This window comes from Carcharodon carcharias, chromosome 6, assembly GCF_017639515.1.
Source record: "Carcharodon carcharias isolate sCarCar2 chromosome 6, sCarCar2.pri, whole genome shotgun sequence".
Taxonomy (NCBI): Eukaryota; Metazoa; Chordata; class Chondrichthyes; order Lamniformes; family Lamnidae; genus Carcharodon; species Carcharodon carcharias.
Window position 1 is genome coordinate 174610352 of NC_054472.1, and position 144179 is coordinate 174754530.

The 144179-nt window shown below is 44.1% G+C and overlaps 1 long non-coding RNA gene across 1 annotated transcript; it reads left to right on the forward strand.

The window, feature by feature from the left end:
* The first annotated feature begins 39052 nt into the window (after window positions 1–39052).
* Window positions 39053–118272, forward strand: LOC121279226. Its single transcript, XR_005943342.1, has 5 exons — window positions 39053–39119; window positions 86920–87111; window positions 90407–90484; window positions 114589–114854; window positions 116938–118272. It is a non-coding gene; the product is annotated as an uncharacterized LOC121279226 (long non-coding RNA).
* The last annotated feature ends 25907 nt before the right edge of the window (window positions 118273–144179 follow it).

Sequence of the window (144179 nt, forward strand, 5' to 3'; positions counted from 1 at the left end):
AGACTTGCAGAGACTTTAAAAAATTAAATTAAAATATTTATTAATAAAATAAAAGCTTTCAAGCACATACATAAGACTACAATTACTACTATAATAATTCCTAAAATTCCTAATTAACCTGACTCCCAGTTATGCCCCCTTTAAGGCAACAGTCTAAAAATAGATTTTAGATTTTAAACAGATCCAGCAAATGAACACAATACTCTGGACAGTGAAATTCCAAATGGCTTTACACCAGCTTTAGTTTCGGTAGATGTACGCACAAATGAGAGAGGCTTCATTAAAGCTATCTCACACACTCTGTTAGATCTTACATGGCCTTCCCCAACACATAGCCTCATTCTCCTTTATATGTGTTTCTCTTTTTTAAAATGTAAATCCTATTTTTCATACGTCTTTGTAACTGTATCTCCCTCATAACATAAAATCTTTCATATTGTCACTGTATATTGTCAGTAACCTTTGGGAAAAATAAACACATTCCTTAGCCTTGCTTATCTGGCTAGTTGTAAACAGACTGAGATCCCTTTGAAATCCAAATCTCCCTTCAATTTATCTAAAAATTCAACTTTCCCTCATACTTTACATGCTAAGCCAACATCCATGTTTACTCATTAGCCTGTCAAGCACTAGCTTATTTTGATGAGCAAAAGCTTACAGTCTACTTGACTCCAAATGTAATTAAATCACACACAGACAGACCCAACTATACTTACCCCCATAAACCATTTTTCTTATTCATCTATGGGATGTGGGCTTTGCTGGCTTTATTGCCCATCCATAATTGCCCTTGAGAAGGCAGTGGTGAGCTGCCTCCTACTTTCATGACAGGGCCAACAGGGCTGAGTTTGCCATTGTTGTTTCCAGTGCCTAGATCAAGACTGGCTGGTCCGTCTGGTTTTATTCCTTATCCAATTTTCTGTAGTGACTTTGTACAACTGAGTGGCTTGCTAAGTCTTTTCAGAGTCAACCACATTGCTGTGCGTCTGGAGTCACATGTATGCCAGAGCAGGTAAGGATGGCAGATTCCCTTCCTAAAGGACATGAGTGAACCAGACAGTCAACAATGGTTTCATGGTTATCATTAGACTTTTAATTCCAAATATTTATTGAATTCAAATTTCATCATCTGCTGTGGTGGAATTCAAACCCTGATTTCCAGAGCATTACCCTGGGTCTCTGGATTACTAGTCTAATGACAATCCCACTGCGCCACCGTCTCCCTCATCTGATGGATAAAGGGTCATTAGCTGAAGCCAGTCTAGGTCATCTGCTAATATGTTAACAGTCACTCCAATATCAATTTTGAAGTTGGTATCGAAGCCTTGTACTTGGACTGTAACTGACCAATCGTCCGGATTAAGGCTATCTACTTCCCCTAGGAATTCTGTGGAGTTGACTTTTTCTAAACTTCCATTTCTAGGGAGGCATGTATTTCATCAACAGTTGCTCGTCTGCGACTTTGATTCAAATTGCTGGATTTGCAGAAATGCTTGAAATGTCCAGTTTTGCCACACTGGAAGCATTTCACACCCCCTGCTGGGCAGTCTTTGTACCTATGCTGAGTTTTCATGCCACAATGCAAGCATCTCAAAATGGCTGCCAGCGTGGAGTTTGCCGCCCTTTCTGCTTGTTTGGCAGGTTTTCGTATGGGAAGGGCCATTGCCTGTGGGCCTACCCAATCTACAGAGTCATGTGAAGCCTTGGAGTTGCCACGAATTATAGCCCAATTAAATGCTCGAAGCTAAGCCTGCAGCACACACTGGACCACTGGATCCAAGGTAAAATCATCTTTGGTCTGCAGAAAGTCGGAGAGCTTTTCATCCTGGACACCCACAACTATGTGATCATGGATTAGCTCATCCTCCTGCCCCTTATATCCACAATAACTAGCTAGGTAACATAAGTTGGTTAGGGAAAATTCAGTTGATTGCCCAGGTCGTTGCGAACGCTGGTTAAAACATGCTTATTCAATTATTAAGTCTTGCTTCGGGCTAAACTAAGTGTCAAAGGCTTTAATAATAGAATAAAAGTCTGTGGTGGACTCCTGTGCACCCTGCCTCAGGAGAATGTTGTCTGCTACAGGAACTACTGCATAAAGAAAGGGACTAACTTGAAGTTTTCACTCTTTTTCGTGAAGACCTGGCACTCCTTGGTATGGGAAAAAATGGTGTTTCCATAACTCCCACTGCTGACCTCTCTATGAGCCCTTGAGGCAGTCAAATGGGTGGGGCATGGGCAGTGACTGCTTTCTAGGTATGGTGATCATTCCCTCCCTCCAGTAAGCCTCATCTTCAGCAAAAATTTCTTCAAGCTGCTTTCAAAGGTTTCTTCACTCTATGGTTCCTTTAACAACACTAATGTGTTTTCTGCATCAATGTGTCCATCGCTGCCATCATGTTCTGAGATTGGTCCTTCTATATTGGACTTTAGGCATAGAACTTGGTTCTTAGGCAGACTGCAGACATACTCTTGTATCTGCTTAACACTTGTTGATTCAAACTACATCTAAACAGGTTATAGAGTGGATATGTAGCTCCTAGAGTCTAACACATGACTGACTAGTGTCAGTGGTACATTATCATCTACATTATACATTAGCATAGCCTATTTGTTTACCCTTTATACTACAGATGGCAACAGGGCAAGTTGATAAGGTAGTTAAGAAAGTGTATAGGATACTTGGTTTAGTAAATAGGGACATTGAATACAAAAACAAGGGAGTCATATGCTGATCCTTTACAAATCACTCATTAGGCCTCAGCTAAAATAAATAATTCTGGATACCACACTTTAGGAAGGACAGCGAGGCCCTGGAGAGGGTGCAGATGAGGTTTATTAGGATGATAGTAAGGATCGGGAAGCTCATCCCTCATGTGAAGAGGTTGGAGAAGCTGAGATTGTTCTCCTTAGCACAGATTAGATTAAGGGGAGACCTAGTACAGATATTCAAAATTATGAGGGGTTCTGTTCGAGCAACCAGGAAAAAACTATTTACTCTGGCAAATGAATTTGTAACAGGTCTTCTTGTGAGGAAAGGTTGTACAGACTAGGTCTGTATCTGTCGTATCTGCTGGAGATTAGAAGAGTAAGAGGTGATTTGATTGAAACATATAGGCCTGAATCTTCGGGTCCGCAAGCAGGGGCAGGCCCTGCTTGCTGACACGTAAAATGACGCACGGTGATGTTGGACATGCGTCCCTACATCACCACACGTCATTCCAATCATCAGTTCAGCAGGTGCGCAGCAGAGTCCGCTGAACTGTCAAAAGCCTATTAAGGCCATTAATTAACTAATCAAACTGCTTCTCAGTGTTGCCTGTCCAACCTGAAGGTTGGTGGGCAGGCAAAGAGCCCAGGCGGCCTTTGCGTTTTTCATGGAACCTCATCCACGGGCGGGATGAGGTTTCATGAAGGTTTTATGATTTTAATAAAAAATGTTAATAAAATTCATAGACATGTCCCAGCTCATGTGACACTTTCACAAGAGGGGACATTTCCGATTAATTTTTTCAAATTTTTTTTCAGGTTTTCACAATGAAATAAATCTCCCTGAGGCAGCTCCAGCACAGGAAGCGCTCAGGAGAGCTGAATGCTAAGGGAGTAAACCCTGACAAAAAAAATAATCTGGAGTGGAGCCCAAGGGCAGACTGATGTCTAAATATGTCATCTTTCCGGCAGCCAACCCAGTGCCAAACTTAGTGCTTTGCATTCCTTTGAGCTCAACTGGGGAGTTCAAGGGGGGGACCTGATATTTGGGCAGCTCAGGATCTCTGTAAATATTCCTTCCGAAGAAAAGTCATATTTGACTTAAAATGTTAACTTTGTTTCTTTCTCCCCTGATGCTGTCAGGCCTGCTGAGTATTTCCAGCATTTTCTGTTTTTATTTCAGTTTTCCAGCGTCCACAGTGTTTTACTTTTATGTCCATAAATTTTGCCCAGGCTTTACACTGCAGAGTGTTAACACAACACGGGAGACAGCAGTTACAAGTGATAAACCCAACCCAATTGGTAAAGAGAATGGGCGCTACAGGCTGATTCTGATGCTGGGAGGGACCATCATGTCCCACTGGTCAGCCACCGCCCACCTCAAATTCGGCAGCCCCCGACTAGTGAGGTTCTGACCCACCACGGTCCAGTTGCTTCAGTGAGTGCTTGGAACTTAGAGTCTCTGCCCAACAATTGGATGAAATCCATCGCACCAGGCAGACAAACAGAACAAACAAGAATAAAGATGCCAACTCTTCAAATGACAAGCTGGAACATCAGGACCATGTGCATGAGATTGACAGATGATTTGCAGCTGGTCAATAAAGCATGCAAGATAGTCGCGATCGACATAGGACTTGATAGGCAGAACATTGACACAGCTTTCCTACAATAGACCAGGCTTATTGCGAGTGAATCACAAAGAAAAATATTAAACATTCATCTAGCAGGGGAAGAGTTCAGGGGAAATGTGTGATCAAGGAGTATGCTTTGCTGTAAGAAACTCGCCACTCGCCATAGCAGAACACCCCCAACAACCCACAAATGGTTTCTTCCCATTGTGTTCCTTCCATCCACCTCTCAACTCAAACAGGACCAAGTAACCTCATGAGCATTGATGCTCCAATTCTGTGCTCCATGGCAGAGTTGACAGACTAGTTCCACAAGGAGCTTGACACTGCTATTAGCACACACCCTAAGTCAGAATATCCTTACCCACTGGGAGGGTTTCAAGGTAAGAATGGGCACAGACAATGAGGCGTGGCCCTCCTGTCTCGGATGTCATGGCTAGGAGAGATAAATAAGATTGGACAGACAATGAGCTTTGCTGCTACCATGAGCTTTGTGTAACTAACACCTTCTTTCAGAACAAACCATGTCACAAGGCGTCCTGGAGACATCCAAGATCAGGGCATTAGCACCAGCTGGATCTGATCATCACCAGGTGTGATACCTGAACTGCATTCTCAACACACACAGCTCCCACAGTGCTAATTGCCATCCTTGTATCAAATCAGCCATACTGCCTGCCAGATAAAAACCAATAGTTTTCCTCAACTCGGCAGGCGCTACTTGGCATTCCCATACAGAGTGCAGACGCAATATGAAACATGCTTTGAGGCACCATCAACGATACAGAACTCTCAATAGAAGCAAGAGCAGACAAATGCTGACTGGTTCGAGGCATGTATGAAGGGTTCAAAAAGGCAACATGTCCATCAGCAAAGAAAATGACTCCATTGAAAACAAATGCAGAGGAGGTGAAATCACCAGCTGCAATAAACAGTTGGCCCGGAGAAACACAAAGGCTAGCGAATCCTGCACCTTCTTAGCTCACTGTCTTCCTCTGCAGCAGATGCGACAGAGCCTGCCATGCCAGAGTGGAGCTGCTGAGAGAGCAGAAAACTGACATTATTACTGGATTCCTCCAGAAAAGAGTTATACACAGGCACTGAAAATCTCTACCTTGTATAATTCTATGTTGGCAGAAGGCTCTGCCACTGGGAGAAGATGTGGAGGTGACTGCGGGGAGTGGGTACAAATGCACAGTAAGCTAAAGTCAACAAATCAGAATTTGTGAGCTGGAATTACAGTTGGAAGAAGTCGCAGAGGTGGGATAGGGAGAAGCCTTGAGGGATTGGAAAATGAAGGTGAAACATTTTCAATCAATATATAAGATGGGGAGGTGGGAAGGGAAAACAATGGAAGGAATGATATGTGAGTTGGATTTAGTGTGGGATAGGACAAAGTTAGAAGAGTTTTAGAAGAATTTCAGTAAATGTAGAGTCTTTGGAAGACTGGTGGGAAGTACTGGAGATGTTGAACCTGAATTTGATGTACGCACTGATGACAATGGATGTTATATATATGTATTGATGCAGGGCACAAGATCCAAATCTCTCTCTCATTTTTATATGTATATATGATAGATACATTTTGCTCTCTATAAAATCAATCAGGTCTTCAAATAACTTATTATATTTGTCAAACAAACTTGACATTAACAAATCCATGCTGGCTGGTCTTAATGACCCCATGCATTTCTAAGCACTCATTAATTTGATCTCAAATTATGGATTTTAAGAATTTGTCCACATACAAAAATAAAATAGGAGCATGACGAGGACATACAACCCCTCAAACCTACACCGCCATTCAATAAGATTGAGTTTGAGTAGGTTTGAGGGGTGGTATGGACTACTCCCACTCCCATTTCCTATGTTCTAACATGGGCGAATACTTAAATCTATAATTTGAGATCCAGTTCATCTACAACTGGTGAGTATAATGATCCAGCTTATTGTTCTCTCCCATCTTCACAAAATTGATCTCTGCACCATGGAATTCTCTGCCTTACAACAATTCCCTACATCTTTAACTGCCTTCTCAAAACCCGATTCTAGCACATCTCCTAACTCTGGTTTAGTGTACACTGCTCTCACCCCCTTTCTTTAGTCAAATGACTTGGACATTTCCTTAATTTATCAGAGGAACCCTTATGCTGTTTTTATCTTTAAAAACTTCAACTTTGAAAACAGAACTGGTACACATTCAACAGTGTTGATGGTGGTATGAATTTTAATTCAGCTATCGTATTCTGTCCAATTTCAAAAATTCATAATGTGTTCCATTTATATCAGATTCAGTTCAAAGAGCCATTGGAGCAGAAATTTGTATTGGCCCAAAGCTCTAAATGGAGAACAGTGAATGGGCATCCAGGTCTACACTCTGTCCAACTGGGAAAGAAAATCGGGTGGCCGATGAAACAAGGCTGCTGATTCGTTATCACCGGTTCTACACTACCGCCCTGGATGAATATCATTGTAACCACTCAAACTTTGTACTGTTATTAGCTGCAGATCCTTTTATATACTTACAAAATCGAGTAAGTACAGTGTTTCCTCACTGGGCAGGGATAACAGTAGCTGCAGGCTCTAAAGGATATGCAGAAAGGAAGTCTCTCATTACTTCTGCCAAAGCTTATATTAAATAAAGAAATAGAGGAATTGGTTACTGTTGCACCAATGGATCTGAACATTTGAACCTGAAGCAAAATAGATATAGATAAATGCCAATTTAAAACTCCAAAAGGGAGCAGGATATTGCAGAGAATATACTGATTGAGCATATAACAAAGTACATCGTGAATTTGTAAAGGAAAAATCAATCACATTTGTGATATATTCTGAATTATTCATAATAAGTACACAAATTTCTGAAACAGAGCACAAAAGTCCAAATTTATCTTCAAATAATTGGTTCTCCTGGTTGTAAGTAGAGCGTCATTTCTGGCTTTATTGCGCTAGTTTAGAAATTCCTGATGGAAAAACCCTTTTGTTGCCTGGAACTAGACAAACAGGTGCCAAAAAACTATAAATTCCGAAACTATCTGGCTTCCTGCTTACTCTATACACTATTATTTCCTTAACCTTCTGGCACCGTGTGAAAAAGCCTCATTATAATCATAGTTTCCATTTGGATAAGAAGATAATGAATCTGTTTGTGAATTTCCTATTTTCTCACACTGCCACAAAGAACTAAGATTGCTTATGTGAAATGACTGTCAAGGTTAGAACCTATGGGGAAGAGAGTCCTCAAATGTAATTATGGGATTGTCTCAGTCTTTCACTGAATTCCATGCAAGAGGATAAAAATCAGAGCTATTATACCAGGCAGGTTCGGAAAATCCGACAGCACTCGAGGTGGATTGCCAGAATCATGTCACCAACATACAACAGATGGCAGTGAGATGGGTCCATGATCTCAAGCTGAGACCTGACAGCAGTGCCGCCTGCTTCAACCTGCGACAGTTAAATTGACAATGGCATTTCACTTTTATGTCAGCTGTGGCCCAGCTGTAGCACCAACTCTCTGATTGGGAAAATTACGGGTTCAAGTCCCACCTGAGCACAAGATGTTCCGGTGCAGAACTGAGGGAGTACTGTAGTGTTGGAGGTAACCTATTTTAAGCAAGATGTTAAACCGAGGTCTCTCTGCCCTGTTAGGTGGGAGTGAAAGATTTTAAAGAAGAGCAAAAGTCTTTTCCCATGAATCAACATTCAAAAATAGGATAAACTGACATTATGACATTGCTGTTGTGTGACCTTGCTGTGCACAAATTGACTGCAGTTTTTTTGTGAATAACAATGTCTATACTGCCAAAGTATTTCATGGGCTATGAAGCACTTTGGGACATCCTGAGGGCATAAAAGGTGCTATATAAATGTGAGTCTTCTTTCTCTACCTTTGCCGCTTTCAGGCTACCACAGGAGATATGAACAGTGTTAGCAATATCCACAGGTGATTGATGCATTGTTCAGAAGGAAAGAGCATTCATCTCTTCTCCACTTGGTGTTAAAAAATAGTATGACAAGGCCATTCTCACTGTAATGAAGGATTTTTCCAAAGTCCAGGGAATCATAAAGGCATTCAGCGTAATGTCACAACCTACAGGAACTGAAAGGGTTCTTACTCTATCAGATGATATGATAGTGTGGTGGTTATATTACTGGAGCAGCAATTCTGAGGCTGCAACAGTGGGACCATTGGTGAGTCAGGAACATGGCAAAATACCCATTGAGTTTCTCCATGACTCTTTAACTGAGCCAGGGTATTTGCATCCCCCTTCGGAGTTCCCTGCAGGCAGGACCATGTGCTGGATCTGTCAATGGAGGGGTTTCTGATTAAAGGCACCCGAGAATGTTACAAGGACTCATCAGCACTTGGATTTTAGAGGCTGCAGCAATCAAAGGAATGGAGATGAGACATGGGAATGCTTCCCTGGAGGTCTGCTGTGGGATCTGACGGGCTGCAGTGAGGTGAGCTGCCCCAAGGATGGGAGGAAGAGGATAGCCTCTCCAACCAGGCAGGCTCAGATGGAGGTAACTGAGGAAGACAGCAACAGAAATGTGTTCTGTCCAACCTGGTGAACCAAAAGAATCCAGGACCTAGGGAGGGTTTGAGAGGTGAGCGGTGTAACACTTTTAGGTGCCAAGCCCCACACTCTGAATTGCCCAGCATTCTTTGTAATTGCCCAGCATTCTCTGTAAAGATAAGCCCAACAATTACAGACCAGTCAGTTTAAATTCAGTGGTGGGGAAGCTTCTAGAAACAATTATTTGGGATAGAATTAGTAGTCACATGGAAAAATATGGGTTGATATGGAAGAGCCAACATGGATTTCTAAAGGGGAAATCATGTTTAACTAACTTGCTTGAGCTTTTTGAAGAGGTAACAGAGAGGGTTGATGAGGGTAATGCTGTTGATGTGGTGTACATGGACTTTCAAAAGGCATTCAATACAGTGCCACAAAACAGACTTGTGAGAAAAGCTATAGTTCATGGAATAAAAGGGACAGCAGCAATGTGGATACAAAATTGACTGAATAATAGGAAGCAGAGAGTAATGATCAATGGATATTTTTCAGGCTGGAGGATGGTTTGTAGTGGAGTTCGCCAAGAGTCAGTATTGGGGCCTTTGCTTTCCCTGATATATATTAATGATCTAGATCTTGGTTGGCAGGGGATAATTTCAAAGCTTGCAGAACTTGGAAGCACAGTAAACTGCGAGGAGGACAGTATTGAACTTCAAAAGGACATAGACAGTTGGTGGAGTGGGCAAATAGGTGGCAGATGAAGTCAATGCGGAAAGTGTGTGGTGATTCATTTTGGTAGGAAGAACATGGAGAAACAATATAAAATAAGGGCTACAATTCTTAATGGGGTGCATGAGCAGAGGGACCTAGGTGTATATGTACATAGATCATTGAAGGTGGCAGACAGGAGCATAGAGTACAAGAGCAAGAAAGTTATGCTGAGCTTGTATAAGACACTAGTTAGACCTCAGCTGGAATATTGTGTACAGTTCTGGGTGTTTTCAAATGGTGAGAGCAGCCACAGACTCAGCCTGACTTGCTGATTCTTGGCAGCATTTTCTGTTTGGGAATTAGAGCTAGAGATGGTGAGTTCCCCTCTGTCCGGGGAGGATTCACACTCATTTCCCTAGTGTACTCGGGGAGTCACGGCCTTGTCTCCAGGGAGCAGACTCAGAGGGAGGAGCACCAGAGCGGTGAGTATAAATCTAGCTTACCTCGGGTATTCACGGCCTTGTCTCTAGGGAGCAGACTAGGAGGGAGGAGCACCGGAGCGGTGAGTATAAATCTAGCTTACCTCAGGTATTCACGGCCTTGACTCTAGGGAGCAAACTAGGAGGGAGCAGCACCAGAGCAGTGACCTTGGGGCACAGAGTAACTGAAGCCAAAACTGAAAAAGTGACATCACAGGAAAGCTGTGACCTGATTGATTGGTTAGTAGGAAATCTGCACCAAATTTGAAAAAAAAAATTGCAAAGCTAATTAATAAATTAATTATCTAAGTAGAGATGGCTGGGCAGTTGATGTGCTGTAGCTGTATGATGTGGGAGCTGGCAGATCCCATTGTGAAACGCAGTGACCACATCTGCAGCAAGTGTTGGTTGCTGGAGGAACTCCGGTACAGAATTGATGAGCTGGAGTCCGAGCTCCAGATGCTGCAGCACATCCGGGAGAGGGAGAGTTACCTGGACACTTTGTATCAGGAGGCGGTCACACCCGGTAGATGAAGTACCTCAACTCCGGTTAGTGGTCAGGGTCAGCAGGGTGTGACTGCAAGTGAGGCAGGTAGAGGGATCCTGTGTTCAGGAACAGAGGAGCCTCAGATCTTGACCTTGTCCAACAGCTACGAGATACTTGCTCCCTGTGTGGATGAGGAACAGGGCTGTAGGGAGGATGAGCCAGCTGACCACGGCACCGTGGCACAGGAGACCATTTAAGAGGGGGGGGGCAAAAGACAAGTGGTAGTTGTAGGGGATTCTATAATTAGGGGGATTCTATAATTAGGGGAATTGATAGCTTCCTTTGTAAGCAGGATCGAGAGTCCCGCATGGTATGTTGCCTGCCCGGTGCCAGGGTGAATGACATCTCTGACCGGCTTGAAAGGATATTGGACAGGGAATGGGAGGATCCAGTTGTTGTGGTCCATGTCGGGACAAATAACATAGGTAAGAGTAGGAAAGAGGACCTGTTTGAGGATTATCAGAACTAGGAACTAAATTAAAGAACAGGTCCTCAAGGGTTATAATCTCCGGATTACTACCCGAACCGCATGCAAATTGGCATAGGGACGCGAGAATAAGGGAAGTAAACACGTGGCTAAAAGAGTGGTGCGTGAAAAAGGGGTTCCATTTTGTGGGGCACTGGTATCAGTATTGGAACAGGAGGGATCTGTACCGTTGGGACGGTCTCCACCTGAACTGATCTGGGACCAATGTTCTAGCGAAAAGGGTAAATAAGGTGGTCAACAGGACTTTAAACTAGAAAGTGGGGAGGGAGGGAAGGGTATAACTCCAAGAAGTATGACTATTGGGAAACAAAGCAGCAGGTTAGCGTGTGGGGGGGTGGATTCAACTTCATGGAAAATTATGAAAAACTGAAAAGAAAGGAGATCCCAGGAGAGACTATTAAAGTCTCCAGAATACAAAATAGGACAGAGTGTTTGGAAAGGGCTAGGAATCTAACTTAAAGCACATCAGATAAAGGGACGACAATGAGAAAGGGGACAGGAAATAAAGGACTGAAGGTATTGTATCTGAATGCACGCAATATACAAAATAAGGTAAATGAGCTTGTGGCACAGATTGGAATTGGCAGGTATGATGTGGTGGGCATTACGGAGACATGGCTGCAAGGAGATCAGAACTGGGAGCTAAATATCCAAGGATATACATCCTATCGAAAAGATGGGCAGGTTGGCAGAGGAGGTGGGGTTAGTAAGAAATGAAATTAAATCGATAGGAAGAAATGATGTAAGGTCAACTGATGTAGAATCTGTGTGGGTAGAGTTGAGGAACCGCAAAGGTAAAAAAACCATAATGGGAGTTATGTACAGGCCTCCGAACAGTAGTCAGGATGTGGGGCACAAGATACACCAGGAGATAGAAAAGGTGAGTAAGAAAGGCAAGGTTACAGTGATCAAGGGGGATTCAATATGCAGGTAGACTGGGAAAATCAGGTTGGTAGTGGATCCTAAGAAAAGGAATTTGTGGAATGTCTACGAGATGGCTTTTTGGAGCAGCTTGTGGTGGAGCCCACTAGGGAACAGGCAATTCTAGATTTAGTGATGTGTAATGAGGCAGATTTGATAAGGGAGCTTAAGGTGAAGGAACCCTTAGGAGGAAGTGACCATAATATGATAGAATTCACACTACAATTTGAGAGGAAAAAGCTGGAATCAGATGTAACAGTATTACAGTTGAATAAAGACAACTACAGAGGCATGAGGGAGGAGCTGGCCAGAATTGACTAGGAGATGAGCCTAGCAGGAAAGACAGTGGAACAGCAATGGCAGGAGTTTCTGGGAGTAATTTGGGAGACACAGCCAAAATTCATCCCTAGGAAGAAGAAGCATACTAAAGGGAGGATGAGGCAACCATGGCTGACAAGGGAAGTCAGGGACAGCATAAAAGCTAAAGAGAAAGCATACAATGCGGCGAAGAGCAGTGGGAAACCAGGGGATTGGGAAGCCTACAAAGACCAACAGAGGACAACTAAAAAAGAAATAAGGAGGGAGAAGATTAAATATGAGGGTAAACTAGCCAGTAATATAAAAGAAGATTGCAAGAGATCTTTTTTAGATATATAAAGGGTAAGAGAGAGGCAAAAGTGGACATTGGGCTGCTGGAAAATGACGCTGGAGAAGTAGTAGTGGGGAACAAAGAAATGGCGGAGGAACTGAATAGGTACTTTGCGTCAGTCTTCACAGTGGAAGACACGAGTGCCATCCCCAAAGTTCAAGAGAGTCGGGGGGCAGAGGTGAGTATGGTGGCCATTACATGGAGAAGGTGCTAGGAAAACTAAAAGGTCTGAAGGTGGATAAATCACCTGGACCAAATGGATTTCACCCCAGAGTTCTGAAGGAGATAGCTGAAGAGATAGTGGAGGCGTTAGTGGTGATCTTTCAGGAATCACTGGAGTCAGAGAGGGTCCCAGAGGACTGGAAAATCGCTAATGTAACCCCCCTGTTTAAGAAGGGAGTGAGGCAAAAGATGGGAAATTACAGGCTGATTAGCCTGACCTCAGTCATTGGTAAAATTTTAGAGTCCATTATTAAGGATGAAATTTCAGAATACTTGGAAGTGCATGGTAAAATCGGGCAAAGTCAGCATGGTTTCATCAAGGGGAGGTCATGCCTGACAAATCTGTTAGAATTCTTTGAGGAGGTAACGAGTAGGTTAGACAAAGGAGAGCCAATGGATGTTATCTACTTGGACTTCCAGAAGGCCTTTGACAAGGTGCCGCACAGCAGGCTGCTCAGTAAGATAAGAGCCCATGGTGTTAGAGGCAAGATACTAGCATGGATAGAAGATTGGCTGTCTTGCAGGAGGCAGAGAGTGGGGATAAGGGGTTCCTTCTCAGGATGGCGGCCGATGACTAGTGGAGTTCTGCAGGGATCAGTGTTGGGACCACAACTTTTCACTTTATACATTAATAATCTAGAAGAATGAACTGAGGGCATTCTGGCTAAGTTTGCAGATGATACAAAGATAGGTGGAGGGACAGGTAGTATTGAGGAGGCGGGGAGGCTACAGAAGGATTTGGACAGGTTAGGAGAATGGGCAAAGAAGTGGCAGATGGAATACAATGTGGGCAAGTGGTCATGCATTTTGGTAGGAAGTTGCAATTAGTAGGAGAATTAGTAGGAGAATCCATTAGTAGGAGAATATTTTCTAAATGGGGAGAGAATTCAGAAATCTGGAGTGCAAAGGGACTTGGGAGTCCAAGTCCAGGATTCTCTTAAGGTTAACTTGCAGGTTGAATCTGTAGTTAGGAAGGCAAATGCAATGTTGGCATTTATTTCGAGAGGACTAGAATATAAAAGCAGGGATGTGCTGCTGAGGCTTTATAAGGCTCCGGTCAGACCACATTTAGGCTATTGTGAGCAATTTTGGGCCCCGTATCTCGGGAAGGTTGTGCTGGCCCTGGAGAGGGTCCAGAGGAGGTTCACAAGAATGACCCCAGGAATGAAAGGCTTAACATATGAGGAACGTTTGAGGACTCTGTGTCTATACTCAATGGAGTTTAGAAGGATGAGGGGGGATCTGATTGAACCTTACAGAATACTGAAAGGCCTAGATAGAGTGGATGTGGGGAAGATGTTTCCATTAGTAGGAGAGAGTAGGACCCGAGGGCACAACCTTTTAGAACAGAGATGAGGAAAATCTTCTTTAGCCAGAGAGTGGTGATTCTATGGAATTCCTTGTCACAGAAGGCTGTGGAGGCCAGGTCATTTGAGTGTATTTAAGACCGAGATAGATAGGTTCTTGATTGGTAAGGGGATCAAAGGTTACGGGGAGAAGGTGGGAGAATGGGATTGAGAAACTTATCAGCCATGATTAAATGGTGGGGCAGACTCGATGGGCCGAATGGCCTAATTTCTGCTCCTATGTCTTATGGTCTTATGGGTGCCACACTATAAGAAAGGATGTGAATGCCTTGGAGAGAGTTCAGAAAAGGTTACAAGAATGGTTGCAGAAATGAGAAACTTCAATTATGAAGATGGATTGGAGAGATTGGTACTGTTCTCCTTGGAGAGGAGAAGGCTAAAAGGGGATTTGATAGAGGTGTACAAAATCACCTGGATAGAGTAGATAGTGATATGACATGTCAGATGCTGTGTTCCAGGCAGATCAAATCAACAAGGGAAACTTGGTCACGCTATCACAATGGTTTTGCAACTTGTATTTATTATGAGGTGTGTGCACTGAATTTTCAAGTAATAAGTGCACCTTGGCCTTTTAGAGATTTTTTAAAAATTAAATTAAAATATTTATTAACAAAAGAAAAGATTTCAAACATATACATAAGATCACAAATTACTTAATAGTATAATAACTCCTAAAATTCCTAATTAACCTGACTTCCACTTACACCCCTTTAAGGCAACGGTCCAAAAATAGATTTTAGATTTTAAACAGATCCAGAAAATTAACACAATACCTTGGACAGTGGAATTCGAAATGGCTTTTCTCCAGCTCCAGCTTCAGTAGACGGCAGACTTATGCACAAATACTGGAGGCTTCATTAAGGCTATTTCACACACTTCTGTTAAATCTTACATCGCCTTCTCCTCCTACATAGCCCATCATTTTCCTTTATATATAAGTTTCTCTCTTTTTAATATGTAAATTCTATTGTTTCATATGTCTTTGAAATTGTATCTTCCTCACAATGTAAAAACTTTCATGGTGCCAATATTGCCAGTAACTTTGATAAAAATAAACACATTCCTTAGCTTGCTTATCTGACTAGTTGTAAACAGACTGGGATCTCTTTGAAATCCAAATATCTCTTCGTTTATTTAAAAATGCAAATTCCCTTCACACCTTAGATGCTAAGCCAACATCCATGTTTACTCATTAGCATGTCAAGCACTTAGATTCTTTGATGAATAAAGGTTTGCAGTCTACTTGACTCCAAATGTAATTAAATCACACACAGACAGACCCAACTACACTTACCCTCCATGAACCTACTTTATAATAAACCAGAAAAATATTATTATTATTATTATACTTTCATGACAATAGGGGGAAACTGTTCACACTCATAAAAGAATCGAGTACAAGAGGACACAGATTTAAAGTGATTTGCAAAAGAAGCAAATGTGATGTGAGAAAAAGCTTTTTCACATAGTAATTGATTCGAGTCTGGAATGCACTGCCTGGAAGTGGGGTGGAGGCAAGTTCAACCGAGGCATTCAAGAGGGAATAGGATGATGATTTGAATAGAAACAATGTGCACGGATATGGGGAAAAGGCAGGAGAATGACACTATCATTTGGAGAGCCGTTGCAGATGTGATGGGCTGAATGGCCTCTGTGCCTTAACAATTCTGTGATTCTGTGGGCAGAATTTTGACCTTGATGGGAGGACTCGTCGGAGGCAGGCGGTAGCAGTCGTGGAGCAGGCTGCCGGCCACAATCGACGCCAGAAGGCGATTTCACACTGGTGGGCCAATTAAGGCCCACCCAGCATGAAACGGAAGCAGTAGCGCTCAGCGCCGTCTGGGGGTGGGTGGGAGGGGGGGGTGGGGGTGGCTGGAGAGGAGGGCGAGCAGGGCAAGTGCGAATTTCGCACATGTGCTTGAGAATCTCCCTGAGGCACAGAGCTGCCTCAGGGGGCTGAAGAGTTTTCAAAAAAAAATTAAAGATCTGAAAAATGGTATAAAACATGTCCCCTCATGTGACTTGTAGGGACATGTTATAAGTGAAATTTAAAAAATGTCGTTTTAATTTTAATTGATGTTGGAAACCTCATCCTGCCCATGGATCAGGTTTCCAAAAAAATGCAAAGGCCGCTTGGCCTTTTGCCTGCCCGGCAACCGTAAGGTTGGATGGGCAGTGAAAAATTTAAGCTAATTGATACTTTAATGGCCTTAATAGGCCTTTTAATTGTCGGCGGGCACGCTGCCGATTCCTGTGTGCACCTGCCGACTGAACTATCGCGCGACTGCACATTGATGTGGAAATGCTCGCCCGACGTCAACGCATGTCATTTCACACTCGAGTGGGACCAGCGTGCTCCCACCCACCAAGGTAAAAATCCTGCCCTGTGATTCTCTGATATGTGAATGGTGGATTTTCTTACCTGATTGGTGAATGGAACTAGTTCTCATTGCGTCAATGAGAAATTTTGAAAAGTGTGGCTAACTCAATAACAAGTGGTTATTTTGAACAATCACAATATTTTACCCCTTTAAAGATCAATGCTGTGGATGTGCACTAGACACAGAACATTTAGTTTTACAATAGATGCTGGCTGCTGATAAATGTTCATCCAGCTTGCAATAATTACTTTACAGTCACTAAGCTCTTCAGTGAGGACCTGTGAGTATTGTATCAAATAATATATTGTGTCAACAATATGAAATTATGATGCCCACCATGAACTAAAGTCAAAGAATTGTAAATGCAATAAAACTGCTCCACTAACCCCGCAGTACAATACCAACAACAACTTATTTGGATATAGTGCCTTTATTATAATGAAACAGCCCAGGAACATTGTAAAAAAATAATGAAATAGAGCCACATAAGAAGATATCAGGCCAGACGACCAAAAGTTTGGTCAAAGAGGACGTTTTAAGAAGTGTCTGAAAGGAGAGAAGTGAGGTATGGAGGCAGTGGGGTGGAGGGAGTGAATCCTAGAGATTGGGGGTTAAGGAACTGAAGTCACTGCCACCAATGGTGGAGCAATTAAAATTGTGGGTGCACAAGAGGCCAGAATTAGAAGAGTACAGGTTGAGGGCTGGAGGTGTTGGTAGATTTAGGCAAGGGTGAGGCTATGGAGGGATTTGAAGACAAGGACAAGAATTTTAAAATCAAGATTGAGGCTACAAAAGGGTATAGGTGGGTTAGGTGAGTGGGTAAAGATCTGGCAAATAGCGTATAATGTGGGAAAATGTGAGGTGATTTCGGCAGGACAAATAAAAAAGAAGCATTTAATCTAAATGATGAGAGATTGCAGAGCTCTGAGATGCAGAGGGATCTGGGTGTCCCAGTGCATGAGTCGCAAAAGGTTGGTATGCAGGTACAGCAATTAATTAGCAAAGCTAATAGAATGTTATCGTTTATTGCGAGGGGAATTGAATACAAGAGTAGGGAGGTTATGCTTCAGTTATACAGGGCATTGGTGAGACCACATCTGGAGTACTGTGTACAGTATAGGTCTCCTTATTATGGGAAAGACTTAAATACATTAGAGGCAGTTGAGAGAAGGTTTACTAGATTAATACCTGAAATGGGCAGGTTGTCTTATGAGGAAAGGCTGGACAAGCTAGGCTTGTATCCACTGGAGTTTAGAAGTACAAGAGGCGACTTGACTGAAACATAAAGGGCAAACTTTTTAGCTCGGTGGGCAGGTGCGCACCCGACCTATTTGAGCGTGAAATGACGCACGATAGTTCGGTCTGTGGGCGCGCGCTGGGGTCGGCAACGTACCCGCTGACAATTAAAAGGCCTGTTAAGGCCATTAAAGGATCAATTAACTTAAGTTTTTCGCTGCCTGTCCAACCTCATGGCTGACGGGAAGGCAAAAAGGCCAAGCGGCCTTTGCATTTTGTTGGAAACCTCATCCACGGGCGGGATGAGATTTCCAAAAACAAATAAAAATAAAATAAAAGTTTTAAAATTTAATTAATAACATGACCCTGCTCATGTGACAGAGTCATGTTTGTTACATTTTTCAAATCTTTACTTTTTTTTTAAAAAATGCTTCATCTCCCTGAGGCAGCTCTGTGCCTCGGTGAGATTATGAAGCGTGTACTCACACGCAAGCACAAAGTTCACGCTCACCCCGCTCACCCTCCTTCCCCTCACACAGGCAGCGCCGAGCACTGTCTCTCGCGTTTCACGCTGGGCAGGCCTTAATTGGCCGGCCAGCGTGAAATCGTGGTCCGGCCCCAATCGTGGGCGGCAGTCGGCTTCCTGACCGCTCCTGCCCACCCCTGCCAAGCCCACTCGATATGGGCTAAATTCTGCCCATAAGATCCTGCAGGGACTTGACAGAGTGGATGTGGAAAGGATGGTTCCTCTTGTAGGAGAACCTAGAGCTAGGAGCCACTGTTTAAAAATAAGGAGTTGCACATTTGAGAAAGAGATGAGGAAAAAAGTCTTCTCTCAGAGAGTTGTAAGTCTCTGCCTCAACCACGTTTTGAGGACGAGAATTCCAGAATCCTTGAATATCTTTAAGACAGCAATAGATAGATTCTTGATAACCAAAGGTGTGAACGGAATATGAAGTTGGTAGGCAGAAATGTGAGGCTGAGGTTAAAATTGGATCAGTCATGATCTTATTCAATGGAGCCGGCTTGAGGGGCTGAGTGGCCTACTCTTGCTCCAAATTTGTATGTTCATATGTTGCTTGACTGAGAGCCAACATTGGTCAATGAGGACAGGGGTGATAGGGAAACAGAACTTGCTGCGGGTTAGGACATGGGCAGCAGCAGAGATTTGGACGGCCTCAAGTTTAAGGAGAGTAGAATCTGGGAGACCAGCCAGCAGTGCATTGGAATAGTTGAGTCTAGAGGTATTGAAGGCATGGATGAGGGTTTTAGTAGCAGGTGAGCTGAGGCATGGTTGAAGTCTCACAATATTACAGAGGTGGAACTAGAAAGTTGTAGTGAGAGCATGAATGAGAGGTCGGAAGCTCAGCTCAGGACTAATTTGACACCAAGGTTCCAAAACGGTTGGCTTAATCACAGCCAAGGCGAGGGAGGGAGTTGGTTGCTCAAGAATGGAGTTTGGAGCAGGGACCGAAAACAATGGTTTCAGTCATCCCATTATTTAGTTGGAGGAAATGTTTTGTTCATTCAGTACTGCATGTCGGATAAGCGATCTGATAATTTAGGAACAGTAGAGGAGTCGAGAGAGGAGGTGGTGAGGTGTCGTCAGCATAGATGTTGTTACAATCCTGTAAAGATCGTTAACGATTAAGGACTAATTTACTGAAAAAAATGAAGCCACAAGATTTCATTGTTTTAAACCAAATTAATTTTGCTATATTCATCTTCTGACTAGGCACTTTATAGCCTGCCAGCCTGTTCCTGCCCCACGGAACTTATTTTTCATTATCTTGACTCCCTTCTCTCTCCCCTTGTCTAGTCCCTTCCCACCTACATCCATGATTCCTCTGACACCTTACGTCACATCAACAATTTCCAGTTCTCTGGCCCCAACCGTCTCCTCTTCACCATGGACGTCCAATCCCTCTACACCTCCATCCCCCACCAGGATGGTCTGAGGACCCTTCCTTCTTCCTCGAACAGACGCCCGAACAATCCCCATCCACCACTACTCTCCTCCGTCTAGCTGAACATTCTCACACTGAACAATTTCTCCTTTAACTCCTCTCACTTCATCCAAAAAAGAGGTGTGGCTATGAGTACCCGCATGGGCCCCAGCTATGCCTGTCTCTCTATGGGGTATGTGGAACATTCCTTGTTCCAGTCCTACTCCGGCCCCCTCCCACAACTCTTTCTCTGGTACATCGATGATTACTTTGGTGCTGCTTCATGCTCTCGTTGGGACCTGGAAAAATTTATTAATTTTGCTTCCAATCTCCATCCCTCCATCATTTTCAAATGGTCCATCTCTGACACTTCCCTTCCTTTCCTAGACCTCTCTGTCTCAATTTCTGGTGATAGACTGTCCACCAATATTCATTACAAGCCTACTGACTCCACAGCTACCTCGACTACAGCTCCTCACACCCTGCTTCCTATAAGGACTCCATCCCATTCTCTCAGTTCCTTCGCCTCCGTCGCATCTGTTCCGATGATGCTACCTTCAAAAACAGTTCCTCTGACATGTCCTCCTTCTTCCTTAACCGAAGTTTTACACCCACGGTCGTTGACAGGGCCCTCAACTGTGTCCGGCCCATCTCCCGTGCATCCGCCCTCACGCCTTCTCCTCCCTCCCACAAACATGATAGGGTCCCCCTTGTCCTCACTTATCACCCCACCAGCCTCCGCATTCAAAGGATCATCCTCTGTCATTTCCGCCAACTCTAGCATGATGCCATCATGAAACACATCTTCCCTGCACCCCCCCCGGCGGCATTCCGTAGGGATCATTCCCTCCAGGACACCCTGGTCCACTCCTCAATCACTCCCTACTCCTCAACCCCTACCTATGGCACCTCCCCATGCCCACGCAAAAGATGCAACACCTGCCCCTTCACTTCCTCTCTCCTCACCTTCCAAGGGCCCAAATACTCCTTTCAAGTGAAACTGGGCGACCACTTTGCAAAACACCTGCGGTCTGTCCACAAGAAAGACCCAAACCTCCCTGTCGCTTGCCATTTTAACACTCCACCCTGCTCTCTTGCCCACATGTCTGTCCTTGGCTTGCTGCATTGTTCCAGTGAAGCCCAATGCAAACTGGAGGAACAGCACCTCATCTTCCGACTAGGCACTTTACAGCCTTCCGGACTGAATATTGAATTCAACAACTTTAGGTCTTGAACTCCCTCCTCCATCCCCACCCCCTTCCTTTTCTTTTTTCCAATAATTTATATAGATTTTTCTTTTCCCACCGATTCCATTATTTTTAAATCTTGTATGCCCTGCTAGTCTTTCCACCCCACCCCCACCAGAGCTGTAACTCTTTTGAGTACAAACATGTTTCCATCTGTTTCAGATGAAGTTACATTGTTTCATAGTTTGCCATTGTGAGATTTGAACTCTTGATCGTGGGGTTACAAACCCAGTACCATAACCACTTAGCTAGTTAGGCCAAGCCCACTAGAGCTGTACCTTGAGTGCCCTGCCATCCATTCTTAATTAGCACATTCGTTTAGATAATATCCACCACCTTTAAGACTTCTTTGTTCCTTTGTCTGTGACATCTTTTGATTATCTGCTCCTATCTCTGCTTGCTTGTCCCTACAACCACACCACCACCCCCACTTCTCTCCCCCCACCGCCTACTTCCCCCCACCCCACCTTAAACCAGCTTATATTTCACCCCTCTTCTAACATTCAATCAGTTCTGTTGAAGGGTCATGAGGACTCGAAACGTCAACTCTTTTCTTCTCCGCCGATGCTGCCAGACCTGCTGAGTTTTTCCAGGTAATTCCGTTTTTGTTTTGTGATTTTTTTTCTCTCTGTTAGAAAGTGAGTCTGTTTTTGAATACACAAGACAGGTGATCTGACCTTTGGTGGCCACCTTTGCAGCAGCATATGATTAATTTTAAAAAGCAAAAGTTAATTTCAAAGACTTCACATTGAAACAGTTTGTATCTTAAAAGTAAGGAATGTGGTATATCTTTACTAGGCACAACACAACCACTTTTAGACTGAAATCCCCAACTCAACTTTCCTTTTCCACTATGACTTCCCCCACCCCAGAAGTCTATGGTTACTTAACATATTTTAGAAGGTTATTCACTTCCTTGGAGGTAACTCCAAACTTTTCCACAGTTGCCTTGTGAGGTCTGGGACTTTTAAGCTCAAGCCTGAACTCCACTCACAATTTTTGCACAGTGACTTTGATAGAAAATTAGTTACATCCCTGGGGCAGAATTTTACCATCAGCGAGCGGGGAGGAGGGACCTGCATAAAATGGCACGGGGTGATGTTGGGTGGAACTCCCGATGTCACCCCACGTCATTTACGTTTTCAGGTCAGCAGGCGCGCAGCCGAGTTGGCTGTGTACCTGCCGACCTGTCAACGTCCTATTAAGGCCATTAAGAAACCAATTCAGCTCATTAATGGACCTGCCCATCCAACCTTAATGTTGGCGGGCAGGCCGGGAGACAAGCCAGGCCTGTGAGAAATCATGAAACCTCATCCACTGGTGGGATGAGGCTTCATGAGAGTTTTTAAATTTTAATGAAATGTTGCCATAAAAGTTATGGACATGTCCCAACTTATATGACAGTGTCACATAAGGGGACACGGCAAGGAAAATTTTTAAACTCGTACATTATAAGTTTCAAAACGGAGCCGATCTCCCAGAGGCAGCATTTACACTCAGGGAGGTCTGTGTGCTCTTTCGTGCACATGCATAAAAGAGCCCACTCCCGGCTGAGAGAATTCCCACCCCCCCACCCTAGCCACACAGGGAACACATAGCGCTTCCTGGCGGACGTCACGCTGGGCAGGCCTTAATTGGCCCACCCATTTAAAATGGTGGCACGCTCCCAACCGGGGCCGCCGATCAGTAGACCGCCCATTCGCGCCCGCTCCCACTCTTCCACTGCAATGAGGGGAAAATTTTTCCCCTGGTTTCTAATAGCAATTTTCAATGATTGAGGAATAAGTATTGGCCAGGACACAGGGCTAACTCTTCTAATCTTTTTTGAAATAATGCCGTAGAATCTCTTACTTCCACCTGAAAGGGCAGGCTGGGCCTTGGTTTAATGTCTCATCTCAAATACGGCACCTCCAACAGTGCAGCACTCATTCAGTACTGCACTGGAGTGGCAGCCTAGATTTTTGCACTCAAGCCTCTGGAGTGGGACTATAAACCCACAACTTTCTGAGTCAGAGATGAAAGTACTAACAACAGAGCCCCAGCTGGCATTATAGGCTCTATACGCAGTGTCTCAACAGGCAAAACGTGTCCATATTTTAGATTTACGTCATTTAAGTGCCCTAGATCTGCCCCAAGTGCAGATATGCCCCCTGCTACGGATGGGCTTAGTACCTGGATTTGGGGCGGAGGGATGTCAGCTGCTGCTCTAGGTCCTTTGGCTTCAGCCCAAAAAACAGTACCCAGAAGATCTCCAGCCAATCCTTAGTCTGCTATCTCTACAGACACCAGACCATGCCTGAGTGAGACATACATTGAGTGAGGCGTTAGGAATTTGGTTTAGGTGGGAATTTCTGGCAAACTTTTCTTAACTTTAAATTTAGATTAAGAGTTAGGCTCTTACTTTCAAACATTGTTTGTTGAATAGCCCAGTTAAACAGGGAGCTGTCTGAAGTGGCAGGTATCTGTCAAGCAGCTAAAAGTAGCTGCCCTTAATAAGTGTTAATTACTGTAGCAGAAAGCTGAGCTAGCTAGTGAGCCATCAGAGGTTTTATAAAAGCAGGGAGATTTTAAATCCACATGCTGAAAGAGGTGTGTGGACACCAGGCTATACTTGAGTGAGACGTGGATTGAGTGAGGAGTTGGGAATTTCGTTCAGATGGGAATTAAGGGCAGAGGGGAAAAGAGGTGTTCCTTTTTTCAGCCTCCAGTGGTTGATAAGTTTCCTTTCTTGTCTCCAATCTAGGTGAGTGCAACTTTCAATTATGTTATCTGTCTAAATTATTAACTAATTTACTAATTACATTCATAAGGTTGGACAGAAATGGCAGGGTTGATGGTATGCTGTGACTGCAGCATGTGGGAATCTTTGGAATGCACTGCAATCCCAGACAACCATATCTGCAGGAAGTGTATTAGGAAACTCCGGCTCTGAGTTGCTGAGCTGGAGTCTGAGTTGTGGACATTGAGGGGCATCAGGAGGGGGAGATTTGCCTGGATGCTTTGTTCCAGGAGGCAGTTACTCTCCTTAGGTTAGGTAGAACCTTAGAGTTGGTCAGTGGCCAGGGACAGGGGGATGTGACTGCGAGTCAGGCAGGTAGGGGTAGCCAGTTGTGATGGAGGAGCCTCAACCTGCGGCATTGTGCAACAGGTACAAGGTGCTTGCTACCCGTGTCGATGAGGAGAAGGACTGTAATGTGGGCTGACCATGGAACCATGGTGAAGGATACCATTTAAGTGGGGGGAGCAAAGAGGAATGTGGTAGTGATAGGAGACAGTACACTCATCCGGATAGATACTGTTCCCTGCAGTCAAAAACATGAGTCCATAAAGCTGTGTTGCCTGCCCACTGTCAGGGTTCAGGATATCTGCTCAGAGCTGGAAAGGAACTTGCAGTGGAAGGAGCAGGATCCAGTGGTCGTGGTCCATGTAGGTACTAATGACTTAGGTAAGGCTAGGAAAGAAGTTCTGCATAGAGAGTATAAGGAGCAAGGCAATAAATTAAAAAGCAGATCCTCAAAGCTAATATTCTCTGGATTATTACCTGAGCCATGTGCAAATTGGCATAGGGTAAATAAGATCAGAGAGATAAATGCATGGCTCAAAGACTGGTTTGGGAGAAATGGGTTTCGATTCACGGGACACTGGCACCAGCACAGGGGAAAGTGGGAGCTGTACCGTTAGGACGGTCTACACTTGAACCGTTCTGGGGTCAATGTTCCAGTGAGTTATATAACCAGGGAAGTAGAGAGGGCTTTCAACTAACTAGAGGGGAAAGGGTTCATATAGGGGAAGATTGAGTAAATGAAAGGGAAATGAGGAAGCAATAGATCAAGGCAGCAATAAAGGTAACGATAATCAGATAATATGGCAGAAAGGAACAGTGATTGCAAACTTAAGAGTGTGCCAGCAGATAGGACCAGAGTTTCTAAAAACAGTAAAAAAAAACTGAATTAAATCTCTGTACCTGAGTGCCCGCAGCATTCGCAATAAAACAGATGAATTGTCATCTCAAATAGAAGTTCATGTGTATGATCTGATAGCCATTACAGAAACATGGCTACAAGGAAACCAAAGCTGGGACCTGAATATCCGAGTAAGGGCAAGAAAGATATACAGGAAGGACAGGAAGCTGAGTAAAGGTGGCGGGGTAGTTCTGTTGATTAAAGAGGGCATCAGTACTGTCGTGAGAGATGACCTTCATTCTAAATATCAAGACATTGGGCAGAATTTTTAGGTCGGCGCACGGGCGGACGCCTGACCCGCTCGAGCATAAAATAATGTGTGATGATGTTGGGCGAGTATCCCAATGTCATCCCACGCTCGCGCAACATTTTGGTCGGTGGGCACACACAAAAGTCGGAAATGCGCCTGCCAACAATGAAGAGGGCAATTAAGCCCATTAAAGTTGTAATTGTCCCCGATTTTTTGTGGTCCATCCAGCCTCACGGTTGGTGGATGGGCGAATCAGCCAGGCGACCTTTGCGTTTTTCATGAAAACGCATGAGGTTTCCATTATTAAATAAAAATTAAATAAAAAGATAAAAGTCTACGGACCGTATTTTTATAATGTATATGTTCAGGTGACTGTTTGTGAAGCTTGGACATTTTTGTTCTGATTTTAAAATCTTTATTTAATATTTTTGAAGTCTTCAGCACCCTGAGGCAGCCTTCTGCCTTCAGGGAACTTTCATTCCGCACTCGCCTGTGCCTGCCCTTACGTCAGCACCCGCCATACTCCCGCCCCCACCCCTGAGCATTTCAGCGCGCGCTCCATGCTGGCTGGCCGTTAATTGGCCAGCCCCTGTGAAACCGTGGTTGGGGGCTGATTGCGGTCGGCAGTCTGTTCCCTGGCTGCTCCCAAGCCCGCCGATCTCGCCCACCTGCCGATCTGAAAATTCTGCCCATAGAGTAATCAGTCTGGGTGAAACTAAGAAATAGCAAGGGGCAGAAAACATTGCTGGGAGTTGTTTATAAGCCACCAAACAGTGTAGTGGTAGTGGTAATGTAATTGGCAGTATGAATCAAGAAATTAAAGGAGCAAGTAACAAGGGTAATACACTAGACATGGGGGATTTCAATCTACAAATGGACTGGGTAAGCCTAATTAGTACAAATGTGGTGGAGGACAAATTCTTGGAATGTGTGCAGGATGGTTTTCTAGAGCAGAACATTGTGGAATCAATGAGGTAATGGGCTATTTTGGATCTAGTATCATGCAATGAAAAAGGTCTAATTAATAATCTGGTTGTAAAGGAGTCTTTAGGAAAGGGTGAACATAATATGTTAGAATTTCACATTAAGTTTGAAAGTGATGAAGTTCAATGAGAGACAAGGGTCAAATATAAACAAAAGAAACTATGAGGGTATGAGGGGAAAATTGGCTGCTATCATAGATTGGGAAACTTTGTTTAAAGGTATGATGGCAGACAGGCAATAGTTAATATTTAAAGAACCAATACATAGTTTACAACAAAAATACATTCCTTCAATGCTCAAAAACCCAGCAAGGAACGCATTCCCATCCTGGCTAACAAAATAAATCAAGGATTGCATTAGATCAAAAGAAGAGGCGTGTAAAGTTGCCAAAAAAAATGGTAAACCTGAGAATTGGGAGCATTTTTAGAATTCTGCAAAGGAGGACCAAGAAAAAGATTAAGAAAGGGAAAATAAAATAAGAGAGTAAACTAGTGAGAAACATAAAACGGATTATAAAAGCTTCTATGAGTATGCAAAAAGGAAAAGACTGGGCAAAAACAAATGTGAATCCATTACAAGTGGAGTCAGGAGAATTTATAATGGGGAATAAGGAAATGGCAGAGAAACTAGACATATACTTTGTATCTGTCTTCAAGGAGGAAAATACTGAAAACCTCCTGGAAATAATGGAGAATCAAGGGACTAGTGTAAATGAGGAACTGCAAGATATTAATATTTGTATTAAAAAGGTACTAGAGCAATTAATGGGAGTTAATGTAGTTGAAAGAGGTGGCTGCAGAGATAGTGGATGCATTGGTGGGTCATCTTTCAAAATTCTATAGACTCTGGAATGGTTTCTGCAGATTGGGAAGTGGCAAATGTAATCCCACTATTTAAGAAAGGAGGGAGAGAGAAAATGTGGAACTACAAACTGTTAGCCTGACATCAGTAGTAGGGAAAATGCTAGAGTCTGTTATAAAGGTTGTGATAACAGGACACTTAGAAAATAATGGTAGGATTGGGCAGAATCATGATAAATATATGAAAGGGAATCATGTTTAACAAACCTGTTGGAGCTTTTTGAGGATGTAAGTAGCAGAACAGATAAGGGGGAACTGGTGGATATAGTATATTTAGATTTTCAGAAAGTCGTTTAGGTAGTACAGAAGTTGAGTATTGCTGAAAAAAGATGTATGTTGTCGAAGCTTTTCGTCTTGCACTCATCAGGGCAATTCACAAGAATACCAAACTTAACAGGAACTATATATACCTCTTGAGAAGAGTGCTGATTGGTTGGCACGTGGACTGTGATTGGTAGAAGCATTGCCATGTAGAATGCACCAGTGAACTGATAACTGTCAAGGTTTGGTTAAATTCAAACCAGGCAGATTCTGATTAGTGAAAGCATTTTCCTGGGGAATGAACAAGAGAACAGCTTTGGTTTATTTGAAAGAGGTGCAATGTGTGTATATGTTTTTTCTGCCTGCAAAGAACATAGCCCTGTATATTAATATATGTAGTTTCTAGCATGAGTAAGTGCACCACACTGCAAGCCTTGCTGATAATCTTCAAATTGGTTGGCAGTGTAATTCTTAACACATTCTCAGTCCACATGCCAACCAATCAACACTCTCTGCTCATGAAGTATAAATTGTTGTTCCCTTTACATTTGGTAACCTTGTGAATTGTCCCGATGAGTGCAAGGTGAAAAGGAAATTTCAACAACGTGTATTTTTCAGCAATTTCCAGAATGCTTTTGATAAGGTCCCACACAGGAGGTTAGTAGACAAAATTAGAGCACATGGGATTGGGGGTAATATACTGCCATGGATTGAGAACTGGTTAACAGAAGAAAACAGAGTAGGAATAAATGGGTCATTTGGCAGGCTGTGACTTGGGCCCCAGGTATTCACAATTTCTATCAATGATTTGGATGTGGAGATTAAATGTAATATTTACAAGTTTTCAGATGACACAAAACCAGGTGGAAATGTGAGTGTGAGGAGGATGTAAAGATGCTTCAAGGGAGTTTGAAGAGGCTAAGTCAGTGGGCAAAAATTTTGCAGATGGAATACAATGTGGAGAAATGTGAGGTTGTCGACTTTGATAGGAAAAACAGAAATACAGAGATTTCTTAAATGGTGAGAAGCTGGGAAATGTTGAACTTCAAAGGAACCTAGGTGTCCTTGTTCATAAGCCATTGAAAGCTAACACGCAGGTACAGCAAGCAATTAAGAAGACAAATGGTATGTTGGCCTTTATTACAAAAGGATTTGAGTATTGGAGTAAAAATGTCTTGCAGCAATTACGTAGAGCCTTGTTGAAATCGCACTGGGGAGTATTGTGTGCAGTTTTGGTCTTCTTACTTAAGGAAAGATATACTTTTCATAGAGGGAGCGCAACAAAAGTACATTAAATTAATTTTTTTACTTAGTTCTGTTGAAGAGTCATATGAACTCGAAACTTTAACTGTGTTCCTCTCCGCAGATGCTGCCAGACCTGCTGAGTTTTTCCAAGTATTTTTATTTTTGTTTTACATTAAATTAATACCTGGGATGGAGGGCTTGTCCTGTGAGAAAAGGTTAAATAGATTGGGACATGATTCTCTGGAGTTTAGGAGAATGAGAGGTTATCTCATTCAAACTTACAAAATTCTCACAGGGCTCATCAGGGTAGATGAAGGAAGGACGTTTCACTTGGCTGTGGGATCTAGAACCAGGGAACACAGTCTCATAATAAGGTGCAGGCCATTTAGGACTGAGATAAAGAGGAATTTCTTCACCCAGAGGGTGGTGAACCTTTGGCATTCACTGCCCCAGAGGGCTGTGGAGGCTCAGTTGTTAAGTGTGTTCAAGAATGAGATTGATAGATTTCTACATATTAAAAACACCAAGGAATACAGGGATTGTTCAGGAAAATAGTGTTAAGTAGAAGATCAGCCAGGAACTCATTGAATGGCAAGTGGGTTCGAAGGGCTTAGTGGCCTACTCCTACTCCTTTTCTTATGTTCTTATGTTCTACTGAGGAAAAAAAGTGTTAACATCTCAACTGTTACCTTACCCTTTCAATCTTCTCAACCCTTCAATCTCACTAAATGATTGCCCATGGCCTGCACTTAGCGCAGTGAATGGATTCTATGCCGGGCTATTGCATTCAAAGCTTGGGAAGTGTTTCGAGGTGTTATTCTTTTGAGAGATGCAAATAGGGGTCAGTGGAGCCTGGAAATAAGTGCAGTGGGCAACAGAGGTTAAAACATTGACTTTGCTCACATCAGGTTCCTTTTGTTAGACGTACAGCATTCAATGCATTTCCTTTGATATTGCAAATCAGCAAATGAGCAAGAATGACAAAACATTCTACAGCAACTGTATTGACTAAAATATCAATAAAAAAGAGGTAAAGTCATTGATTGGTAGGAAAAAGGAAAACAGAAATTACAACTATTGATGGGGTAATGGGCTATCGGAAGAATCTATGTCTGTAGAATAAGATTATCTCCAAAATGTTGGCAATCAAAAGCATGTTCAAATAACACAGCAAACTGTTGACATCAATAAAAATGCAGTAAGTACTTTGGGCCTTGGTTCCCTAACAAAAGTTTTCACCATGTTGCAGAAATGTTGTGGTGTTTCTTGAAACGTCAACCAAAGGTCAATCTTGCCAAGGGCCGCACAACTGGATTTTCAAGTCAAGTCTTTGATGCAGTTTCTTATCATGCTGGGACAGAAACGTGAATGCCAACTTTACAAAGCAGCAATATATTTTTGCACTGATTTCAACAACAGGAGACGATTTACCATGTAACAATCATTTTGTAATTGCCTTATGAATATATGAGTTAGAAGCAAGAGTAGGTCACTCAGCCCTTAGAGCCTGCTCCGCCATTCAATAAGATCATAACTGATCTGACTGTCACTTCCCACCTACCTCCGATAACCCTTCACTCCTTTGTTTATCAAGAATCTATCTACCTTTGCTCTGAAAACATTCAAAGATTCTGCTTCCACTGCCTTTTGAGGAAGTGAGTTCCAAAGACTCACTACTCTCTGAGAGAAAAACATTCTTCTCATCTCTGTCTTAAATGGGTGACCTCTATTTTTAAACAGTGATCCCTAGTTCTAGAATCCCCCACATGAAGAAACACCCTCTCCACATCCACCCTATCAAGGCACCTCAGGATCTGATATGTTTCAATCAAGTTGCCTCTATTTCTTCTAAACTATAGCGGATTCAAGCAGAGCCTGTCCATTCTTTGCTCAAGAAACCCACCCTTTCCTGGTATTAGTCTAGTAAACCTTCTCTGAACTGTTTTTTCATTCGTCCATGCTATCCCTTATATTCTGTCCAACCTTCTGACCTGCCACCCATCTTTGCGCAATGATACGATTTTTCTTTAAGTTTCATACTGCCGTTAACTTTTTTAGTTAAACACCGATAGTGGATCCTCCCCTTGGAATTTTTCTTTCTTGTTGGAATGTATCTTTTCTGTGTATTCTGAAATATCCATTTAAATGTCAGCCACTGCAAGTTCTGCAAGCAGTTTTTAAACATTCATTTCATGTGGGCGTCGCTGCCTGGACAGCATTTATTACCCATCCCTAGTTGCCCTTGAGAAGGCGATGATGAGCTGCCTTCTTGGACAGCTGCAGTCCATGTGGTGTAGGTGCACCCACAGTGCTCTTAGGGAGTTCCAGGATTTTGACCCAGCGACAGCAAAGGAACAGCAATATATTTCAAACAGGATGGTGAGTGACTTGGAGGGGAATTTTCAGGTGGTGGTGTTCCCAACTATCTGCTGCCCTTGTCCTTCTAGATGGTAGTGGTTGGAAGATGCTGTCTAAGAAGGCTTGGTGAGTACCTGCAGCGCACCTTGTAGGTGGTACACACTGCTGCCACTGTGCTTCGGTAGTGGAGGTGGTGAATGTTTGTGGATGTGGTGCCAATCAAGTGGACTACTTTGTCCGGGATGGTGTCAAGCTTCCTGAGTGTCATTGGAGCTGCATTCATCCAGACAAGTGGGGAGTATTCCATTGCAATCCTGATTTATGCCTTGTAGATGGTGGACAGGCTTTGGGGGGTCAGGAGGTGAGTTATTCACTGCAGGATTCCTAGCCTCTAACCTGCCTTTGTAGCCACAATATTTATATGGCTTGTCCAGTTCAGTTTCTGGTCAATGCAAACCCCAAGGATGTTGATACTGGGGATTCAGTAATGGTAATGCCATTGAATGTCAAGGGGCGATGGTTAGATTCTCTCTTTTTGGAGATGGTCATTGCTTGTACTTGTGTGGTGCAATATTACTTGCCACTTGAGTTGAGCTCTTTTGTCCACGTTTGAACCAAGGCTTAATTTTCACCATCCACCATCCCCAACCCCAACCCCTGCCCAGCAGGAGGTGAAATTGTACACATTACATAATAAAAAGAGCAGGCACTAGGGAACACAGGCAATAAAAAGAAAATGATGGAAATAAACTCTTTGTACATCATTTGGAATGTAGTATGGAGATTTCTGTTCAGAAGGGATATTTAATCTTGCTGGAGGATAAGAGTGTTGTGTTGAGTTTTCCAATATATTTTGTTAATGGGAACGAAATAATATGATTTGAGTTCCTCAGAATGTTTCAAACCTTCACAACTAGTGAATTCCTTTTGAAATGCAGTCACTGTTGTAATGTAGGTAATGGCAGCAACTAACTTCCCACAACAAAATCCAATAGATAGTGAATCTGAATTGTCTTTTTCTGCTGTTAGTTGAAGGGAGAACATTGAGAGGAGGTGGTGACGTCAATAGGCTGATAATCCAGAGACCCAAGGTAATTCTCTGGGGACTGGGGTTTGAATCCCACCATGGCAGATGGTGACATTTGAATCCAATAAAAATCTGGAATTAAACATCTAATGATGACCATAAAGCCATCGCCGATTTTGGTAAAAAAAAACCATCTGGTTCACTAATCCCTTTTAGGGAAGGAAATCTGCAGGTCTGGCCTACATGTGACTCCAGATCCACAGCAATGTGTTAACTCTTAAAATGCCCCCTGAAACAGGGCAGGGCGATTAGGGATAGGCAATAAATGCTGGCCATCAGTGACACCCACATCCAATGAATAAAAAAAATTGGGCGGAGCAGCAGAAGACTTCCCCATTCTTTTACAAACAGTTTTATGAGATCACTTACATCTATCTGTAAAGATAGAGGGGATTCAAAGTCAAAGCAAAAATGATATCAACTCCATCAATAAGTTACAACCTCAGTACTGCACTGACACATCAAACGTGCTCATGTACCAAATCCTACAATAGGGCCCAAAGCCATAAGATTCTGAGTGTTACTGTCAGACCATTAACATTTAAAAAAGTAAGCTGAATACCTCATTTTAACCAACAGAACGATGCCATAAGATTTCACTTTTTTTTAACAAAACAAGCTTTATTTTATCTCAAAAACTTAAACAAAACAACCACTTTTAGCTTAATAATATAGTCTATAACTACATATGTTATGAATTCTTACTTCCCCAAGAAGACACTTCAATCTTAAAATTATTTACTTTTGTAGGGACCACCCACAGGTATGCTACTACCTTCTAGAGAAATTTCCTCAACTCCAGCTGGTATAATTTCCAATTACCCTCTCAATTGTGGAGCCTCAGTTCCTTGTTCTGGTTAATTTTCCAATGCTTTCAAGCTAATTGCTGGTTACTTTCTTTTGAAATAAGAAACCATGAGGCCTACTTTAGATTCTCCCACTAGCTTCAAACTAGGTTTCTCTTCCTCACAAGATTCAAACTGAGATTAACCCATCTTCCATACAGTCAATGACAAAGCTAGTGTTTACTCTGCTTACAGTGCAGGTCTGTCAAACTTTCATTTATTCTGGCTAACTTCTCTCAGGGAGCTGCAAGCCACACAATGTCCAAACCAAAATTAAAAACCTCTCCCAGACAACACCCAGATAAATTGAAACCAGAGACACTTCTTAAGCTCCACCCATCTCCATGACATTGTCACCTGCTCTGAGATGTCCCCAAACTGACCTTTAGGTCAATTATCTTTCACTTACAATTTTACAGGTTGGCTTAATCTCAGCCAGGAAGAGGGAGGGAGTTGGTTGCTCGAGAATGGAGTTTGGAGCAGGACTGAAAACAATGGTTTAAGTCTTCTCATTATTTAATTGGAGGAAATTTTTTGCTCATCCAGTACTGGAGGTGGAGGGTTAGAGCAGGGTGTTATCAGCATTGATGTTATTGTGATCCCATAGAGACCATAATATTTAACAAGTGATTTACTGAAAGAATGAAGCCACAAGATTCCAGAGTTTTAAAACAAATGAATTTTACTATACAAGATTAAAGCAAAGCAATTACTACACAATGAACACTGTCTTAGGTAATTATTTATGCTTTAAATCATGTTATGGGCAAGCTGAGAGAGAACGGCTGAAATCCCTGTTCCCTTCCCAAGTGTCCGTAATCAGCAAGATTTTGAGAGGAAGACGTGTGTGTTTTTTAACCCCTGAGTTTGTCAACAATTTGAATTACCAGCAGCAAATCTTTCATGAGTTCAAATAAAGAAATAGGAGTTTTTATTTTCATGCTCACCCCAAAATCTAATGCTACAGCACTCACTCACACAGTCACATATACAAACACACTCATCGAAAGTATAGTTGAAGAGAATAGTGCTCTTTTACAGGTCATAAACAAACGAATAGTCCATATTTCATGTTCTGGAAAGCACACGTTGCAGGCCTGATGAAAAAGACGTCTTCACTCTTGAAGGGGGTTTGGGTGAATTCAATAGCCAAAGTGTTGTCCTGGTGTCGTTTTCAGGACTCTCTCAAAGAGCTGGACATTCAGCAGGTCACAAAGTTAGTTACTTGTAGTCTCAGCACCAGGAGGTCAGTTTGCTACATTGGTGGGCTCTATTGGAACAGGATTATAGATTTTGCCATGTTACAGCCTCTGCTTCTTTAAGGCAGATGGTGCTGCCTTGTCTGCTGCTGTGTCTTTCTGCAGTCAGCTTTTAAAGATTACAAACCAAGCATGGCTACCTTACCATGTGACCCCTCACAATTTCAGTTCTTTATCCAAATATGGTGATGGTCTTAGGTTGATTAGCCATATCCTGATTTATTATTTGAAGGCAGTCACCCTGAGGGGGTTAAGACAATAACCTCCTTTGTTTCAAGTGCAATAGCAGGTGGGTAAAACAAAGTTTCACCCACTGGCTGCAATGGCAGGTTTTCATGCTGTATCTTCCCAAACCCACCATCCTGACACCTTCATTCCACCCCTCCCAACCTCACCCCAAAACACCTCTTCCACTCCCAGACAATCCTGGCCCTTCCTCTCCCACCCCCTTGACCATCAACTGTTGTGAGCATCAACGCTGACTATCCAAATTCAGTGCACTACTTTGCAGCAGAGCCATGTACATGAGAATCCACCCAGTATGCCATGGACTCTCCTCCAGTGTGCCATTAGTGTTGGGCTCCAGCATCTTCTGCTCCTCGGATGTTTGAGATGTGAGCAAAGCCCAGGCAGGTAAGTGACGACTTCTACAGATCAAGATATGTTCTGCACCGGCGTGCTTTCCCGCCAATGTGGACAGATGATCCTGCAGGGGGTGGGGGTACCATTCTGTGGGCAATCCTATAATTAATATGCTGATGTATTACAATAAGGTTCCTGACGTCTGAAGGCGGGAAACATGGCCTGCCATCAGCAGACTGAGCAGACGATCGCGAGCTGGTTTCATGCCATCATGAAACTGATCGCACCATATTGTCCACTCATGCCACCGATCACATCCGATGTCGATGAGCACAGAAAATCTGGCTTCATTCAATTTGGGAATGTTTTTCAATGGTATCAGCATATGTGTCATTAACACTTTTTGTCTGGGGTGTGATTTTTTTTCTCTCTGTTAGACAGTGAGTCTGTTTTTGAATCCACAAGGCAGGTGATCTGACCTTTGGTGGCCACCTTTGCAGCAGCATATGATGAATCTTAAAAAGCAAAAGTTAATTTCAAAGACTTCACATTGAAACAGTTTGTATCTTAAAAGTAAGGAATGTGGTATATCTTTACTAGGCACAACACAACCACTTTTAGACTGAAATCCCCAACTCAACTTTCCTTTTCCACTATGACTTCCCCCACCGCAGGACTCTCTGCCTACTTATTAGATTTTAGAAGGTTATTCAATTCCTTGGGACTAACTCCAAACTTTTCCACAGTTACCTTGTAAGGTCTGGAATTTTTCGGTTCAAGCCTGAACTCCACTCACAATTCTTGCGCAGTGACTTCGATTGAAAATTAGATACGCTCCTGGCTTGTAATAGTAATTTTCTCCTCGTCCACAGCTATTCCAGAACTCTTGGTAAATTCTTTTCCTCTGCCTTCTCTGAGCTGTTTGTTCCATGAGGGTTACTGTAGATTTCTCCCCCTAGCTCCAAGCTAGGCAAATCTTCCAGCTTCTTCTTTCTCACAAACTTCTTCTCCAAATTGAGCTTGAGCTTCTACCCACATTCCGAAAAGTGAACAACAAAGTTAGTATGTTCTCTGCTTAGAGTTTCCCTTATCAACCTGCTCTGTTACCTCCTCAAAAATTCCAGCAAGTTAGTTAAACATGATTTTCCCTTAATGAATCCATACTGGCTTTCCGGCACTCATCTAAACGACTATTGATTTTATCCCGTACTATAGTTTCCAGAAGTTTCCCTATCACTGAGGTCAAACTGACTGGTCTTTGGTGGCCAGCATTACCATTGCACCGCTTTTTGAACAAGGGTGTAACATTCGCAATTCTCCAGTCCTCTTGCACCTCCCCTGTGTCTAAGGAAGACTGAAAGATTACCATTAGTGCCTTTGCAATTTCCTCTCTCAGTACCCTTGGATGCATCTCACCCGGTCCTGGTACCTTATCTATTTTTAAGGTAAACCTTTCTAACCTTTAAGTAAGCCTTTCTAACACCTCCTTCCCCTCAATTATAAGTTCTTCTAGTATACCAGATATCTCCTCTCTCACCTTGGCCTGGATAGGATCCTCTTCCTTTGCAAGACAGATGCAAAGTATTCATTCAATGCCTGCGCTATCTCTCCAGCCTCCACATGCAAGTGCCCTTTTCTGTCTCTAATTGGCCTTATTCTTTCTTTTACCACCGTTTTATTACTTACATGCTATAAAAGACCTTGGTATTCCCTTTTATGTTTGCTGTCAGCCTCTTTTCATTCTCCTTCCTTGCTTTTCTTATTAGTTTCTTCACTTCTCCTCTGGTCCTTCTATTTTCAGCCTGATTCTTCATTGTATTTTCTACCTGACATCTGTTGTATGCACACATTTCCTTTTCACCTTTACCTCTATCTCTCTCGTTATCCAAGGTGCTCTGAATTTATTTGTCCTACCTTTTCCCTTCAAGTGAATATACCTTGACATTGCCTGCAATACTATCTCTTTGGATGTGGCCCATTGTTCAGCCACTGTCTCTTCTGCCAGCATTTGATTCCAACTCACTCAACTCAGATGCATTCTCATCCCATCGAAGTTGGCTTTTCCCCAAATGAATTATCCCTGCTCTGGATTGTTCCCTGTCCTTTACCATAATTGACCTAAATCTTCTGATACAATGGTCACTGTCTCCTAGAAGCTCTTCCATTGATATTTGATCCACTTGGGCCAACTCATTCTCCAGAGCCATGTCCAAAAGTGCATGATCTCTCACTGGACTGGAAACATACTGCTGCAGAAAATGATCTTGAACGCATTCTAGGAACTCTCATCCTGCCTGTCCTTTTGTGCTATTCCTAACCCAGTCTATATTTGGATAATTGAAGTCCCCCATTATGAGTACTCTATAATTCTTGCACCTCTGCATAATTTCTTTGCAAAATTCTTTCTCCACATGTCTTCCATTAGTAGGATATGCTATGTCAATCAATGTTATTGCACCTTTTTCCTTATCTCCAGCCAGAGAGATTGTGCCCTTGGCCCCTATGAAACATCCTCTCGCTACAGTACTGTAATGCCATCTTTAACCAATGGCATAAGATAGATAAGGTAGCCCCACCCCCCACTTTTTTCCTTTCCTGTCTCTCCTAAACACCTTGTATTCAGGAATATTTAATGCCCAGTCCTGCCCTTATTTAAGGCAGGCCTCTGTTATAGCAATAATATCATAATTCCATTTGTCAATCTGTGCCTGCAGTTCATCAATCTTATTAACCGCACTCCGTGCATTCACATACATGCACATTATCCCTGATTTTGGCATTTTTACTTTCCCCCTTATTCTGGTCCATCTAATTACTTACTACTGCCTACTCTAATTCTATCAAACTCTCCAAATATTCCGTCTACATTGATGCTACTCTCTGATATATCCTCATTATCAGTTGATATTTCACTGCCTCCCACTGCCAGTTTTTTTCATCTGCATTCTGAATTTCCCCTCAGGTTCCCATACCTCTGCCAATCTAGTTTAAACCCTCCCCAACAGCACTAGCAAACCTCCCCGCAATGATATCAGTCCCAGTCCTGTTAAGGTCTAACCCATCCTCCTTGTACAGGAGTACAACCTGCTCCAGAACTGATCCCAATGCCTCAGAAATCTAAAGCCCTCCCTTCTATTCCATTTCTCCAGCCACATGTTGAGCTGCTCAATCATTCTATTCTTATGCTCACTACCACATGGCACTGGGAATAATCCTGAGATTACTGCTCTTGAGGTCCTGCTTTTTAATTCCCTTCCTAACTCCCCAAAATCTGCTTTCAGGACCTCATCCCTTTTCCTACTTATTCATTGGTCTCAATGTGGACCACAACCTCTGGCTGTTCACCCTTCCCCAGAAGAATGTCCTGCAGCTGCCCTGTGACATCCTTGACCCTGGCACCAGGGAGGCAACACACTATCCTGGAGTCAAATCTACGGCTGCAGAAACACCTGCTCCCCTAACTATGGAATCCCCTCCCACTATAGCACTTCCACTCTTCCTCCTCCCTTCCTGTGCAGCTGAGCCACCCATGGTGCCATGAACTTGGCTTTTGCTACAGTCCTCTGAGGAATCATCTCATTCACCAGTATCCAAAATGGAAAAGCAACTAGAGAACGAGATAGTCTCAGGGAATTCCTGCACTACCTGTCTTTTCTCTTAGATACTCTGGCAATCACCCATTCCCTCTCTGCCTGTGTACTTCCTGGCTGTGGCATGACAACCTCTCTAAACTTGCTATCCACATAATCCTCAGCCTTGTGACTCTGGCTGCCGCTCAAGCTCCGCAACTCAGAGCTCAAGTTTCTGCAGCTGGCAACACTTCCTGCAGTAGTTATCAAGGGCGCTTTGTGCCTGCACGGCTTCCCAAGCCCCATCAGACATACATTCCACATGGCCGGGCTGCATTGACATACCTTAAACTTTATATAAAGCGTTTACTAGGGTATTTATTTACTAATTTATTCTAATTTATTCATTTATTTAAATTATTTTCTTAACTAATTTGGAATAATTCCTATGTATACTACAATTTACTGTTTTTATTAAATGTTAGTACCACCCACAATTACGACTAAAAGTTATACATTTCTTAATCGCATGGGTATGTGCTTTAGGTATTTATTTCAATTATTTTACTTTAACTATTTTAATTATTTTTTTTATTTTAAAGTTTTACTTCTTGTTATTTATAGATCTACCTTAACTCCTGCATCCTAAGCTGGCTTTTAACACACCGTCCCTTGCATCAAGCACTTACCAGCCAATCAACTTGCTAGTTTCCTGTGATGTCACAGTTGTTTTTCTTCTACTCAGTCTCTTCAGAAGCTGAAATGCTCCCGGTTCCCTACCTGTCTCTGCTCAGGCCCCAGGTAGGAAAGGCTGCACTCCAATCCCTGGGCTCTGTTTATGCTGTGCCCAGTTCCAAACCTGTCTCTGTTCAGGTCCCAGGAAGGAAAGGCTGCGCTCCGATCCCCAGGCTCTAGTTATGCTGCTCCCAGTTCCCGATGAAATGAAATAAGATCAGGAGAATTTTTCTCTCTCCGAGGACTGTGAGTCTTTGGAACTCTCTCCTCAAAAGGCAGTGGAAGCTGAGTCTTTGAATATTTTCAAGGCAGAGATATATAGATTCTTGATTAACAAGGGGGTGAAAGGTTATTGGGGATAAGCAGGAAAGTGGGGTTGAGTTTGCATTCAGATCAGCTTTGATCTTCTTGAATGGCAGAGCAGGCTTGAGGGGCCAAGTGGCCTACTCCTATTCCTAATTCATACGCTCGTGTGTATGTTTGTATATGACCTGCCTCGGCTCCGCTCCCTGGTAAGAAAGCTGATCTGATGTTGTAAATGGGTTTTATAACCTTTCAGGGTTCATTGATTTTTAAAAAAAAACTAATTTAGCTCTAACTCCCAAAACAAAAACATCTCTCTGGATTGTATTTCTTTAGAAGCAATGTAAACGTTACATCTCCAGTTCTCCAGCTAAGTAAGCTTACCTGAGGTTTTATAATCTTACCTTTATAGCTGTTAACCTCTGAAAGCAACATGGCCCCAACCTTTTAGGTGTAATAGACTCCAGGCTGCTTTAATTGCATTTATCCCATTTTCTACAGTTAAATTTTAATTCCTAAAACTAAAAGTTATATCATAAAAAACACTAACCATGGACTAGATATTCGCTACAAGAGGTAAGAGTGGTACTGACTGAGCCAAGCTGACATCATGACAGATCATGTAGGGACCCATGCAGAGAGCTAAGTAACTGATGTATCCATCATAGGTAAACAGACCAGTCTTTCTTGCTGTGCATTGTGCTCAATCATTGCTTCTTTATCTCCCTTCTCTATCAGGCATTTGGGCAGCTCTTCTTTGTCTTCTTATGTATTTTTTTTTTATTCATCCACGGGATGTGGGTGTCGCTGGCTGGGCCAGCATTTATTGCCTATCCCTAGTTGCCCTTGAGAAGGTGGTGGTGAGCTGCCTTCTTGAACCGCTGCAGTCCATGTGGCTTAGGTACACCCACAGTGCTGTTAGGAAGGGAGTTCCAGGACTTTGACCCAGCGGCAGTGAAGGGACTGCAATTTATTTCCAAGTCAGGATGGTGGACTTGGAGCTGAACTTCCAGGTGGTGGTATTCCCATTTATCCGCTGCCCTTGTCCTTCTAGGGGGTAGTGGTCATGGTTTTGGAATATGCTGTCTACGAAGCCTTGGTGAATTCCTGCAGTGCATCTTATAGATGGTACACATTGCCGCTACTGTGCATCAGTGGTGGAAGCAGTGAATGTTTGTGGATGTGGTGCCAATAAGCGGACTGCTTTGTCCTGGACGGTGTCCAGATTCTTCAGTGTTGTAGGAGCTGCACTCACCCAGGCAATATTCCATCACATCTCTGACCTGTGCCTTGTAAATAGTGGACAGGCTTTGGGGAGTCAGGAGGTGAGATACTCGTCGCACGATTCCTAGCCTCTGACCTGCTCTTGTAGCTACAGTACTTATTCACAGAATGGCTTCCCTTTACAGCCAAAATTCTGCAAGATACAGGCTTATATCAATTTTGAATGTTTTCTAACGGTACATGCAATTGATATGCTCAAACAACCTCAATCTCTGGGCATGTGAACTGTATGTTCCACCAGGAGTTTGTTGGAGGCAGGAGCTTCATTCCAAATCTAGACTACCTCTCAGTGAAGTCATAACTGTAATGGGCATCCTTGGTCCACAATGAGCCAGCAGTGAATTCTGCTTGCCCCTCAAGTAATAGCAGGAGGTAAATGTCTACAAAATGAAGGCATCATGGCCATTGCCAAGGTATCACATAATAATTTGCATTATTCTGCTCTTTTGATTGGATGCTTTTAGCTATTTACGTTCCCTGGTGCTCACCCTAGTTACATCCCCATGATACAATATGAATCAGAAGCCAGATGAAAAGATGACCCACTAACTTCAGACAATGGGGGCTCATTAAAATACATTCGAGAAAATACTCATACTTAAGAATTCAAATGCCTGGTCCTTTTTGAGTTTTGCATGGGACCAATTTCAAGTCTGGTCCAGACTGGTTGGATTGGCAACAATACTGACCAGCCTTCAGTCCTGAAAGTAGTTAGGAATATAAAGCTCTTTCCTGCCTAGGGAAATATTTGAATGAGCTAGGTATCAAGGGCAGTGAGTCTTCTAAGTGAGAAGTTACAAAGGCCTTCACTGAGGCAAACATGTCATAAATATTGGACCAGAGTTTGGAGGCCTCCTGTTTAAGTTAAGGCGAAATGGGTAATGGTGAGTGCATAATTTTCATATCACCTGCAGATAAGTTGCATCAATTGAACCAGGTAAATCTGTGCTTAACTATTGGTCTGTACATTCACCTTACTGTGGGATAAGGCAGCTTAAAAATGTGAAGTATAGAATCAATCCCTACCTCACCTAGTGTTAACTCCATCCACCTTTGTCCTTGGAGCTTGTGTAGCGCAGATTCACAAGAATAATTTTCACCTAAAGTGTTAAATTACATGGTCAGGTTTCATAAAGTTGCCTTGTATATCTTGAGTATAAGAGATCAAAGTGTGATGTGATCAAGGTGTTTAAAATGTTCAACAAATTTGATAGGCTAGATAAGGAGAAACTATTTCCTTTGGTGGGTGAATCAAGAATAAGGGGGGCCTAATCTAAAAAATTAAGGTTGGGCCATTTAGGATGAAATCAGGAAGCACTTCTACATATAAAAGATGGTAGAATCTTGGAACTCCCTCTTAACCCCTCTCCCTAATGCCTAAGAAGCTGTGGATGCTGGGACATATGGAGCTTTCAAGACTTCAGTCGAAAGATGTTTGTTAGGTTAGGGTATCAAGGGACGTGGAGTAATAGAAAGCAGATCAACCACGCTCAATTGAATAGCGGAACCAGCTCAGGGGCTGTATAGCCTCCTCCTGTTCCTAATTGTTGAAGAAGTACACATGTGAAAGACACAAAGATTCCATCCAAGTTGTAAAAAGGTTTCACTGTCCATCCCCTCCAGGCCCTGCTATCGTAGAAGTAGGTTATTGGGCGGTGTGGGTGAGACTCCATAACAAAATAGGGCACTGCAGTTGCTTATAGGGGCAATGAGTGCCACTGAACAGAGAAAACATAGCAGAGCCAAATACATAACATTTATGTATGAGACATACCCACCAATTTGGTAAACCTGCCAGCTGCTAAAGATTCTTCACTCTTTTGAGTTGTTGCCTCCTTTCATGGGGAAAAGCCTCTATGACTTATTTTATTTATTGATGGAGTGAAGACTGTGTAACAAATGTCAGCAGTGGTGCTTTAGGAGGACACTGTTGCTTAAGATATGTATGTTGTGATAACATTCACAGCAAGTCTACCTCTGTAGTATGTCTTTTCTGGAGGTCATTCTTGAAGACACAGCAGAATTCCTTCATGACTGTTTCCCTCATAAAACACCAGATGGTGACAACATTCTCAAGTGAGTGTGGCTAGGCCTGTGGAGTAGGCTCCTGGAACGAGGGCAAGTGTGATCCAGAAGCAGCCTTTGTTCCCTCTGCCGGAAATTCCTTTTCCAAATCTGTCACTCCCATCGGAAACCCCCTGCTAATCTTTGTAGTTGCTGCTAAGGAAACAGCTGGGTGAGAAGACATGTGCCAATGGAGCTTTGCCATGCAAAAATGCAGAAGTTAGTACCCCAACAATTTATGCACTAAAGATTATGCAGCTACTGCAAAGCTAAAAAAAAACATAAAGGAGGGTGTTGCTTAATGAAATAGTAAACTGTCAATTGCACCTTCCAAAAGTCAGAGCAGCATTTGTGTTAAACAGCTGAAAGGCATCAGCACAGTGATCTGATCATTGAATTTGGCAGGGACCAATTTAATTGATTAGGTTAATTATGAATAGGGACACTCTGCACAAGGACTCACATTTTCAACAATTGAGTTTGATAACTTGCAAATTGAGTGCTCTGTCTGCCGAACCTAATTCGGTGAGGTACATTCTGAGATTGTGGCAGCGCAGTGTTATTGAATCAGCCCTGCTACCTCTGAAGGGAGGAGGTATGGATAATTTCTATTGTGTGGTCAGAAGAAAGAAGAACTAGATTATACAAAACCCTGTCACTTGGGAATTTTAGTACTTATAACAACTAGACCATTTTCAAAATTATACTATTTGTGGTAACTATATAACTTGTTTACCTGCTATGAATGTTTCAACTGAAAAGATGTTGCAGATCTGAAGATTTTAGTTAATAGCACTCTTTGTTTCTCAGTAACAATTAGTATTTATTTGGTGCTTTTAATATATAAAATATCCCAAAGCAATTTTTGGAGTAATAGTGAAAAGATGCCAAGCCAAGGGAGAGAGGTCAGAGGTGGCGACCAAAAGCTTGAGTCAGGGCTTCCCAAATCTATTGCTGTTGCATGGTCACGAATTCTGAAGAGCAATGGCTAGAGTTTAGACTGACTGCTAATAGCTGCAAGGTCCCTTTATATCGTAATGATTTTTTTCCTAACAGCCTAACAGACTGATCTTTGAAGTCTGCTGCAAAAAAAACACTGAAAAAAATGCTGCAGTTTAAACACTTCCCACCACACTCAACTTCACTCCCCTTTCTTGCTCACAAAAATCTCCCCAACAATCTCATCGCCCCTCCCACACTCTCACACAGCTCTACCCCACCGGCCAACCGACTCTGGGGTCACAGCAATTTTCAACCTTCAAAATGGGGTCACAGTGGGGAAAATGTTTGGGAAGCACTGGCTGAAGTGAAAGGAAGATTTTTGAAAAGATTGATGTAGGAGGAGCTACAGACTTTACCAGTCTGTGCAGCTGAAAGCTTTTCCACTAATGGTGGGGTGAAGGATGAGGGGTTACAGAGAACTAACGTAAATTGATGTGTGAGTTTGGGTTAGTACAGTACATGATACAGATGGCTTGGCCTAAATAGCCAAGTGGTTATGGTACTGGGCTTCTAACCCCAAGATCAAGAGTTCAAATCTCACCATGGCAAACTATGAAACAATGTAACTTCATCTGAATAGGAACAGATGGAAACGTGTTTGAACCCCAAGATCAAGAGTTCAAATCTCACCATGGCAAACTATGAAACAATGTAACTTCATCTGAATAGGAACAGATGGAAACATGTTTGTACTCGAAAGAGTTACATGATACAGACAGCTATATTTTGGAAAAGTTGACATTTATGGATCATGGAGAGGGAAAGGCCACCAGAAGGTTTGTTGTAATAATTGAGACATGAGGTGACCGATAGGTGTGGCCTCAGAGTGACAAATCTCAGTGTTGGAGAGAATTTGTATTTTACACTGAGCTCTCATTGAAATGAACAATGAGCTTACCTGTCTGGCTCAACCTTAATAAACAACCAAGGCGTTGGACAGAGCTGAGACCAAGGGCAGTGTGTTTTTGCCAGACAGTAAGAGATTGCTTAGAACAAAAACAAAAATACCTGGAAAAACCCAGCAGGTCTGACAGCATCTGTGGAGAGGGATACAGTTGATGTTTTGAGTCCGTATGCCCCTTCTTAATGTTCAACCATAAAAGGTTCTGGATCGTCCATGATTTGATCAAACAGTTGAAAAGCACAGAACTGGAGGGATCAAGAATAGGACTGGAGCTGTGCCACCCTGCACCAGAACAAGTAGACCTGAGGCCCAATCAAAATGGGGATCTTGAGTTAGAGCAGTGAGCTGCAGGCACCCACTGCCCATCCCCAGGTGTTTCACCATCCATCAGTGCACCTCATTCATTCATAAACCCTCTTGTGTTTGAGTCCCAGGAAAGAAAGACAGTAATTAATTAATTGCATTTATATAGCATCTTTTATGACCTCCGGACAGCCTGCAGCACTTTGTAGCCAATCTATGTTTCAGTGAAGCCCAACGCAAACTGGAGGAACAGCACCTCATCTTCCGACTATGCACTTTACAGCCTTCTGGACTTAACATTGAGTTCAACAACTTCAGACCATGAACTCTCTCCTCTGTCCCCACCCCCCTTTTTAAATCCCCTTTTTTCTACATTCATTTGTACTTTTTATCCGCTTTTATTTTAATTTTTATTTGTATTCATTCATCCATGGTTGTATCCCCTTTTTTATTCCACCCTTGTATCCCATTTTTATCCTTTTTTCCCTAACACTGCCCCTCCCCCCACCCCATCCCCTACTTTTTCCATGTTGTTCTTTCACACAATGCTACCCTTGTCCTGCTATTATCACATTCTGCTTTCTTATCTTTATGCCACTATCAGCCACTATTTTAGCCCATACCACTTCCATTAACATTCCCTTTATCCTTTAGTTCATGACATCTTTATCAATCCCTCCTTTGTCCCCACCTATCGCTGGCCTTCTATCCAGCTTCACCTGCTCCACCTCCCTTAAACAATATAAATTTCCACTGCTCATCAGCTCTGAAGAAGGATCATACAGACTCAAAACGTTAACTCTGTTTCTCTCCTCACAGATGCTGTCAGACCTGCTAAGTTTTTCCAGCATTTTCTGTTTTTGTTTCAGATTTCCAGCATCCATAGTATTTTGCTTTTAACTACTTTTTGGGGCATAGTTACTGTTGTACTGGAAGTAACACGGTAGCCAAAATTACACACAGCAAACTCCCACAAACAGCAATGCGATCATGACCCGATGATCTGTTTTAGTGGTGCTGACTAGGGGATAAATAAGTGATCAAAAATGTGGATGCTAGCCTTCAACAGAAGATAGTTTGCAAGTGATACTTCTGTTTCCTTTCTTTAAAAAAAAAATCTGACCTTTTACTGGAGTTGCAAAAAACAGTGATCAAACTTGAATGAATTATGTCCGTTAGTTCACTGTGTGTGTGATGAGGGATGAAAAAGTGGTCGCAATAGTAATGTTCATTAAATGATAACTGAAGTGTTTCTCACCGTGTTTCACTTCCGTCGTGGTCAAATGAATGCATTTAAAATTTATGCCCGTTGATTTACCTCTGGAAATGTTCTATTTATGGGTGCTTGGTACATGAAGCTTTTAAACATTAAATTAGTTTTGAGTAATCAATACAATATGGAAACTTATTTGACACAAATTAATTTTCAATGGTTGAACAGTATTTTATGTGTGTGCACATATAGTATATAAATGTATATGTGTTTGTATATGTATATAATGGTGCTGGTTATGTCTCAGTCAGGCTTAGATTCGTATAAATGAGAGGCTATTGTGCCATATCCATTAGCAGATAAACCATTAACCAAATTTTCAGAAAGCAGTTATCAGAACTTTGTCCACTCCGAATTGAAATACTGGGAAGGAATATATGGCTTTTAGCATACTAATTAAGATGTAGCAATTATAGTTTCTAAAATATGTCAGTGGTATCCTTGAAAGTGGTCCATGTGGTTAAATAGTTCACGTTGATTGGTCATTTGACTTTCTTTCTGATATTTTACGTTATATAAGATATAGCATTTCACCTAAATCAGAAAATTTTTGAAAGGTTCAGAGGGTCTAGGTTTTTGAAATAAATTAGTAAATTAGGCCAGCAAGTGCATTTAGCACTCACTCTCCCCGTCCCTCGTGACCTGCAGTGCCCAACCACCAGCCACCACCCCTGCCCACACTGAGCCAGCTAAAATCCACACAATGGAAATGGATTATCTGATTACAGTTTGTGGACCTTGCTGGGCACAAAGTGACCACCACATTTTACTAAACCACAACAAGTTTTACACTTCAAAAGTAATAAATTCACTGTAAAGTGGTTCAGGACATCCAGAGGTGCTGAAAGAAGCTATAGAAATGCAAGTTTCTTCTTTCTTAATCTAGATTGTTATTTTCCCCCTAATTTCATAGCCTTCAAACTTCTCTAATCATATCTTATGATAACTTGTCAAAGGTTTTCTGAAAGTCCACGTCTGCCACACCCTCCCCACATTTGATTATCCCAACCTCAGACTGAACCTGCCCCTCTATAGAATCATACGCATCAGCTGATGAGCTTTTAACGTTTAGTAAACAAGAAAAAATGAACTATAATACAGTACTCCTTCACCCACTACTACACCTTTACAGATAGATACAGATTTGTAAGGATAACACAAGTTTTATAAAGCTATCTTATACTCTAATGTTCACAGAAAGGACACAGTCCATGTAAACCAATAGGCGACCTGTGGTCAGACACACCACACTCTGAAACCAAGTGACAGATGCCACCCCAAACAGATGCTATGGATCTTTCATCAACTCCCCCCGTGAGCCAACTCCATCTTTCACACAAGGATTTCCAATCTCCACTATTAATGAACTTGCTTTGGAATCTTCTTCCAAATTGACGGTTTCTCTCAAATGCCTTCTACAAGGGTTTCGAACTCTCCTTCCGATGTTCTTCTCCCCTGAATCGCCACATGTATTCAAATTTTCTTCCACGCACTCTTTTTCACTGACTCAGCCGCCAACAGTACACCACTACTTCATACGCCCACAGTAAAGGGTTACAGACCTTTAGCTGTCTTCTTAGACCTCCTGGCTTTTCACAAGTCATTTTTGCATTAAGTCTGCTTCCTGCAGCTTTCTTCTCTTTAATCTTGGAGCCTTCCTCCTTACTTTCACTTCCCCAGAACAGGACCTTTTCCAGACTCCTGTTTTTCCTTTCACTAGAAGGTCTTCTTGGGACCCCTCCTTTCTGTCTCATTCCTTGGCTTTGGGACCTATCGGTTCTTTTGGGAAATCTGCTCTCTCCTGGTATCCAGCCTCTATGGAATCCTGGCATCAACAGAAGTGAAACTACTTTTCAGTCTCTGTGGGGCCTCCCATTGCTAGGCAACAGCACAGTTTTTCCGTGCCTTGTTTGTCTTACCTTCCCTTCAAGGGCCGTAAAACCTTCATTAAGATGCAGGCATCTTTTAAAAGTGAAACTAAAACTCAACTCCCTTCTCTTAACACACAAATACAGAAATATAAATTACACTTAACTTAAAGCTTAAACTTAAGCTTAAAGATATACCTTATTCCTAACACACGCAAATACAAATATAACTTTGACAGGAGGATCCCCATGAAGTTGGTGGTGAGCTTGAGATAGGAACTCCCTTAGATTGGAAGGTCTGACAGTACATCTGTTCGAGAAGGTAATTGCTTATACAAAGTAACAAGGAACTAAATACAAATGATGAATATTACCCCACTCTTTTGTCAAACAGGTAATCAGGTCCTAACTGTTTTTCCTTTGCTCCTGTTCTGACTTTTATCCTTAAGGCAGTTCTTCACATACATCCAACTCCATGTGGCATCCATGTGACTGTGACATCAGTGGCTTTCCTGTCACTTTGACCATGTGACCCTCCAGGTGTACTGACGTATGCCTGTTATGTGTCTAATGAAGCAGCACACACATTCCACAAAACTAGGCTTTTGCATCAGTGTTGATAATTAACTGAAATAAAAACTGAAAGTGCTGGAAATATTCAGCAGGTTTGGCAACACCTGTGGAGAGAGAAACAGAGTTAACTGAAGAAAAGTCATATTTGACTCGAAACGTTAACTCTGTTTCTCTCTCCATAGATGCTGCCAGACCTGTTTTTATTTTGGATTTCCAGCATCCGCCTCATTTTGCTTTTTGCTGATTGACCGACAGATTGTGCTCCATGATACTATAAATAAGTGTAGGAACTAATATTACTGACAATAACATTAATAAGGCATTCTTAAAGCCACTCTTTGCTATTTTAGTGAATGTGTTAACCCATTTAAAATAAACCTTTTCATGCATATAATAAGATAGCAAATAAAGGAACATCTTACAGTATGTTAAATATTCATCATGCACTGACACTCCAGGGCGTTACTGAAGGTGCTGCCCTGCCAAATGACTTTAAGGGACACCAGCATGACAGCACCAGAGCGAAATGTGTCATGTAACCCATCTTAGTTTCACATTTGCTTTGAGCAGAGCGCACACACACAGCTCTGATGTCTTCAAGCTTTATACCTTTGGATAACTATTCTCACGTGCCTAGTCTAAATAAATGAACCCTCAAAATGTTTACGCAATCCCTTATGAGCGATTGGTGCTTATATCAGTATAATAACACGACATGGTGCCCAGCGGTGGTCAAACAGCCTGGCAGCAAGATTAAGTACAGGTGTGACATGATGAATGGCCTAGATCGTGCGACATGGCATGAGAAGACCCTTGACGTTTTGGTCAGACCGCAATGAAGTCACAGCATCAGAGAGTGTTGAAAATGCAGCAGGTGACTGCAAAGGATATAGTTGAAGGCACAGCGCTGAGCTAGTGCTCAAATAGAGAGCTGGTAAACGGATGGAACCCTCATGATCAGCCTGTCAGATCAGTGAGTGGACAGCGCGTTAAGAGGAACAGCACTGGGTTAGTTCAATCAGGAAAGGAGACTGACATTCGGGAAAGGAGATTGGCCAGGTTGATAGCAAGCAAGGCAGAGTCAAACAAAAAAAAATGTCTTAAAAATTGGCCAGAGAAGGCAGCCTTTGGAGTTGCCGGAAAACAAATTGACCTAAAAGCAAAAGGCCATTGCTGTGGTACGTTCCTGCCACAACTCATCTTCATAGGCGGAGTTTCAGAAAAGCACACAAAAGCAGCCGGAGAGACACTCATCCCAGTTACTACAGAAGAAGGATGGTCAAAGGGATATTGTCAGAATGTCCACAAAATTCCCCAGTTTGAATTGGGATGCAGCTGGCCTACAATCTGAATTCAAAATGTTTAAATAGCATACAGGGCTATGTTTTTTTTGATTCAGGTGTATCTGAACCAGACAGACAAACCATAAAAATTCACCTAGTAATTGGGAATGAAGGTCTACACAGCCTAAATGTGTCAGGATCAACAGAAGAAAAGCTAAAGGATGCCCAAAAGATATGGACTATATTGGGAGATCAGTTCAGAATCAGGTTAAACTTCTGCATTCCATCATCTAGAGTTCATGTCATTTCAACAACAACCTACAGAATCCAGACCACTTTGTCAGCAGTTGCAGAGAAAAGAATACATACTAAGATTTTTCAAATGCAGAACTAGCAGACAGAATTGTTGAGTTGGTGATCATATCCACTCCCATGGAAGCATTCCAGGAATACCTGCTAGACAAGCCCAAAACATATAGCATCAAAGATCTACTCAAGGATGGACATAAATACAAAGTGATTCTTGCAGGCTGACAAAGCTTACAGGTCCTAAGTACCACCCCAATTGTTGATGCACTCACTAGAACACCCAAACCTAACAAGACATGTGGAAGGTGCGGACCTCTACATGCACCAAGGAAATGCCCACCTTTCCAGCAATTCTGCAAGGCATGTGGCAGAAAGGGCCATTGGCAGTGACAGTGCACTAGAGCAAAGGCTGATGCAGCTACAAAGAGCCGTGTACTGATTCAAACAGACCGTACCACAATGGCTACCTTTGAACAATAAGAATGACCAGCCAGTATCATGTCATAAACATATACTTGAGCTGATGGCCAAACCAGAAAATTACGATGATTGTACGATGAGACGAAGAGCGGTGAATACATTTCACGCCATCAATCTCGTGGAAAACATAAACGGCATCACACTGTCCAAAATGTTTGCCAAGATTCAAATTATCTGCCCTAAGAAAGTTGGTAATTATTCATTATTGGCCAAGAATTGACACAGGGGAAAGTGCAAACATACTACTTCTATAAATTCTAAAAGACGTGGAAGGCCATGACGAAACCTATTTCTGTAAAACTTCCAGCATACAGCGGTTCGCTATTTCCATGTGCAGAGTCCATAGTCCTGGAGTGTAAGTACAATCAACCCTCCTGGGTGTCATAAAGGTTCTATACATTGGAAACTAGAGACCCATTGATTGTAGATTCACTGACATGCCCTGACCTCACAGTAGCGACAATCCATGGAAACAGTCTCACATCACAAGGCAGATGAACCTCAAAAGCTACTCCTACCACCTCAGTTCACGACCTAACATTGACATATCCAGAATGTTTCAACAAAATTGGCAGTTTCAAGGGAGCTGCAACATTACACTTGCAGGGCAATATACCACAAGCCCACATACAAGACAAATTGAAAGTCGGAGTACACAAAATGGAGAAAGCTGGAATCATTGTAAGAGTACAAGAGCACACAGATTGGTGCAGCTCAATCACATGTCATAAAGAAAGATGGATCATTGAGAGTATGCCTCATTCCACAGTGTTTAAATACAGCTTTGAAATGTCGCCCTTGCAAAACACCCACATTAAAAAAGTTAAATCTGAGATTGCAGGTGCAAAATTTTTTTCAAAGCTTGTTGCCAACCATGGTTACTGGTCAGTACATCTCGTGAGAAGCCGCAAGAACTTACTACATTTCGTACCCCATGCATACAATTTTGTTTTCAACCACTTCCTGTCTGCTAGCCAGGATTTCTTTCAACCTCACATGGACTGCATTACATTCACTGCTCCAGGGTGCATCTGTATCGATGATGATATTGTTGATGTGGGAGAGTTAAAGCAAGAACACGATCATGATCCACACTTATTGATGCAAATGATACAAAATGAAGAATTGGTTTTCAACAGTCTGAATTGTGGCATCCACCTACAGCAAATCAATTTCTTAGATTCTATTTATTCCAGTGTTGGCATATTTCCCAATCCAAAAAAATAAAAGATATTAAAGCCATGCCAACTTGTCAAGATAATGACGATCTTCGAAGATGTCAAATTTGATTTCTTGTCGCTGCACATTCCCAATTTCACTTAAAAATCATCCAAGCTAAGGGAATTGTTGAGAAAGGATGTGCCTTTCCTACGGCACAAAGACCACCGATACATCTACAAAGCACTGAAACAGTCATTATCGGAAGCATTAACATTGAAATTTTACAATCCTATGAAGACAACTACCCTGGAGATAGATGCCTCACAGGAAGGCCTGGGAGCATACATACTACAAATAGGCAAACCAATTACATTTGTTTCAAAATCTCTGTCTATAACGCAATCTGACTACTCCAACATCGAGCAGGAAGCATTAACTTTAGTGTTTGGAATCATGCATTTTCATATCCATCTCTTTGGCAAAAGATTTGTGGTAGAGATCGACCACAAGCCACTGGAGATGATTTGGTGAAAACCGTTGACCAGTGCACGGCCAAGTTTGCAATGTCTGTTGATAAAGATTCAAAGTTATGACTGTGAGATTAAATACGAGCCACGTAACTTGATGGTCACGTTGGGTGCACTTAGCAGATTGCTCAACCCAGTGAAAACAGAAGATATATCCTTACATCCATAAGTTGACTTCATTGACATCGACTCGAAAATGTTCTCCAAATTGATCTGGTATATTTTGCACAATGAAAATTCCAGCAGCTACAAGAAGAAACAGCAAAAGATTCTACACTATGGAAACAGTGGAAAACCATCATTGAAGGATGGTCTGATTCAATTCAGCACATCCACAAACACATGAGACCATTTTGGCCTTATCGGGATGAGCTAGGCATCTCCCGGGGAGTCATTTCTTCTTTGCGACCTGATATTCTTCAACAACTTCATCACTTGCACATGGGCATAGATTGGATGAGAAGAGAGCTATCCATTGGCAGGGTAGGAACAATGACATTGAAATCGTCGTCAAGAAGTGCAAGGCATGTCAAGAGCGTATGCCAAGTCAGCACAAAGCACCGTTGATTTCATATGAAGTTCCTACCCGCCTCTTTCATGTCCATTGCACTCTCTGCATTGTCATCGTCAACTACTTCACCAAGTACTCCATTATTCAACAATTGCACAATACATCAAGCACGACTGCCACACACACTCTAAGTGTCATTTTCAGTTTATTCAGTGTGCCTAGAGAGATAATTACGGATAACAGTCTGCAATTTATTGGTAAGCCATTTCAGGATATGTGTGAAAAGTGGAATATCGATCGCATTACTTCTTCTCCTCATTACCCTAGATCTAATGGCCTAGCTGAACGAATGGTTCGCATGGTGAAATCTATAATTCTCAAATGTAAACAGACTAAGCAAGATCTGCACATTGTAGTGTTATATCTAAGAGTGAGATCTTTTAAGTGCAACTATTCTATCACCGGCTAAGCTCATGTTTGGCAGACCAGTGCGTACCAATTTACCTACTCTTACTCATTCTACTCCCTCAGAAACTAGAGAGCAACTTTTAAAACTGCAAGATAAGATGACAAACATTTACAATAAAAATACAGGTTAAGAATTGCCAAGTTTACACTTGGGACAACAAGTTCACACCCAGGATCCCACAGAAGGTACCTGGCAACCAGCCGAGGTGAGAAGGATTTGTTCAGAACCAAGGTGCTATGAAGCCATCACACACAAAGGCGCACGATGAGGCATAGCCAAGGACAGATCAGATCCGTTCCAGCTCCTCAACCACCATATGGTCCTATTGTATCTAGCACAAGATCCCAAAATGCAACCAAAAACAACATCCAAGAATGACGATCCCACAGATCACTGTGAGCAATTGAAGAAACCTCCAGACAAGGTTACCATTACAAGATTAGGGTGTACCAGCAGATTATCTCCATGCTTTAGAGACTTATAGATTCATTAGTTCTATACAATTATGTAATGGTAAATAAACATGAACATGTAAAGATTTATGCTTATTTGGAAGTGGGAAAATTATCTTTGAAAAGAAAGGAAGATGTTGTAATATGCCTTTAAGGAATATCAGCATTACAGCACTAGGAGGAAAGTGTGTCATGTGATCCAGTCTTAGGCTGGGATTTTCCGGTCCCGCCAATAGCGGGCATTGTCGCAGGTGGGACGGGAAGATTTGGAGGGCGGCCAAAAGTCAATTGACTTTTTTTGGCTTTATTTTTTGAGTTATATTGGATATTCAAAGCTGATGACTTCAATTACATGTACATTTCCATGCGAACCATGAATGTATAATATATTAAAATACCATTACATTGGTTTGCTGGGCAGAAAGTTGCATTTTTTTTATTTAGTAGCAAAGCATGACTATTCCACTTGTTAGAACTATTTTGCCAATACCAATGCTGGATTGGGTAAGAACAGTCTTTTTTCAATAGTGCTACTATTCTTATAATTTTAATTTTGTGAAATGCGTGTAGTGCAACATTTTGGCAACACATTATATCAAAGATATAACATTTTATTGGATTTGTTCCCTGAACATTTGCTTTCCTGGGAAAAGTTATTAAGTGACTCATTAACGTGAAGCTGCCATTGTCAGCATTTGTTGAGTGGTGTTAATGCACAGAGTGCTGCTCTGATTAATATTTGAGCAGCTATCATTCTCAAGGTCTCAAAAACCTGATGGGGCACATAGCAGCTGAGTTAGTGGAAGTTAGCCGCTATCTCTCAATATCATCGCTACCTGGGGGTGTGTTGCCAAAACGTAAAGCACATTACCTTACAGCGAGAACATTAATGCATTGAGTCACTTCTTTGGATGAATCAAATACATATAAAACATGTGAAGGATTCCGGGAACCTGAGTCCATTAAGGACAGCAAATAAAAAAAGACGAGCTCACTCTGCCAAAGTCCTTGATAGCATCTACAGAGAGCAGCAAAGTATTGAGATGGTTAGTAACATGAATAATGTTGAATAGTGGTTTTAAGTTATTCCATCTACACCTGTCTGTGATAAAACCCATCAGGTTCTCACTGCTGAAAGTTTTATCTCGAGGTTATGTAAAATCTGACCTTCACTTTTAGTGAGGCTGAATTCTGTCCCTTCCCAGCAGCACCCATGGCAAGCAGGGATAGGGTGGTACCATGTCAAAGGCATTGGCACAGAATTTGTCATTCTATTCTCTCTGATGTGTGGACATCACCACATTACTGAGGCATTGAAAGAAGCAGCTCACGAAGTAGGCAGGAGCCTCTTTATTGAATTAAACAGAAATTACATCACAGAAACAGGTCATTCGACTTCAACACCTATTGCAGTGGTTCACAAAATCCCCAAATTAAAAATAAGATCCTGCAGAGAGCATGTATATAGGATAAGTGAGTGGGCAAAGACCTGGCAAATGGAGTGTGGGAAAATGTGAACTTGTTCATCTTGGCAGGAAGAATGCAAAAGAAGCATATTATCTAAATGGTGAGAGATTGCAGAGCTCTGAGATTCAGAGAGATGTGGGTGTCTTATTGCATGAATCACAAAAGGCTAGTTTGCAGGGACAGCAAGTAATTAGAAAGTTAATAGAATCAGTTATCATTTATTGCGAGGGGAATTGAATACAAAAGTAGGGAGGTTATGCTTCAATTATACAGAGCACTAGTGAGACCACATCTGGAGTACTGTGAACAGTATTGGTCACCTTATTTAAGGAAGATGGAAATTCACTGAAAGTAGTTCAGAGAAGGTTTACTAGACTAACACCTGGAATAGGCGGGTTGTCTTATGAGGAAAGGTTGGACAGACTAGACTTCTATCTGCTGGAGTTTAGAAGAGTAAGAGGTGACTTGATTGAAACATATAAAATCCTGAAAGGTCTTGACAGAGTGGATGTGGAAAGGATGTTTCCTCTTGTCAAAGAATCTCAAACTCGGGGCTCCTGTTTAAGAATAAGGGGTCGCCCATTTAAAACTGAGAAGAGGTGAAATTTTTTCTCTGAGGGCTGTGAGTCTTTGGAACTCTCTTCTTGAAAAGCTGGTGGAAGCAGAGTCTTTGAATATTTTTAAGGCAGGGGCGGATAAATTCTTGGTAAGCAAAGGGGGGTTAGGTTATCGGGGGTAGGTGGGTTGCAGATTTGAGATTACTATCAGATCAGCCATGATCTTATTAAATGGCAGAGCAGGCTTGAGGGGCTGAATGGCCTACTCCTACTCCTTGTAACTATGTTCACATAATGTAAAGACATATGATTGGTATTGATTGGTTAACCAAAACTATTCAAAATCCTTTTGTTGTTAAAATTAAACCAATTACTTCTAAGATGAAAGGAGCACTGTTTGCACTCCAATAACTCAGTGAGTTTATTCAGTGGTTAGCTGAGCATTGCAGACTTTGTTCAGTCCCAGTTCTGTAATGAGTTGGTGGTGATGGTTGAGGCACTCCAATTGACCTCAGCACTCTTAGATTAGGGGAGTAAGAACTGAACAGATTCCTGCTCCAGCATGTCCTGCTACCCAACAGTTCTGCAGAAAATGGTATGTGTGTGAAGTTTGTGTCTGGACTTGCCTACAATGCCCTCTCCCACAGTCAAACAAATCACCAAAACTCACATGTAGAAACTTGGCCAGTTGTCGGGTAAGGGACCAAGCGCCTGTGAAACTGCTTCTCACAAGGAATCATCAGGCCTTCAGGAGAATGGAGAAAATTAGGGTGAAATGAAAGACATGCTTTTGGCCTGACAGAACTCCCACATGTAATGTTCATTCTGAAGACATTTGTAGAATATGACTGCATGTGATGTGATATCCATTATCACATTACAGTGCCTGACAAACACACAAAATATCCTGCTCAAGATAATGTCCTTTAATTTAGATACTAAAAGCTGCAGACAAAGGGTGGAATTTCATGGACCCATCGCTGCAGGGGCGGGGCTGTAAAATGCAGCAAGCTGGTCAAAAGTCCACTGACCTCAGCAGGACCGGAAAATCCCGCCGGTGGGAGGGGCCGTAAAATTCCACTCCTACAAATGATGTGGAAACTAGATAACAGCATTCCAGATCAACTAAGTTTGTGTTTTCATGTAGAACGCTGGATAAACCATCGCAACATTACATTTCAGCTCTAAGATTGGACTCTTCCCCGCCCCCTCACCCTATCCAAATGAAAACAATTAGCTGAGTGAGATTATTACAACCTGAATTGTATTCAAAGACTCAAACACAAAAGCCCGTTCAGTCCATTGACCCTAATCTCCCAGAACAGCAATCTTCCTACTGCAGCATCTCACTTTTCCTTAAAGGCAAATTCTGACCTAATATGAACCATGCCTCTTAGCAGTTCATTTAAGCTGTTAATCAAATTCGGTAAATACATCATTCCTTTGCTTCACATAGGAAGTAGGATGCCGAAAAATCTGAAGTAAAAGCAGAAAATGCTAGAAATAATCAGCAGGTCTGACAAAATGTGTGGAGAGAAAATCAGTGATCTCTCTCAGAACTGATTCCAGATGTCTGTGCTAGAACTAACCTTCATAACTTACTTTCTTTATCCTATTCATTATCTTATATATCTTTATAAGAACCCCTCTGAGTCTTCTCTTTTCATGATAGTTTTTTTTTCAGTTCTTTCCTCTCAGCTCTTCCTTCCAACACCACTATCCAACTCAAAAACAGAATTACCTGGAAAAACTCAGCAGGTCTGGAGAGTTGGAGAGGTCTGAAGAAAAGAGTTGACGTTTCGAGTCCTCATGACCCTTCAACAGAACTTTCTGTTGAAGGGTCATGAGGACTCGAAACGTCAACTCTTTTCTTCTCCGCCGATGCTGCCAGACCTGCTGAGTTTTTCCAGGTAATTCTGTTTTTGTTTTGGATTTCCAGCATCTGCAGTTTTTTTGTTTTTACCACTATCCAACTCCTTGTTCTCACCATTGCTGCCTCTGCGGGCAGTAGAGTCTCCTATGTAACATTGTCCCAGGCTGTACACACAACTCGAGCTTTGGCCAATCTTAGCTAGCTTTAGCAGGATCTCTGAAAATTTGAACTTAACTTGTAAACTACATATCAATTGTGTTTAATTATAATCAAGTGGAGGACATTAATTGAGGTTTCACTTGAGCAGATGAGACGCTCACGGACACTGGGGTGGTTGTTGAGGTAGGAGGTGTATGCTTGTAATGATTCACTCTTGTAAATAAATGTTAGACTGAGTAAAGATCAGCTCCAGTGCCTTCCTTTATCAACTGGCTTTCTGCAATATTACATAATTAATTGGGCAAAATGAGCAATGAGTAAACCAGCATATCCAGGTCTCCTTAAAATTTCCACTTAACAAATTCAACTCTATCCATTGGCCTGAATTTTTTGGTCATCGGGCGCATGATCAACAGGCCCAGGAGCACCCGAGAAACGGACCCCCGACTGCAATCGGCCCCCGACCACAATTTCACACTAGCTGGCCAATTAACGGCCAACCAGCGTGAACCGTGCACTGAGAAGCTCAGCACTGCCGGGCGGGGGTAGGAAGAGGCCAGGCAACGACGTCACCACAGGCACGGGTGAGCACTTCAGGAGAGCACCCTGAACACAGGCAGCTGCCTCAGGGAGCTGCAGACCTTCAAATGATTAAATAAAGCAGTAAAAACTTGCAACAAAAAAAAATGGCCATGCAGCATAATCAAGCACCTGAAAGCGTACCTCATAAAAATCCTGTCCCTGGATATTTATTTTTATTTTATTCCCCAACAGAAATTTCATCATGCCCTTGGATGAGGTTTGATGAAAAGTGTAAAGGCCGCCTGATCGATTCACCCGCCAGCCCCCCACCACCACCACCCCAACCCCACCCCCCACCCCGACAACCTTGAGGTTGGACGGGCCACAAAAGATTGGAGACAATTGCACCATTAATGGGCTTAATTGCCAGCAAAAGTCGAAAGCGTACCCGCTGAGTGAAATATCGCGCGAGTGTGCGATGACGTTGGGATGCTTGCCCGATGTCACCTCACGCCATTTTACGCCTGATCAGGTCAGGCACATGTCCACCCATGAGACGTAAAATTGTGCCCAAACAGTATATGTTCATTCTTCCAATGTGCAGCACTTTGTGTCTATGCGGCCTGAATGTCACAGTCGACGTGTGGATCAGATGAGTGGGAGTGGAAGCAGCTGTAATGTCTGCTCGCACCCAACAGTGGCTGCCGACAGCGATTACATGCTGGCTGGCCAATGTATGTCTAGCCAGCAGGACAGGCATTCGCTGAAGGCCCAGAGCTCTGACAGGGACAGAAGCAGAGTGGGCTCAATAGGTTGCTGCCAGCGGAGTTGAGGACCGGGGTGTGGGAGGGCAATGGTTAAAAGGTCCACGGTAGTGTACAATGGGGAAGCAATGATTCTGTAATTGCAGGGTCCTCTTCAATGACAGCCATTCACTGCTGTCTAGCAGCACAGACAGGATCCTGTTCAGTGGAGCAAGATGTAACTGTAGCTTTTTTATGACATTGTAGGGTTTTGGCAACCTAATGGAAGGACACCTGAATGAGTACTTCACTGGTCTCCCTGGCTCCCAAAAGTTGCTGCCCTGCTGGTCCTGACCTTGGCCCTGTGGCTGTTCAGGTTCATTCTCGGAGTCTGTGTTTGAATCATGATCACACGTCTGTGGCTGTAGGTCCCAGTCTGCCTCCTCCATCTGATCTCCCGAGAAAAAGCTAGCTTGTGCAGGGCACAGCATGTAATCTGGTGCCTATTGAAGCGAGCACCCAGACCTGTCCAGGCAACGGAGCCTCATCTTGAGCAGCCTGATCGTCCTCTCAATTATGACCCTTGTGGATGCATGGCTTGTGGTGTACCTCTTTGTTCAAGGATGTCTGAGCAGTGGCATTAACCATCTTTTCAGAGGGTATCCTTTATCCCCCACCAGCCAGTCATCCAATCATGCAGGGGGGCTGAAAAGCCTTGGAGCCTGAGAATGCCAGAGAATATACTCCCAGGATACATTGTACAAACCTGGAGGATCAGCTACTGGTGATCGTCATCTAGCTGGACCTGGAGCAAATGAAACCCTTTACGATTCATAAAGGCCCCTGGCTCTCCTGCAGGCACTATGCTTGGTACTTTTTATTCATTCATTGGATGTGGGCATTGAAGGCTGGGTCAGCATTTATTGCCCATCCCTAATTGCCCTTGAGAAGATGGTGGTGAGCTGCCTTCTTGAACTGCTGCTGTGCATAGAATCATAGAAAATTTACAGCACAGGAGGAGGCCATTTGGCCCATCATGTCTGCACTAGCCAAAAAATGAGCTACTCAGCCTAACCCCACTTTCCAGCATTTGGTCTGTAGCACTTGAGGTGCATATCCAAACACTTTTTAAATGAGTTGAGGGTTTCTGTCTCTACTACTCTTTCAGGCAGTGAGTTACAGACCCCTACCACCCTCTGGGTGAAAATGTTTTTCTTAATCTCCCCTCTAATCCTTCTACCAATCAGTTTAATTCTGTGCCCCCTAGTCACTGACCTCTCTGCTAAAGTAAATAGGTCCTTCCCATTCATTCTATCTAGGCCTCCTCACAATTTTGTACATCTCAATCAAATCTCCCCTCAGCCTCCTCTGTTCCAAGGAAAACAACCCCAGCCTATCCAATCTTTCCTCATACCTGCAATTTTCTAGTCCTGGCAACATCCTTGTGGATCTCCTCTGTAGCCTCTCTAGTGCAATTACATCCTTTCTGTAATGAGGTGACCAGAACCACATACAGTACTCAAGTTGTGGCCTAACTAATGATTTATGTAGTTCCAACATAACCTAAATTAAAAGCAAAAAACTGCAGATGCTGGAAATCCAAAACAAAACAAAAATACCTGGAAAAACTCAGCAGGTCTGACAGCATCTGCGGAGAGGAGCACAGTTAATGTTTCGAGTCCGAATGACCCTTCAACAGAACTAAGTAAAATCCATCTGGTTTAAATAATACAATGAAGTAAATAGTTTTTACTTAGTTCTGTTGAAGGGTCATTCGGACTCGAAACGTTAACTGTGTTCCTCTCCGCAGATGCTACCAGATCTGCTGAGTTTTTCCAGGTATTTTTGTTTTTGTCCAACATAACCTACCTGCTCTTGTATTCTATAGCTCGGCTAATAGAGGAAAGGATTCTATATGACTTCCTAACCAACTTATCGACTGGTCCTGCTATCTCCAGGGATCTAGGAACATTAGCTCCAAGGTCTCTATCTCTCTCTAAACCTCTCAGTATTCTCACGTTAATTGTCTTGTGTGCCCTCCCCAAATGCATCACCTCACGCTTCTCTAGGTTGAATTCCATTTGCCACTTTTCTGCCCACCTGACCAGTTCATTGATATCTTCATGTGGTGTAGGAGCCACTCCATGTGGTATAGGTAAACCTACGCCGCTATTAGGAAGGGAGTTCCAGGATGTTGACCCAGCGACAGTGAAGGAACAGCGATATTGTTCCAAGTCCAGATTGTTTTTGGCTTGGAGGAGAACTTGTAGGGGATGTTCCCATGCATTTGCTGTCCCTGTCCTTCTACATAGTAGAGTTTGTGGGTTTGGAAAGTGCAACCTTGGTGAGTTGCTGCTTTGCATCTTGTAGATGGTACACACTGCTGCCACTGTGCATTGGTAGTGGAGGGAGTGAATGTTTAAGGTAGGTGCAATCAATGACACCCTGAATCTTTAGGAAACCAGCAATTGCTCCAAATCCTCTTGCATGCCTGGCTCTCCTCAACTGTTTTGAAATTTATAAAGGTATTCACCTTCTGAAAGGTGCCTGTCTGACAAGCTTTATTCAGTGGCATGCAGTGGACTGTGACACACTGCAGAGATTCCCTATGAGACCCTGGAATGACCCTGATGCATAAATATTTAGGGCCGCAGTCACTTCTAGTGCAATAGGCATAGAGTGTTCCCCCAACATGGTTAGATGCTATTTCAGGGCCTTTCATTTTGCAAATGAAAGCTACTGTCGTCCTTGAGAGGCAGACCCTTCCTCTGCACTGCCCCTCTCTCATGTCCAAGTAGTTGAATCTTACTTGGTATACTCTGCCAGCGGGGTAGTAGTGCCTCCGCTGGCCCCTTCTCCTTCTCAAGCCTCGCTGGCCTTCAACCCCTCCAGGGTGTGCTGCTTGATCTCGAGGGCAGATGCATTGATGCTGTCTCCATCCAGTTGGTCTCTCCCTTCCTCTCCTCTTCATCTGAGCAAGAGCTTACACCTTGCAGAACAATCCCACTATTTAAGCAATTGGATTACTAAGGTGCAGACTGACTGATGTTATGGCCAGTCTGTTAGTGGCTCTTTAAAGACAGAAGCCTCTTACCCCAAATCTGTTTTTTAAATAGGCCTGAAACAATCAGACAAAACTCCATAAAGACAAAACTTAAGCAATGAATATGAACTCCTATCTCCACACTGTTCCTGCTGCAGACTTATATCCTGGATTGAGAAAGTGCTCATTCTAAGTTCCCTGCCTGCTCGACTATAAAGCCACACGGTCTGCCTAAAGTTGAAGTGCTTCTTTAATTATTTGAGTTGTACCTTTAATTGAAGTCGGGTGGGCAGCTATCAGAAACCTACCTTCCTGTCCACCTACTGAACTATCACAATGCAGCGTGATGATGTCGGGACCCCCTTTTCACATTGCTGCAATCTATTTTGTGGCATGTCGGGGATGTTATGCATCTGCCTCCATGTTGTAAGGTTCAGTTCTATGAATCTAGGAAGCATGCACTGAGGTCAGAAAAGTTCCCAGCAAAAACTTTTGTGATACTTCACTTAGCACCTCCCATCCCACCGTAACCAGTTCGCTTAGAACTAACCCTTGTTTTCTTCCCTATAGCCAATTATTCAAATCTATGACTCACTCTTAAAACCTACTTTGTTGATAAAGGGGTTTTTCACGCATTGCTTTATCAAGGACCTGCCCCCATCAATCCAAGGTATCAGAACTTCAAAAAAGCTATGTAGCCAGGCAAGATCTATCATAATTTATGTCGCTATTTGTGTCTGATTTCTTTAGGCCTCTAATTAGAGTTTAGCCTAATGGACCCATATTTACTCACTATCTCTGTATTGTTCTTCTTGAATAAGAGGACCTGAGAACTATATTCCCCATTAAACTCTAATCTTCATTGCCTCCCTTAAAATGTTGGACAAATTTCCTCCCTTATTTCTTTAAATATCCTGGATGTAATTCATACATCCCAGAGGATTTACTGTTTAAAACCCCTGCAGCAAATTGAAAACCTCTGTTCCACAAATGTCAAAGTCCCAAGTATGTGCCTGATTTTGGATGGTATATTTATAATATGTTGTAGAGTCAAAGTTTCCAGAAGCAGTCATTTGAAATGTTAACTCTCTCCTGTTTACCTCCATATTGTTCACTTAGGGTATTCACTTATTCTCTGCCTATCCTCTACTGCCACAATAATTGGATGGATTTTTTGGTGTTTATGAGGGGTCAAAGGGGTTCTCCTAATCATCCACCATAGCTTCAGCAAAAAAAATCCGTGGAAATTCTAAGTGGCATCAACACTACTTGTGTCCCTTTCCAGCCTCATTGCCTGCATTATAACAGTGACTGCATTTAAAAGTAGTACTTACTTGGTTGTAAAATGCTTTGGGACATGATGCAATTATGAAAGGTGCTACATAAATATACCTTTCTTCCTTCATGAGCCATTTGAGAAGGCAATCAGGATGCAACAGGCTTTCAGTCTCTGCTAAGAAGTGATGGCTGCCAGCAATTGTCTCGACTAACCAATTGCAATCAGCAGTTTATATTTTGACATCAATACAAATGGTGCATAAATTATGGAAGTTGTTGCAAAGATAATGAGCATTATAGAACGTAAATCTATACAGCTTGTGTATTTCTAATTTCCCTCAACAATAACTAACATTTATATGGCACCTTTAATGTGTTGAATTGTTCCGGTGTGATTCACAGAAGCGTTAGCAAACAAAATTTGAAACTGGGGCACGTAGGAAAATATTAAGACACGCAGTGAAGAATTTGGTCAAAGAGAAAGCTTCTAAGGAGTGTCTCAAAGAAGGAGAGAGAGAGAGAGTTGGGGAGCTAGAGAGGCTTAGGAAGGGAATTTCAGAGCTTAGGGCAGGGGCAGGTGTAGGCACAGTCTCCAATGGTGGAGCGATTCAAATCTGGGATGCTCAAGGAGCCAGAATTAGAAGAACACTGAGATCTCAGAAGGCTTTAGGGATGGAGAAGGTTATAGAGAAAGGGAGAGCAAGGCCGTGGAGTGATTTGAAAATAGAATTAAGAAATTTAAATTGTGGAATTGCTTGACAGGGAGCCAATGTACAGCAGTGAGCACATGGGGTGATAGTGAATGAGACTGAGTGCAAATTAGGATACGGGCCACAGAATTTTGGATGAGTTCAAGTTTATGGAAGATGAGAGGCCAGCCAGGAGTGCATTGTAATAGTCAGGTCTGAGGGTATCAAAGGCATGGATGAAGATTCAGCAACAGGTGAACTAAGGCAGAGTCAGAGGTGGGTGATGTTATGGGAATAGAAATAAGTGTTCTTGGTGATGGAGAGGATATGTGGTCAGAAGCTCATTGCAAAGTCAAATAGATGCCATGGTAGTGAACAGTTTGGTTCAGCCTGTCATGAACTATGCCCCTCTAATTTTGAAAAATTTGCTTTTTCAACTCTCAACTGACTGGATATTTTGCAATTTGAAATGAGGCAGAAAAAACTACTTAACAATGCAAGGTCACTTTCAAAGGTGAAGGTGAAAAAGCAAATAGGACACCCTCAGGCAAGTGTGAAGACAGAGACGTTTCTTATAATTCAAAGACCTATTGAAACTTGTCACTGCCTAAGGAAGAGACATTAAATTTATGGTGCTGGATATTGAAACAATGGCTGCCACGTTCAGACCCACCCAAAACCCCATGGAAACACACAATGGGTGAAGTATAACAGATCAGGCTACAGCCACTGGAGAGAGATTACAAGAAAGACTTCAGCAGAAGAGACAGGCTGAAAGTCTCTTCCTCTCTCTCCCTCTCTTTCTTTTGGAAAAGTGTGTCACCCAGTTCGAGAAGTCAACTATCAGAAACCTACCAGCAAATCAAGATCTTGTAATAATTGTAACATCTTCTGCATCTGATCCCATCCAAGAAACCAACTAATCCAAATCGGCTGTAGTTTAAAAATCTACGCCTCAAGGAAAATCAAAGGACATTAATTGTATACTCTTCTAACTTTTTTTATTGGGCTCTAACTTCCCTTATTTCTGATATCAGTTTGTGTGACATCATGTTTTTATTATTTTTTCTCTCAGGTTTACTGTTAAGAGATTTGCTCTTTCTTTAACTCAAGAAAAAACCTTGTTTGATTGGCTCCTTATTGCTCAGAGCTTAAATAGTTAAGTGCATTCTGATTTGGAAAAGGCCTCTCCTCGTGAAAAACATTTGTTGTGATCAACTGAGGAGGTTGAATAGAGGGGAGCCAGTTCATTCCATCTCACCTGGTCATAACCAGCCTCAGAAAGTGACCTGGGAAGGGGATGGAGACTGTGGCCAAGGAATGGAGACAATGAAGATGATGGTTCCTGTCTTCCCAATGTTTATTTGTGAGGAAATTTCTAGTCATCTAGGACTGAATATCAGACAAGCAGTCTGGTGGTGGTGTTGAGATAGAGGTGAGTTTACCTATGTACATGTGGAACCTGACATCTTTTCACATTCCTTGATATGTGCTTAAAAAGTGAAATTATTCTAACCATTTCCTGAGTAAGATAATACAATATTAATTTATTCCAATCAAGACACATTACATCATCCCATACTGTAGTTTATTCTTTGCCTGCTCTCAAAATAGTGATACTTTTTACCTCATACAATCCCATCACTTACAACAATCTCTTCCTGCAACAATCTACAGGGTTCTAAAACATAAACTGGTGTCACTTGATGACTTATCTTCTGATCTTTTTAATCTTGGTGTCGCATTGTCATTCATTGACCTTCAGCCACATTGCTCACTTTTACAAAAGTAAGATTTATGAAAGAAGATGTCAACTATACATCTTCTTTAGCACCCTTTGGCCCAATAGTGCAGTTATATGCCTGCTTTTTAAATTCCAGTGTGTTTTACCATTTATTCTAGAAGAACTGCATTTAACAATAGAAGTCAAGAATGACCCCAAAGTGTCCAATTGATTGTGGATTGTAATAGAAATTCTCAGTGTTATAGCCATATAAAGATGAAGTTATCAGAAATGTTTTATCTATAGGAATATATCTATGTATCTCAGGCCATCTATCCTTCCTCCCTGTGGAGGTGGGCTGCCCATCAACCCTCTGCTATTACTTACCAGGTGACCTGAAGTTGTATGGTTGATTCTTTGAGGAAGACTTTCCCTCCAAATCTTATGAATATACAGAAGTAAAGGCAAGAAATACACATTGATGTTCACCCTAAGCACCAGCTGGTCCAACCACATTAACTTTAACCCCCAAACTCTATTATCACTAAGTACCGAGAAAAGTAAAGAATCAGGGAAATGTCCCTCCAATTGTGTACCCTAGTCAAAGAAGCTGCAGCAGTTCTGAGTTAGCTATAGCATTGCCAACTCTGGTTGGACATATTCCTAGAGATTTTATCATATGACATCCTATCTCCAAGCTCTCCACCCAGTTACATAGTTTATTTCCTCCAACTTCAATATTTGTTATAACAATAAATATGGTTGATTGTTGCTCTAGCTGTGGCCTGGAGATTCATCTTTAATTTATGGAGGCTCCAGTATAGTCCTTTATTAGAAATGACTAATATATTACAATGTCCTTTGCATGTGGAAATGATCAATTTTGTACTTCTGGAGCCATAACTTACCTATACCTATGTTACGGATAGGAGGGAGTTTAATTTAAAACAGTCCTGAATTCTCCTCTCACCATCCATCCGTAAACAGAAAGATATTTTAATTTTGATTTCCCCCTCCATAAGTGGTGATGTATTTTCCCAACCCTTCAGTTTTTGACCCCACAGCAAACTCAAGATAAGGTAAAATCAGAGGGTTAGTTTATTTTACACACACTCAAAATGCTGGAAGGGGGTTTGCAAAGTAGCCCACCACTGCCCCCCTCCCCCCATGCCCTGGTACATTCACACAATAAAAGAGGGATAAGGGAAAGAAAGAGGCAAAGGGCAAAGACCATAGACAAAATAAGAATTATTGTTTCACATGAGTCCAGATTTCAGAATCAAAAGTCCAATGGTGTATTCTTTCAGAGCGGTGTCGGTGTGTGAGGTTGGGAGGGGGGAACGAAGGTGTGTATGGGTGAGGCTGGGAGGTGGGGATGAAGGGGTCAGGAGGGTGAGATTGGGAGGGGGAATGAAGGTGTCGGTGGGTGAGGCTGGGAGGGGGAATGAAGGTGTCAGAGGGTGAGGTTGGGAGGGGGAATGAAGGTGTCGGGGGGTGAGGTTGGGAGGTGGGGACGAAGGGGTCGGGGGGGTGAGGTTGGGAGGGGGAATGAAGGTGTCGAGGGGTGAGGTTGGGAGGAGGGAATGAAGGTGTCAGGTGGGGATTGGGAGGGGGGTGGTCGGAAGCAGTGGGAGGACTCACGAGGCCTGTCAATGAAGCTTAAAGACACCATTACACATTATTCAGTGAAAGTGAATATATTTTCAGATTGTAAAGTGACAAAATGTGTTCACCCATGCAACCAATTGTGATGAGAATTTCTTAACTTTTGAATGCCTCAGACTTTCAGGTGCTGCCCTGACATCCGCAGCCAGGGTGGAGACAGCCTGTGCAACCATTGGCCCTGTTGCCTCTGATAACTTCAGCATCGGTTCTCTGGAAAGCCAAACCCTTGAGGGCCTCTGCTTGCTTTGGCTGTCCTCCTGTGGGTGAGCTGCTCCCTTGAGGTTGAGGGGAGAGAGGACAGCCTCTGAGATTCCCGAGTAGATGAACTAGGGGGTTCCAGCTGCCTCCCCCCTTCCCTTCAGGTGCCCGAAGGCCCCGGTCTGACTCCTTGACGCAGAGGAGCCCCGAGGTGCCTCATGTGCCACTGCAGGAGATTACCCATGGCTACTACAATGGAGTGCAAGCCTGCACACGTCTCCATGTTCTGCTGGGCCAGGGTCTCCATGGCATCTGCCATTCTCCCCATGGAGACCTCGCTATGCACACATGTGGGCACCACTTCATCAGAGAGAAGGTGACGCTCTCCTCAGACTCACGTGCCACTCTGTTGAGGGCTTCCAACAGCTCTGCATGATGTTCACAGAATCACACAGTGCAGAAGAGGCCCTTCAGCCCATCGAGTCTGCACCGACACGAGAAACACCTCACTGCTCCCCCACCTTCTGCTGACTCTACACGATGAGTTGAAAGGCCAGATCCAGAGGCTCGTCATCTGACTCGGACCTCATAGATGCTTCTTCCCTTGCAGTCCTCCGAGTGCCGGGGAACTCAGCTGAACCTGCCTCCTCCTGCTGCAGACACACGTCCGTGCGATGACTACGAAATTGTGAACCTGTATATGCTTTAGCTCTAGGTCCCACTGAGGTGTGTGTTTTTCTGCTGGGGCAGGGTGTGGGTAAACGCTATGACAGGGCTTCCCAGCTGCTTATTTCCAGCTCTTCAATGGAGGAGGTGTCCTCTAGTCTGGAGGTGAGGACCTGGATGGAGTTGAGGGACTGGCTGGCTGAGGGTGTCAGTCGCCTGGCAGAGCTCCCTGTGACTAAAGTAGAGGTAATTAGTGCATGGCAGCAGAGTCAAAAGCAGGAGAGAAAGCACCCGCAGTTACAGTGAGGGAGGGATGATGTGGTGCGGGATCCTCACAAGGGTGTTTGCCACCAACCACCTTTACCGCAGGTCCACGTCATCGCCAGTCAGCATGATGGCACGCTACTCAAAGTGAGTGAGGGGCCTAACGTGAGCCCCGGTCTGGGACCTCTCCCTGCTGATGTGAGCCAGCTTCTCCTGCATGAAAACAGACGGAGAGAGTGTGAGCAGGACACATGGCACTGCCTGGAATGTTTGTCTAGTGAGCGGAGACATGGACAAGAGGATTTAGCCTGATGGAGATGTGAGGGTGTGTGTGAGAGTTAGTGGTGTTGTCCCTTGAGGTGTGAGATTCCTGTGGATACGTAACAGGTTTGTGAGTGTGTGAGTTGAGAATGATGAGGTGGTTGACTTACTCTGGCGTAATGGATGAGACCAATCATCCTTTTTTTATAGGGCACTGGCACTAACCACTGCTGCCACCATCTCCCATGCTGGATTAGTGTTAGTGATGTTGCTGCCCCTCCTGCGGCCAGGGTGGGGATAGAGGAAGTCACGGCGGGTCTCCACTGCATCCAAAAGGTGCTCGAGAGACACGTCATTAAACCAGGGTGTGCAGTCTTCTTGCCTTTCGGAGCCATGCCTTCTTTGCAGCAGCCCTGGGCTGGAAGCATTGAGAGGCGTGATGAAGCGGCGAGGTTTTGGCACGGCAGGCGATTAAGAGCCCGCCCGCCATCGAAACAGTGTGTCTCCCGGGAATGCATGATTAATGAGGCAGGATTGAGATGATACAGTGCAAAAACCTGCCATTGCGGCCAGTGGGTAAAACGTTCTTTTTCCCGCCCGCTACCACCCTTAGTGCAAATCTGGGATGATTCCGCCTAAGGATCCAAATATGCCAAGTCCTGGTCCTCACTTAAAAGTCCCATTCAACTACGTAAGGCCTAAGCACATTTATCACCCCTTAAAAGGCCAGCAATATCAGCAGTGGTCAGTGCCAGTGCCCTGTAAAAGAGGACAGCCACCCGGTGCTGCAACAGGATGAATGGTCTCATCCATTACACCAAGGTAAGCCAACCACCTCATCACTCTCAGCTCACACATAGCCAGCAAGGAGAACGGGGACTCCCAGTTCTCTGATCTGTAACGAATCTAACACAGTTTCTAGGCTGGCACGTCGAGACAGATAAAGTTTACCAGTCTTTGTAAGGATAAAGTGGGCTCCATGGATGGGAGGAGGAAGCCTAGTTATTGAAGCGGATCCCAGAAGATGGGTAAATTTTAAATAAAAATCATTATTGACACAGGGAGAACAGGGGAGTATCAGGGTCTCTGGGATAGTCGATGGAGGAGTGGTGGTAAGGAAAGAGACTTGGTCCTTTTTCCAATGATGATCAAGAAAGGTACCGGTAGATGCAAATCCAACATAAATCTGGCAGGGCAATAGAAATCACAGCTACCAGGAGGACAGGAACAGCAATCAGGTTTACCATTTTCATCACCAGAATGGAGATGGAACCGTCACATGTCATCTTCATCATGATATGATATGACTAAGTGACAATATAACATTTTCAAACACCATTTCAATATAACTTGTGTCATTACACTGTGCTTGGAAAAAAAGGTTTGGCTGAACTCTTTTAGTTGAGTTCTGTGCTTCGTTATTTATTTCTTTCAGTATTTTCTAGCAATACATCAACCTTGAATGAACATTAGGGATTATATCGTATGGAATTATTCTTTACTTTCCAAGTTTGTTTTAGTTAACTGGAAACACTGTCCCTACAAATGAAATAATAATTTCACTTCAACTTAGCAATAGTGTATGGTCGAAGTGAAATTATTGGTTCTGTTTCCCAGACGTGGTTTTCTTTATGAGCCTGGCTTTAATAGTTTAAACCTTGAAATTGATTTTTTTTTATTGAACAATTTCATGGGCAAGTTCTCCTTCCTGCACAACAAAAAAGAGCTTACAAAGCAAATTTTCATGAAGACTTTGCTTCTTTGAGATTGTTTTTTACTCTTTCATGGGATGGGATGTGGATGTCACTGACAAGGCCAGCATTTGCTACCCACCCTGAACTGCCCTTGGACTGAATGGCTTGCCACACCATTTCAAAGGGAAGTTAAGGGTCATCCACATTGCTATGTGTCTGGAGTCACATGTAGGCCAGACCAGATAAGGGCCGTAGATTTCCTTACCTAGTGAACCAGACAGGTGTTTACACCAATCAACAATGGTTTCATGGTCATCATGACTGAGACTAGCTTTTCAATTCCAGATTATTACTTAAGCAAAGTCCGCCAGCTCCCATGGTGAGATTTAAACCCTTGTTCCCAGGACATTAGCCTGGGCCTCTGAAGTCCAGGGACATTACCATTATGCCACTATCTCCCCAATGCACAGCAGTCATACAAACCGACATTCAAAGTCTCTGTTCCAGCGTAACTATGTTGAGTTTTTGTAATGATTCATTATCTTTCATCCATCATAACTGAATGACGATGGTGTTCTGATCAGATAAGGAGGAGCCAAACGGCTTCCCTCCTTACTCCTCCTCGTTTGACTGTAACAGGCATTTTGTGAAAAGAATATACTTGCCAATTCAGTGAGTGTTTAACTGTTTATGCGCTTTGATCATAAAATACACAGCCTATCTCCAGTCACTTGTAACTTATCACTGAAATAAACACTGCATCCCCCATACGCCTAACTCCAGAAGGCTGCTGGCAAACCCAATTGGTTTGCAGTGGGCTTAGGAGTAATGGTATCGATTGACTTATCAGTGAGCCTAATTGACATGCCACTTCCAATGGCTGGGAATCCCATGTTAGCCATTTCTGCTCCACGGCTTAATCGGAAGATGTTTTGCCCTCACCTGGAGACTGATGCGCATCCTCTCCCAAGATAAAGTAGGCCTAGCCGCCATATTTTCCACCACAGCAGGCTGCATTAAATACAGCATTTTGTATCTGTCTTCATGATAGAAGACATAAAAAAACTTTCTGGAAATAGGAACCAAAGATCTCGTGAAAATGAGTAACTTAGGGATATTTTTATTAGTAAGGAGAACTACTGGAGAAATTAATGGAACTTAAAGTCAACAAATCCCCTAGACCTGCATCCTAGGGTTTTTAAAAATGGTAGCTACAGAGATAGTGGATGCGTTGGTTTTGATCTTCCAGAATACCCTAGATTCTAGAATAATCCTCATGGATTAGAAGGTAGCAAACATAAGCCCACTATTCAAACAAAAGGGAAAGGAAAAAAAGGCACTATAGATGCGGGTAGCCTGACATCAGTAGGAAAGAGTGGTAGAATCTCTAATTAGGGATGTGGCTGTAGAGCAATTGGAGAACCATAATATAGGCAGAATCAATGCAGATTTATGAAAAGGAAATCATGTTTCACAAATTTTTAGGCAAGTTTTCTTGAGTTTTATTACACAACGCAGTATAAGTGAAATAAAAAGGGTATACAGCCTGTGATGGATGGTCACTTGGCTGGCTTCAGGCTGAATTCAGTGATCCTGCATCTTTCCCTCACTGGTCTCGGTGTTTCCGGTGTTGTGGTGATTTAAAGTTGAAGACAGCTGGTTTGGCTGTTCCCCTGGAGACAGCCATGTGGGGTCTGCAGCAGGGGAGGACCTAGGGGTGGAGTCACCCCAGATTTGGATTAAGTGAGGTAGCAGGCAGGTAAAATAACCACCGGCCGCAATGGCGGCTTTTCACATCATATCATCCCAAATCCGCCATATTAATTATGCAGTCCCGGGAAACATGCCATTTCCACGGCAGGCGGGCTCTCATTGCTCGCCACGGCATCACCTCATCGCTTCAACACACCGGGCACCATATTTAAAGTGCAGCCACGCGCACACCTCTCAGTGCTTCCAGTCCACGGCTGCTACAGAGAAGACATGGCCCCGAAAGGCAAAAAGACTGCAGCCCCCCGTTTCAATGACACATCCCTCGAGCACCTTTCGGACGCAGTGGATGTCCTCGCCCTGATGTCCTCTACCCTCGTTCTGGCTGCAGGATGGCAGCAACCTCATGAATCTGGCTTGGGAGAAGGTGGCAGCGACGGTCAGTGCCAATGACCTGCAAAAGAGGACAGCCACCCAGTGCAGGATGAATGGCCTCATCTGTTCCACCAGGGTAATTCACTCTTCTCATCACTCTCAACTCACACACTCACAAGCCCGTCACACATCCAAAGGGATCTCACACCTCAAGGGACAACAGAACTAACTCTCACACACACACACTCATATTTCCATCAGGCTCATACCCTCCTGAGCTCACATCCTCATCCTGTCCCTGACTCTGCTCACCATGCAAACATTCCACGCAGTGCCATGCATCCTGCTCACACTCTCTTCATCTGTTTCCATGCAGGAGAAGCTGGCTCACATCAGCAGGAAGAGGTCCCAGACAGGGGGTGAAGTTGCCCACTTAAGGCCTCTCACTCACTTTGAGGAGTATGCCATCGTGGTGACTCATGAGGGCTTGGACCATGCCTGCGACAACAGTGGAGTCAGCGGCAAAGGCCCTCATAAGGATACTGTACAACATCATTCTTCTCTCAATGCAACTGCGAGTGCTCTATCTCCTGCTATTGACTCTGCTGCCATGCACTAATTATCCCTACTTTGGTTCACAGGGAGCTCTGCCAAGGGACTGACACTCTCTGCCAGCCAGTCCCTCAGCTCCATCCATGACCTCACCTCCAGCCAAGAGGACACACCCTCCATTGAAGAGCTGGAAATAAGCAGCCTGGAAGGCCCTTACCCATACCCTTCACCAATGCAGAGACATACACCTCGGTGGGACCTAGATCTAGAGCAGGCTCACGTTCACAATGTGATGGTCACCGCACAGACACATGTCCGCAGCAGCAGGAGGCAGGTTCAGCCGAGCTCCCTGGAGGACTGCTGGGGAAGAGGCATCTGGGAGGTCCGAGTCAGATGATGAGCCTCTGGATTTGGCCATCCAACTCATCATGGAGAATCAGTTGAAGGCAGGGAAACATCACACAGAGCTGTTGGAAGTCCTCAAAAGAGTGGCATGCTAGTTGGAGGAGTGCATCCGTCTGCTCTCTGATGAAGTGATAGCATGATTGGAGGTCTCCATGGGGAGGATGGCAGATGCCATGGAGACCCTGGTCCAGCAGAACGTGGAGATGTGTGCAGACCTGCACTCCATCGCGGAAGCCATGGCTGAGTTCCTGCAGTGACATCCCTCCAGGTGCTCTTTCCCCTCAAGGAGTCAGGCCGGGGCCCTCGGGCACCCAAATGGAGGAGGAGCGGCTGCTGGACACCCCTGGGTCATTCATTCAGGAATCCTTGGGGCTGTCCACTCCCTCTGAATCCCCTTTGCCTGTGACTCCCTCAACCTCATCCTCTTTTACTGCAGAGACAGCAGCTGGCCCACAGGAGGACAGCCTAAGCAAGATGGAACCCTCAAGGCCTCAGCTTTCCAGGGGATACACGCCAAACTCATCAGAGGTAACAGGGCTAATTATTCCACAGTCTGTCTCCACCCCTGCTGTCGATGTCAGTGAAGATCCTAGAAGAGGTAGTAGGCCTGGAGAAGTTAAATTCTGATCACAAGTGGTTGAACAGGTGAACACATTTTGTCACTTTATAATCTGAAAATATATTCACTTTGACTGAATAATAAGTAATGGTGTCTTTCAGCTTCATTGACAGGCTTCGCGAGTCCTCACATTGCAACCCGTCCACTAGCAGTTTAGCTGCATGCAGCAGGACCACGAGTGATTCAGGAGGGAGAAGTGTGTGTGGGGCAGGGCCTTTTGGAGCCTTGTGCGAACTCTCTCCCACACACACGGAGAACTTCGTCCATCACACTCATCTCACTGTCCCAAGCATTTTCAATGCTGCCTGCTGGGTTCCCTTTCAGTTGTCCATCTGAGCTGATCTGCATCTCCACCCACCCACTGACTGCGCTCCCATGCAGCACCTGCGCCCATCCAACAAGAGGCTCTGCTCACTTTTAATTTTGACAACGATGGTTGTCATCAAGTTTTTGATCAGCTCCCCTGTCCATTCCCCTCCCCCATGTCCTTCCCCCATTGCCTTCCCCCTGGCATCACTTTCCACTCCCCACTGTCACCTACCAACCTGAGCCCTTGTCTTCCCAGGATGTCCAGATAAACTGCGCATTCCCTACCTTCCCGAGAATCCCACCACATTCACATTGACATCCCTGACCTCCTCCTTCCCACCCCAGGGTCTGTGTTTGCCTCCAGGTCCGCACCAACCACCCTCACCATCCTTGCTACCACTACCGTTACACCCCCACCCGCCCACTCCATTGGCTTACTCTGCCCCCCTCATACTCACCGTTCCTTTCTACCACGTCCACGCTCAATTCACTCCCCAGGTGACAGTCATTCACTCCACAGTCCCTTCCCTTGCATGTTCACCTGGACATTTCCCCCTCCATCTCCCTTCTCCAGCCTTACTCCCTCCTCCCTCCCCCCTCCTAACTCCTTCCTGCCCCACCACACTCCCCACCCCCCCCGCCCCACCAGACACCATCCCTCCTCTGAACTCCCTCCTCCCCCCCCAAATTCCTTCCTTCCTTTCTCCCCCTAGACACCTTCCCCCGTCCGAACTCCTTGCTCTCTCCAACCCCTTCCACTCTCCAAACTCCTGTCCCCTCCAAACTCCCTCCCTTACACCTTTCTTCCCCTACCTCCCCATTGTCACATTCTCTCCTGTTACACCCCTCTCTAACATACTCCCTCCTCCTCCTCCCAACCTCACCCCCCCGGCACCTTTGTTCCCCACCCCAGCCCCAACCCGCCCCCCCCCCCAGTACACCTTCCTCTCCCAGTCACACCTAGACCTTCCTCTTCCAACCACACCCCCCCCCACCAATCACTGACCCCCCCCGACCCATATATCTTGCTCTTCCACTCACAGCTGGACCTTCCACCCCCCCCCCCAAACAAACCCCGACAATCATCTGTAGCAACCCATGGCTAAGACCGTGATGAACCGAAGCACACCTGAGACATCAAAGTGACCTCCCACCTTCCGTGAGCTGCTTCATGGCAGAGCCACATCCATGGGAATCCACCCAAGATACGATGCATGTGTCCCTCCAGGGTCCGGTGGCTGTAGGGCTCCAGCATCTTCTCCAGATGTCTGTGATCTGAGCAAGGCCCCAGTGATAAATCCCGGCTTCTTCACATCACACTTGTCCGGTTGTGTTCTGGCCTGGCGTGTTTTCCCAACAGTATAATGGTAAATCTGGTGTGGCGGGGGTGGGGGGGGTACAGTCAGTCAGGCCTTACTTTGCATCCAATTACCGGGAGGCAAAGTGGGTTCACATCGGCCTCTGGCAGGATTGGCGTTCTGCCAAGGCAGACCCCATCAAACAATCCCACTGGGCTTTCATGCTGGTGTGAAACTGATTTTTGGCTTACTCGCCATATTGTCCCCGCCCCCCCACCCGCCATGACACCCAACACCAACGGGGTGGGAAAATTCCGGCTTTAGTCTCTGTTTTACGAAGGCTCTGTTTTTAAAAGTTAAGCTCAGGCTTCCAGTCGGTGGATTAAAAATCTTCTTTTTCTTCATTCTTTCATGGGATGTGGGTGTCGCTGGTGAGATCAGCATTTGTTGCCCATCCCTAATCGCCCTTGAACTGAATGGCTCTCTAGGCCTTTGCAGAGGGCAGTTAAGAGTCAATAACATTGCTGTGGGTCTGGAGTCACATGTAGGCCAGACTGGGTAAGGATGGCGGATATCCTTCCCTAAAGGGCATTCGTGAACCGGATAGATTTTTACAGCAATCAATGATAGTTTTATGGTCACCGTCACTGAGACTAACTTTATAATCCAGATTTATTTATTGAATTCAAGTTTCACCAGCTGCTGTGGTGGGATTCAAATTCTGTCCCCAGCATATTAGCCTAGGCCTCTAGATTATGAGTCCAGCGACCTACCAAGATATCATCGTATCCCCCAAATAAAGCATGTTGACATAAAGGATGTTTTTGTGCCAATTGGTTTTATTATTTCAATAGGAACCACTGAACTGACCTTTCATTAGGCCAATAAAAGTTGACCTTTAGGGCCCCTTAAGTAGGGTTAAAGGGGTTATACCAACTACTCACACTACTAACTGGCAAAATAAAATCTCAGTGGTGTTTTAACATTTTTTTTAAAAAGCAGTAAAACTTAATACTCCATTCATTATTTTGAAAAATTCACACTGCATTAACATAACAAACAACAGCATTGTTAGAAACCAATAGCCGATTTGCTCTGAGCATTGTGCCTGCTGTTCAGTAGATTTGAATTTGCCCATAGACATTCTAGAAACATAGAAACATGGAAGCTAGGAGCAGGAGAAGGCCATTTGGCCCTTTGAGCCTGCTCTGCCATTCAATATGATCATGGCTGATCCTCTATCTCAATGCCATATTCCCGCTCTCTCCATACCCCTTGATGTCCCTAATATACAAAAAATTATCAATTTTTTTCTTGAATATACTCAGTGACCCGGCCTCCACAGCCTTCTGTGATAGAGGGTTCCACAGGCTGACCACCCTCGGAGTGAAGAAATTTTTCCTCATCTCAGTCCTAAATGGCCTGCCCGGAATCCTGAGACTGTGGCCCCTGGTTCTAGACTCCCCAACCAGGGGAAACATCCTCCCTGCATCCAGACTGTCTAGCCTGTTAGAATTTTATTCATGTCAATCAGATCCCCTCTCATTCTTGTAAACTCTAGCGAATATAGGCCCAGTCAAACCAATCTCTCCTCATACGACAGTCCTGCCATCCCTGGTATCAGCCTAGTGAACCTTTGCTGCACTCCCTCTATGGCAAGTATATCCTTTCGTAGGTAGAGAGACCAAAACTGCACATAATACTCCAGGTGTGGTCTCACCAAGGCCTTATATAACTGCAGTAAGACGATCCTATTTCTGAACTCAAATCCTCTTGCAATGAAGGCCAACATACCATTTGCCTTCCTAAGTGCTTACTGCACCTGCCTGTTTACTTCCGTTGACTGGTGTACAAGGACACCCAGATCCCTTTGTACATCCACATTTCCCTAATATATCACCATTTAAATAATACGCTGCCTTTCCATTTTTCACACCAAAGTATATAACTTCAGATTTCTCCATATTATACTGCATCTGCCATGTATTTGCCCATACACACAACTTGTCTAATTCACCCTGAAGCCTCCTTGCATCCTCTTTACAACTGACAACCCCACCCAGTTTTGTGTCATCAGCAAACTTGGAAATATTGCATTTGGTTTCCTCATCCAAGTCATTTATAGATATCATGAATAGCTGGGGCCCAGGCACTGATCCCTGTGGTACACCACTAGTCACCACTGCCACCTGTAAAAAGACCCATTTATTCCCACTTTCTTGTTTCCGGTCAACCAATTTTCAATCCGTGCCAGTATATTACCCCCAGTCCCATGTACTTTAATTTTTCCCACTAGCCTCTTATGTGGGAACTTATCAAAAACCTTCTTGAAATCCAAATACACCACATCCACTGTTTCTCCCTTATCTATTCTACGCATTACATCCTCAAAAAACACCAATGGATTAGTTAAGCATGATTTCTCTTTCATAAACCCATGCTGACTTTGCCTAATCCCATTAATGCTTTCCAAGTGTTCTGTTACCACATCTTTTATAATAGACTCTAGCATTTTCCCCACTACCGATGTTAGGCTAAGTGGTTTGTAATCCCCTTAACCCTACTTAAGGGGCCCTAAAGGTCAACCTTTATTGGTCTAATGAAAGGTCAGTACAGTGGTTTCTATTGAAATACTAAAACCAATTGGCACAAAAACATGCTTTATGTCAACATGCTTTCTCTGTTTTTTCTCTCCCTCCTTTTTTAAATAGTGGGGTTACATTTGCCACCCTCCAATCTGTAGGAACTGCTCCAGAGTCGATAGAATTTTGGAAAATGAGCACCAATGCATCCAATATTTCCAGGGCCACTTACTTTAGTACTCTGGGATGTAGATTATCAGGCCCTGGGATTTTTCAGCCTTTAACCCCATTAATTTCTTTAGCACCATTTTTTTTATTAATACTGATTTTCTTCAACTCCCCCCTCTCACTAGACCCTTGGTTCCCTAACATTTCCGGGAAATTATTTGTGTCCTCTTTTGTGAAGACAGAATCAAAATATGTCAATTCTTCTGACATTTCTTTGTTCCCCATTACTTCTGACTGTAAGCGACCTGCGTTTGTCTTTGCTAATCTTTTTCTCTTCACATATTTATAGAAGCTTTTACGTTTTCAGTTTTTATGTCCCCTGCAAACTTACTCTCATACTCCATTTTCCCCTTTTTGGTCTATATTTTTCTGAGTATTCGCACAGCAAGCTCCTGTCAACCAACTATCCAAAAAGCACAGCATCCTCTACAGGGCATTTATCAGCTGGGCAAACAGGACTAGAAATTGTGTGTCAGCTTAACCAATCAGATTCACAGGTCATTAATGAGCAACGCAGAGTCTGAACCAGGGAGTGTCAGTTAGAATGGTTCATTCAAAGTCAAATCAGGCACAGAAAGCGAAATAAAGAGAGGAAAAGAGAGTGTGAAATAAAAGAGACAGGAAGAAACCATTTTTTTAAATGTTTTTAATTAGATTAATTTAAGTTAAATGTAATTAATTAATAATTAAAGCTGAAGGAAAACGACTCCACACTTGTAAAAGTTAATTTTTAGTGCTAATGTGGTTAACTGACAGTAATCAAGACTTACCTGCCAGGGTGCTTACCTGTCCCTTCTCTGTTAGTTGACGTCCAATCTGTGCATAAATAACCGTGAGTTTTATTAGTCTGAACTTTATTTTACCGCAGCATCCAGTCCAATGTGTCTCACCCGAGATGTGATCTGAATACAGTAATAATACTGGTGCACTGAAACACTGAAAAATAAATAGCTATTAGTGGCTTTCAGGGCAGTAAATTCATTCGAGGCTTTGGCGATATCATTAATTAGCCAGTTCATAAACATCAACAGAGTCCACAAGGTTGAATTACAACTTGCACTCACTGTCAGCTATTAGTGATTCACCATAAAATGTAGTGAATGCATCTGCAATTTCTTTTCAGCACTATTCATTTTCTGACCTTTCCTATTCATACATGGTGGTCACATTGAGGTTCGAAGTGCAATTATGTTGTTTACTCAAGGCCCCATGATTGTTCAATGCTGCCCAATGACCCATTTCAAAAAATAATCTGAAGAAACAAAGGGAAACTGGCTGAAAGAAAATCAGCCTTGTCTTGGATTTCTAAAGCTGAACTCTATAATGATTTGATAAAAAATAAACATTGCACACATCTGAGCTGATGTCCTTTTAGTTAGAACAATAAAAATATGGACTCTATTCCCTATGTTCTTTGACAAGAGCTCTAGAAACCCATTCCCTTTACATATCTATACAGCCTATTTAAAATTACTTTGAAATACTTAAATAGAAGAAATCATATATTGCATGGAACTGTTTATTGATGCGTCCTCGTAAGCTGATATTGAGTAAATAACTTTTTGAGCTGCATTTCCAAAGTAATTCGAAGTATCTTAAAGACATTACATTTGTTGAACCCACTTAGCGTTAATTTTGAAATAGGCACTCAGTAAGTCTATCGAATGAAATACTGTCCCTTTAATAGCTTCAGAAATGCTGCCTAGTGAAGCAATGTTCCGATGCAGATTCTATTGGGTATTTAGGCTGTAACAGTTCTTCAGGCATTCTTGTTAGTTTCCAGTCATGCCATTAACAACTTTTAAACTGGACAAGTTGCTGAGTGTACCTAAAAGTTGAAATGATCTTTTCCATGTTTTAACACATAAAGGAATGGTAAGAGTCTAAAACAATAAAATGATTCAATCATAAGTGATGAATGATCTAAAATCCAACTGAGAACTGGTGAAAAATAGGTTCCAGTTGCCGATGATTATTTACAACCAAATGCTGTCAGCAGTCGAAAGCTGAAGTAAAGCCTCATCTCTGCTGCCCAAGCAACAAAATTTGTGCTTGGTCCCTGCTGAGAAGAAATTTTTTGACAATGATGTAGGCTGAAATTAACAGAGCATGAAGTGGCTCCCATGGGCAGGGCAGAGACATTCTGGGACCTGGATTCACATCCTTTATTTTTATTTATTCATGGGATGTGGGTGTCACCAGCTAGGTCAGCATTTATTGTCCATCCCTAATTACCCTTGTTCAGAGGGTAGTTAAGAGTCAACCACATTGCTCTGGGTCTGGAATCACATGTAGACCAGATTTCCTCCCCTAAAGGGTATTAGTGAACCAGATGGGTTTTTACAACAATTAGCAATGGTTCCACAGTCATTGTTACACTTAACAATTCCAGATTTTTATTGAATTCAAATTCCACCATCTGCCATGGTGGGATTCAAACCTGGGTTCATAGAGCATTGCCCTGGGTCTCTGGGTTACCAGTCCAGTGACAATACCACTATGCCACTAAGCCACCATCTCCCTGTCTCCTGTCCCCACTGGTTGTAAAGTCACACTGCTCAATCTCAGAATAATGCCAAGTGGATACTGGACTATAGCAATAAATTGTTTTTGATTTTATTCTAATTAACACTTAATTGGCAATCTCAGTCAGAGAGGTCATGCAATGGCTGGTGTGGGGAAATTAAGAGTGTTACACTGGTACAATTGTGGCAATATAGCCTCTAGTGCAATTTTAAAGGGTATGCAAGAGCTGGGAGAAGTGGGGATTTCAAAAGGAAATCTTTGAGGGTGACAGGATAAGTTGAGAAGCCTGTTAAATAAAAGAATCCAGGGTCCACAGCTTTATAAATTGAGGCTCAGGGCAGAATTTTACGCCTTGCGGGCGGGCACGCGCCCAACCTGATCAGGCATATAGTGCGCAAAGATGTCAGGCAAGGGTCCCGATGTCATTCAGGTCAGCAGGCACGTGCGGGTGTCAGAGCCATGCCTACAATCAATTAAAAGGCCACTTAAGGCCATTAGAAACCCTATTGAACCCAATTTTATGTTGTCCATGCAATTTCGCGCTCATCGCATGGTCAAAATGGGCAGGCGGGCAGCCCACATTTTGCAAAGCCTCATTCAAGAGTGGGATCAAAAGGCTCAGCAGCATTGCCAGTGTGAGCAGTGAAGAGTTTAGGAAATAGTTTGCTGCTGGTTGCTTATTTGAACTTCACAGCTTCATCTTAGTTCTGAGCTTCATTCTTAGCATTTCTAGGCTTCATTTCAGCACTCACTAGTGTCTTCAAAGCTCCCGGAGGATTTTGACAGTACGGACCCTTCTAGGTATCAGACAGCCTTTTGTTACCCTGGTAATGGGGGTTTCCGCTGGAGGCACCTCCTCTGAGGAGGAAGAGAGGCAGAAGGAACAGGAGGCCACGTGTCTCAATGCAGCTTCCAAGGGAGCGACCTGTGGGAGAAGAGGCGCAGGCACAAGGGGTGCAGGCCCAGCAGATAGTCCAAGGTGGAAGGGACCGTAGAAGACGCCACTATCCTGCTGCCAGGGTTTACAGGCGGTGATGCAGCTACCTCAACATGTACGAGTTGCAATGCCGAAGGAAGCTCCGCCTCACAAGGGAGACAGTGACCTCCATCTATCAGATGATTGAACCTGAGATCAGCTCCAACTGTTTGGGTGGACACCCCATGCCAGTGGCTCTGAAGGTCACAGCGGCCCTCAACTTCTTTGCCTCCAGGGGTCAGTGGGGGATCTGTGTGGAGTGTCCCAATCAGCTGTCCACATTGCATTAAGCTGGTGACAGAAGCTCTGTTCAAGTGGGTAATGACCTTTATTCATTTCCATGTGGATGAGGCCGGCCAGAGGGTTTGCAGTTATTGCTGAGTTCCCCTGTATCCAGGGTGCACACATGTGGCCATCAAGGCGCCAGCGGGTCAGCCGGGTGTCTACGTCAACAGGAAGGGATTCCACTCGGTGAATGTCCAGATAGTTTGTGACCACAGGATGCAGACGCTGCAAGCCTGTGTAAGGTACCCTGGCAGTTCCCATGACGCTTATATCCTCAGACACTCCCAGTTGCTGAGGCTATTCAATGCTCCAGCCCGACTGGATGGATGGTTGCTGGGTAACAAGGCTATCTGTTGAAATGATGGCTTATGATGCTGCTCCACCACCCAAGAACAGAGACAGAGCAGCGTTATAATAGAAGTCATGCCTCCACAAGACTGGTGGTAGAGAGGACCATAGGTCTTCCAAAGATAAGCTTCCGATGCCTGGACCGTTCAGGGGGAGCACCAAAATACCCTCCAGAGCTGGTGTCACTGATAGTGGTTGCATTCTGCGCTCTCCACAATCTGGCTCTGGCAAGGGGGGACCCACTGGAGGAAGAGGATCTTGACACAGCTCCACAGGCCACAGAGGATGAATCCAGTACTGAGTCAGAAGAGGACCACGGTGAAGAGAATGTTGAGGGTGTGGAGGCAGACCTCTGTATCCTTCAGGGAGGCAGGGAAACCAGGGATGCCTCAATCCAACGCTCCTTCAGCTAGGCGGCCAAAGATCTGCTTCCACCTCATTGCCAGGGCTGCCACCTCCATCCCGGATTCTGAAATGACCCTTTCATTTGAACCTAAAGTTCACTCAGTGCCTGTGCAATAAAGTTTACAGCCACTCATGTCCAGCATTACATACTGGCGTACGCTGCATCAAAAAATTAAAAAGGTGAAGCAGACTCAGGCAATGATGACAAAAACTAAATTTATGACGTTTTTACAATCCAAACAAATTAACATAACCTTCTCTGGTCTTCATTCCCAGACCAGTAAACATAAACAAAACATTACAGAACAGAAGATCACCCGTAACCAGTCCCTCTTGTGCTTTAAACTTACCTTTGTGAATGCTACATCTTGGTGTCCCTTCACCCACTCTGCAACCGCACCCCCCCCCGCCAACCCACCCACCTCACTGGCAGTGACATTGGAAACAGCCTGCTGACTGCTGTCCTGTTGGCCTTGATGACCTTGGCAGTCATCCTCTGGCCAGTGGAGCCTACACAGGCCCTGCCTGGGAGGGAGCGGCCAGTGCCACGGCTGGCGTCTTCCCCAGTCATCACAGCCTCATCAGGTGTCACGGTCAATGGCAGAGGGGCGGAGGAGCTGCTGCCATCATCCAGAGCACCCAGAGAGGAGCCCGCAGAGATGACAAGCAGCTCGTGCGCCAATGTCAGGTTGCTCTGGACCTCCCTGCTCACCATGGATGGATGGGCACCTAACTGGAATACTGGAAGCCTCATACATCTCCCACACTGGCACAGACCACCTGAGGTCAGTGCCCTGAGTGAGGGCTTGCAGGTCCAAGCACAACCCCAGGAACCCCTGATTTTGACCCTGGAGCTGTCTCTCTATGAGAGTCGCCATTCTCTCAATGGAGGAGGCAGTGCGCTCGGTCATGAGGGTCAACAGTGCTCATGCCCCGCATGGACCCCTCCACAACAGAGACCATGGCACAGAGACTCTCATGGATCTTTACCAGATCCTTCTGCACATATTGCTGGACATCCAGCATCTGCTGCCTGAAAGACGACTCCAGAGGTACATCATCTGCCTTCGGTTCAGCATCATCCTGATCTCCAGCAGCCCCCCAACTGCTGGCGCCCTGGGCACTCTCTACCTCTGCCTACTCCTCAAGCGAGTGTGAAGTGCCCTCACCGCTGTGCACCGACATTCTAGCTGATGATCTAATGCCCACCAGGGTGCTGGTATCTGTGCTGGTGCCTGGTTCAGAGAGCGGGAGTGACGCAGGTGCAGCTAAAACCCGGTGGTCCTCTGACATTGGGGTGGCTCTTTCGGGGCCTGCGATTGAGTGCGTGCTGGCAAATCTAAGGGAGAACAACCACTTGTCATTAGTTAAAGTCATCACACTGTCACTGTGCATGCCAGGCACCCTGGTGAGACAATGGAGATCTGTATCATAGTGCCATCATCTTTCAATGATCAATGGGGAATCCAGTTTTGAGGCTCCCATCAATGATGAGACAACGCAAGAATGTTTGTACCATCCTAAACTCTCAACTCTGTGCACTCCACTCTTACCTTCGTCTGACACCCCAGTCTCTCTGCAGCCGGCTAACCGAGGTGCGTGTCACCTCTCCAGCTCCAAGGCATCCTGCTCGAATCTGGTTAGGATTAGGAGGTCTGGAGGGCCTCTGCCTGTCCCCAACCTCTCAGTGTTGTTATGGCTCGTCTTCTCCTGAAAGGACAGAGGAGCATTGATTAGTCCACTCTCTACCTGCAGCGCCATTGCAGCCTGGCCAACCTCAGGTGAAGGACACCTGGCAGGGCACATCCAAGTCGTGGCCCTGAGCCACAAGGCACTCAGTCCAAGCAGCCAGGGCTCACCTCCCTGGCCAGCTCTGGTGTCATTGGCAGTTGGCACTCAGATTCTAACACTCCTGAACTTCACGGGGGCATGGCCAGACCTTGACACTTCACCACACTGATCCATGCCAACACGGCCATGGAAGGAAGGTCATTGATGAAGAAGCAGGAGATGGGAGGGCCTAGGACAGCACCCTGAGGAACTCCTGCAGCCAGGTCCTGGAACTAACATAAAAAATGAAAATGCTGGAAAAGCTCAGCAGGTCTGACAGTATCTGTGGAGAGAGAAACAGAGTTGATGTTTTGAGTCCACATGACCCTTCTTCAGAGCGAGCATACGGACTAGAAACGTTAACTCTGTTTCTCCACAGATGCTGTCAGACCTGCGGAGTTTTTCCAACATTTTCTGTTTTTGTTTCAGATTTCCAGCATCCACAGTATTTTGCTTTTATCCTTGAGCTGAGATGACTGACCTCCAACAACCACAACTATCTTCCTTTGTGCTAGGTATGGCTCCAAGCAGCAGAGAGTTTTCCCCTAATTCCCATTGGCTCCAGTTTTGCCAGGGCTCCTTGATGCCACACTCAGTCAAATGTGACTTTCTTGTCGAGGGCATTAACTCTCACCTCACCTATTACAGTAAGAGTTTTAAAACATGAAACATTGTCACATCATTCTTTTAGCTAGAAACTGAAAGTCAGAATTTCTTTTTAAAGGTTACTGGCCTCCATGACATATGGAGATGATCATAACATATAATTCAATGAACATGGGAAAGAAGGTTAGGTTAATTTCAACATGAAGGCTGCCATGGATTTGAGTTTCGCACGTCACTTGAACAATCAACTGCCAATCTTTTTTTGTAATACCATGTTCCCCAGTGACGTTTCCCATGATAAAATCAAATGGTACATCAGTGAACTATTCTGTTTGTTCCCATGAGTTTTTTTACTGTTTCAAGCAAATTATCCATCCAGCCAAACCCAGTCCATTCTAAGTGACATGTGAGGAGAAAAGTTTCGCAGGCTACGGGGAAAGGGAAGCAGGAATGTGAACTAAGCAATTGGATAGTTCTTTCAAGGAGCTGGCACAGGCGTGAGGAGCCCACTGATCTCCTGCTGTGCTGTATCATTCCATGATTGCATCACTACTAACCCCAGCAATTCGTCCAGGGTCAGCTTCACTAAAATATCTTTGGCACTCCCCCTGTGATTTTTTTTTCCAGGCATCTAATTGGGAACTGGTCACTGGGAGGCTGGGTATTGATGCGCTACTTTGAATTGTGTGTGCCTTCAGCAGCTTAAACAGCCAGGAATCATCAGGAGAACTTTGGATTTCAGGAAAGGGAAAGCTTGCCCACATTGACAGAGAAGGACAGTGAAGCCCAATGAAGACTATAATGAGGTTAAGGAGCTGAAACCAAAGTGAGCATCAGTGAGCAGGCGATTGCTGAGTGTCACTTGATAGCACTGTCAATGACATCATCCATGATGATCGTGAGTAGACTGATGGGGCAGTAATTTTTTGCATTGGATGTGCCCTGCTTTTTGTGGACAGGACACATCTAGGCAACTTTCCACATTGCCACGTAGATGCCAGTGTTGTAGCTCTACTGGAACAGCTTGGCCTAAGGGCACAGCTACTTTTGGAGCACAAACCTTCAGTGCTACAGCCAGCACGTTGTCAGGGCCCATTATCACCGCAGCATCCCGTGCCTTCAGCTGTTTCTTGATATCACACGGACCTAGATTTTATGCTGAGGCTAGGGTCCCCACACCCCAGTGTAAATTTCGGGTAGAGCCCAGCTATGCTTAGCCAGCTCGTCACACTTCAATTTTTCAGGTGATACCCCTTTAAATAGTATGAGGCGGAACTCCCATCCATCACCAGGAGGGTGTCCTCCCTCAAAGAGCTGCCAGCCAATCGGAGGCCGGCAGGTCTGCAAACCAGCAGCACCAACCAGGAGCAGTGGCTACTGACAGTACTGCATGTAGGCAACGGGAGTGGTCTTCAGCGATGGACCTGGATATTCGGGTAAGTCCAAGATCTCGCTAGGGCCAGGCCGACAAGCCCCAGTGAGGACGGGGTGGGAGGCATACTGGACATGACAGGGTGGATGTGGGGAGGCAAAACTGTGGAAGGCCTTTTTTAGGCACCGGAAGCCTAGGAAGAAGGTACCACCCTCCCCCCCCTGCCACCCACTCCGCATCCCCCTTCCCTTTAACTGACTAGCAGCCTGCAGGGTTAATCATGCTGAGCTACACTTTGGGCGCAGGCTTCTCCCACTGCCTATTTTATCAGAGTGGTGACCAGGTGAGGCCTTTGATTGGGTAATAATTGCCCAGTTAAGGGCCACAATTGGGCCACAGGCGGGCAAATTTCCCAACACCTCCCCAGCCGCCTGTAAAATCATAGAGGTAATGGGGGTGGGTGGGCCAACTGCGGGTATGCCAACAATGGCACAGCACCCTAATTTATGGGTCCACCCCCCCCCCCCCCCCCGATTTCCCACTTGCAGGGTGCCCGTAAGTTCAGTCCATGGACTAAAACAAATAGGCTGAAGGCTGGCATCTGTGATTCTTGGGACCTCAGGAGGAGGCTGAGATAGATCATCCACTTGGCTCTTGATCATCCACTTGGCTCTTCTGAATGAAGATGGTTACAAATGTCTTGTCTGATGTGCTGGACTCCCCCAACATTGAGGATGGGGACATTTGTGGAGCCTTCTCCTCTAGTGAGTTGTTTAATTGTCCACTACCATTCACGAATGGATATGGCAGAACTCCAGAGCTTTCATCGGGTCCATTGATTGTGAGATCGCTTAGCTCTGTCTATCGCATGCTGTTTCTGCTGTTTGGCACGCAAGTAATCATGTGTTATAGCTTCACTTGGTTGACACCTCATTTTTAGGTATGCCTGGTGCTGTTCCTGGCATGCCCTCCTGCATTCTTCATTGAACACCTTGACTTGATAGTAATGGTAGAGTGGAGGATATACCAAACCACGCAGTTTCAGATTGAGGTTAAATGTAATTCTGCTGCTGCTGATGGCCCATAGTGCCTCAATGATGTTCAGTTTTGAGCGGTTTATAGCCCCTAACAGTAGCTACACAGAGCAAAAGGTAAAAATCAAGAACTAATGGGGGCTGATAAAATGGTATTCCCACAAATTGTGGGAGATTTTAATCTTCATATAAATTGGGTGAATAAAATTGGCAAAGGTAGCCTTGAGGATGAGTTCATGGAGTGCATTCAAGACTGTCCCTGAGAACAATATGTTCTAAGGAACTGGCTATTTTAGATCTGGCAATATGTAATGAGACAGGATTAATGAATGACCTCTGAGTAAAGGATCTTCTTGGTAAGAATGATTATAACATGATGGAATTTCCCATTCAGTTTTGGGGCAAGAAATTTGGGTCTAAAACCAGTGAACCAGTGTCTTAAACTTAAATAAAGTAAATTCTAGGGCATGAAGACAGAGTTGCCAAAAGTGGACTGGGAAAATAGATTAAAAGGTAAGATGGTAGAGAAGCAGTGTCAGACATTTAAGGAGATATTTCATAATTGTCAACAAAGATATATTCCACTGAGAAAGAAAAATGCTTTGAGAAGGATGAACCATCCGTGGATAACCAAAGGTAAGGATGGTAACTGCTATTGGGAAAATGCAAAAATTCATTATTAATGAGGTAGTAACAGGACATTTAGAAAGTCATCATACAATCAGGCAGAGTCAACATGGTTTTGTGAAAGTAAAACCAGGTTTGACAAATTTATTAGAGTTCTTTGAGGATGTAACAAGCAAGGTGAATAAAGGGGAACTAATAGATGCATTGTGTTTAGATTTCCCAAAGGCATTCAATAAGGTGCCATATAAAAGATTACCACACAAGATAAGAGCTCATGGAGTAAAAACAAAACATGCTGCAAAAACTCAGCAGTTCTGACAGCACCTGTGGAGCGAGAAACAGAGTTAATGTTTCAAGTCTGTGTGGCTCTTCTTCACTCTGAAGAAGAGTCATACGGACTCGAAACATTAATTTTGTTTCTCTTCCCACTGATGTTGGCAGCCCTCCTGAGTTTTTCCAGAATTTTCTGTTTTTATTTCAGATTTCCAGCATCCACAGTATTTTGCTTTTATCAAAAGATCTCATGGTGTTGGGGGTGATATATTTTGGCTCACTAACAGGAAACAGAGTGTCTGGATAAATGGGTCATTTTTCAGTTGGTGAACTGTAAGCAGTGAAGTGCCACAGGGTTCAGTGCTAGGACCTCAACTATTTACGATCTATATTAATGACTTGGATGAAGGGACAGATTGTATTGTAGCCAAATTTGCTGATGATACAAAGATAGGTAGGAAAGCAAGTTGTGAGGAGGATACAAAGAGTCTTCAAATGGATATAGATAGGTTAAGTGAGTGGGCAAAAAATTGGCAGACGGAGTATAATGTGGGAAAATGTGATTTTGTCCACTTTGGCAGGAAGAATACAAAAACAATATTTTTTTTAAATGAAGAGAGACTGCAAAATGCTGCAGTACAGAGCGATCTGTGAGTCCTTGTACATGAATCATAAAAAATGTGCAGATACAGCAAGTAATTAGAAAGGCAAATAGAATGTTGGCCTTTATTGCAAGGAGGTAGAGTATATAAGTAGGGAAGTCTTGCTACTATTGTACAGAGCATTGGTGAGACTACACCTGGAGTACTTTGTACAGTTTTGGCCTCCTAACATAAGAAGGTGCAAGTAGGTGAACTCATGCCTCCCCTCTTACACTCCTAACTCTAAGGTTTGGCCTGAACCCATCCAGGTGGAGAAAATGGTCAATGCTCACAACTCACCCTTTTAATAGCTTATTGTAATATTGATAGACTTACAAACACCAGTACCCTGCTCCCCTTATGTTAGATCAGTACTTACAAATGCTGTTTACCATTGATAAACTTACAAACATCAGTACCCCTTTTAAGTTAAATCAGTATCATAGTCACAAACACTGTTCCTGTAACTTCTGAGTTGCACCCACACTTTTAGCTCTTGATTTGCTGCTTCTGTTCCAGCTGTTCCTTTAGCCTAGTTGTCCCATTTTAGTTCATCTAATTCCCTTATTAAACTTATTTTCTGAGAGCTCTATACTGTGTAGTGCTGCCACTGCTGTCAGCTGCTGCTGCTTCTCTTGTCTGCTTCGGCTGTTACTGCTTTCTGCTACTACCACTACTGCCCTTGCTACTAAAAACACACGTTTCTTAAAACTACCAAAAAAAGAATCACACCCATGACAACACTTGCTGCAAAACCTCACTCCAAATATGTGTCTTCTTACAGATTGTAACTTTCCTGGTTCATGAATAGTCCATCAATACATGAAGGCAGTTTCGATGGGGAAGACCTTGGTTATATCAGGTTGGTTTTGCTCTAATCAAAAAGTTCTGTGGTTTGTAAATAGTCCATTAACATATGAAAGTGGTTATGATGGAGAAGATCCCAATTATTATATCAGGTAGGCTTTGCTCTAATCAAAAAGTTCTCTGAAATTGGCATTTCCAAGGAATTTGGGGGCACATTCAGATGCAGTGAATCCAAATCTGTAGGCATTATTTACAGCTCCAGAGATAGTAGATGCAGACCCATTGTGTGGTCTGTTGGGCTGGTTAGTTCTCTCTTAACCAGTATATTGAAAAGGTCACTCATTGTGCTTATGTCAGGTTTTCAAGGTCCCATGGAATACTGGGAGGCAGAGTTTGGCCAATTTCTGGAAATTATCCATCACAAACAGCCGTTTTGCCCAACTTATTTGTTTGCTTTTAAATATTGGCTTCTTTTAAATTGAATGTGTTCTTGCTGAAGGACTGGCTACACAGAGATATACTTGTATTAGTTCAGAGAAGGTTCACCAGGCTGATTCCTGGGATGAGGGGTTTGTCTTATGAGAAAAGGCTGAGCAAGTTGAGGTTTAGAAGAGTGCGAAGTCACCTGATTGAATGATATAAGGTTCTGCTTGATAGGCAGATGCTGGGTTGAACTAGGGGACACACTATATAAATAAGGTATCACCCATTTCAAGATGGAGATGGGGAAGAATTTCTTTTCTCATAGGGTCATTAATGTTTGGAATTCTCTTCCACAGAGAGCGATGGAGGCTGGGTCATTGAATATATGCATATTTGATCAACAAGGGAATTAAGGGCTTTGGGGAGGTGGGGGTGGGGGTCAGGCAGGAAAGTGGAGTTAAGATCACAATCAGATCATCGGTGGACCAAATGGCCTATGCCTGCTCCTATTTCTTATGATCTTATGTTCAGGACGTTGGTCCTATTTTGGTGAAGAGGTAAAAACAAGCAGTGGAGAGTGCTGAAATACCATGAAGGCAATTAGTGCCTTAATGATCCTCCGGGTGACCATTCCAATTTCCAGCCTCAACCCCTTTACCAAGATGACATCTCACAGATTAAACAGGTGTTTTAGCTTAAGATCCCAACTTGTATACTCACAGACTCTTTAGCAACAAAAAGTTCCAGGGAAACTCTCTCCTGAACGGTTTTTAAGCAAGTTCAGAGCCAAAGGAAAGTGGTGGTGAGGAGGGGAGGAAAGAATAAATGGAAAGATCTACAATGGAGTGCAGAACAGGAGTGATTCAATGACAAAAAGGAAGGTGGGACAAGGTTAAAGAAGGTGGTAATGGGATAAGTAATGATACAAATTATGTACCTAGAGAAGCTGGAAATAGCTTTTATTTTATTCATTCACAGGTTGTGGGCTTTGCAGGCTGGACCAGCATTTATTGCCCATCCCTAAATGCCTTTGAGAAGGTGGTGGTGAGCAATTTTCTTGAACCACTACAGCCTGTGTGGTGTAGGTACATCCACAGTGTTGTCAGGGAGGGAGTTCCAGGATTTTGACTTAGTGGCAGTGAAGGAACGGCAATATATTTACAAGTCAGGAATGTGAGTGGCTTGGAAAGGAATTTCCAGATGGTGGTGTTCCCATGAGTCTGCTGCCCTTGTTCGCCAAATGGTAGTGGTCGCGGGTTTGGAAGGTGCTGTCTAAGTAAGCTTAGTGAGTTCCTACAATGCATCTTGTAGATGGTACACACTGCTGCCACTGTATGTTGGCGGTGGAGGAAGTGAATGTTTGTGGATGTGGTGCCAATTAAGTGGGCTGCTTTGTCCTGAACGGTGTCAAGCTTCTTGAGTGTTGCTGGAGTTGCACTCATCCAGGCAAGTGGAGAGTATTCCATCACACTCCTGACTTGTGTCTTGTAGATGGTGGACAGGCTTTGGGGAGTCAGGAGGTGAGTTACTCGCGCAGGATTCCTAGCCACTGGTCTGCTCTTGTTGCTACAGTATTTATATGACTAGTCCAGTTCAGTTTCTGGTCAATGGTAATGCCCAGTATGTTGGACATGCTGTCCAAGAAAATGGGAGAGGTGGTTCAGACCCAAAGTTATTATACTCATGGAGCAGTCTACGTTCTCACTATTGGTCACAATTCAGTGACCTTGCTGGGAAGTGCATGCTTGTGAGAACAACATTGGGCTCAGCTCCCTCAAGCAAATAACTTTCCAACATTCAAATCCAAGCATAATACATGGACTGGCTACTTGCATGGGAGTTGGGAGTAAGGGAAGGGGAAAACTTGTAACTATGGAACTAAACATCTGAATTAATCAGTATATTCAGTACAGGAATATTTTAAAACTGGGAGGTAGAGGAGAGAGGAAGCAGCTCATCATCCATCATATTTACAAGCAGTCACACAGTTCTGGCTTTTTAAAACCTTTCTGCCGGTAGTAGAGCAGGTGATAAATATAATGTACAGTACTTACCAACCTCCCACTGGTATTACAGGATGGATATTATGTATTGCATTAGCTGTTGTTAGTCATTACTAAAGCCTTTCGCAGCAATGGTACCCAAAGGAGAGGGCTCAAATGCTTACTTTACATCTGTCAATTACACTGAATATTCATGTAAAATACTTGGTCACAATGTCATAAACCACTGCTTCATCCATCAAGATCCCCTCGGAAACACTTCCTTCTTAATGTTCTATCACTGCTATGTTACAGAAATGTTCATTGCTCAATGATCTCCGTCAAAGGGCTACTTAATGTATTGGATGTCAACTTTTATGAGAAGTACAACTTACTGTAAATGTGTACTATTTCAACAGGGTTAATGTTGTAGAGTTACAATCCCCCTCAAAAGAAGCTTATATTTTCTGAACATTCAGCTATCTACCAGCGAATCTTACATGGCTTTGCACATGGTAACCCAGGGGATAGGGTCCCTTTTTTTACTTATCTCTCTTTCACATTTCCTTTTCCTCTGTCTTTCCTCTTCTGCTTCTGTCCCTCATTCTCTTCTGCTTCTCTCACCTGATAACTTTTTGTCTTACTCGCTTCTATTTATATTTCCGTCTGTTTCTTCTTTTCATCTTTCTTTTGGTTAGTAGAGGGTCAGTGGCACAGCAGGGAAAAAAGAAGCTGATGGCTGCAGGTTACATTTTGTGGAGGAATTTGCTTGAAAGATGAGGCTCTCGGGGTCCCCTTCCCAACATTCAAACTGCTCCCAAATTCTTTGCTCTTTCTTGCACCCCTACCACTTCACGTCCTAGCTAACCCCTCCCTTCTCCAAATCATCTCATTCCAATCACAATCCCTATTCACTTCGATCCTCACTGCTAAAGCTACATCTGACTCCTCCTCTTGGAGCTACCTGTTAAGCTATTGTACTCTTTTCTACCTATTGATGTATTCTGGTATCTTAACCTGAATTCATCATCCACTCCACCCCCCCCCCCCACCCCCCCACCCCCCCACTCCCCCACTCCTACTCACTCTGCACCAAGGGAAGGTAGAGAGAGACCAGAGGTCTCATCACTCTCAATATGTTTCTGTCCTCCCCTTCCAGCCTATCCCATTCCCTCAAAAATATTTCCTTTGCTTTCAAAATTCATATTTGCTTTCTTAAAAAATATCGAATTAGAATGAGTTGTCACTCAAAGTGGTGGTTTAGTGGTTAAAATGCTGGGCTGGAATCCTTGCGATTCTCAGGTTGAATCTTCCCCCATCCCACCCCCACCACAGTCAATAAGAGAATTGAATTGAAAAAAAGTCATTACAGAGTATAAAAGTAAAAAGTTTTGGTTACTAAATTTGCTGTGATAACAAAGATAGGTCGGAAAGTAAGTTGTGAAGAGGACTTAAGGAGTCTGCAAAGGGATATAGATAGATTAAGTGATTATGCAAAAATTTGGATGATGGAGCATAATGTGGGGAAATTTGAACTTGTCCACTTTGGCAGGAAAAATAGAAAAGCAGCATTTTTTTAATTGGATAGAGATTGCAGAACTCAGGGCTACAGAGGGATCTGGGTGTCCTGGTATATGAATCACAAAACGTTAGTATGCAAGTACAGCAAGTGATTAGGAAGGTAAATGGAGTGTTGCTGTTTATTCCAAGAGGAATGAAATATAAAAGTAAGAATGTTTTGCTACAGATGTACAGAGCATTGGTGAGACTGCATCTGAAGTATTGTGAACAGTTTTGGTCTCCTTATTTAAGAAAAAATATAAATGCATTAGCAGTTCAGAGAAGGGTCACTCAACTAATAGCTGGGATGGGGGGGTTATCTTATAAGTAAAAGCTGGACAGGCTGGGCCTATGTCCATTGGAGTCTAGAAGAATGAGAGGTGACCTTATTGAAACATAGAAGAACCTGAGGGGACTTGCAGGGTGGATGCTTAAAAAGATGTTCCCCCTTGTGGAAGAGTCTAGAACTAGGGGACTTAGGCTCAAAATAAGGTTATTGGGGGTAGGTGGAATGTGGAGTTGAGGCCACAATCAGATCAGCAATGATTTACTGAATGGCAGAGCAGGCCTGAGGGGCCGAATGGTCCACTCCTGCTCCTAATTCATATGTGTATTTGTTTGTTAATGAGAGACACTCTAACCTGGGTTACACATCTTGGAGAGAATTTGGAGTGGTAAACAGAATAAATTGATCTCGTAGAGGTTACCGACTCTGCTGTAAAAATCAGCACATAATTTATCCTCCAAAAAAGGCTCATCCTTTAAGGCCTCCCAGGAGACTGATTCACCTTGTGTAATTGGGAACATGGTTAATCCCTGCAACCCATTTCCCCAGACTAAGTCCACCACAAGTATTAACTATTATAGTATCAATGGTGGTAAGAACCGCAGTAAAGTATTCTGAGGGAATTATCATATCACTGAGGCCATTTTCTGCATGTCGACTGAAGCTTCCCTTGTGTACCAGTCTCATTAGTGTTTTAGAAATTCAGTCAGGACTTTTGCTGCTGGGTTTGTTCAGTTTGCTATCCTGGCTAATAACTAATAAAGCATGCATCGACAGGGCTGGTGGATGGGCAAAAGATACAATTAAGCCTATGTCACTACAAGAAGTGTCATAGAGCAGACCATAGGAACTCTTGTTCCCCAAAATAGAAGATGCAGCCCTGCTAGTCTCATGCTAGTCTCAACAATTATTGTAGCTTGCTGTAATCTACATAATAAAACAGTTAAAAAAAGCTTCTTGACTCCACAACTAAAGACACTGATGAAGAAAACAAAGATGGATTTACCTCTTGCCCCACAACATCAGAAGGATGAACAAGAAGGAGAAGATGTTGGGGAGATCAAATCAACAGTGCTGGCAACCAATGAAAGAAGGTTACCACAGTGCCTTCAATAAATAAAGGCCCATTCTCTAAATTTAGTCACTTCACAACTGTCTGTTCTTCATCCACAACCTTAGAAAGTTCCTCATTGTCAAAAAATTCTGCCAGATTCTTATATAAGGCAGAAGTTTATAGGTTTTTAATGTGCAGGAGCATGTGGATTTGAGAGCAGGTGGGGGGATAAAACCAAGGGTAACATATCATGAAGTCAGCTTGAACCTGCCAAATTATGCATTTATCTGCAGTATGTGAGGCTGCATGTGTTAAATCACCTCAGGAGAGGCACATTGTCAATTCCAATACCCGGATTTTGTGGTAGTAATGATGGCAAAATTGCCAGTTATCATTACTCTGTGAACCTGACAGCAACCTCTGCGGCCAGATTTAGAATGCAAGGTCGGGAACCTGACACCCAGATGAATTCCAAGTCCCAACCCTGTGCGTGAACTGCATCACTCTTGAGACTCTATGTTCAAATGCTAACACCCTAATTGGGCAGGAGGTGAACTCAGGGCCCAGTTTTAGGCCCCAAGGAGCTGCCTGCCTGGCGCCAATGGCAAAGGCAGGTGGCGGCCATGTTGGAGGCTTCTGCTGCCTTGCTAAGCAGCGAAGGCAGCTCATGAAAGGACCCAGAGGGTACAGACGTCTGAAAGACACCAAATCAAGGTACTGTGCTGAACCTGTCGCTAGTTGACCCCTCAAATTTCATTTAAACATAAATGGAAATAAATTTCTTTTCCTCCGTAGCAACCCCAATGGTTGTTCACTAATGTACATCAGACTATTCAGGATCGGTGAAATCAGATCACAAAATTGCTTTGCAGAACACCCCAGCCCCTTAACTAAGTCCTTAAGGAGATAAATTGGCTATTATTCAGTGGCAAGTGGGTCTCACATTCCTTACCCCGTGCCAGGCCTTTGAAAATTACAAACTTCCCCAGAGGCGCCGGGATCCTGAGACAACCTCCAGAACCACAATTTTCAATCCTGCCCACTCCGGAACCCAGCCGTAGACCTTTGAAAATCCTGTCCCTGGTTGGAGAATTAATCATAAAAATGCAGAATTTGCTGTCAGTGATTTCCGACTGGGATTCTCTTCAGGGATCGCTATTACTTCACAGATGGAAATCTTAGAAATCACTTTATTGTGAACTCTCATTTTTAATGCTCTAATCTCAAGGCACAAGTCAGGAGTGTGATGGAATACTCTCCATCTGCCTGAATGAGCGCAGCTCCAACAACACTCAAGAAGCTAGAAACCATGCAGGACAAAGCAACCCACTTGATTAGCACCCCTTCCACAAACGTTCGCTCCCTCCATCACCGATGCACAGTGGCAGAAGTGTGTACCACCTATAAGATGCACTGCAGCAATTCACTGACACTTCTTCGAGAGCACCTTCCAAACGCACAACCTCTATCAGCTAGAAGGACAAGGGCAGCAGGTGTATAAGAACACCACCACCACCATCTGGAAGTTCCACTCCAAGCCACACACTATCATGACTTGGAAATATATTGCTGTTCCTTCATTGTTGCTGGGACAAAATCCTGGAATACCCTTCCTAACAGCACCATGGGTGTGCCTACACCACAGGGACTGCAGCAGTTCAAGAAACTCACCACCACCTTCTCAAGGGCAATTAGGGATGGATTTAGGGAGAACATTACGGGGAACTTCTTCACTCAGAGTGGTGGGAGTGTGGAACGAGCTGCCATCTGACGTGGTAAATGCGGGCTCACTCTTAAGTTTTAAGAATAAATTGGAGGGTTATGGACTGGGTGCAGGTCAATGGGACTAGCGGAATAATATTTTGGCACAGACTAGAAAGGCCGAATGGCCTGTTTTTCTGTTCTGTAGTGTTCTATGGTTCTAATAAATGCTGGCCTAGCCAGCAACAACCACATCCCGGGCGCGAATAAATAAAAAACTGCAAAAAGTTAAGCCTTGTTGAATGAGGTGTGTAGGATTTTTAACAGTGTGCTGAACTCATAATATCACTGAACAGCCTCGCTAGCCCTGAAATCTAATAGTACATTTGTAGAATGTCAAATTTCCCCATGATGATTAAAATTCCATAGATTTTTAAAAATAGCTTTAAAAGTTTTTTTTATGATATTCCAGATTCTGCCTTAAACCCATGTGTATGTCCCAATTATTATTTTGCTTCTTGTACAATTTATAGAAAGTGAGTGACAATTGGTGCTTTTTATTTCCTGGTTTGCTATCTGTGAGAATTCTTCAATATAATTGGCTGCTAAGTCTGCTTGATGATTCATTGCTGCTGGACACCAGAAATAGCTGATGCCGAAATGAAATTAACACCAGAAAAGGGAAAATCCTCACCACAGCGATCACTAGATCTTTATGGGCATCTTTCTTCACAGTTAATGATAAGTGATATCACTTAGTCGCTAACCGCAAAATCCAGGCCATAATGTTAATTATTTAAATACAGCAATATTAACATGGCTTTTGCAATTTATCTGTGGATCCATGGGTTTCCTGATCCTCCTGGAATTAGCCAGTGAAAGCAAGGCAACAATGCAGTGACAAGTGAGAGGATGAAAATATGGCAGGCAAATATACCTGCCACCTACATTCTTGCCCAATTGAATGAAAGGTTTTGTTCACAGTATTTCTGCTGAGAGTTAGCTTTGGCAACTATTAAGGTTACTTTGATGACTTTGGAGTTTTGTCTGTCTGATCTTCACATTGGGTTCAGTCCTGTCAGATCAGCATGGTAGCCCATACTGCGTTACTCTGGATCTCAGATTCGGACTAAGATGTCCAGCACCAGCAGCAACCCAGCAGGAGCAGCAAGAACAGCAATAAATGCAGCAGGAACATCAAACCTGGCCCTTTATAGACCCGCACTCCTCTTCACAACATACTTTCCTACCTACCTTTGTGTCATCTACAAATTTAGCTACCATGCCATCACTCCCCTCATCTAAGTCACTGATATAAATTGTAAAAAGTTGAGGCCCCAGTACAGACCCCTGCGGGACTCCACTCATCACATCCTGCCTATCAGAGAAAGACCCGCAGAATCACAGAATAGTTACAGAACGGAAGGAGGCCATTCTGTCTGCACCGGCTCACTGAATTGGCCATTTACTTAGTGCCATTCTCCCAACTTCTCCCCATGTTCTTCCTTTTCAGTTAACAGTCTAGTTGCCTTTTGAATGCCTTGATTGAACCTGCCTCCACCACACTCTCAGGCAGTGTATTCCAGACCTTAACCGCTCACTGCATAAAAAGGTTTTTTTCTGTTATTGCTTTTGCTTCTTTTGCAAATAACTTTAAATCTGTGCCCTCTTACTCTAGATTCTTTCACAATTGGGAACAGTTTCTCCATATCTGTTCTGTCCAGACTCCTCATGACTTTGAATACCTATATCAAATCTCCTCTCAGCCTTCTTTTGTCCAAGGGAAGCAGTGGCAACTTCTTCAATCTATCTTCATGACTGAAGTTCCTTATCCCTGGAACAATTCTCATAAAGCTTTCCTGCACTCTCTCCAATGCCTTCACATCTTTCCTAAAGTGTTGCTCCCAGAACTGGATGCAATACTCCAGCTGAGGCTGTGTTAGTGTCTTATGCAAACTCCTTTCTCCTGTACTATATGCCTTTATTAACAAAGCCTAGGATACGGTATGCTTTATTAACCACTCTCTCAACCTGTCCTAACTTTTATGTTCCATTCCTCTTGTAATAAAGGATAGCATTCCATTAACCTTAATTCATGCTGTACCTGCATAGTAACTTTTTGTGACTCATGTACTAGAATGCCTATATCGCTATGGACCTCAGAATTCTGCAGCCATTCTCTGTTTAAGCAATACTCTGCATTTTTATTCTTCCTGCCAAAGTGAACAACTTCACAATTTCCTGCATTATACTCCATCTACTAGATTTTTGCCCATTCACTCAACTTTCTGTATCCGCCTGCAACCTCCATATGTCCTCTTCACAACATACTTTCCTACCTACCTTTGTGTCATCTACAAATTTAGCTACCATGCCATCACTCCCCTCATCTAAGTCACTGATATAAATTGTAAAAAGTTGAGGCCCCAGCACAGACCCCTACAGGACTCCACTCATCACATCCTGCCTATCAGAGAAAGACCCATTTATGCATACTCTATTTTCTGTCAGCCAGCCATTCTAATATGTTACCCCTATACCATGAGCTTTTATTTTCTGCAATAAACTTTGATGTGGCACCTTATCAAATTCCTTCCGAAAATGCAAGTGCAGCACGTCTACAGGTTCCCCTTTATCCACAGTACATGTTAGTCCTTCAAAGAACTCCAGTAAAATGATTAAACATGATTTCCCTTTCACAAAACCACGCTGACCTTTCCTAATTACCTTGAGTATCTCTAAGTGTCCATAACTTTAATGATCGCTTCTAACACCTTCCCCGTGACAGACGTCAAGCTAACTGGCTTATAGTTTCCCATTTTCTGCCTCCCTCCCTTCTTGAATAGAGGGATTATATTTGCTACTTTCTAGTCTGATGAAACCTTTCCAGAATCTAGGGAATTTTGGAAAATTAACACTAACACATCTAACTACCTCATTAGCACCTCTTTTAAGACCCTAGGATGAATCCATCAGGACCCGGAGACTTGTCAGCCCACAGCTCCATCAGTTTGCTCAGTACCGCTTCCCCAGTGATTCTAATTTCACCAAATTCCCCTATCCCTCCCACCTCTTGATTTACACCAATACTGAAATGTTTTGTATTCTCTACAGTGAAGACAGAAGCAAAATACTTGTTCATTTCATCCGCCATTTCTTTATTGTCTACTATTAACTCTCCCCATTGTCACTCTCTAGAGGACCAACACTCATTTCGCTTACTCTTATCCTTTTTAAATATTTGCAGAAAATCTTGCTATCTGTTTTTACATTTCTAGCTAGCTTCCTCTCATATTCTAATTTCTTTCTCCTAATTAATATTTTAGTCATTCTCTGCCGTTCTTTTATTCTGACCAATCATCTGACCTGCCACTTATCTTTGAGAAGTTTTATGCTTTTTACTTAATTTTGATGCTTTCCTTATGTTTCAGTTATACAGAGAATTGGTGAGACCACATCTCAAATATTGTGTGCAGTTATGGTCTCCCTATTTAAGAAAGGGTGTAAATGTGTTGGAGGCAGTTCAGAGGAGGTTTACTAGATTGATACCTGGAATGAGTGGATTATCTCATGAGGAAAGGTTAGACAGACTGGGCTTGTTTCCACTGGAGTTTAGAATGTTAGGAAAGGAAACAGTTAACTGTCAAGAAGTGTTTAAGTGGTAATTGTAAGTTAACAAGCTAAGTACTTCACTTGGTGTGTGTATAAAGGGAAAACAGATGATACAATGGGAAGAATTTTCCATGCCTGCTGGCATTGGGTGTGTTCAGCAACGTACTTATATTTCCAGAAAGTATTTGATAAAGTGCCACATCAAAGATTATTGTGAAAAATAAAAGCTCATGATAAAGGGAGTAACATATTGGCACAGATAGAAGATTGGCTGGCCAACAGGCAGCAGAGAGTAAGCATAAATAGGTCTTTTTCAGGTTGACAAGATGTTGAGTGGTGTGCCACAGGGATCAGTGCTGGGACCTAAACGGTTTACAATTTATGTAAATGACTTAGACGAAGAGATGGTTGGGATGGTTGCCAAGTTTGCTGAGGACACAAAGATAGGGAGGAAGGTAAGTTGTGAAGAGGACAAAAGGAGGTTACAGGCAGATATAGATAGGTTGAGTGAATGGGCAAAAATCTGGCAGAAGGAGTGTAATGTGGGAAAATGTGAAATTGTCCATTTTGGCAGGAAGAATGAAAGAGAAGCATATCATCTATATGGTGAGACATTACAGAGCTCTGAGATTCAGAGAGATCTGGGTGTCCTAGTGCTTGAATCACAAAAGGCTAGTATGCAGGGACAGCAAGTAATTAGGAAAGATATTAGAATGTTATAGTTTAGTGAGGGGAATTGAATACAAAAGTAGGGAGGTTATGCTTCACTTGCACAAAGCACAAATGAGACCACATTTGGAGTACTGTGTACAATGTTGGTCACCTTATTTAAGGAACGATGTAAATGCATTGGAAGCACTTCAGAGAAGGTTTACCAGACTAATACCTGGAATAGGTGGGTTGTCTTCAGAGGAAAGGTTGGACAGAATAGGTTTGTCTCCGCTGGAATTTAGAAGAGTAAGAGGCAACTTAATTGAAACATATAAGATTCTGAGGGGTCTTGACAACGTGGATATGGAGAGGATGTTTCCTCTTTTGAGAGATTTTAGAACTAGTGGTCACTGTTTAAAAATAAGGGGTTGCCCATTTATAATGGAGATGAGGTGAAATCTTTTCACTCAAGAGGGTTGTGAGCCTTTGGAACTCTTCCTGAAAAGGTGGTGGAAGCAGAGTCTTTGAATAATTTTAAGGCAGAGGTGGATAGATTCTTGGTAAGCAAGGGAGTGATAGGTTATCGAGGGTGGCCGGGATGCAGATTTCAGATCAGATCAGCTATGATCTTATTAAATGGTGGACCAGGCTCAAAGGCCTACTGCTCCTTGTTAATATGTTCATATGTAATATAGCGAAAAGGATAAGAATCGGTTTCACAATGTCATGAAACCAGTTTGCAATCATCCGCTCTGCCCATTATTTCCCGCCATTGGATTTGTAATACATCTGTATTTATTTATAAGCTCATTCTGCCAGAATCATCGGCCACACTGAATCATCCATCCACATCAGTGTGATTGCATGTTTCAGAACAGCAAATACAAGGCATGCATTTGGTGGGCTGCACTTCGAGGGAACTCGGAGGTGAGTACACAGTAATGTTGTGCAGTGCTTGCCAGGGTCGCCTGTTGGACTTCAAGATTGAAGCATGTTGGAGGGGTTGACAAGGGCTGCCCTGCATTTGAGGCGAGCTGGGGGGGCAGCAAGGGCTGCATTGCGACTGATGGTAGAGCACAAGCACACGCAGGATGGTGCAGAACGAAGTGCCAACGCATTAGGGAAACCTTGTCTAAAGTGTCCATTCCTCTGCAGCTGAGACAGTTTAGATGCAGCCACATTGACATGCTTGGAGTCAGGCCTCTACCTCATCTGCCTACTCCGAAACGCAGAGGCATGAAAGTGCCACCAAATGTTCCAGAACTTTTCACCCCTCAGGCACAGACTGTAAACTAATGAGCCTTTTAGCGGACTGCAGAACAATTAGACAACTGGGCACGTTGTACAATCTCCTTGTGAAAGCTGGCCATGGAGCAGTCACTGGTGGAGGCGCTCACAGCTTCTTGCAATGTCATCATCCCAATTTGGACCAGTTTCCCCATGGTTCAAGCTAACAGTGCAGCCTTGCAGTGCAGGTTAGGAGAATACCTGCACCTGAGCTGAGAGCACAGCATGCAGTCCAATGGGAAAAGCTGCCACCAGTTGGTCAGGTGGGGTGAGGCGGAGGAGGGTGGGATTTTGGATAGCCATGCAGCACACTAAACTCTGGCCATCCAAGTGGTGGCCAGCACTCTCTGGGATGCTTTAGGGGGCCTTCAGACTCAAACAAGAGAGGTTCTTGAAACACCCAAGCTAACATAAACATCTCTCTCTTTCATCCTGCAGGACAAGTACATCAGGATCAAGGAGCCTGGTGAACTAGCTGTATGCAGAGAGCGAAGACGAAGGAGATGAGAGAGACAGAGGCGCCTGGCTGCGCAGAAGGAGGAGCAGCACCTGAAGATGAAGGAGCGGCTGGGGGTCCAACACACGCCGCTGAAGAACCACAGTGAGCCATCACTGATCGGTGCCTAGCTAGACCCAGGGTCCATAGATGCTGTCTTTCATTCCTGCAGGTAACCAAGAACTGGTGTTGCCGAAGACCGCGCATGTCCAGGGAACTGGTCAGTCACATCTGCCAACTGCTGCACTTTTTGGTGCCACAAGAGATGGAGGGCATCTACTGCCAGTGGCCATGAAAGTGACCATGATGCTCAATTTTTACGCCAATGGCTCCTTTCAGGGCTCCACAAGTGACCTAGTGGGATATTGCAAGCCTCCATGGATGCCATCTTCACGAGGGTACACAACTTTATTCATTTCGCCCAGGACCAGGAGAGCCAGGATGCAAGAGCAATTGGATTTGCCCAGAACTCAGGTTTCCCACAGGTGCAGGGTGCCATCGACTGCACTCACATGGTTCTCAAATCGCCGGCGCAACAAACGGCCAACTATATCAGCTACAAGGGAGTCCATTCGCTGAATGTGCAGCTGGCGTGCGACCACCACAAACACATCCTGCAGGTCTGCACACAGTTTCCAGGGAGCGTCCGTGACTCCTACATTCTCAGTAGGTCACAGATCCTTGGAATCTTCCTGGGTCCACTGAGGCTGAGGGAATGGCTCCTCGGGACAAGGGCTCCTCGGGCTATCGGGATGCAGAAAATGAGGTTCCAGTGCCTGGACTGGCCTGGTGAAGCCCTGCATTATAGTCCTCAGAGGGTGTCACGCATCGTCATTGCCTGCTGCCCCCTTCATACCCTGGCACTGCAACAGGGAGAGGAGTTGGCTAAGGAGGAGACGGAGGAGATGCCCAACTCCTCCGATGAGGAAGACTTTGACAGAGATGAGGGTGACGAGGTCCTCGAAAGCGAGGATGACAGCAATGAGGCCATCGCACCAGTTAGACAAGGCAGGCCTGCTCAGGAGGCCCTCATAGCTGCTAGATTTGTGGAGGATGATGACGACATGCAGTGAGGAGCCCCCATAGATCTTCACATTGCGTCTATTAACATTTGACTCCTGTGTGGCTTTTGGCAACGCACATACCCTCTGTGATAAGGCTCCTGTCATGGAGACTCTGTGGAGGCCCTAATAGACGCTCAATTCCAGGAGAGTGATGATGACATGCAGTAAGGAAACTCTATAGAACTTCACATAGCCTCTGGGAAAGTCCAACTCCTGTCTGCCTGAGGGCAGCTCGTTTGCGCTCTGTGGTCAGAGTCATATCATGGAAATGCAGCCATGAAACTTAAAGTGCACCTGATTCTTTGTCCGTTTTCAGCACCTGACCCCTTCAGGAGCACAGCATCGAAATGGGGGCCAGTCCCACCTTAAAGGTGCTGAGAGCACACAGAGAGAATAACGGAACTCTGTGACGCCTGTCCACTATATTCTGGCAGCAATGACAAGCACTGCCGAGGTGCAGGCATCACTAATATGTCCAGAGAATGTGAGGCCAGACCATCACTTTGGTCTGAAAGCTGCACAATGAACAGGGAAGAGACCCTGGACTGAGACACCTGCCTTTATCTTGTGCAGGAACCAAGGTTTCACATCTAAGTGACACAAACACTGCTCATCAGAACAAGGAGCCATAGGCAGGGAGACATTCTTGGGAGTTTATTTACAATAGTGAACATTATGTACAAGTGATTAACACCCATGCCCGCTGCTACTACATCTTCTTAACCTTCCTAACCCTGCCGCTACGTGTTAGTGCTCCCTGATTTCCACAGTGGATGTGGAGGCAGCCTGGTGACTGTGACACCCTGTCTGTGATGACCTTGGCGGGTGTCCTCTGGAGGGCCGAGACCTGGAAGGCCCCAGCCTGCTTTTGGGGTCTGCTGTATGGCAGTGGCATCCTCCTCGGCCTGTGGAGCTGGAGCTGCTGGGTCACATGAAGAGGGGATTCAGATGGGCTGGACACTTCCGGAGTCACCTGGGTGGACGGCCCCCGGGTGTACACCTGTTGATCCTCCTCCCTACAGGTATCCGAGGGCCCCTGACTGACTACTTGAGGAGCAAGGATAGCTGGAGTGAGATCGAGCTGCCCCGCACCCCTCTCGCATGCACACTGTTGAAGGCCAACTATGGTGTCAACGGTGGAGTTCAACCCAGGAATGATGTCCTGGACCAAAGTCTCCATGGTGACCACCATCCTACCAGTGTTGACCTCAGTGCATTGGCATGCCGGCACTATCACCTCAGCCTGAATGCGTACGGACTGCTCTATTGTGCCTTGCAATCTGAGGAGTGCAGCGGACATCCCTTCTTGATGTTCCTGAGCTTGCCTTTGTAGCTCCAGCAACTGAGGTATGACCAAGTCCAGAGACTCGTCATCTGACTTGGACTCAGGAGATTTCTGGCCTCCAGCAGTCTTTTGAATGCTGGAGACCTGGGAAGTCCCTGCCTGCTGTGGATCAGAAAGTGCAATGTGCTCACCAGATCGTGATCCTGAGGCTACTGTAAAGCTAGGTCCCACCGAGGTGTGTGCCTCTGCGCTGGTGGAAGGTGTGAGTGAGCGCTGTGCTTGGACTTCAATGAAGGTGCCTTCAGATTCTTCTTCAGAGGTTTCTTCGGAACTTGATTGGAGGTCCTGGATCGTGGACTCTGTCGGCTGTTTCCCAGATGTGCCTGCAAAAGCAAGGAGAGGTAATCAGTGCATGATAGTGACCTGTGAAACAGGACATAACACTCACGGCATGGTTGTCTGGGAGATGTTGCACTGCTGGATCATCACTTGGTAGACCACCACTAACCTCACTGTCCGCACAGGAATGGTCCAGATCATGGCCGGCCAGCTGGATGGCTCTGTTTTCAAAGTCCATGAGGACCTTGATTTCAGGTATTCCTCCACCAATCTGCAACCTCTCCCTCTTGTTGTATGCCAGTTTCTGCTGCATGGATAAAAGATGGAGAGACTGTAAGCAGATGATAAGTATGCCTGGCATGTGTGGATAGTGGGTAGTCCCATGGATGGGATAAGGACAATGAAGGTGTGTAGGAGAGAGTGAATGATGTCCCTTGAACTGGCTGTGAGTGAGATCCCTATGGATGTGTGATGGGCTTGTGAGTGTGAGTTGAGAGTGAAGAGAAGAATGACTTACCCTGGCGGAATGGAGGACATCATTCATCTTTTTACGGCACTGGGTGGCTACCCTCATTTGTACGGCATTGGCGCTGACCACTGCTGCCACTGCATGCCATGCTGGATTGGTGATGTTGCTGCCCATCCTGCAGCCAGCACAGGGATAGAGGACATCACAGTGGGCCTCCACTGCATCTTCGTGGTGCTCGAGGGATGCACCATTAAACCTGGGGGAGCTGCAGTCTTTGTGCCTTTCCGGACCATGTCTTCTGTGCAGCAGTCGTCGGCTGGAAACATTGAGAGGTGTACGTGGCTGCACTTTAAATATGGTGCCTGGTGTGATGAAGCAGCGAGGTAATGGTGTGGTGGGCAAATGAGAGCCTGCCTGCCATTGAGACGCTGTGTTTCCCGGGAATGCTTTATTAATGAGGCAGGATTGGGATGATACAGTGTGAAAAGCTGCCATTGCGGCCAGCCGGTAAAACATCCTTTTTCCTGCCCACTACTGCACTTAGTGCAAATCTGGGACAATTCCACCCCATGTATCTATGGAAGTTTATGTATCAGAATACAACTCTGTTTGGAGAAGTCAGACTTGGTCTCTGTCTTTGTTATCAAGCAGCTATTGGAACTTAGCATAGAAGAATGAGGGGTGATGAACGGTATTGACAAGGTGGATGTGGAAAGGATGTTTCCTCTTGTGGATGAGTACAGAACTAGGGGGCACTGTTTTAAAATTAGGGATTGCTCTTTTAGGACAGAGATGAGGAGAAATTTTTTCTCTGAGGGTTGTGTGACTTTGGAATTCTCTGAATCAGAAGGCGGTGAAAGGGGGGTCATTGAATATTTTTAAGGTGGAGGTAGAGAGATTATCAGCAGTAGATGGGAATGTGGATTTTGAAACACAAACAGATCAGCCATGATCGTATTGAATGATGGAGCAGGCTCGAGGGGCTGAATGGCCTTCTCCTGCTCCTATTTTGTATGTTCGTATGCCACCTTCAATGACTTATACACATATACACCCGGGTTCCTCTGTTCCTGCACCTCCTTTAGAGTTGTATACTTTATGTTGTCTCTCCATGTTCTTCCTACCAAAATGAGTCACTTTACATTTCTCCGCATTGAACTTCATCTGCCACCTGCCCGCCCATTCCACCAATGTGCCTATGTCCTTTTCGGAGTTCTACACTGTCTTTCTTGTGGTTTACAGTGCTTCCATGTTCCATATTATCTGCAAATTTTGAAATTGTGCCCTGCACACCAAGTTCTAGATCATTAATTGATATCAAGAAAAGCAAGGGTCCCAATATCGACCCCTGGGGAACTTCACTACGAATATTCCTCTAGCCTGAAAAGTATCCACTAACCACTACTTTCCTGTCACTCAGCCAATTTTGTATCCATGTTGCTCCTGTCCCTTTTATTCCATGAGCTGCAACTTTGCTCACAAGTCTGTTGTGTGGCACTGTATCAAATGCCTTTTGGAAGTCCATGTACACCACATCAACAGCATCGCCTCATCAACTCTCTGTCACCTCTTCAGAAAAACTCCAGCAAGTTAGTTAAACACAATTTTCTCTTAAGGGGTCCATGCTGACTTTCTTTAATTAATCCACATTTGTCAATGCAGAGAAATGCAGGGAAATGCATTTGTCCATTTGACTATTAATTTTGTCCAGAATTATTGTTTCTAGAAGTTTTCCAACCAGCAAAGTTAAACTGACTGGGTTGTAGTAGTTGCTGCGCTTAGCTTTACACTCTTTGTTTGAACAAGGGTGTAACATTTGCAATTCTCAAGTCCTCTGGCACCACCCCTGAGTCTAAGGAAGACTGAAAAATTATGGCCAGAAATTGTGGAGAGAGAGGATGAGCGGACAGCTGCAGTTCACAGGAAGACATATACAGCACACAGAGCCTGCAGGCAGAGGATAAGCTTTTGCAATGTGTCAGAACTCCAGTGTCTCAGGAGGCTCAAGATCTCACAGTGAGTAGCACAAAAGTATATAAGACAGGAGGCTGATGGCTTATTTACCAGGGCCTGCAATTGTTAACTATTTGTATGACAATACCAGACAGAATGTGTGGAGACTTTGGTTTGTAGCTCTAGCTGGTTTCTTACAGGTAAAGGGTGTCATCGACTGCACACATATAATGGTTAAGGTCCCCCACCCCCGCCAACCTGATCATCCAAGATTCTTCATCAACCACAGGGGCTTCCATTCAATCAATGTACAGTTGTTGTTCAACCACAAAAAGATCTTTATGCAGGCATATACAAGATTCCCGGGCAGATGCCATGATGCTTTTGTCCTTTGTAGCCCAGCCTCCCTGATCTCTTCACACCATGAGGTAGATTTATCAGTTGACTTCTCAGAGACAAGTGATACTCACTTAAAATATGGCTGACAACACCATGAGAACCCCAACCAATGAACAATACAGTGAAAGGCAACCAGATGTGTCATTGAGCCAGCCATCAGATACAGTTCAGCCTGGACAAACCTGGAAGCGCCCTTCAGTAAGCACCAGCCGATCTGCAGAATGATCATGGTGTACTGCACCCTGCACAACATTGCACAGAAGCAAGGTTTGGGCCTGCAGGAGAAACAAAGGTAAGAGCCCAGATCCTGTACAGGTGATTTCGAGAAGGAGGACAAGGAGGCAGTAAGTGATGCAGCAATGTACCAGCAGCAGTACATTCCAGACTGTGATTCCAGAATGAGGCAGGGCTGCCTCATTATCGCGAGGTTCACTTAGACTCCCGCCAGTCTATCCATCTGACAAAAACTACTTTCCCCTTCCCACCCCAATTCCACTCACAGGAAACAATCCTGCAAGGAACTAAGCATCCCTTTCACATCCCCCTATTGCTTGGTGTCAGTTCATGTCTTACCATTTATCACAAGCGAAAAGGCAACAAGCAAAAATGAGTAAAAAGGGTAAGTGATGTGTACTAATTGCCATTCCGCTCCCTATACCTGCCCAAATCTTCAACTGAGCCTGTGAACAAATGAGCAGATTCACAAAATGTGTGTGCTATCACATAAGAGTATAAAGAATAGGAGCAGGAGTAGGCTATATGGTCCTTTAAGCATGCTCTGCAATTCATTATGATTATGGCTAATCTTCTACACCAATTCCACTTTCCTGCCCACTCCCCACATTCTTTAGAGCCCAAAAATCTATTAATCACAGTCTGGAATGTACTCAAATGACTGAGCATTCACAGCCCTCTGAGGTAGAGAATTCCAAATATTCACAACCATCTGAGTGAAGAAATTCCTCCTCATCTCAGTCCTAAATGGCCACCCTTCATCCTGACACCCCTATGACCCCTAGTTGTAGACTCTCCAACATCTCTCAGCATCTACCCTGCCAAGTGCTCTGAGCATGTTATGCTATTATAGCACTTTACATGACAAAGTTAACAGCAATCCTTAACCATTTAAAACTGACTTACACCAGTTGCGAAAAATCAACTTCAGCATTTCATGAAAAACTGTAGAAAATCAATAACAAGATGACAAGAGTATCTGCCTTACTTATTGGGCCATCAATAAGATCCAGGATGATAGGAAGTAGTTGCGGTACTTTCTAGAAGTACCAAATTATAAAGGTTGTTGTATCTGAACATCACATTGTTTCAATAGAATGGCAGGAAGTCTCAATGTAAAAGCATTTCAAGGTCACATTCACTAAAGCTACTGAGGTTAAAAAGCATTGCTCCGAACAGGAAAGATGTCGTCTCATCTGCCCCAAATAGTCTCCTGGGATCCATCACTTCAGCTATTAGAAAAAAACTAAACTGGGTAATGTTTTGTGTTCCCTGTGATGAATAATATCCTACCTGAAGTGATACAGCGTAGTGATAATCCAAAGTAGTCTACAAAGATATAATCTGCCTGCATGTGATGGAATTTCTGACACTAAAGAACATGCTGTTTATTCTAAGGCTTACAATGTAGTTTGACTTTGCATTTGTTCTTCTAAAGTTTTCTCAAAGGCATTTGCAAGAGGCACCCATGGTTGTTCCAAAAAACGATCTTGGCTGCAAATTTTCCCAATAAAGGTAAAACTAAATGCCATGGGTTAGCTTCAGTATGTTATCAGTTGTGCTTCAGTGGGTAGTGTGTTTGAAGGTTGTGACTTAGACACCAGAGACTGGGCACAAAATCTAGGTTGACATTTCACTGCAGTATCACTACAAGCCTTTTTTTTTTTCCTTTTTACATTATTTGCCCATTTAACTAATGATTGGAAGAAAAATGTATAAATTTCCTACCTGCAAAAAAGGAACTTTGTTTTGTAGCTGAATTCTTTCCCCTTGCAGAGGTACAACACCATCTTGGGTTCTCTATTGTTATCCTCCCAGCTGATGTAGGCTATAAGCTCCCTGATAGTAGCTATACTGTAGGACAGAGAATAAATCAGAAGATAATGAGGGTATGTAAAAAAGGCAGTACATTAATCATGACTTTAATCTTCATGTAGATTGGGAAAATCAAATTGGCACATGTAGATATGAGCAAGAATTCATAGAGTGTATTCAGGACAGTTTCTTCGAACAATATGTCGTGAATCCAACCAGGGTTCAGGCTATTTTGGATCTGGTAATGTGTAATGAGGCAGCTTTAATAAATGATCTCAGAGTAAAAGATACCCTGGGAAACAGTGACCATATTATGGTAGAATTTAGCATTCAGTTTGGGAGTGAGCAACTTGGGTCGGAAACAACTGTGTTAAATTTAAATAAGGGAATGAGGGCATAGTTGGTTGGAGTGGACTGGAAATGGGGATTAGCAGAAAAGATGGTTGATGAACAATAGCAGATGTTTAAGTAAATAGTGCATGACTCTCAACAAAGATATAGCCCAGTGAGGAAGAAGGGTTCAAGCAAGGGGATAAGCCAATCATGGTTAGCCAAGGAAGTTAAGGACAGTATCAAATTGAAAGAAAAAACATACAATGTAGCAAAGATTAATGTTAAGCTAGAGGATTGGGAAAGTTTTAAAAAACAACAAAAGTTGACCAAAAAAAAATAAAGAGGGAGAAAATAAACTTTGAGGGTAAACTAGCAAGTAATATAAAAATGGATAGTAAGAGCTTCTTTAATTATATGAAAAGGAAGAAAGAGGTGATCATAGAGAATGAGGCTGGGGAAATAATAATGGGGAATGAGGAAATGGCAGAGGAGTTGAATAAATACTTTGCTCCAGTCTTCAAGGTCGAAGACACTAATAGCATTCCAAAAATACTAAATAATCAAGGAGAAAAAGGGGGGAGGAAATAAATACAATAATTATCAGTAGAGAAAAAGTATGAGGGAAACTAATGGGGCTAAAGGCCAATAAGTCCCTTGAACATGATAGATTGCATCCTAGGATATTAAAGGAAGTAGCTACAGAGATAGTGGGCGCTCTAGTAATAACATTCCAAGAATCCTTAGATTCTGGAAAAGTCCCAGAGGATTGGAGAATAGCCAATGTAACACCCTTATTCAAAAAGGGAAGGAGACAAAAAACAGGTAACTATAGGCCAGTTAGCTTAACATCTGTCATTGGGAAAATGTTGCAGTCTATTATAAAGGACATAATAGCAGAGCATTTAGAAATACATAATGGCTTCATGAAGGGGAAATCATGCCTAACAAATTTATTAGAGTTCTTTGAGGAGGTAACAAACAGGAAAGATAAAGGGGAACCTGTAGATGTAATATATTTGGATTTCCAAAAGGTGTTCAAGAAGGTACCGCACAAAAGGCTACTTAATAAGAAATGAGGCCATGGGGTTGGGGGTAGTATATTAGCATGGATAGAAGATTGGCTAACTAATAGAAGACAGAGAGTTGGGATAAGGGGGGCATTTTCGGGATGGCAACCTGTGACTAGTGGAGTGCCACAGGGATCAGTGCTGGGGCCTCAATTATTTACAATACATATTAATGACTTAGATGAGGGAAGTGAATGTACTATCGCCAAGTTTGCGGATGACACAAAAATGGGTGGGAAGGCAAGTGGTGAGGGTGACACAAGGAGTCTACAGAAGGATATAGACAGGTTAAGTGAGTGGGCAAAAACTTGGCAGATGGAATATAATGTGCGAAAATGTGAGCATATGCACTTTGGAAGAATAGAGGAGCTGAATATTATTTAAATGGAGAAAGACTGCAGAAGGCTGCAGCATAGAGAGATTTTGGAGTACTTGTGCATGAAGCCCAAAAAACTAACATGCAAGTTCAACAGGTAATAGAGAAGACAAATGGAATGTTGATCTTTATTTCAAAGGGAATGGAGTATAAAAATAGGGAAGTCTTGCTAAAACCATACAAGGCACTAGTTAGATCACGCCTAGAATATTGTGAACAGTTTTGGTCCCCTTATCTAAGGAAAGTTATACTGGCATTGGAGGCAGTCCAGAGAACGTTCATTAGGTTGATCCCGGGTATGGAGGGATTTTCTCATGAGGAGAGGTTGAGTAGGTTGGGCCTGTACTCACTGGAGTTTAGAAGAATGAAAGGCGACCTTATTGTAACGTGTAAGATTCTTAGGGGGCTTGACAAGGTAGATGCTGAGAGGTTGCTTCCCCTTGTGGGAGAGTCTAGGACCAGAGGGCATATTCTCAGAGTAAGGAGTTGCCCATTTAAAACAGAAATGAGAAGGAATTTCTTCTCTCAGAGGGTAGTCAATCTGTGGAACTCTTTACCACAGAGGGCTATGGAAGCTGGGTCATTAAGCATATTCAAGGCTGGGATAGACAGATTTTTAATCAGTAAGGGAATCAATGGTTATGGGAAAAGGGCAGGAAAATGGAGTTGAGGATTATTATATCAGCCATGATCTCATTGAATGGCGGAGCAGGCTCAATGGGCTGAATGACCTACTTCTGTTCCTACATCTTATGGTCTTATGATGTTACTATTGGACAAATCAGATTCCTGGGCGGAACCTGACTTGATAGATCCTTTCTCTTATTTTTTGTTTAGAAACATAGAGGGCAGCTACTAAACAGAATCATAGGAATCTGCTGATGAACTGCTAACAAAAGAATAAAACATTTATTAAACAAGAAAAATATGAACTATATTACACATGCCTTCATTCACAAACATACCTTAACAGATGTATACAGATTCATAAGAATAACACAAGATACAAATCTATCTTATACTCTAATGTTCACAGTGAGTACAGTCCATGTAAACAACAGGCAACCTGTGGTCGGGCACACCACACACACTCTGAAACCGAGTGACAGGTACCACCCAAAGCAGATGCTATGGATCTCTCATCAACTCCCTCCAAACTCTCATCACACTGTGAGCCAACTGGTCTCACGGAAACTCTTGTCTCTCACACAAGGGTTTCCAATCTCCACTCTCGCAGAACTTGCCTTGGAATCTTCTCCCCAAACTTTGTGAGCTTTCTCTCAGATATCTTCAACCTTCAGGGTCCCGATCTCTCCTTCCAATGTTCCTCTTCCCTGAATCGCCACATGCATTCAAGCTTCACCTTCCATGCAATCTCCCAGATACTCAGCTGTGCCAACAGGCATCAGTGCTTTACAGCCCATAGTAAGGAGCCACCCATCTTTGCCTGTCTCGTCTGTTCTGGCTTTTTGCAAGCCCACTCTGCGTTAATTATGCTCCCTGCAGATTTCTCGAGCCTTTTCCTCTACTGAACAGGATCTGTTTCCAACTCTTGTCCTTGCTCATTGACTTCACTGTCTTCCTGGGACCTACTTCTGTCCAGTTCCCTGGTTTTCAGGACTTTCTTTTCTTTTAGGAAATTTGTTCTCTGCCGCTCCCACTCTCGTGTCTGGCTTCTTCTGTGCCTCTCTGTGTCGTGGTGTTTTTGTTCTGAGTCATCTGATCTTCTTCTTGCCCTTTTTCACTTTTGTTTTTGTTTCTTCTTCTGCGTAGGTGCAGGGCTCCCTTTTTAAAAAACGGAAAAAGATCCAGCTGTGCATGTGCGCAGGGCCGTTTACTGGCTTCAAAGCGTGAATCCCGACCAACTGCACACGTGAGGCCATTCTTCAGCCCGCACATTGGCAGCACCTGAAATCGTCAAAAAAAGAACAAACTGCTCATGTGCAGCAGTTCCAGGTTCGGCGCATGCGCAGGAACCACTGTGGCCCATTGGGAATTGTAGTTCCCAACTCGGCGGGCCCAACCTTCACTTTTTAAAGGTAAGTTCTTTTCTTTTCCATTTCTGGGGTCTGTAACACTATTCCATTGATATTAGAGACATGGCCCATTTACAACTCCTATAGGCCGCCATTGAGCTCAGTCCTAAATGTGAATCTAAAACCATTAGAGAATCACAATAGTTACAGAACAGTGGAAGGACATTTGGTCCATCATGCCTTTAACAGGAGCTATCTATTCCAGTCCCACTTTCCTGTCAGGAAAATTCAGTATCGGACAAGCGCAAAACCTCTTCTGGAGGTCCCGGGCATCACAGATGCCAGCCTTCAGCCAATTCGATTCACTCCATATGATATCAAGAAATGGCTGAAGGCACTGGATACTGCAAAGGTTATGGGCCCTGACAAAATTCCGGCAATAGTACTGAAGATTTGTACTACAGAACTTGCCGTGCCCCTAGCCAAGCTGTTCCAGTACAGCTACAACTCTGGCATCGACCCGGCTTAATGGAAAATTACCCAAGTATGTTCTGTATGCAAAAAGTGGGACAAATCCAACCCAGCCAATTACCTCCCCATCCAGCTACTCTCCATCATCTGTAAAGTAATGGAAAGGGTTATCAACAGTGCTATCAAGCAGCACTTGCTTAGCAACAACCTGCTCACTGATGCCCAGTTTGGCTTCCACCAGGGCCACTCAGCTCCTGACCTCATTACAGCCTTGGTTCAAACATGGACAAAAAAACTGAACTCCCAAAGTGAGGTGAGAGTGACTGCCAAAGGCCGCATTTGACCGAGTGTGGCATTAAGGAACCCTAGCAAAACTGGAGTCAATGGGATTCGGGGGAAAACTCTCCACTGGTGGAGTCATACCTAGCACAAAGGAAGATGGTTGTGGTTATTGGAGGTCAGTCATCCCAACTCCAGGACATCACTGCAGGGGTTCCTCAGGGTAGTGTCCTTGGTCCAACCATCTTCAGCTGCTTCATCAATGAACTTCCTTACATCATAAGGTCAGAAGTAAGGATATTCACTGATAATTAGACACTGTTCAACACCATTCATGACTCCTCAGACACTGAAGCAGTACATGTCCAAATACAACAAGACCTGGCTAATACCCAGGCTTGGGCTGACAAGTGGTAAGTAACATTCGCGTCACACAAGTGCAAGGCAATGATCATCTCCAACAAGAGAGAATCTAACCATCGCCCCTTGATGTTCAATAGCATTACCATCACTGAATCCCCCACTATCAACATCCTGGGAATTGCCATTGACCAGAAACTGAACTGGACTAGCCAGATAAATACTGTAGCTACAAGAGCAGGCCAGAGGCTAGGAATCCTGTGACAAGTAACTCACCTCCTGACTCCCCAAAGCCTATCCACCATCTACAAGGCACAAATCAGAACTGTGATGGAATACTCTCCACTTGCCTGGATCAGTGCAGCTCCTACTCAAGAAGCTTGACACCATCCAGGACAAAGCAGCCTGCTTGATTGGCACATCCACAAACATTCACTACTCCACCATCAACGCACAGTAGCAGCAGTGTGTACCTTCTACAAGATGCACTGCACAAGATTCACCAAGGCTCCTTTGACAGCATCTCCCAAACTCCCAACCACTTCCACCTAGAAGGACAAGGGCAGCAGCTAGATGGGAACACCACTACCTGGAAGTTCCCCTCCAAGTCACTCACCATCCTGATTTAGAAATATATCACCTTCCTCTACTGTTGCTGGGTCAAAATCCTGGAACTCCTTTCCTAACAGCACTGTGGGTGTACCTATACCACAAGGACTGAGGGGTTCAAAATGGCAGCTCATCACCACCTTCTCAAGGGCAACCAGGGATGGGCATTAAATGCTGGCCCAGCCAGCAAAGCCCACATCCCATGAATGAATAAAAAAATTCTAAAATCCATGTAATTGAAAATATAATTTTATTTCCAAAATGCTACAAATAAATCAATAATTCATTTTGCACGGTTTCTAACTCCAATTGTTAAATCTGTTATCACTAAGTGTTTACATGTGAAATTATTTTTGTAACTGATTTATGAAACAAAATGTGTTTTATCTGATTACATTTTAAAATGTATTTTCTCGTACCTCTTCAGATTTCTGGTTGCACTGACCCACCACTCCCTTACTATGCGGTCAAGCAAGATCCACTTTGGCTTTGAGAATTCTCCATTGGTAGAAGCCATCCTTTATTTCAGGATTTTTCCATCCTTCTGCTTCAAGGATGTTTCCAAGCGTGATACAAAGGCCCTAAACATTGATTATCCTAACTTGGAATCATTAGTTGATGACAGAGGAAAATAGCGACACCTCCTGTGAGCTGACACACACCACCACAAGGACCAGTGGCTACAGCGGCTTGTCAACCGGTTCCAACACCAAAAACAACCACCCACAATGACACTTGGAGGTGTCATGTCTGGCACTTGTGGCAGAACCTGTCTCTCAAGGATCGGCCTCTTCAGCCGATGCCGTATGAAGACACCCCATCTGAAATGGATTGTTTGCTGCATGTCCATCATCTTTCATAGATGGAAGGATGCCAACGATTACATGGACTTGGATGGGTCTCCCTCACCCCTGCTGCTCCCAACAGCCAGACGATCATCACCCAGACCACACAACCGGGGTCAGAACCCTCCACACAATCAAGAAGTAAACGTCTTCCATAAGCTGCAAAGGTCATTCAGTTCTCAATTAGTTAAAAACTAGTAAGGATCTTTTTGTAAACAGTATGAACGTAGAGGAAAATAGAAGGAATGCTGGTCTGGAGCAGACTAAATTTAATACAGTTGCTTTTCTAATGTTCTTTAAAATATTGATCAAGTAGAGAGACTGGGTAGATGAAGGTATTGCTATTTATTATTTATGCATATGCATCTCTCTATGATTTCTCTGGAAAATACACAACACATAAATTGATCTTTTGCTCCTTTTTTTTAATTGCATTGCTGTCTTTCCACTTTTATATGCACTTTACAGTTAATTATCTCCGTTTCTGCTTGCCCGATTATTATTACCCTGTACAAGGTTATACTATCTGTTATCAATCTGATCCTAAGAATGCTTCTATGCTATAGGGCATGTTTAGAGAATTGGTGAGTGGATGTAAGTTATACTGCTGACTCTGTGTTGTTCTCTAATCCAGTGACAGAGCTTTGCTCATCAGTTGCTTTATTACTAACCCCAGCCCAGATAAACAATTTTCCATAGTATTGATGAAGTGTCACTAATATCCAGAGTAATCATCATTAGGGCTGTTCTGTGCGCAAATGATAATTTGGCATCCAAATGTCAGGCTCATGGGGAGTAGTTGGGCTGAATTTGCGCTGTGGTTTATGTATTTCTATGTATGTTGGAATTTTAACAAAAAATTAACAGAACAGTCAACTCCCTGTTAACATGAAGATAAATGGTGGGCATTTTTTCAACTTAGTCTCAGTTGTGTTTATGTGATAATTGAGAGCAAAGCTGGCCACACCCATTAAGCTATCATATATCCATCTAAGGTAGAAACAGAGCCTTGAGCAAAATTGTAGTAGTCAGTCTGGTGGAAGTCAGCATGAAGATAGCACCTAGTCAGGACAGTAGATATATACATAATTATGTGTTATTAATAAACAGTCATTGTTCAACCATACAAGCCACTAGATCTCTTCACGAGACAACGTACAACAATGGCCACAGTGTAGCAAATGCTACAATTTTGCTCAAGCCTCTGTTTCTACCTTGGGGTAGATCCCCATGTGACTCTCTACACCATTCACTTGGGTGGTACTGTTTCCCCAATCCCACATTAATCCTTACAGTCCTGAACACCCTAATACAACACTTCCCCCCAAGTCTTTACCCAAATATACTTACAATAATATTTACATGCTACCCATTCACCCCTGGTCTCTGAATTTACAGATTCAGGTGGCCTGGAGGCCTTACGATCTCATTCTTTTAAACTTTGGAAGAATGGTAGTCTCACTGCTTTGGGCTGACTTGGTTGGTCTGGAGTTGAAGTTGTAGTACTGATGTTTCAAATACTCGGGTGTCAACATCTGGTTCGCTTTCTGTGCTCCTTGGTGTTTGTCTTCCTTGGTCGGATACCTTGGGTTTATCCCTCTCCTTCCAGAGGGAATGTTCACTCCATTCATCGATAGAGTGGACTCACTCAGGTTTTCTTTTTTGGTGGAGTCGGCCATTTGTGTCCTGGAAGTTGAAGGCTTACTTCTCTTATGTTTGAATGTTCCTCACCCTTGAAAAACTGGAGCATGGCATTAGAACCAGACCTACAGGTTGGGCTCAAGTGCACTTGTGCCTCTCTGAGTTTCATAGTGGTGAGTTAGTGTTCGCTACTCTCCAACTCCAGGATCATGTTGTGTGTATGAGTTTGAAGATCCAGGTTCGTTGCTGTAGCTTTTCCTTGTTCTGTGACAGCAACTGCTGACTCTGAAGTTTGGGCTCAACCTTCTCCTCTGTATCTGCTGTTTTCAGTATGTTGGTGCTCATCCAGAGGTTTGGCTGGTCTGACCGAAGAAGGGTATCTGCCATCTGCCAAGGAGCCAGAATAACTGCCTCTGCAAAGAGTGAGGACAATTCCGTACTGAAGTCCCAGTTGCGATCATCAACATTGGTGGACTTCTCGGGAGTCTCCAATTCAGTGGTGTGGACTAGGGATTGTTTTAACATCTTCTGCCATTTTGAGAAGGATGAGGGCAACCCAGGCGTCTGTTCAGAAAAGAAAAGGGTTGATTATGAATGACATGCAGAATTTCGATTGTTTGCTTGTTGCCTTACTGGAGTGGCTCTCGAATCATGTCTAGGACCACATAGCGGTGTGTATATCGTCCATAGCCAGAGCCATGGTTCCTGATCTGACAGGATTGTCACACTGGCTTCTGTGTCTAACTTGAAATTTGTGAGGTACCATTTACAGATATGTCAGAATTCCAAAATGTGAATCTGGGATCCTTAATTTCTCTCCAGAAGCATTGTTGGACTTCTTCTTTGTGTGGCTCATATATCTCATGGACTCATTTGGGATCCTCCACACATCTTGAGGTTTTAGACTTACACATCTTTCCAAACTAGGAAAGTTTGGAGGCTGCAATGAAAGCAGTACATGGTGATTGCTGGACACCGTTCATGCCTGTGAGATCTTTTGGGACACAGCGCTGACATGACCTGCCACTATCTTGTATTTTGCTTGGGTATTGCTTTTTTTTGCCCTGAAGTTCCCTTGCCTTTTTGTCATTTTATGAGCTGGGGATGCTCTGTACCACGGTTTAACTTCACTATGCAAAATAGATCAGTTTTGCTGGCAAACTTCTGATTGAGTAGGTGTCAAAGGATTTCATGACCACTTCAAAGTTATCGCAGATTCACTTATTCCTTGCTTGGCAATCAGCTGTTGGACCTACTGAATATAATAGTGTATATACTTGTTAAGCCTCTGCTTTCTTAAAAATCTTCTTCTCCAAAATGCCAAATTTTGCGCCTGGTCTTAGCCTTCCATCTGCCTTAATTGATCTGGCAGTGTTGATTTACCATCCATGGTTATAAATGGCACTGCAGTAATCATTTTTCTTTTTTCTTCCCCCAATTGTTGGGATTTGGCAGGCTCCCAGCATGGTTTCGGAGCTGTTTTAACCTTCAACGATTCTGCAGGAACTTGTTTTGGCCAGCCTAGTTGCTTTCCTGAGCTTGGAGAATGGAATTAAAGCCAATTTTTTTGCTCTGATTTCTCTTTAAATTTTTTCTTTCGTTCGCGCCCGTGACTCTGGATGCAGGCTGTAGCGTCTTTCAATGCTTATTAAAACGATTGGTCTGCCAGTGCTGCTTAATTATTGCACCGAATTTAAGAGATTAGTTCAGCCTTTTTTGGAATTTGCTCACCCTGGTTAGGTCCTTTGACTTTGCTTTCAATCAGGTCTCGCAACAGACCTCCATGTGCACTGGTGGAGTTCTTTTCTGCTGTTCAGTGGATTTTTCTTCTGCCCTTCAGCCTCCACACCAGTAGTGGAGCTTCTTAGGCAATCTCCAGCTGTGTATTCAAGGTCATCAAGTTAGGTACACTTCTCTCAGGTCAGACCGCAGTTTCTTTACTTGTTTATTCTTAGGGATTTTGGGCTGCCGCCATGTTGTAAAGTTATTAATTGTTGCATGAAGAGGTCTAGAGGCTTGTATGGTTGAACAATAGCTGTTTATTAATAACACATAATTATATACATATATAAAGACGCAGTCCTGACTAGGTGCTATCTTCATGTCAATTTCTACCAGACTCACTACTACGCTCTACTACTCCCATGTGACTCTCTACATCATAAATGTGAGTGGTACCATTTTCCCAGTCCCATATTAACCCTTACAGTGCCAAACATCCTAATACCACAACCATTATCACCTTGCTCTTCGTGGGAGCTTGTCATGCACGAATTGCCTGCCAAGTTACAACAACGACCACACTTCAAAATTACTTCACTGGTTGGAAGACACTTTTAGACATCCTAAGGTCATGAAAGAGATTGGATAAACACAAGTCTTTTTTTCTGTTTCTCTTATAACCCCAAAAAACTCACATTGTAAAATGCAGCAAACAGGTACTTGGGTATACAAAGTCAAGCCCCTACAATTGTTGGATATGTGAAGGGTGCACCCTCATGACGTGATCTCAGCACAACTATTCAAAAGGCATGAAGGCATTTGCAGGAGTTAGGAGCTGTGCAAAGAGACAGCATAGCTTAAAGATAGAATTATGACAGTCATAGACTGTGCCCCGGTTTAACAATGCATCATTGATGTATTGCTGGATGCAGTGGGAAGTCAGAGAGAGATCACCTTACCCAGTAACGGGAGGAAGAAACCTGCTACCATGAAGGTATGGTTGGAGATGGCTGAGGAAGTCAGCAGCATGACCATTGTGATCCAGTCCTTGGCCTGGAGCAGGAAGCAGTTTAATAACTTAACCAGGTCAGGGAAGCTGAATAAAGTTGCATCCAGTAGTACACTATAAGAACAAATGAAATAGGAGTAGAAGTAGACCATTTGGCCCCTTGAGCCTCTGCTCCACCATTCAATAAGATCATGGCTGATCTGTTAGTTTTTCGAGTTCCACATTCCAATCTACCCCCCAATAACCTTTGATTCCTTTGCCTAACAAGAATCTATCCACTTCTGCCTTATAAATATTCAATGACCCTATCTCCACTGCCTTCTGAGGCAGAGTTCCAAAGTTGCACAACCCTCTGAGAGAAAAAGAAATCTCCTCATCTCTGTCCTATAAGGGCGACCCCTAATTTTAAATTAGTGCCCTTTAGTTCTGGACTCACCCACCAAAGGAAACATCCTTTCCACGTCCACCTTGTCAAGGCCTTTCAGGATCTTGTATACTTCAATCAAATCACCCCTCACTCTTCTAAACTCCAGTGGAAACAAGCCCAGTCTGCCTGACCTTTCATTATAAGACAACCTACTGATTCCAGGCATCAATCTAGTGAACAATCCTCCACTTACTCTATCTTGTCAAGAGCACTCATCGCTTACTTTCTAGGCACTTCCTCACCTCCTCATCCATCCACCACTACCACTTAGCCCAATACATTGTGATGTATCTGCCTGATGGTCACTCTCACCAAATACAATGTACCCATCAGGTTAGCAAGTGTCCTTACAGTCACTCATAGGTCCAGTCTTTACCCACTACAGGAGAAGAGAGCACAATACCTAAAGCAGAGGGAGAGGGCTAGAGGCAGATTACCACAGATTGTGCAGCTGGCAGCTTCAGAAGAGGAGGGAAAGGACATCAGTGGCATCTCAGTGTCTCTAACCATTGGAGGGACTTCACAGCTGCCTGGTGACAGAATTAAATATCTCTGACCCACAGCCTTTGTCTCCTAACAGCCTTTGTCTCTTAACAGCAAGTCCCCTTAAGTGGACTTGCAGATCCTGGAGCTTTGAACGCTGTAGGACAAAAGCATCGTGTCAACTCACCAAGAATCTGGTACAAACCCCCATGGACCTTTACTTGTATTTGCACACCAGCTACGTATTGATGGAATGAAATCCCATGTGGTTGATCTATTGGTTTTCAGATTGCTATGTGTCTGCATTCAATGTTACCTGTACTGTTGGAATGCCCAACAGTGATGCGAATCTGGCCACTGGCGTTGCAGGGAAAGTTGGTATAAGATGATATCGTGGCAAACATCCATCATCTGCTATATGTACTTATGGGAAACCAACTGAGAGACTCTCAATATCTCCCCAGTGATGCCCTGGAAGGAAACAGGCAAAGAAATGTTGAGCACAGTGACATACACCGATAATTTGTGGCCATCAGGGAGCAACTCTTTTTCTAGGAGGCTGCAGGTGTCTGGGACCATTCTGATTTGCCAACCTGACTCCTCAAGAGGTCAAGAAAGCTGAGCCTGTTCTGTTAGGTGAGCTGGAAGATTTCAGATTGGCTCGGCAGCTTCTAGAGCCTGCTTGCTGCCCTTAATTGGGCAGTGAATCCTTAAAACCTTAAATTTAAACAGATTCCCACTGGAAGAGGGCCCATGACCTGAAAACAAACCTGGCTCCTGTTTCCCACCTTTGTGGGGAAAATTCAGCCCAAAATGTTTGACCAGGTACTATGGCAGAGAAACTTGAGTGAGCAACCCTTTGAGAGCTCAGTCTCCATTATTACTGCTAATTGTGGAGTTGCCGTTACTAAAGTTGTTCTTCAAAAAAAAATCAATGTTAAATGATCTGAAGTGGTTTTATTGCAGTCTTGAACAACCATGAATCAGTGAACAATATAATTAACTAGAAGTCACTGAGATGGAGGCAGCAATTGCAGGAGCCTGTAAATATGCACAGAGCACAGAGCAGACAGGCAATTAGGAAACTGGCTACAGCTGGAATATGTGACTATTCATGTTAGAATCAATAGCATTGTGGAGTCACAATAACTCTTATAAGCAGCTCTACAATCTTGCTGCTTGTCAGATGGACAGGACGATGTTTCCAGTTTTCAGCAGGAAATGGGTTGGCAGAGGAGCCAAGTTACAGGTGTACATCGCTGGCATTATTCATGTTTCATTTAATGAGGGAACTAATGTCACTCCCATTCTGCTGAAAAGAATACTGTCTGCCATAATCCTGCGCATTTTTATAAGTAAAATGGTAGCTTTAGAACGAATAGTTAATATTAGATGTATATTTTGGTATTAAAGAGAAAATTGATTCAATTGGCAGATTAAACAGAATGGCTTTCAGTCAATAGGTATCAGCCTCGGAAGAGTGAGAAAATTCCTCTTGTGATTGGTGCATGTTTTTTTCACGTTGTCAGGACAAATGCAGCACGCAACTGAATCAGAGAACAGCTCAGACTCATATCCTCTGGAACTCATGTCCTCATCCTGTCCTTGGCCTGAATTTTTCCCTCGTCGGTCACACACGATTGGTGGGCCTGGGAGCGGTCATGAAACGAGCCCTCGATCGCGATCAACCGACCAAAATGGGTGCTGGACAGCTCAGCGCTGCTGTGATGGGGGTGGGAAGAGTGCAGCTGCCGAAGTCACTGCGGGCATGAGTGGGCTCTTCAAGAGAGGTCCCTGAAAGCAGACAGCCCAGACAGTCCTTGTGGAGCGAAATATCACACGAGTGCGCAATGACATCGGAGTGCTCGCCCCAATGTCATCTCGCGCGATTTTACACCTGTTCGGAGCCTTTTGCAAGCACTCCCCCACACACGTGGGTTCTTCCTGTATCACACTCAGCTCAATGTCCCAAGAATTTACAATGCTGCCTGCCGGGATTCGCTTTCAGTTGACCATCTCAGCTGACCTGCATCTCCGCCCACCCAACGATCACACTCCCATGCAGCACCTGATTTCACCCACCACGACTCCTTCCCCTCTCCTCACTTTCGATTTAGCTAGGATGATGGTAATACACTGTTTCATGCGCTCCCCCATTCTTTCCCTTCCCCCAGTCACCCATTTCCTTTCCCCCATCACTGTCAACCCCCCCCCCCCCCTCAACTGCTATCACCTTCCACCTCCCTCCGTGACCTATCAGCCACAAACCTTTTCTTTCGGCGTTGTCCAGGTGAACGTGCACATTCCCTACCTTCCCGAAAATCCCACCCCCAACCACTTTAACCTTCCTGACATCCTCCTTCCCACCCCCAGGTTCTGTGTCTGCCTCCAAGTCCCCACCAACCACCCTCGCCATCCCTTCTACCGGTACCCTCAAACCCTCACCCTCCCACCCGACCACATCACTCTGACCTCAGGCATTCCCTCCATTCCCTCATTCCACGCCCACCCTCAGCTTGCTCCCCAGGAGACAGTCATGGGCTCATCAAAGCCCTCCCTTGAACATCCACCTGGACAGACACTTTCCGGACTTCTTCCCTCCCTTGGAACCCCTTTCCCCCCTTGGAACTACTTCCTCCCAGGAACTCCTTCCCTCCCACCCGGACTGCCCCTGCTCAGTCCTTCCCTGCACCCCTGCCAGCCCCCGGACTCCCCCCAACATTAGTCCTTCCCCCTTCCCAAATCCTCCCTCCAGCATTACTCCTTTCCCCTTGCTGAGTCCTTCAGACATCCTTATTTCTTACAAGGGGAGGTGATGGCATAGTGGTACTGTCACTAGACTAGTAATCAAAAGATGCAGGGGACCTGGGTTCAAATCCCACCATAGCAGATGGTGGAATTTGAATTCAATAAAAAATTTGGAATTAAAAGCCTAGTAATGATTGTTCTGATGCTGTATTGTTGTAAAAACCCATCTGGTTCACTAATACCCCTTTGAAGAAGGAAATCTGCCATATTGGCCTACGTGTGACTCCAGAGCCTTAAATGCTTTCAAATTGCTACAAAGTCACAAAAAGGAATGAAACCAGATAGGCCACCCAGCATCGACCTGGGCACTGGAAATGACAATGGCAATAAACTAGCCCTGTCCAACCTGCAAAATCCTCCTTACTAACATCTCAGGGCTTGTGCCAAAATTGGGAGAGCTGTCTCACAGACAAGTCAAACAACAGCCTGACAGTTATCCTCACGGAATCATACCGTACAGATAACGTCCCAGACACCACCATCACCATCCCTGGGTATGTCCTGTCCCACCAGCAGGACAGACCCAGCAGAGAAGGCGGCACAGCGGTATACAATCGGGAGGGAGTTGCCCTGGGAGTGTTCAACATTGACTCTGGACCTAATGAAGTCTCATGGCATCAGGCCAAACATGGGCAAGGAAACCGCCTGATTACCATGTACCGCCCTCCCTCAGCTGATGTTGAACACCACTTGGAGGAAGCGCTGAGGGTGGCCAGGACGCAGGGGTGGGGAATTTCAATGTCCATTGCCAAGAGTGGTTTGGTAGCACCACTACTGGCCGAGTCCTAAAGGACAAAGCCACTAGACTGGGTCTGTGGCAGGTGGTGAAGAAAGCAACAAGAGGGAAAACCATACTTGACCCCATTCTCACTGACCTGCCTGCAGCAGATGCATCTGTTCATGACAGTATCGGTAGGAGTGACCACCGCATAGTCCTTGTGGAGACAAAGACCCGCCTTCACATTGAAGATACCCTCCGTTGTGTGGCACTACCAACGTGCTAAAAGCGATAGATTTCAAACAGGTCTAGCAGCTCAAGACTGGGCATCCATGGGGCGCTGTGGGCCATCAGCAGCAGCAGAATTGTACTTGAACACAATCTGTAACCTCATGGGCCAGCATATTCCCCACTCTACCATTACCATCAAGCCAGGGGATCAACCCTGGTTCAATGGAGAGTGCGGAAGGGCATGCCAGGAGCAGTACCAGGCATACCTAAAAATGAGGTGTCAACCTGGTGAAGCTATAACGCAGGACAACTTGCATGTCAAGCAGCAAGTGATAGACAGGGCAAAGCGACCCTACAACCAACGGATCTGATCTAAGCTCTGCAGTCCTGCCACTTCCAGTCATGAATGGTGGTGGACAATTAAACAATTCACTGGAGGAGGAGCCTCCACAAATATCCCCTTCCTCAATGATGGGGGAGCCCAGCACATCAGTGCAAAGTATAAGGCTGAAACATTTGCTACAATCTTCAGCCAGAAGTGCTAAGTGGATGATCCATCTCGTTCTCTTCTGGGTGTCCCCAGTATCACAGATGCCGATCTTCAGCCAATTCGATTCACTCCATGTGATATCAAGAAACGGCTGAAGGCACTTGATACTGCAAAGACTATGGACCCTGACAATATTCCAGCAATAGTACTGAAGACTTGTGCTCCAGCACTTGCTGCACCCCTAGCCAAGCTGTTCCAGTACAGCTACAACACTGGCATCTACCCAGCAATGTGGAAAATTGCCCAGGTATATCCTGTACACAAAAAGCAGGACAAATCTAACCTGGCCAATTACTGTCCTATCAGTCTACTCTCCATCATCAGTAAAGTAATAGAAGGGGTCATCAACAGTGCTATCAAGCGGCACTTGTTTAGCAATAACTTAGTCACTGATGCCAATTTGGGTTCTGCCAGGGCCACTCAGCTCCTGACCTCATTGCAGCCTTGGTTCAAACATGGACAAAACAGTGGAACTCCCGAGGTGAGGTGTGAGTGACTGCCCTTGACATCAAGGCAGCATTTGACAGAGTGTGGCATCAAGGAGCCCTAGCAAAACTGGAGTCAATGGGAATCAGAGGGGAAACTCTCCACTGTTGGAATCATACTCCATAAGGAAGATGGTTGTGGTTGTTGGAGGTCAGTCATCTCAGCTCCAAGATATCACTGCAGGAGTTCCTCAGGATAGTGTCTTCAGCCCAGCCATCTTCAGCTGCGTCATCAGTGATCTTCCTTCCAGCATAAGGTCAGATGTAGGAATGTTCAGCACTATTTGCGACACCTCAAATACTAAAGCAGTCCATGTCCAAATGCAGCAAGACCAGGACAATATCCAGGCTTGGGTTGACAAGTCACAAGTAACATTCGCAATACACAAATGTCAGGCAATGACCATCCCCAACAAGAGAGAATCCAACCATCGCCCCTTGATGTTCAATGGCATTACCATCACTGAATCCCCCACTATCAACATCCTGGGGGTTACCATTCACCAGAATCTAAACTGGACTAGCCTTATAAATACTGTGGCTACAAGAGCAGGTCAGAGGCTAGGAATCTTGAGTAACTCACTTCCTGACTCCCCAAAGCCTGTCCACCATCTACAAGATACAAGTCAGGAGTGTGATGGAATACTCTCCATTTGGCTGGGTGAGTGCAGCTCCCACAACACTCAAGAAGCTTGACACCGTCCAGGACAAAGCAACCCACTTGATTGGCACCATACCCACAAACATTCATCCCCTCCACCACCGACGCACAGTAGCAGCAGTGTGTACCATCTACAAGATGCACTGCTGAAATTCATCAAGGCTCCTTCGACAGCACCTTCCAAACCCACGACCACTGCCATCTAGAACGACAAGGGCAGCAGATACATGGGAACACCATCACCTGGAAATTCCCCTTCAAGCCACTCACCATCCTGACTTGGAAATATATTGCCGTTCCTTCACTGTCGCTGAGTCAAAATCCTGGAACTCCCTCCCTAACAGCACTGTGGGTGTACCTACACCACACGGACTGCAGCGGTTCAAGAAGGCAACTCACCACCACCTTCTCAAGCCCAACTAGGGATGACCAGCCAGCGAAGCCCACATCCTGATAATGAATATTAAAAAAAATTCTCCCTCCACCCTTCCTCCCTCCCCTTGCCGCACTCCTTCCTCCCTGCCTCCCAGACTCTCCCACAACTTAGTTCTTCCCCCTTCCCTACTCCTTCCTCCACCCTTACCTCTTCCACCACCCTTACTCCCTCCCCCCTCCACACCCCTCCCCCCCACCCAGAGTCCTTCCTCCCCCTGGACTCTCACCCCTCTTCGTACTTCTCCCTCCCCCCAGACTCTTTCATCCCCTGGACTCCCTCCGCTCTCTGCACTTCTTCCTCCCCCTGCACTCCTCCCCCTCTCTGCACTCCTTTCCCTTTCCAAACTCCTTCCCTTCCACCCCACTTACACCTACCTCCCCATTTGCCGTCTTCTCCCCGTTACCCCCTCCTCTCCCCATAGTCCCTCCCAACCTCCCCCATGACACCATCATCCCCCCTCCTAATCTCACATCCCCGACACCTTCGTTCCCCCGCTTCTCAACCTCACCACCCTGACATCTTCCTTCCCCCGCTCCCAACCTCACCACCCCCCCCACAACCTCCGAGACCGCTTCCTCTTCCAATCGATCCTAGACCTTCCTCTCCCACCTCCACCACCACCCCCCCCCCCCCTCCCCACCACCCCGCCCCCCCATCCACCCCCGGTACACGTCCTCTCCCAAATGCAGCTCAACCTTCTTCTCCAGCCCCTCGACCAACATCCGTCGTGAGCAGACCCTCAACGGTGAATTTCCAACTTCCAGTAGCTGCTTCATGGAGGAGCCATGTACATGAGAATCCACCCATCATGCTACAGACATTCCTCCAGGGTCCTATTGCTGTCGGGCTCTAGCATCTCCTGTCCCTCGGATGTCCGCGGTATGAGCAAGGCCCTGCGGTAAGTCTCAACTTCCGCAAGTCACGCTCATCAAGACATGAACCAATGTGTTTTCCTGCTGACATGGGCAGACGATCCAGCGGGGGCTGGCCTCATAATGATATGCAGATGTATCACAATGACGTTCCCAATGTCCGACGGCGTGAAATGCAGCCCGCCATCGATGGGCTGAGTGGACGATCGCAAACTGATTTCACGACGTCATGAAACTGATTTTTGGCCTTCTCTCCATATTATCCGCTCAGACCACCGAGCACGCCCGATACCAGCGGGTACCGAAAATTCCGCCCATTATCTCTGTTTCACGCCTCACAGATGCTGCCTGCCCTCCTTGGTATTTTCAAATTTTCTGTTCTTATTCCCAGATGGACCCACTGCCTGGAAAAATACCTGGTGTTCCCATTGCCTGACCATCGTCCAGTGGCCTATACACACCAAAACCACAGCATTCACTCCCAGCGCTGCCTGCTCATTCTTACAGATAGCTCCAAAATGTCTGGCAAATTGTGGACCTCCTGAAAAAAGGCACATTGATCCCACGCTGGCTCAGGATCTGTAAGAAAAATGTCATGCTATGCTAACCAGTTAGGAGGTTAAAGTGCTGCTTGGGGCAGTAGCCAGGAGGCAATGGAGAATCAAGGGAGTCTATGATTAAACCCAAGTCAGTTTTTTTTCCAACACTAAGATAAAATTTCAGAAATGCTTCAAAGAGCTGTAAACAATTAGTCACAACGATATTTCAGCAAGAAGGTATTATTTACATGAGGCACCAAGAATTCAACCTTCCAGCACATTCCCCCAGTGCAGTCCTTCAGTGAAAAATGTCTAATTTTCTAACATTACCCACAGGATTAATGCAGGTGAAACTATTCCAGTCCGCATGGAACAGTTGAGGCAACAAACATGGATGTACATAAGGAAAGCTAGTTAAATATATGAGGGAGAAATAAAAGGATTTGCTGGCAGTGTTAGTTAAAGTAGGTTGAGAGGTGGAGCATAACACCAACATAAACCAGCTGTGCCTGTTTCTGCGCCTGTTAATGCTGTTGATCTCTGTAATAGGCAGACCAAGAAACAGTGCTTTACACTGACAGTCAGAGTTTGCAAAGTTGTGCCAATGTGTCAATGTTTGATGATAAAACACTGCAGAGACTGGTGAACTGTACTGGCGAGAGTCAGTAATATGAAATGCATCAAGAGTGATATATAGCGAAGGTTGATATAAATATACTGGAGAAAGGGATGAGAGGGCTGTGTGAGGAGACTGGGTTGAATGGGTCTATATTCTCTGGAGTTTAGAAGAATGAGAAGTGATCTCATTGAAATGTATACAATTCTTAGAGGGCTGAATAAGGTAGACGTTGAGAGGCTGTTTCCCCCAGCTGGAGAGTCCAGAATTCAGATCATGGTCTCAAAACCAGGGGTCAGCTATTTAGGACCGAGATAAGGAGAAATCTCCCCACTCAGAGGTTTGTTAATCTTTTGAATTCCATACTCCCGAAGGCTTTGGCTGTTCAGTTGTTGAGTATATCCAAAACTGAGATCAAGAGATTTTCCTACACTGAGAGAATCCAATAGGAATAGAATGGGAGCCTGGGGCTGGATTTTACTGGGACACACGATCCCCGACCTCCACAACCCCTCCCCCACGACCCCCACCACCCCTGACCCCAGTCCCCCCCAGCCCCCAGCACCACCACCCCCGACCCCCACCACGCCCCCCGACCCCCACCACCCTGCCGAGCCACAACCAACCCCTGACCCCCACCACCCCCCCCAGAACCACAACCAACCCCTGACCCCCACCACACCCCCCCTGACCCCCACCACCCCCTGACTCCCACAACTCCCCCCCCCCCGAACCCAGATAAGAAGTCAGGGGATACCCGCTTATGATCCTGAATGGGAGCACTGTTAATTGCTTTAAGACTGGATTTCTGCCCATATTGCAATAGGAAGTCCAGCCTTAGAAAGCTGCCCGCCAGTCAGATAGCTGAAAGCTCTGTAGTCCCAGCAGTGCCACAGACAGCGATGGGCAGTGGCTACAGGCAGTCCCACCACATCAAGGAGACCAGGTAAGTACAGGGCCGAGAGCCTCGTTGAGGCTTGCCAACTTGTCCTGGCAAGGGGGTTGCGGAGGTTGGGAGGCTGTGTTCAAGAGGCCAAGGGAAGGGGTTAATGGGGGAATGACCTTGGGATAAGGGTGCCTCTAATGGTCCAGGGGGCCTGTAAAGTGGGGCCACCCCTACCCCACATCAGCCCATGCAGCTAAAGCTGCCAAGTTTCCCACTTGGCATGGGCCTACCCCCGCATCAGGTTAAATACCAGGATGAGGCTCTTAAATGGCCATTAATTGGACATGTAGGTGGCAGAAAAAGCCACCTGCTGGATTTTACAAGCCACCCCCCCACCTTGAAGCCCACCAGTGGGGAGCTTAAAATCCAGCCCAAGGAGCTGAGGTAGACTATAAACCATGACCATATTGAATGCTGCAGCAGGCTTGACAGACCATATGCCCTACTCCTGTTCTTATCTCTTATGTTCTTAAAGTCTTAAAGTGACACAAAATGTGCATCAGGGAGAAAATATAAACATGGCAGCCGTCAACATTGGGCTGATAGTATAGGTGAAGCCAGGAAAAGCAGCCCAACGTCAGGAACCTTAGAGCTGCCTTTCTGGTGAATAAGATTCTATTTGAAGCACACATATCATTATTACTCCACTTTACAAAAATCATTCGTATAAATCTGTGTCATCAGAAAGAGTCCCAGCTCTCCAGGTCGCAGGAGTAGTTTCTATGTAAGAGCTTGGGTAGGATTAAGGGAAGGAAGTGGTCCTACCCTTTAAGCCGACATTGGTAGCAGGGCTGGTTGTATTCAGACACTCTACATACCTGTGATTGGATAAGGTGACCTTAGCCAATCATCTGACACTGGGTCATTAAAATAATTTATGCTACACCTGGAACATGTTCAGAAATACAAGTGACAAGTCAGTGAGCAGCTTCCAACTACCCAGGGAATTTTCCAGTGGGAGTGGGAGAATCAAGTTTTGGAGCAAGGGCAGAGGTAGTTGTGCACTTTCCCTCCACTGGAGGTTACTCTGGTTGTACTAACCGTTTCCCCCCTAATTTTAACATGGTTACATATTGTGACCCCACAGATCTCAGCCAGAATTCAGATATTTGGATAATTCCTCCATCTAATCTTACCCAGAGACCACACTGTTATAAAAAATATGGATTAATTTTATGTACATTATTTGTGAAAGTTAATTATCCTCCCCTCACTGCCTTTTGCTGGAGGAATAACCCTATTGTAGTTAGGAGTGTTTGCTGTGATTTCAGTCATGAGTTCAGAGACTCGATCCTCACCCGATGTCCATTGGCTGGCACAGCAGTGTCAATTTTCACTCCATGTCATTTATTTTGCAGCCCCAATAAGCCTTGCCCACAGCTTGGGCACAGGATTCTAACACCTTTCTCAATGTTACACTGGGGGCAGGCTTCAGGACTCCTCACACGATTATAAGGGAAATGAGCTCAAGAGGCCCTCCATTGAATGATTAACACTTTGAGGTGGAGTTGACTTTGTGTCGGGTGATTCAAGGACCCCCAAGTTATCCATTTAACTCAAACACACATTAATCATCCATTCTGCCCCATTCTGCATGTTCAGTTTTGATCTTTGGCATGATTTACAGCAAAGGGTGTGCAGGAACTAAAGAAAATGGAGCTTGGGCCATAACTTCCTCGAAGTGGCACTCAGCGTCAGATTGCCACTCTGTGCCTAATTACTTACACTAGATTTCTGCCATGCCTATCTCACCCAACCTTCTGATTCAGGCCGGGTGAGATCCAGGCAGCGCAGCTGTCCTTGAGGCCCAGTGTCGTGGACCTGCAGAGTAGGATTGAAGAAGGACTGAAGGACATGCCCCCCCACCCCACCCAGCCCTTTTTTATGGCATTAACTGCTGTAAACCAGTTGAAGGTCCCACGGAAACTGACAGGCCAAGAAGGTATGTGTCTAAATTAAGTGGGTAGGATTTTGGGGGCTGGGGGAGATCAGAAGTCAGTGGGGGATTGGAGGTCGGGCGGAGATCGGGGGTCGAGGGCTGGGTGGGTCGGACCTCGGAGGGCTGGGTGTGTGGGAGGATGGGACCTCGCCGGGGTGGGGGTGGGGGGGGAGATCGGAGCTCAGGTGGGAGCTTGGACTTTGGGGGTTTAGAGGTCAAGGGGTGTCAGAGGTTGGGGGTTTTGGGTCAGGTCAGGGGGGTGGTGGAGGGAGTCCCGTGCCAGTGGGGTGAATCACATGGGGGGTGTTGGGGGGGGGTTGCGGGAATACAGTGGGGGGTGGTTAGTTGGTGGTGTGGTTGGAATCCCCAGGGAGTCAGGAGTGTAGGGGGAGTCCCATGGGGGATTCAGTCTGAGTCTTAACAATTGTTACCCAGAAGTTAGAACAGGTTTTAATTCTTCTAACTTTTTCTCCATAATTTTCGATGTAACCCTGTCGGAACCATTCAAACTTTACGGTTTATATCGCATTTTCAGTTGGTTGCCAGTGCAGTACAATTGCCCAGAGGGAGTTTGCACTTCTGGGCAATTGCTGTGAAAACCCTTCCCTGTGAAATTCCGAGACAGATTCCCCAACGCATCTTTGGGGATAACCCCCTAATCCGACGCTGGGGAGCTCGGAAGTTATGGCCCAATATGTATGCCCTTATCAAAATACATCTATTTTTCCTGATAAGGGTATTAGTGACTTTATTGACGAATGTAACCGTTCTCCATGGCAAAGCCTCAACAGAGTCGACCTGCCATTCAGTCAGCACACTTTTCTCAGGTTGTTCCCTCTGAGATTTGGTATTCTTGCAAATCTGTCCTGATGAGTGCAAGATGAAAAGCTTCGACAGCATGTCTCTTTTTTCAGCAATACTCAAGTTCTGCACTACCAAATGACTGTTTAATGCTGCTTCAGATTTATCACTTGAGTCATAATGTCATTTGCTAACTATAAAAACAACAGATGTCACTAATTACGTTTAACATGGATGCACTCAGAGGACAAAGAGCTTGGGATCTACGACAGATCACGTGAATTGTCAGACAATAATGGACAAACAAATCTTCATACTCCAGAACTATTACTAGTTGGTGGTAACTGAGGGTCCCGAGGAAAATGGGCAATTGGACAAATCACCACATCACCACACTATCAAGACCTTCCTCTCAAAACTTAATTAATTCTGCTTCTTGGAAACTCAATGCAGCTTTTTGTAAATGAGCTTTATCTGTCTTTTGCCCCTAGACAGATGCCAGGGCTCACGATATTTATTTTAATATTAGTTTTCACATATTGCCCATAAATCTTGTTTTCATTAGGTGAGCTTTATTAGTGCTCGGAAATAGAACATCTTCCTTTCAACATAATGTGCTCCCGGGACAGCTTATATGCAGAGGAAATAAGAAATAGGAGCAGAAGTCAGCCATACAGCCCCTGGAGCCTGCTCCACCATTCAATAAGATCATGTCAACTTCACTTTCCCAACCTAACCCCTAAGAGGATGTTTCCCCTTGTGGGAGAAACAAGAGGACCCCCAATTAAGATGGACACAAGGATAATTTTTTTCTCCCAGTGGGTTGTGAATCTGTGGAACTCTCTTCCCTATAGAGTGGTAAAGACAGGGTCATTGAATATTTTTAAGGCAGAGCTAGATAGGTTCTTGGCTAACAAGAGACTCAAAGGGTATAGGGGGTAGGCAGGAAAGTGGAGCTGAGGCAACAATCAGGTCAGCCATGATCTTATTGAATGGCAGAGCAGGTTCCAGGGGCCGAATGGCCTATTTCTCCTCCTAATTCCTATGCTAGTATGTTTGATTCTGTCAGTGCTCAGAAAAATGTTCTGCCCCAACAATGTGCCTCAGCCCCAATTTTAGCAGAGTGCCCCTTCTAACATTTTTTTTCATTTTCCACACCACCTTTCCTGTTGTCTCTCTGAATGAAATTGGCAATTATTTTCAAATCAGGACATTTTAGGATCATTCCCCTAGGAACTAATTTGAGATTGCTGAAATTCTTTTCATGTAGGGCCCTTAACAGTTGCAAACAAAGGAGGGTTTTGTTTTTGAATTTCATTTTATTTTCCCCTGTAACTCCATACCGCAGCTATATAACATAAATAGACTTTTTAAAAATTTACTCTTTCACGGGATGTGGGCATCGCTGGCTAGGACAGCATTTATTGCCCATCCCGAATTGCCCTTGAGAAGATGGTGGTGAGCCGCCTTCTTGAACCACTGCAGTCCATATGTAGGTACACCCATAATGCCGTTAGGGAGGATGTTCCAGGATTATGAGCCAGCAACAGCGAAATAATTCTAAGTCAGAATGGTGTGTGGCTTGGAGCTAGGAGAACTTGCAGGTGGTGGTGTTCCCATGTAACTGCTGCCCTTGTCCTTCAAGGTGGTAGAGGTTGTGGGTTTGGAAGGTGCTGTTAAAGGAGCCTTAGTGACTGGGTGATTGTACTTTGCAATATACTGATGGTTCAAAACAGTAACACATGGTGCACTGTGTGGGGGGGGCGTGGGGTGCTCCACTCTTTTGGAAAAGACTACCCACATCATAATGAAACAGGAAATAAAATATCAGTGAGATGCAAAGAAATGTTAAATGAAACACAAATCCTGACACTCTTAAAACATTTCCACTATATATACAGCCTCAGTGCTATGTGTGATTAGTGAGCTAGCTATGCCACACAGTGGTTTTGGCATCACATCGACACAAGCTGTATAGCATAATTTAGGCATGAAGTCATCCAAATCACATTTAGGCAAGTGGTGTGACCTGCATTTTTAATCATTTTAATGTTAGTGGAAAGCCCATGAGGCAGCCAGCTCTCTGCTACTATTAAAATTTAACTGCAATTTGATTGCCAGTAAACTCTGGCCGGAGGTACTTGTACAAAGCTCCATTTGTAAAGGTCAGAGAGTAATGTGTATCCATTGTGTAACCTGGATTATCGGTAATTACAGGTTTCAATCTGGGCCAGGGTTTTGCTCAGATCTCCACCACTGCTCTTGGAAGCATGGCAGAAACTATGTGTAATTGTGTTAAATGGGTGTCTGCCCCAATCATGACAAAGATACAATGCTGGAATGGACCAGCTCCAAGGAATTTCCCCATTCCATTTCCTGTAGTATAACAACACCATTTGTCACCCAATGGCCCCATGTAGGCTACCTTCAACTAAAGGATTCTAAATATTCCACTGGCTATAACACTAAAATTAGGGGCTTTTTGTATAAAGAAATCAGCAAGTTTGCTTTTATTTTGTTCCCAGAATGCAGGCATTGGCAAGGCCACACTTAATGCCAAAAACCTTGGACTTGGGGGCACAGGGCACAATTTCAAAATTTGCAGGTTGCAGGAAACTTGGAAGTGTAAACAGTGAAGAAGATAGTTATAGAGTTCGGGAGGAGATTGAAAGGCTAGTGAATTTCATCGCAGAGAAGTATAAGATGACACATTTTGGTAGGAAGAATGAGGAGAGATAATTGACCTAAGAGGTACAATTTTAAAGGGAAAGCAGGATGAGTGAGACCTGGAGGTGTTGGCGCTCAAATCTTTGAAGCTGTCAGGATGGATTACCAAAACAGTAAATAAACATAAGGAATCTTTGGCTTTATAAATAGAGGCATAGAGTACAAAATCCAGGAATTAAGCTACACCTCTATAAAACTCAACCTCAGCTGGAGTATTGTGTCCAATGTTGGGCACCACACTTTAGGAATCATGTGAAGGCTTTGGAGATTTACTAGGATAGTTCCAGGAAAGGGGAAAAGAGGACGTTAAGAGAAGAGTCGATAGGGGTGTTAAATTCATGAAGGGTTCAGGTAGACTATCCAATGCCTGAATGGTTGGTAACCAAAGGCCACAGGTTTAAGGAGATTGGCAAAAGAACCAGAGGCAACATGAAGAAAAGCTTTTCTGCAGAATGAGTGGTTAAGGTGTGGAATGAGTTGCTTGATAGGATGTCAGATATTGATTCAAAAGTAACTTTTGAAAGGGAGTTGGATAAATATATAAAGGAGAAATTTGTAAGGGTTTGGGGCACGAGCAGGGGATTGGGGCTAACCGGATTGGTCTTTGAAATTCAAATGGGCTGAATGTCCCCTTTCTATCCTTGCACTATTTTATGATTCCATGCCCACCACTAGGAAGTGATGCCAGGCCTCTGAAAGCATTTCTTTCCTATAACCAATAAGTTCACTTCACAGACATTACGGGTGAGATTTTCCTGAGATGTTTGGACCAATAGTAGGGTAGGACTGCTCCTGCCTTTGTGTTGTTGCCAGCACCAGACCATTTTTTTTTGATGGGGCCCTAATTTAATATGCAGGGTGGTATTTCAATGAGAAGTCTCTGCTGCTGCAAGAAAGGGAAATTTGTTCTAACAGCAGGAGTAAAGTGGCTGCTGGGCCTATAAAAGCCACATAGATGAATAGGTAGAAAAATAGATGTTAATAGTGAGGGATTTGATGACATTGAATGTCAAGAAGATATGATTAGATTCTCTCTTGTTGGAGGTGGTCATTGCATAACATTTGTGTGACATGAAAGTTACTTGCTACTTATCATTCCAAGCCAGGGTGTTGTCCAGGTCTTGCTGTACATGGACAGGAACTACTTCAGTGCCTGAGAAATTTTGAATGGTACTGGACATTGTGCAATCCCCACTTCTGACCTTATGTTGGAGGGAAGGTCATTGATGAATCAGTTGAAGATGGTTTGAGGAACTCCTCTAGCGATGACTTGAGGTTCGGATGAGTTGCCATCAACAACCACAACCATCTTCCTTAGTGCTGGGTATGCTCTGTAGTGGTGGGCTGTCTAAAGTACATCGTGCTGGGTAGGTTTTGACTGGGTGGGGGAAGTGGAAAATAAAGAAAGAGCTTGCATTTATGTAGCATGCCTTTCATGACCTCAAGATGACCCAAAAAACTTTCCAGCCAATGAAGTGTTTTAGAAATGCAGTCACAATCCAGTTAATATGGAAACGTGCTAACATTTGAGTGAGTGTGGCAACATGGAAACCCTAGTAAAACTGGAGTCAATGGGAATCAGGGGAAAAACTCTCCATTGGTTGGAGTCATACCTAGTTCAAAGGAAGATGGTCATGGTTGTTCGAGGTCAATCATCTCAGCTCCAGTACATCACTGCAGGAATTCCTCAGCGTGGTGTCCTCAGCCCAACCATCCTCAACTGCTTCACCAATAACCTTCCTTCCATCATAAGTCAGAAGTGGGGATGTTCACTGATGATTGCACAATGTTCACCATTCGCGACTCCTCAGATACAGAAGTAGTCCATGTCCAAAGGCAGCAAGACCTGGACAATATACAGGCTTGGGCTGACAAGTGACAAATAACATTTGCACACCACAAGTGCCAGGCAATGACCATCTCCGGCAGGAGAGAATCTAATCATTGCCCCTTGACATTCAATGGCTTTGCCATCACTGAATCCCCACTATTAACATTCTTGGGGTTACCATTGACCAGAAACTCAAGTGGACTAGCCATATAAATACTCTGGCTACAAGGGCAGGTCAGGGGCTAGGAAGCCTGCACTGAGTAACTCATCTCCTGACTCCCCAAAGCCTGTCCACCATCTACAAGGCATAAGTCAGGAGTTTGATGGAATACTCTCCACTTGCCTGGATGAGTGCAGTTCCCACAACACTCAAGAAGCTTGACACCAGGACAAAGCAGCCCACTTGATTGGCACCCCATCCACAAACATTAGCTCCCTCCACCACTGATGCACAGGAGCAGCAGTGTGTATCATCTACAGGATGCACTCAGACACTCACCAAGGCTCCTTAGGCAGCACCTTCCAAACCCACGACCACTACAATCTAGAAGGACAAGAACAGCAGATAGATGGGAACACCACCACCTGGAAGTTCCCCTCCAAGTCAACCACCATCCTGACTTGGAAATATATCACCATTCCTTCACTGTCGCTGGGTCAAAACCCTGGAACTCCCTCCCTAACCGCACTGTAGTTGTACCTACACCACATGGACTGCAGTGGTTCAAGAAGGCAGCTCACCACCACCTTCTCAAGGGCAATTAGTGATGGGCATTAAATGCTGGCCCAGCCAGCGAAACCCATATCCCATGAATGAATAAAAAAATCCAGCTTGGGAAGCCTTTGCTGCTGGCTCCAAGCCAAAGGACCACTGCTGATTTTATTTGGTCTTCTAACAGGTGGGCAGAGGTTTTGTGCTTGAACAGGTTTGCCTGGAAATTTATGAAATCAGTGGGATCAGGTGTAAACCCTGAGCAATTTTGTTGCCTGGGCATCCTGGATGTTAGGCAGGTATTCAAGGAAGCTGCTAGGTGATAGTAGCTGAGCTTGCTGAGATTTGGCCTACATCTATATTTCAGTACAGGCACAGCACTGTCAATGGCTGCAAAGGACACCTCAGCCCTTCACTTTCAAGCCTCAGGCTTATTGCGAGGCATTGTGCCTGGTAGAGCCAATGTCAAGGTTAACACATGGGGAAAGCAGGCAGTAATGAGTGACGTACTGGGTGATCCCCTTTGGACCATTTCCCAGCAAATAGTTGTAAGAAAGGTGAGATGAGACAAAAGCAAAATACTGATCTTCCAGCATGATGATGGTCTGATGATAGGTCACACATCTGGAACATTAACTCTGTTTCTCTCTGCACAGACACTGCCTGACCTGCTGAGTATTTCCACCATTCTCTGTTTTTTATTATAGGAGAGTAGAAAAACTGGCAGAGAAAAGCAGGAGGAATAGAAACTTACTGCCAATATCCTAGGCTCACTATAACAGTGAGAATCAAAGGTTTTGCAGAAATTCCCCAGAGTTGTCAATAGGCTTCAGTTAAAAACAGAATAATTTGTCATTGCTTCATAACCTCACCTCAATAGGGCCAATGGATAATTTGAAAGCTTACAAACTTTTAATTACAGCTGTGTTGGTATTAATTCTTGGTCAATTGCACTGCATTTTGCTGCCAAGCAGGATCGGTACATTTCACATTTAATGCTGTTTACTTATTTGGATAAAGGGAACAATATTCCTGCGATTAAATTGTTCCAGTTAAAAGGCTTCTGTTATCTGTCTTTTTTGCAATTAATTCCTAACCTTCCACTGGCAGTAAAAACATCTAGTGCTGTTTGCTATTCCTCTATGGGCCATTAAAGCAGTGCTTCTGGTATGTGCTTTGCTATTGCCAATTGTTGAACACCAATCACAAGTCTCACTGCCGGCTTACAAAATATGGGCTCAAATTTTTCTGGGACCCTGGTGAATAATGGGGCCAAAGGTGTACCTCCTCAACCAATGTAATTAAAGGATTGAGAAACTCAAAGAGGAATGATTGGGAAGGAGCATGAATTCAATGTCAAATCAGGTACAGAAAGAAAAATCAAGAGATGGAAAGAAAGACTGGATTGAGAGAGGAAGAAAAGAGAAAGAAATGAAAAGTAAGAAAAAATATGACATTCTCAAAATCTCCAACACCAATTCACAACCTGAAGGCATGATTCTCCATACTTATAATTGTTCACTCTCTGGGCCGGAGAGGTTGATTAGCAATCATTAACAATTATCTCCTCACACTGTTAATTACTAGACTTTCTGTGGCAAGTTTAATGAACAGTTAATGTGCAAATGCAGCAGCTTCATGAAAATTAAAATGAAACTAAGAGCAAGATGATGTTTTTGCAAAGCTAACTGTCAAGTGACACAAATTACCCAACAACTTGTGGTGATTCACCATTCACAAAGGATCTCTCTGTCAGCACAAGTTGCTGCCCAGCTTGCAATTTAGTAACAGCTTGCATCATTTGCATTTCATAATGTTTTCAGAAAATTCTGATTAATTCCCCAGATTGTCATTTCCGGTATTGTTTCTGTGTGTACACTGTTGATCTGGGTATATTTTAATTGGAGCTAGTACAACACAGAGTGATTGTCATTATTCCGTATTCTCAAGCTAGGCTTTGCACAGGTTGCAAAAAATGCTGCTTGTTGACTATCACACTCATTAAAGCTTATTCAAAGAAAGATCAGACTAAAATAAGGAGAAATGTTAGAAACCAGTTGAACTCAATGAGTAGAATGTACCATGAGTGGGAGACTTCAATGTCCATCACCAAGAGTGGTTCGGTAGCACTACTACAGACTGAACTGGCCGAGTCCTAAAGGACATAGCTGCTAGACTGGGTCTGTGACAAGTCATAAGGGAATCAACAAGAGAGAAAAACATAATTGAATTCATCCTCACCAACTGGCCTGCCACAGGTGCATCTGTCTATGACAGTATTGGTAGGACTGATCACTGCACAGTCCTTGTGGAGACAAAGGCTTGTCTTCACATTGAGGAAACCCTCCATCATGTTGTGTGGCAAATGGGATAGATTTTGAACAGATCTAGCAACTCATGGGGCGCTGTGGACCATCAGCTGCAGCAGAATTGTACTCAACCACAACCTGTAACGTCATGGCCCAGCATATATCTCACTCTACCATTACCATCAAGCCAGGGGATCAACCCTGGCTCAATGAAGAGTACAGGAGGGCATGCCAGGAGCAGCACCAGGCACACCTAAAAATGAAGGGTCAACCTGGGTGAAGCCATAACACAGGACAGCTTGCGTGCCAAACAGCGTAAGCAGCAAGTGATAGACAGAGCTAAGTGATCCCACAAACAATGGATCAGATCTAAGGTCTGCAGCCCTGGCACATCCAGTCATGAAAGGTGGTGGACAATTAAACAACTCATTGGAGGTGGAGGCTCCAAAAATATCCCCATCCTCAATAATGGGGGAGCTCCGTACATCAGTGCAAAAGACAAGGCTGAAGTATTTGCTACAATCTTCAGCCAGAAGTGCCAAGTGGATGATCCCCATCTCGGTCTCCTACGGAGGTCCCCAGCATCGCAGACGCGAGTCATCAGCCAATTCGATTCACTCCACATGATATCAAGAAATTGCTGAAGGCACAAGATACTGCAAAGGCGATGGGCCCTGACAATATTCCAGCAATAGTACTGAAGACTTGTGCTCCAGAACTTGCCACGCCCCTAGCCAAGCTGTTCCAGTACAGCTACAACACTGGCATCTACCCAGCAATGTGGAAAATTGCCCAGGTATGTCCTGTATGCAAAAAGCAGGACAAATTCAACCCAGCCAATTACCGTCCTATCAGTCTACTCTCAATCATCAGTAAAGTGATGGAAGGAGTCATCAACAGTGCTATCAAGCACTTGATTGGCAATAACCTGCACACTGACACTCAGTTTGGGTTCTGCCAGGGCCACTCAGCTCCTGACCTCATTACAGCCTTGGTTCAAACATGGAAAAAAGAGCTGAACTCCAGAAATGAGCTGAGAGTGACTCGTCTTGACCTCAAGATAGTATTTGACTGAGTGTGGTATCAAGGAGCCCTAACAAAACTGGAGTCAATGGGAATCAGGGGGAAAACTCTCCACTGGTTGGAGTCATACCTAGCACATAGGAAGATAGTTCCAGTTGTTGGTCAGTCATCTCAACTCCAGGACATCACTGCAGGAGTTCCTCAGAGTAGTGTCCTTGGCCCAACCACCTTCAGCTGCTTCATCAATGAACTTCCTTCCATCACAAGGTCAGAAGTAAGGATATTCACTGATGATTACACAATGTTCAACACCATTCATGACACCTCCGATACTGAAGCAGTCCATGTCCAAATACAACAAGACTTGGCCAATACCCAGGCTTGGGCTGACAAGTGGTGAGTAACATTCGCGCCACACAAGTGCAAGGCAATGACCATCTCGAACAAGAGAGAATCTAACTATCGCCCCTTGACATTCAATGGCATTACCATCGCTGAATCCCCCCACTATCAACATCCTGGGAGTTGCCATTGACTAGTAACTGAACTGGAACAGCCAGATAACACTGTGGCTACAAGAGAAGGTCAGAGGCTAGGAACCCTGCGATAAATAACTCACCTCCTGACTCCCAAAGCATGTCCACCATCTAAAAGACTCAAGTCAGGAGTGTAATGGAATACTCTCCACTTACCTGGATCAGTGCAGCTCCAACAACACTCAAAAAGCTTGACACCATCCAGGACAAAGCAGCCCGCTTGATTGGCACCACATCCACAAACATTCACTCCGTCCACCACTGACAGACAGTGGCAGCAGTGTGTACCATTTATAAGATGTACTGCAAGAACTCACCAAGGCTCCTTAGACAGCTCCTTAAACCCACAACCACTACCATCTAGAAGGACAAGGGCAGCAGACACATGGGAACACCACCACCTGGAGTTTCCCCTCTAAGTCACTCACCATTCTGACTTGGAAATATATCATCATTCCTTCACTGTCACTGCGTCAAAATCCTGGAACTCCCTCCCTAACAGCACTGTGGGTGCACCTGCATCACATGGACTGCAGTGGTTAAAGACGGCAGCTCACCACCACCTTCTCAAGGGCAATCAGGGATGGGCAATAAATGCTGGCCTAGCCAGTGATGCCCACATATGAATGAACCAAAAAAAAAAATTAGGCTTATTTCTAGCCCCAAAATGGGTGCCCAGAGGTCGAAGGCCCCAGACTCCTCAAAATTGGTGTTGGGCATTATTTAACTTATGGCAAAGAGCTACTAGCACCTGCTCTGCCTCCAGACGCACTATACCCAAAGTTGGAAATGGAATTTGAAC